At 38.8% G+C, this 132,316-nt stretch overlaps 5 protein-coding genes across 7 annotated transcripts in view; 2 read left to right on the plus strand and 3 right to left on the minus strand.

Annotated features, from left to right (window-relative positions):
* The window catches only part of LOC122010387, a 9,383-nt gene extending 5,188 nt beyond the window's left edge, over nucleotides 1-4,195 (plus strand). The window contains exons 2-6 of one of the 2 annotated variants that reach the window (XM_042566902.1): nucleotides 1,555-1,975; nucleotides 2,644-2,853; nucleotides 2,947-3,039; nucleotides 3,139-3,255; nucleotides 3,333-4,195. In XM_042566902.1, coding sequence (XP_042422836.1) covers nucleotides 2,836-2,853; nucleotides 2,947-3,039; nucleotides 3,139-3,255; nucleotides 3,333-3,806 — 702 coding nt within the window. In that variant the 5' untranslated portion in view covers nucleotides 1,555-1,975; nucleotides 2,644-2,835 and the 3' untranslated portion in view covers nucleotides 3,807-4,195. The remainder of the gene's footprint in view (nucleotides 1-1,554; nucleotides 1,976-2,643; nucleotides 2,854-2,946; nucleotides 3,040-3,138; nucleotides 3,256-3,332) is intronic. The other variant, XM_042566903.1, reaches the window with a different exon arrangement.
* A 37,463-nt stretch (nucleotides 4,196-41,658) lies between these two features.
* Nucleotides 41,659-43,985, minus strand: LOC122007861. Its single transcript, XM_042563388.1, has 4 exons — nucleotides 43,911-43,985; nucleotides 43,691-43,805; nucleotides 42,718-43,155; nucleotides 41,659-41,983 (listed from the first exon to the last, which is right to left on the minus strand). The coding sequence occupies exons 1-4, from the start codon at nucleotides 43,979-43,981 to the stop codon at nucleotides 41,807-41,809; spliced, it is 801 nt and encodes a 266-aa protein (XP_042419322.1). The 5' UTR covers nucleotides 43,982-43,985; the 3' UTR covers nucleotides 41,659-41,806.
* A 13,947-nt stretch (nucleotides 43,986-57,932) lies between these two features.
* Nucleotides 57,933-102,051, plus strand: LOC122010388 (PTI1-like tyrosine-protein kinase 3). Of its 2 annotated transcripts, XM_042566904.1 has the most exons (9): nucleotides 57,933-58,130; nucleotides 82,090-82,218; nucleotides 83,074-83,327; nucleotides 83,485-83,611; nucleotides 83,770-84,043; nucleotides 100,825-100,957; nucleotides 101,123-101,209; nucleotides 101,364-101,515; nucleotides 101,848-102,051. In XM_042566904.1, exons 2-8 carry the CDS (start codon nucleotides 82,125-82,127, stop codon nucleotides 101,502-101,504), a joined length of 1,110 nt encoding a protein of 369 aa, XP_042422838.1. In that variant the 5' UTR covers nucleotides 57,933-58,130; nucleotides 82,090-82,124; the 3' UTR covers nucleotides 101,505-101,515; nucleotides 101,848-102,051. The 2 variants fall into 2 exon arrangements, with proteins under 2 accessions (XP_042422838.1, XP_042422839.1); XM_042566905.1 differs by lacking the exons at nucleotides 57,933-58,130; nucleotides 82,090-82,218 and having other exon boundaries at nucleotides 83,254-83,395.
* Nucleotides 69,145-72,444, minus strand: LOC122010389. Its single transcript, XM_042566906.1, has 5 exons — nucleotides 72,025-72,444; nucleotides 70,943-71,899; nucleotides 70,042-70,851; nucleotides 69,835-69,953; nucleotides 69,145-69,755 (listed from the first exon to the last, which is right to left on the minus strand). Exons 3-4 carry the CDS (start codon nucleotides 70,694-70,696, stop codon nucleotides 69,898-69,900), a joined length of 711 nt encoding a protein of 236 aa, XP_042422840.1. The 5' UTR covers nucleotides 70,697-70,851; nucleotides 70,943-71,899; nucleotides 72,025-72,444; the 3' UTR covers nucleotides 69,145-69,755; nucleotides 69,835-69,897.
* A 1,139-nt stretch (nucleotides 102,052-103,190) lies between the features above and the next one.
* Nucleotides 103,191-106,156, minus strand: LOC122010390 (tyrosine-protein phosphatase DSP5-like). Its single transcript, XM_042566907.1, has 5 exons — nucleotides 105,418-106,156; nucleotides 105,234-105,327; nucleotides 103,865-103,919; nucleotides 103,721-103,764; nucleotides 103,191-103,626 (listed from the first exon to the last, which is right to left on the minus strand). Exons 1-5 carry the CDS (start codon nucleotides 105,618-105,620, stop codon nucleotides 103,396-103,398), a joined length of 627 nt encoding a protein of 208 aa, XP_042422841.1. The 5' UTR covers nucleotides 105,621-106,156; the 3' UTR covers nucleotides 103,191-103,395.
* Nucleotides 106,157-132,316: the final 26,160 nt, after the last annotated feature.

Raw genomic sequence — 132,316 nt, forward strand, 5'->3', positions numbered from 1 at the left:
AAGTAATAGACGTTTTAAAGATGGATGACTTGCAAAGAGAGATTGTAATGATATTGTGTTTGCTTGAAAAGTATTTCCCTCCTTCATTTTTTGATATAATGATTCATTTAACCGTTCATCTCGTGCGAGAGGTCAAATTGTGCGGACCCGTTTGGTATAGACACATGTACTCATTTGAAAGATACATGAAGATTTTGAAAGGTTATGTGCGCAATCACAATCGACCTGAAGGGTGTATAGCAGAATGTTATATTGTTGAAGAGGCTATCGAATTTTGCTCAGACTATCTATCTAATGTCCACACAATTGGGATACCATCAAGTCATCACAAAGTAGAACGTACTAAGCCTTTATCGGATGCAATAGTGCACTCCGCTAGGCATGATGAGTTGCAACAAGCACATCGTTACATATTGACGAATGATGATGAGATTGATCCTTATATCGAGTATGTTCTCTAACTTATCAATACTTTTATGCAATTTGAATTCATTCTATTGGTTTATTTATTTAAAATAATTCTATTAGGGTACACATGGTGGAGTTGAGAGCAAGATTTCCTCAGAAAGCTAAGTCCAAAAAATGGCTACAAGATGAGCATAACCGAACATTTATTAACTGGTTGCATGATATTGTACGTTCCAAAACTACTATGTATTAGCATACATACAACTCTTGGTATCTTACGCAAAAATTTAAAATTTATTATATTGTTAACTATAGGTTGAACGTGCAGTTGACCATTCGACCTTTCAAATATCTGAAAGATTAAAGTGGATAGCGCGTGGACCTAGCAATAAAGTGTTAAAGTATTCTAGTTATTTGATTAATGGCATTACTTATGCTACGAAAGAACGTGATGATGTACGAGTTGCTCAAAACTCTGGAGTAAGCTTAGTCGCAAAGACAATGCAAGTTGCCAGTGCAAAGGATAAAAATCCAATTGTGTCGGACATGATTTTTTATGGAGTTATTGAAGAAATATGGTTACTTGATTCCACAAATTTCAAATTCCAATGTTCAAATGTAATTGGGTGGAGAATAATAATGGTATAAAAGTAGATGATCTTGGTTTCACATTGGTAAATTTGAAACGAATTGGATTCAAATCAGATTCTTTTATCTTGGGAAGCCAAGTGAAGCAAGTATTTTAAATTGAAGATCCTGTATGGAGTATTGTACTTGCAACTCTTACTAGAGAGTCATTTGAATACGCAAATGGGGATGAATTGGAAGACACTATAGTCCACTATCAATCTTTTACCAGAGAGTTACCATCAATGGATGCTTACGGAGTAGATGATAATGAACCCCAATGCCTTCGTGAAGATTGTGATGGGACTTGGGTTGAAAAATGTTTAACCAATTATATTTTTCTTTTGAAGATATGTTTGTAGACAATATTGATATGTATCTTGTTTTTGAATATTATTTTGTGCACATTATGGTATTTCAAATTTTTATCTATGTATGTTGATTTTCTTTTGTAGGTGAATTTCTTATTGTGTATTTTTTTTCAAGTATTGATATGTTGTTTCACTTTTTTATCAATAGATTAAATTTGAGCTCTATGGCATCCTTTGGAAAGCTTAAAATCAAATCTGATGGTGATGACACAATTCATGCTTCAAGCAAGAGAATAGGACAACCTGCAACGATTGGGAAGGGCAAAGAAAAAATTGCATCTACATCCACTAACAACGGTTTAGAGGTTGAGACAATGCTGGAATCTACTGACATTGAAACAACAAGAACATCTAGAGGTCGTACCCATCTGGATAAGCTTACTAAACAAAGGGTTCAAGGAATTCGAAAGGAGGTAAGATTTAATAAACTTGGACAGCCAGTAGGAGAAACTGCTGTTGAAATGCAAAGTTACATTGGCTTGCTTGCTCGAGAAAAGGTCAAGATATCTTACAAGACGTGGAAACAAGTTCCAAATGAAGTTAAAGAATTGATATGAGAATCAGTTAATGTAAGTAAGTTAAAGAAATTTTGTTCAATTATCATGTTGCAAAATTTAATTGTCATATCATGGCATGCATGAAAAGATGAGTTAAAGACAGTAAAACAGTATGAATTGCCTGTTGTTCTTGCTACTCCAGCATTCAACAGTATGATTTTTATATATACAAGTTAAAGATTGGTTTTCTATTTCAAGTTGCTCTGCTGCATTCATTTCAGGTTTAGATAGTTCAGTTGAAGGTTCTTCAATTTCACAAGGTTCTGCTTCCTTTCTTTCAGCTTCGTATGCTTCAGTAGGTTGTTCTTCTGTTGTTCGTGATTCTCCTTGTTCCATTTCAGCTTTAGATCCCTCAGTAGGTTCTTTTTCTATATCAGTGGGGTTTTCATTTGTACTTAGTTCTGCTAGCTTTGTTTCAGCATTAGCAACATGTGACTCTGCTTCCTTTTTAAGGAAGTCATTTTCTGTCTTTGATTTCTCTAGAGAATTACTGTCATACTACTAAATCACATTTAGTGCATAGATAATACAAAACACTCAATGATGAGAATGCCTTAAACTTAATGAATGTGTGTATTGTTTCAATGCTAGAATAATTTCCAGAAATTGTGTTTGCTTATGGTGTCAATGATGAATATAGGTACTAATCAGTTTATTGTATTCTCAATTGTGTTTTATAGCTGACATATGATGTTCCCCCAAGTTGGAAGAAGGGATGTTTGAATTCAGCAAGTAATAAGTGGCGTCAGTTTAAATCCCATCTCACTCAGACATTCATTTCAAAGAAGCTTGACAAACTCGAAGAGTTGGATGAACCACCTAGTGGCTATGGTCTTGCAAGAGATGATTGGATTTCTTTTGTCAGGACTCGCATGTCTGACGATTTTATTGTAAGTTTAGTCTTTTGTTCTTTCAAAATAAGTAGATATTAAGGTAAATGATGAATTAGTAAATTTGATATGTGGAATGTTTCACTTGACTAGAAACTAAGTGAACAACAGAAGGAGAAAAGAAAGAAGAACATATACCCCCATCGTCTTGCTCGTAAAGGATATGCACGATATGCTAAAGAAATAGTAAGTATATATTTCTTATAAAATTCGTATAACGGTTTTGTTTAGCATTTAATAATCATTCTTATTTAACATATATCATTCAATTATTCTTGTTCTTAGGCAAATGAATTATGTGACGATGATGAAATCAATAGAGCTATTATTTGGAAGAAAGGAAGGGTTAATAAAGAAGGGAAATTTGATGGCCAAGAGTTGAAACAAACAATAGACAAGATTGTGAGAAGCTATGAGTAAAAATCAATTATTGTATTTCAATGAAACTTTTAAAGTAATTTTTTTTATTTGGATGGCAGGATGATTATATACAACAGAAGCGTAAGGGTACACTCAAAATTAATGGGACAAAAGAAGATATTCTTACCAAAGCACTCAATTCAAGAGAACATAGTGGACGTGTGAGGGTTGTTGGAGGTCATATCACTCCATCATTGTTCTTTAATGTTAGTAGATGGAAGACTGACAATGTTGATAGAGAGCTACTGATTGAGCAAAAGAGAGAGTTGGTGGAGGCTAGAAAATTAATTCAAGAACAAGATACACACATTCAAAAACTTGAAGCAATTGTCTACAAAAAGGGTGCATGGGGCAGTGACATTGATGACAAAGGAAGTTGCTCGGTAAAGTTACCTCAACAAAATGACAATAAACTGAACACCGATAAGACTTTCTCCAGTTATGAAGAGTTCAATGATGTCGAAATGCAAGTTGTGGATAAAGAAGTTGCTTTACAGCTATATAAGTTGTGGTTATATTTATTATTAAAATAAAGAGTTAGTATAATTCAATGACACAACTATTTATCTTTTAGGGTAAATCAGTTAGTTTGACATTGGATTCTAGCACAGACATTGTTGCATATGGTACAGTTGTTGAGGTCATTAGAGTTAATCACTCACTCCATGGTGTTCCGTTACCCAAGAATTGTATGTGTGTATCCATCGATGAAGCAATGCAGAAATCAGCATGTTTGCCAGTTCCAATTCCCAATGAATGTGAAACTATTGGTGATGCTGTTGGAACCCATGTGGCTTGGCCAAAACACCTGCTGATGCTACGACAAAAGGTACATCTAAGATAATATTTCAAAGTAAATATCTGTGAAACTATTTAGTATTGCACCTATCTAAAAAGTTTACACTTACAATTATTAGAAGCGTCAAATGAAGAAAACGACACATGTAGAAAATAACCAGACTTTGTCATCAAGTGTGCCAAGATCATTGCGCATGGTGTATTGTTATTGTAAGCGTGCTCTTGAGAATGGAAGGAAATTATCAATTGCCTTAGATCATAAGGTATTTCAAGATGATTATGAACTGAACTTGCATCTTGAGGACATTAGTGCTTTGTATCACTTGGAGCCAATTTCAGAAAATTGTGTGGTTGTTTACATATGGTAAGTCTTTGAATTACCTTAAACTTTGTTTGTTCTTTTTTAAATTTAGTATATAAGAAGCACATACTTTATTAGATCAGTATTTAATATCTAATGTAGTTCTGATTTTTTTTTTTATTTCAAATGGCAGGCATCTTTATAAAAAGTTGGTAAAAAAAATAAGATTGATAAATTCAGATTTGTAAATCCGCACAGCATCCCAAACTTTCAAAAAACCACACAAGACAAAATAGGTAAAACTGAACGGTTGAACCAAAGGGAGAGTTTTTTAGCAGATAGGATGAGTGGTGCATCAATTAATCAATTAGTTTTGGTGCCAAGTTGCAATGGGTAATGAACATCTTTAATATTATTTTCAATTGACTATTTTAGTGAATTGTATGCACTAATTTTGTATTTGTGTGTAGTTTCCATTGGAATTTGACTGTCATTAAACCTCATAAGGAGATTGTTTACTTGTTTGATTCTTTAAGTCATCGCATGTAACGATCACCCTTCTTACTACTACTACTCTCTAAGAGTTGCCGTTACTTAACCACTAACTCTACTTAATCAGTATGATTAAAACCATATGGAAACTCTATCGAAAAATTTCGGCGGAGTCTCCCCTATACCGGTGACCTTAAACTGATATACAAACGCTATATACACAGCCACAGGCGGCTGGAACATTTATCAATACCCACGCAGTTCATATATAATCAAAATAACCAACTACTGTAAAACACAATAAAACAATCCATAAAGTAGCGTATACAAATTCTAAATTCTTTAAGCAATTAAAACAAAACACTCTTAATAAATTCTTGACAAATTCCCAGATCTTTCCATAGTCCTAGCATCACAACACCATCCGCACCACCTCATCGCCTTCCTTTATCTGCAGTAAAAGGAAAATGCAAACTATAAGTGAATGCTTAGTAAGTGTTATCTAACTCACAAAATCTCGATATGCATGTGAACATACTGAAAACTAAAACTGAATACTCAAAAGAAAAACTACTCATGCTCATCTACTTGAAAAAGGAACATACTGAAAGGCTAAACATGTAAAACAAATCTATACAATCATACTAGCACAGAGAACTAAATTTACTGAATTTTAAACACTTTCTGAATCTTATTTCACTTGCTTAAAAACTTATTCTTTAATACATTTATACTTATGCAAAAACTTATTTTACTTGTTCAAAAACTTATACTTATAATACTTCAAAATAATAATCAACTTTCTTCTTGGGCCCGTCAACTGTACTTGCTATGCGCGCATCCCCAACTAGACCCGAGATAGCTGGTCCCGAATCTAGTAGGGTTTACTATTGTAACGACCCAACCCATTTGGCGGCCCATTTGGCGACCCTCGGGTCATCGACCGTCGACCATCGGTCGTACCGTTACTACTAGGTTATCTAAACCTAGGGACGACTATGGGAGCCCAGCCCAAGGACAACTGAGAGTCCAGCACAGTGCCACTGATAAAAGTAAAATACTTGTTATCTTTTAATACTTCTAATATATAATGCCTTGGCATTTTAACAAGCACCTTGTGTGCCCAAAATCCCTAAGGTCTTGACTTTGGGATCTGCATACTATACTGAAATCCCTAATATATAATGCCTTGGCATTCAAGTAAAATACTTGTTCTTGTTAATACTTCTAATAAAAGATTACTTCTTACAAAACTGAAATGTAAATGCTTAAACAACCTAGAATGCTTAAACAAACTGAAATCGAATACTCAAACAAACTAAATTGAATGCTATAATAACTGAAACTGCTGTGCTTGAGAAGTTCCAAAACTACAGTTTAACAAAAATAAATCTGCATACTATACTAATTAAAATTTTGCATACTATGCTAATAAACATTATGCATACTAATGCTCAACAGAAATCTGCACTAATACTTAATAAAATCTGCACTAAGCTTAATTAAAAATCTGCACTATAAGCTTACATAAAAATCTGCACTATAAGCTTAATTAAAATCTGCACTATAAGCTTACATAAAAATCTACAATATAGACTTAATTAAAATCTGCACTATAAGCTTAATTAAAATCTGCACTATATGCTTAATTAAAATCTGCACTATAAGCTTAATTAAATTCTGCACTATAGACTTAATTAAAAATCTGCACTATAAGCTTAATTAAATTCTGCACTATAGGTTTAATTAAAAATCTGCATTATAAGCTTAATTAAATTCTGCACTATAAGCGCTTCTCATGCTTCGAATTCAAGAAGAACAAAGGTTCGAAACTACTCCTACTGCAGGTGAGAAGCACTTACCTTTGCGTTCTTGGGCTTACAACCGGAAAGAAAACTTCTAGGGTTTGCGGAAATTGCAAGCTTCGACCCCTTCTTCGTGCTCACGATTTCCCCTTGACGAGAGGATCACAACCATGTGAAGATCTCCCGGAAATCTCCCTTGGTCGGTCGCCGGAGAGGAACCCTAGATCCCCCCCTTTTTTCTTCGCCCAAACAGGAGGCACCGTGCCGTCGGGAGAGAAAAGGAGAGGAGAGGTTTAGGTTTTTGGAAAATAATCCCTAAGTTCTCCCTTTTTATAACTTAATATTTCTATTAACTCCTTAAATAAATTCGCGACCTTTTCTAAACAAACAAATCTAATATCAACTTATCTCTTTTATTTTTTTACAACTTGTTTCTTTTGGTAAAAATACCAAATAAATTCCAAAAATTACATAAAAATACTCTAAAAATTTCTAAAAACCTCTAGAATATTTCTAAAGCATTTATAAATATTTTTAAGCACTATTAGAACTCGTAATGAGAAAATTAAATACCAAACGATCTTCAAAAAATTATGTAAAAATACTCTAAAAATTCCTAAAAATCTCTAGAATATTTCTATAGCATTTTTAAATATTTTTGAATTATTTTTTGGGCTCAAAATGGAGAAATTTAGGTTGTTACATCGAATTCATGATGAAGATTGGAAATATGTTGCGGAAATGTGAGTTTATATATGCTTTTTATTATGTATTTAATTTAATCATAAAACACTTAAATATCAACTATGTTGAATGTATATATGAAGGGCGTTAAGATTGTTTAATTCGAACAATGGAAGGAAAGGAATAAAGCATGTACAATGGGAAGTAATCAAGGTATGGGTACTTCTATTTCAATCAATCAAGGTATGTGTATATTTATCATTAACAATATCAATTGCCTTTAATGTAGGCTCCTAGGCAGCCAGATGCGAAACAATGTGGTTATTACGTGATGAGATTTATGAGACAAATTACTGAAGAAAATGCAATGATCGAGGGGGATACACTACCATCGATAGTAATATTATCTTTATCATCTCAAATAATTAGAAGTTATTTAGTTATTATTTTTTCCCAATTAATTATATTTTGTTCTTTAAGATCATATAATTTATGTGTGCTCACAGTTCACAAAAGCGGAGTACTCTCAAGAAGAAATTAATGAAGTGCGCTCTGAGATAGCCAAATGCATACAAGATCATATTTATGAATAGGTATATACATGAGTTCATCTTATTGCATTTGACAATAATAATATTCAGTTAAATTGAAACAAATTGGCAATGTTTCAACATAGGAAACCAACCTCTATTTTTTAGGATCTATACTATATGAAAATACTGTATGAGAAGTTTAATTTAGAGTATATCACAATGAATAAAATAACAAACCTTGTTTGCCACACTTGTTCATGAAAATACTTTCTTGTTCATGATGCAAATAAATTTATTTCCCTTTTCTTTGTGAGATTCTTTAATTCTCTCGGTGAGGTTTGTGTTCACCACTGTACCATTTCAATTTATCTTGTCAATTATACCTTTTCCTTCCATGATGTGTATGTTGATTAAAGTTCATGAACCATTGAATGCTTGGAACAATATGCCCATGATGTTTTGTCTTCTTATGTTTGTGCCTGACATCACAGGGAAGATTACGAATCATCCCTTGAGAATTCAAGGACCAAATCTCTTTTGCCCAGATGTTCTTCTTTGAGCACATCCTTGATCCAGGTCACCTACTCTTGAGTCCTCTTGATCTGGGCTATTTGTCCTTGAGTCCACTTAGCGCATGCTGCTTATACTTGATTGCACTTGATTTGGAGATATCTGTCTCTGAGTCCATTTACCAAATCCAATCGGCATGACTAAACTGCACACTTGATGCACCAACATCAAATACAAACCAATAACTTAATCCTTTGTCAAATATAAAAAATGATTAACCTTAATCCTTTGTCAAATATTTATACTGTATTTTGCTTTACATAACAAACAATTTGGATCTCAATTTTATAATGTAGATGTCTTTGTTTAGAAGGGTAATAATCTTGTTACTGCAACATCTTTATGCTTTAGTTTTTTTTCGAGATATTGAAATATCATTCAATTGAGCAGGGGCATCTGTTGTTGGTTTAGTCGGTAATGTATTCCAAGATAATTACAGTCCTGCAAAGGCAGGAGTGATTGGTCTCACCAAGACTGTTGCAAAAGAATACGCAAGCAGAAATATCAACGCAAGTGTGTTTTTTTTTGTTGATTCCCTAACTGCAACTTAATGTATGTCTAACGGGGCTTTTACCATGTATAGTAACTAACAGAGAAATTTAATGTTTGAGGTCCAAACTTTGATTGCATATATCACCCTGTAACATAAGTAATTCAATATTGGTAGGAAGAATCCATTTTTTAGATGCCTCCATTATTAATAGTGACGAAGGGGGTATTTCTGGTTCAGCTTTGGCCTCTGTTGCTACTCCACCTGAATGTGGTTTTATGGCTCATCTCAATTGTTCCTCTTCTTCTGGCCATCGTTACACACATCACTATTGTTTTGGTTTGTCCCATTGCTTAAGGTGCCCACATCATATAAATTTGCATCCATTGCTCTCGGAAGGAAGCATTGTTTCCTTGAACTGAAAGTGAGTTATGCAGGAATTTTAGTTTGTGCCTAGAAAGAAGTGTTAGAGTGTATACTAAAAGCCTAGCTTTTGGTATGAACATTTATCTAGAAATAAGAATCACATTGGTCAAATGTCTACATTTATGATAAATGTAGTTGCTCAATTAATTTATATTGTAGATAACATGGTGTGTGGTGTCACACACAGAAGATCATGTTATCGGTTCCTTATAAATTATAAACAGTGGCTCACGACCATGATGGAAAGGAACAAACCATTGGAAGGTCGTAGTGTAATTAGATGTTAGTTTATCTTAACTATATAATTACACTAGTACACTTAGAGTGTATTGAGTAGGACCATTTGAGGTCGTTTCTTTTATACTGACTTTATAAAGAAACAAAGACCTTTGTTATTATGGAAGTGTGTGCTCTTAATCCTAATATAATAACAAGCACATATATTTGATATTTATTTCTTTAATTTATCAATGGGTGAGATTTAGTTCGATAAATCAATAAGCCCGATAAGTTGGGAAATGATATCACTTATAGTGTGTGTTGTTGATTATAGAAGGAAACTGTGTCCTAGTGATCTAGGTTGAGAATGTCCCCAAGAGGAGCTCATAAGGATTGTCATGTTAAACCCTGCAAGTGGACTTAGTCCGACATGACGATAAAGTTGAGTGGTACTACTCTTGGAGCTAGATATTAATTAAGCGAGTTGTCAGTAACTTACTTAATTAGTGGACATTTGTTATCTTAAACACAGGGAGACCAACACACTCATAATAAGAAGGAGCCCAAAAATGTAATTTGGGATTGGTGCGGTAGTTCAATAATAGTTCTTTAGTGGAATGAATTATTATTGATGAAATTAAGTTGTGTGTTCGGGGCGAACACGGGATGCTTAATTTCATCGGGAGACCAAAACCAATTCCTCCTCTCGGTCCCTATCGTAGCATCTAGTATATAGAGATTTATACCCACCGCATACCCACCTTCTTACCCATCCTATAGGGGTCGACCAAACTAGCTTGGATACCAAGCTAGGGCCGGCCATGGGTATGTTCATGGGTGAATTCATGTGGTCGTCCCTATTAAAATAAAAAGGAATTTTAATTTTAAATTTTTCTTATGTGGATAATATAATTTAAAAGAGAGTTTAAAAATTTAAATCCTTCCTTTTATAAGATTCTACAAAAGATTAAGAGAAGAGTTAAAATCTCTTTCCTTATTTGTAGATTAAAAAGTTGATTTTAATTTTTTTAAAAACTTTCCTTTTAATTATATTCATGATTTAAAAGAAAGTTTAAAAATTAAAAATTCTCTTTTATTAGTTTCTACAAAAGATTAAGAAAAGATTTAATATCTTTCCTTATTTGTAGATTGAAAGGAGATTTTAATTTTTAGAGATAACTTTTCTTTTTAGAAATTATCCACATGTTTAAAAGAAAGATTTTAATTTATAAAATTTCTTTTTATTAACCAATCATGAAGGGATTAAAATTATTGGAGAAATTTTTACAAATTTCTAGAAACAAATTAGGAAGTTTTAATTTTTGTTTTAATTAAAACTCTCCTTGTTTTGGGGAGAAGAGTGGCCGGCCATTATAATTTGAAAAGAGAAAATTATTTTAATTAAATAAATTTTCCTTTTCAATGGCAAAAGAATTAAGGAGGTTTTTATTAAATTTTCCTTAATTGCCAAGACCAAAGATTATAAAAGAGGGGGTAGAGGAGGCTTCAAGGCGAACAACTCTATTCTATTTTTCCTCTCTTTTCTCCTTGGGTGTGGCCGGCCCTTTCTTTCCTCTCCTCTCCTTTGTGTGGCCGAAACCTTCTCATGGTGGAGATAGCTTTGGTGGCCGGATCTAAGAAGGAGAAGAAGGAGAGAAAAGAAGCCTCTTTTCTAGCATCCCTTGGAGCATGGTGGTGGTGGCCGAACCTCTTCATCCTAGGAGAAGTTTTGATGGCCGAAACTTGCAAGGAAGAAGAAGGTGCTTGGTGGTTCTCATCTCGGAAGATCATTGCCCACACAACGTCCGAGGTTAGAAGAGGAATACGGTAGAAGATCAAGAGGTCTTTCTAAAAGGTATAACTAGTAATTTTTCTTTCCGCATCATACTAGTTATTTTTGGAAATAATACCAAATACAAGAGGCATACGATTCTAGAGTTTCGAATTTGTTTTCGATATAGTGTTCTTTTGTTTTTTCTTTTCCTTGTGATTTGATTGTTCTTTTCGGTTAACCGAAAGTTATTTTAGGAAATTAAATATTAGCTTTCCATAAAAGGTTTTGTCTAGTCGGTGGTGGTTGCTCCCATATCCAAGAAGGTCATGTGCCTCGCCACGTCAGTACTGGGAACGAATTATGGAAATTAGTATTTAATGGAATTAATAACTTAAGGTGATTTGAGTCGAACGTGTTAAGTTCCGCAGGAGACCCAAGTCAAAACCTAAAAGAACGAATAGATTAAGTTTTGGATTAAACGTGTTAAGTTCCGCAGGTGATCCAAAATTTAATTTAAAAGAACACATGGTAGCTAGGAAAAGGTTCAGACATTTGTACAAAATTTTTGTACAGTGGAACCTCTAGGTTTTCCGAGTAGCAACCAACAAGAAGTATTGTTATCATATTCAATTGTGTACAACGTCTTTGTCATCATCATCTTTATGCCATTTACTCCTGGGAAATTACTTAACTTGCAATCATATGCTATTTACCTCAGGGAAAAGATAATGACCCCGTTTCTGTGAAAGGAGAAGAAAAGAGAAGCTAGGAGGGAGGAGAAACTAGAAAAGGCTGCAGTTTAGAAGATGCACAGGCTGTTTAGAAGATGCACAGGTAGAGAAGACGTGCTCCAACAAAACGTGATATTTTGGACTTTATATATATGTGTGATATATATAAACTTTTGTGATGTTTGAATGTTGATGTTTGGTACTTTAATGATGTTTGGATGATGATGTTTGGTACTTTAATGAAATTTGCATTGTAAATATTGATTATGTAGGTTTTTTATCAATGAAATTTGCACTGGATGATGATGTTTTTTATAAACCGTTGAGTAGGAAAAGATTAATAAGTTTTTTATATATTGACAAAATATTGTATATTGTGCCCAAAGACATCAGTTTAAATATGTCAAACTGTTGTCAATGACGTTAAAAGACAACAGTGACAAACTGATGTTAATTAACATTGTTCGCTAAAAAGACAACGGTTTTTAACCGTTGTCAAACCGATGTCATTTGCAAAAAAGACAACGTTTTTTAGTCGTTGTCGTAGACAGTTCAAAACTGTTGTTGAAGAGCCTAGGCATATGCTCAAAGACAATGGTGAAAAACTGTTGTCTTTGAAGGAAATGACAACAGTTTTTCACCGTTGTAAAAATGTTGTCTTTGCCTTCAAAGACAACGGTTAAAAACTGTTGTCTTTGGGCACCCCTTTTAACAACACAGCCTTTAACAACAGTTCAAAATGGGCTACGACAACGGTGAAAAATCATTGTTGTTAGGCTTTTTTCTTGTAGTGTTGACTTGGTTATAACTGGGGAGGTTGTTAATCAAAGGAATGAATCGCACACTAAAAAGATCTCCTTCAAGCGGGGAAGCCTCTTACAGCAATGAAAGCACAAAAAAAAAGCTAAACTAGAAATGGAAACTCACAAGTGTTATATTGCTAATTCTTGTTGTGTTGAAAAGCTTCTGGACCAAGACTGTATTTATAGTCTTGGTCGGGGCGTTTGGAGGGTTCCAGACGCCTGGAAGAGGATAAAATTTTATCCCCTTTGCAACGGATAGCGGTCAAATGCAATCCAATCAAAATCAGGTTCTGGGCGCCCGAATCACTAAAGTCAACTTAGTTGACCTTTGGTCTGGGCCCTCTACTCTGGTGCTGCCCGCCTCGTTCCAGGTCTTCCGCTCCGGCTCCACTCGCTTGGGTGATTTCAGCCAACCAAAATAAGGCTCACCCGAACCCAATTTCGACCTTCTCGAGCAACTTTCCGCTTCGACTTCTCGTCCCTCGGAAATGTTGTGCGCTTCCTTCTCGTCCGCCCGCGTACTCTTCCCCAGCACCTCGTCCCTCAGACGCACCGAGCCCGTCGGCTCTCTACTGTGTCGTCCTTCTTGCTAGCTGCATCTTTTGCTCGACTCCCTATGCTCCTAAGCTCCTGCACACTTAGATACAAGGTTAAAATACCATAGGACATAACTTAAACTTGTTTATCACATCAAAACAACTTTGGAGTTCCTACAATCTCCCCCTTTTTGATGTGAGCAACCTAAGTTAAGTTAGGGTAAATAGACATAAAAGTAAAACAAATAATATTGTAATAAAATGCAAAAAAAATTATAATCTACCTCCCCTAGACTTAATCTTTTCCTTCTCCCCCATTGATCACATAAAAATTGTGCTACCAAGAAAAACTCTAAGGGTAATAATTTTGAAAACTTTGAAATTTTTAAAAATTATTGATATCATCAAAAATTTACAATAACTTTATAAAAAATTAAAATATTTTTGAGAACTTTTCTAAGCAAAAAATTTAAAGCCAAGTTAAAAATTCTACGGTTAAAAAGAATTTAAATTAAAGCATTATTTGATTTCATTTTAATGCTTTATTAGTAAGTTAATTTAACATTTTATTTCAATATTTTGGCTTCCAAGCAGTGGCGAGATACTAGGCATTCTTTGTTATTGGAGCAACAACCACTTTCTTAGACAAAGGCTCATAAGAAATTTAATGTTTAATGTTTTTGCTGAAAGCGCTAAGTCTAATTTAGAGTTTAGGTTAAACAAGACTTTGGAACCCAATATAGGTTCCAACCAACTGGATTAACTAAGAATTTCTTAGGGACATATCTTTCTAAAATATTCCTAATTTGTCCCTTGTGATATCTAAAATACCAATTTAGATTGTTGTATTTTCTAAAATTTGTATTATGTGAACATGTATGATTTTTTAAGTTATCTACTTGTATTTTTAAATCATTATTTTCTAATTTTAATTTGTCTAATTCTTCTAATGGGCAAGATTTAGCTAGAATTATTTTTAAATTTTTAATCTCTTTTTCTAACTTACAGCAATCCTTAGTTAATAATTTAACAAACTTAAATAATTTATTGGGAGGAAGAGATCGTACCTGACTTACCTTGTCGATCTCGTTATTCGTGTCTCCCATTGAATTGCTACTTTCTTCCGACGTAGCTCCCCCTTCATCGATACTCTCGATGCTCATTTCAGACGAGTTTAAATCATAGCCCTCGTCTTGATGACTTGTCATTCATGCAAGTTTGGAGAAGACCTCGACTTCCGATTCGGACGACGTATCGTCCCACATCGCTTTTAGTGTCTTGAATTTGTCCGGTTGGACAGGTTTCTTTCCTTTGTCCTTATTTCTTAGCTTGGGCCAGTTGTCTTTAACGTGCCTTTCTTCGTTACAGTGGTAGCATCGGATCGTTCTTTTCTTTCTACCCTGCCAATAGTTAGTTTTTCTAGATTTACATAATTTCTTAAATCATCTTACCATCATTACCATTTCTTCATCGTCAAGAGAGGATTCTTTACTCTCGTTCGTCTCTCGATGCCTTTAGGGCGATGTTATGCTTCGGCTCCTTCGTACTTGTGTATCTCGATTTATGCACTTTAAATGTGAAAAATAATTCTTCTAAGGAAATAGTTTCTAAATCCTTAGATATATAAAAAGCATCTACTAGTGATGCCCATTTAGTATTTCAAGGAAATGAATTGAGTGTGTACCTTAGGGAATCTCGGTTACTTACCTTTTCTCTGAGATTCGAAAGTCCGGTGATAAGCTCCTTAATTCTCGAGTGTAGATGCGCAACTGTTTCGTCTTCTTCAAGTCTCAGGCTGGTGAGCTGGTTGCGAAGTAAATCCCATCTTGCGAGCTTGGCTTCGGACGTCCCTTCGTGGAGCTCAAGGAACTTTTCCCATAGTTCCTTTGCTGAGTCATAATTGCTGATCTGGTTGACTTATTGTGGCGGAAGGATGCTCAGATGGAATTCTACTTTGTCGTTTGTCACGTAGTCGGTCTACTCCTTTTTCGTCCACTGGTATTTTTTTTTGCCCACCAGTACATCAAAATCGAATTCCATTATTAAAAGTAAATCAAAGTTAGTATTGAAAAATACCTGCATTCACTTTTTCTAGCTGGTGAACTCCCCCTCGAATTTTGATGGGTATATGATCGATCCGATCATTCGGTGCTTCGATCGACGGTTAGTCCTCTTGAAGCATCCTGACTCTGACACCACTTGTTGGACCGCGTTGGCTGACTATAAGGGGGGTTAAATAGCCTAAAAAAACACAAACACAAAGTACCCTTCTCGGACTTTTAAAATAACACTTGCATATAATTAAAGAAAGAAAGCAATAAACCAAAAGAAGAGGCTCACAGACTTTACTTGGATACAATCGGGGAGGTTGTTAATCCAAGGAATGACTCGCACACTAAAAAGATCTCCTTCAGGCAGAGAAGCCTCTTACAATAGTGAAAGCACAAAAAAAAAAGTTAAACTAGAAATGGAAGCTCACAAGTATTGTATTGCTAATTCTTGTTGTGTTAAAAAGCTTCTGGACCAAAGTTGTATTTATAGCCTTGGTCGAGGTGCTTAGAGGGTTCCAAGCGCCTGGAAGGGGGATAAAATTTTATCCCCTTCGTAACGGATCGCGGTCAAACGTAATCCGGTCAAACTTAGGTTCCGGGCGCCCGAAATCGCTTCGGGTGCCCGGACCACTAAAGTCAACTTAGTTGACTTTTGGTCCGGGCCCTCTATTCGGGTGCTGCCCGCCCCTGTCCAGGTCTTCCACTCCAGCTCTACTCACTTGGGTGATTTCAGCCAATCAAAATAAGACTCACCCGAACCTAATTTCGGCCTTCTCAATCAACCTTCCGCTCTGGATTCTCGTCCCTCGGAAATGTCGTGCGCTTCCTTCTCGTCCGCCCACGTACTCTTTTAAAGCAACTCATCCCTCAGACACACCGAGCCCGTAGGCTCTCTCCCATGTTGTCCTTCTTGCTAGCTGCGTCTTTTGCTCGACTCCCTGTGCTCCTAAGCTCCTGCACACTTAGACACAAGGTTAAAACACCACATGACATAACTTAACTTGTTGATCACATCAAAACAACCTTGGAGTTCCAACACCTACTACCGACGATCATGTTGGAGGTAACCACTTATTACTAGTGGATGATTTGGATGTAAATCTATGCTTAATGCTGATTTTGGGGCATTGGATTGGTTGGACAGCAGCTGCACTTGGTCCCGACCACGGTTACCGATAGGAGGATGCTTCGGTCACGAGGCAACAGTAGTGCACTGGAATTGGGTGAGTTTGGTTTGATTCATGATGGTTATTTGGTAGTTGATTGATTTAGATGGGTGTATGGTTGATGTTAGGATCATTGAATTGTTGTGGATAAATTAAGTGTGTATTGATCTTAGAAGATGACCATGATTAAATTGATTAACTCATGAGTAGGATTGAAGTGAAGGAATTATGGATTGAGTTAAACCTAATTGGATTAATGAATTAGGTTAATTAATTCAATTAGGGTTTTTCCTAATTAGGTTGGGGATTTTATTTAGCTATTTGCTACATATGAATTAGCTAAGTACATTTTGTGATTCCAGGACTTTGATTCGAGGTGAGTGTCTCAATATGGGATTGGTTTGACATGATCTACGTATAAAGACGGGTACCTTTGACTTATCTTTTGATATTATCATTCTGATATGTTTAATAGGTTATAACTAATAGTAATGGTTATGTTTATATCTGCTTGGTATGCCACTACTTGATACTCATAATATGTCCATACTTTTATCTGTTATGCATTTATGATTGTGTCCTTTTGTTCTTGCATTGTGTACTTATGAAGTGACATACAGTGCATTACCAGATACAGATCTAGCTACTAGTTATACTTGGCATGTGTATCTTGTTTATTACTTGGCATGTGTACCTAGGTTTACTATTTGACATGTGTACCTAGGTTTACCATCTAGCATGTATACCTAGATCATTGATTTGGACTTGGATTCCTTTTTGGTACACATTATGAGGAGGCTAGTATTTGTTAGGATTTATATGCTTAATGTCATGCATCATCTTGCATGATTGCACGCTGAGCGATTGTCGATTTCATTATTGTTGAGCACATCGTCAGTTACATGGATCTGCACACACAACCACTCATAGGTTAGTGGTATATCAGGTAGAGTGTGTGTAGTTTGCTCTGTCAGACTCCGCTAGTCCGCTTATGGGTAGTGTGATTGCAGCGTGGTAATAGGACAGGGATCCCTCCTCTTGACTATGACACAGGGAAACGAGAGCATTACGCTCCCCTCTTATGATTTGGGGTAGGAGGATAGGTATACTCCGACAGCATTCTGTCCACTCGGTCACTCAGGAGTAGTGATGGCAGAGTGCATAGTTGTCATAGCCCTACCACTCGGTCTTACCATCGTGTGTGAGATGGCTGACTAGCATCAGGGGTGACCAGGATATTTGCATCATATGCATGGATTGCATTTATTACTTGTGATTGCTGCATTTTAGTTGTTGCATTTTGATGGTTGCATATGATTGACATGCATACAAGAGACATTATATATTTGGTATGATGACTCTGCATCTGTTGGTGAGGTTCACACCCTTATGTCAAGATACGAGACCCTAGTGAGTACAGTTCTTCTGGTTCAGCTTTGCATTACCCTTTATTGTTTAGGAGACTGTACCATATGATTATTACTAGTAGTTATATTTTACTATGCATGTCTGATCGATACCTGCTGAGTATGTTATACTCACTATCCCTTATTTCTCCTGTTGTTTTCAGGTTAGCACATAGATATGTCGTGTTGCTTGGAGTATCCTGTCCGTTGGTCCCACATCACATCAGAGGATGGTTTTTAGCTTGCTCTTGTTCTTCTTTCATATATTCTTTATGGTTTTGGCATGGTATTGGTGTTTAGTCATGTGGATATTTAGTTGTATTTGTTTTGTTATGGTTGTGTAAGCCTAGTCGGCTAGCAGTCTCCATTTTTTGTTTATGGGTATTTTTTATTGTTTTCCGCTGTGTTTTAGTACAGTCGTGTGGGCTCTTTAATATATATAATTGCATGGTTGTGATTATTTTGTTCCAGCCGAGTGGGCTGAGTATATAACTGCGTGGTTGTGTATATTCCAATCGTGTGGGTTGATGTATGTATTCTTGTGGTTGTATTCATATTTCAAATTATCATCAGTACAAGGAAGATGCTGTCAGATTTTTCTCTGGCAAGGACTCCTTTGGGGCGTGAGAATTGGAAACCTAGAAAACAATTCATAACTAGATTTAATTATACAAATCTTAATTTTATGGGCGATTGAGTGCACTTTCGAACAACCGAATCTCTTTTAGGCACCCTATACAATAATGTTGTGGATTGTTCACTGTGGAATGATTTGTAACAAATTTTTTGAGGCGCCTGGAATTAATCCAGGCACCTTGATTTGTTTTTTTTATTTGTTTTAAATTTTTAGTCAAGTTTTTTTTAAATCATAAATTTTTTAAAACATCCTAAATACATATATTATACTCTGTAAGTACTTAAATTATTTATCTTGAATACTATAATTCAAGAAGGAAGTCTGAACCTAGAGGAAAATCTTATTAGCATAAACTCATTATAACTCAACCCCTAAATTTTAAAATCTTAAATCATGAATACATATAATATATTCCGTAAATATCTAAAATTTTTAATCTTGAATACTATAACTCAAAAGTAAAACTTAAACCCTAGAGAGAAAATCTTATTAACTCAAATTCGTTATAATCCAACTCATAAATTCTAAAATTTTTAACCCTAAATACATATAATATACCCTAAAATAAAAAATAAACAATAACTTAAGAGAAGAATTCATGCGCTTGGATTCATTCCAGACGCTTGGACCCATTCACATGGACACCTAAATTTATTCCAGACGTCTCGAGTCTAGTCCAGATGAATCCGCATGATGAGAGATACGTAGGATATCAAAATTTTATATAGATATTCTGCCTACTACATTTTTAATTTAAATGATTTATCTAAATTAAACTAAGTTAAATTTCATATAACAATATCTTCAATTAACAATTCCTTTGTTTTCGCCCAATGGACTTATATAATATTTTTTTAATTTAGATATTTAATTTTTCGAATCAATTAATCCGATCAATCTAATCTATAATAATTTTTCATGATCAAGATAAATTAGGTAACACTTGCCAAGATTCATCTAAATGCCACTGTTCTTGGATTTATCATTCCAATTAAAAAATTCTCATTATAACTAGAATTCGAATATTAGATATATCAAAATTACTAGTGTGTTTTGGGGACTCTCTGTGGTCGTATTATATCTTTATTTTCCAATTTTAACCTATCTAAGTCTCTATATTAGTTTTACCAAAATTATTACACTGACTTAAACTGCCCAAATATCAAATATGAACCTAACCCTACTTTGTTACCTAAATCATTTGGACTGATACGACGCCCAGCTTTTTCAAATAATGAATAATTTAGATCCATATAACAAGTTACTTAAACTACTACATGAGCCAAAATTGCTTAAATCTCAAATATGGACCTTTCTTATTGATGGACTCCTTTGCACTTGCTTGGGCTCCTCTCTTCCCAAAGCTTTGATCACCTCCACAAAGATGAAGATCTAGTGGTCTCAGAGGTAAAGCTGATAGTTTTTGTAAAAATCTAAATCGCTTGAATTTTAAAATATAAAGAACGTATATATAAGAAATACAAGAACAAGAACATCTAGTTTCATCAATTAAATATGACATAAGAAAAAATAAAACATATAAATAAATACGACAATGAACCTGATTGAAGAGTCATCCTTATTTTTAGTGGCACCCAAAAATAATCCTTGTAGAAGAAAATACTGTGGGACCGTTGGGCCGGCTAGAAGGGTTGGTAAATAACCTGTCAATTAAAAAACAAACAACCCTTCCTCGAACGATTAAGCTAACACTTGTAAAATGAATTAAGCAGATAAATAAAAGCATAAAAGAAAAGATGAGGCACCAGATGTTTACTTGGTTACAACCGATGTGGTTGTTAATCCAAGGAAGATTAAGCTCAAAAACTCCTTCAGGCGGAGAAGCTTCTTACAGCGTTTAGGCACAGAAAACAGAAGCTTAACTACAACTAAAGCATACAAGTGTTTGGAAATAGAATGATCGTAATTGTTGAAAAGCTTCTGGACCAAGGCTATATTTATAGCCTTGGTCGGGGCGCTTGGAAGGGTTCCGGGCGCCCTGGGGGGATAAAATTTATCCCCCAACGGTTGGATCGAGTCAAAGCTCGATCCTGTGAAAAAGTCACTTCCGGGCGCCCCGGACAGCTCCGAGCGCCCCAGACAATTCCGGGCGCCCAGGAGCCAAAAGTCAACCCAGTTGACTTTTGGTCCGTTCTCTCTTCTCCGGTTCAGCTCGCCTCTGGTCCGGGTCTTTCTACTCCGGCTCAGCTTGCTTGGGCGATCTCTGACATCCGGAATAGGGCTCACCCGAACACATCTTCCGGTCTTCTCGAGCGTGCTTCCCTTCGGCTTCTCGTCCCTCGGAATTGCCGCATGTCCCTTCTCGTCCACCAGCGTACTCATCCGCAGACTTCGTCCCTCGGTCGCACCCTGTGCCGACCTTCGCGCTAGCTGCGTCTCTTACTCCCCGAGCAATCTTTCGCTTCGGCTTTCGTACCTCGGAACCACCGCGCGCACTTCCTTCTCGTCCGCCGGTTTACTCTTCCGCAGCACCTCGTCCCTCGGACGCACCGCATGCCGTCCTTCTTGCTAGCTGCGTCTTCCGCTCGAGTACCTGTGCTCCTAAGCTCCTGCACAATTAGACATCAGGTTAGAAACAGACAGAACCTAACTTAAATTGTTGGTCACACCAAAACCAACCTTGGGGTTCCAACAATCTCCCCCTTTTTGGTGTAATCAACCCAAGTTAAGTTAGGGAAAAAAATAGACATAAAACATAAACTAACTTATATTGCAATTAAGTGCAATAAGATAGAACAAAATTAAATTTCAACAGAAAATTTTAATTTTCAATAATTAAGTGCAATAAGATTGAAAAAATTAAATTTTAACAGAAAATTTTAATTTTCAATTTTCTCTACCTCCCCCTAGACTTATACTTCTTCTTCTCCCCCTTTGATCACAATAAAATGGGGTTTAAAATTCTAAGGTTTAAAGACTTAGAAAATTTTGAAAAGTTATCTGTTAAAATATTTCTAAGTCAGCAATAGTTTTTTGAAAAGTTTCTAAGTTAAAAAAAACTTTCTAAGCCCAAAAGATTTTTATGCAAGAAAATTTAAACATTTAAAAAATTTCTATGCATTTATTTATTTATTTAGTTCTTAATTCTATTAATCAGAAAGTTTTAAATTTCCATTTTAACTTACAATAATTTCTTAAATCAATCTTTTTAGATTTAACGCCACAAAGATTATACATGCAGAAATTTGTATCATGTTAATTTCTATTATTTTTTGAATTTTAATTTCACAGAAATATTCAGATCGCATAGATTTTAACTTGATAAAATTTTTCGACAATATAAAAATTTCTTTCGGCAATGTGCAAAATTCGTTTGAAGGAATATTTTGTAATTTGCAAGAATTTTTTAACAATAAGAGTTTGCAGGAATCTATTAATAATAGATTTCTTAATCTAAAAATTTTGTTTGATGAATCAATTTCTAATTCACAAAACTATTTCAGTAAAGTAATTTGTAATTCGAAATTTTTAGATCCGGAAAAAGTTTTTGAAAAAATACTTCGTGATTTGCAAGAATCTTTCGTAAAAATATTTTGTAATTTGCAACAATTATTCGACCGAAGATTTTCTAATCCGAAAAGTTCTTTCGATAATTCAAATTTTGGTTCGCAAAAATCTTCAGGTAATTTGATTAATTGAACCAGTTGTTCAGAGGGTAGAGGTCATACCTTACTTACCTCGTCGGTCGTTGGTTCTCCCCCTGTTGAGTTGCTTTCTTCCAATATCTCTCCTCCTTCATTGATGCTCACCTGGGATGAGGTTTCTGTGTCCTCGGGATAGAGATCGACTATCTCGGCATTTTCCTTATTCTCGGACTGTTCTGGCGTTGAATCGGTGTTGGATTCAATTTTGACTTGTTCTTCGTAGAGTTTTAAGAACTTTTCCCACAGTTCCTTTGCGCTTTTATACTCTCCGACTCTGTCAAAATCTTTAGTTGGTATTGCGCTTAGAATGTGAAATGTTGCCCGACCATTTGCCATTGACTCGTCACGTTGCTTCTTGTTCCATAGGCGTAGATCGAGTTCTTCTCCATTCGTTGTCTTTGGTGCTTCATAACCTGTTTCCATTATTAGAGAAATACCAATATCAGAGTTAAGAAATATCATCATTTGTTGCTTCCAAGAAGCAAGCTCCCCCTAAAATGCTGGTGGGTAGTCGCTAGCTCCTGCCATTGTTGCTTCAGACGGCGGTTAGTCCTTCTGAGGCGTCTCGACTCTGATACCACTTGTGGGACCGTTGCCCCGGCTAGAAGGGTTGGTAAATAACCTGTCAATTAAAAAACAAACAACCCTTCCTCGAACGATTAAGCTAACACTTGTAAAATGAATTAAGCAGATAAATAAAAACATAAAAGAAAAGACGAGGCACCAGATGTTTACTTGGTTACAACCGATGTGGTTGTTAATCCAAGGAAGATTAAGCTCAAAAACTCCTTCAGGCAGAGAAGCCTCTTACAGCGTTTAGGCACAGAAAACAGAAGCTTAACTACAACTAAAGCATACAAGTGTTTGAAAATAGAATGATCGTAATTGTTGAAAAGCTTCTGGACCAAGGCTATATTTATAGCCTTGGTCGGGGCGCCTGGAAGGGTTCCGGGCGCCCTGGGGGGGATAAAATTTATCCTCCAACGGTTGGATCGAGTCAAAGCTCGATCCTGTGAAAAAGTCACTTCCGGGCGCCCGGAAGGGTTCCGGGCACCCCGGACAACTTCGGGCGCCCCGGACAGTTCCGGGCGCCCCGGAGCCAAAAGTCAACCCAGTTGACTTTTAGTTCGTGCTCTCTTCTCTGGTTCAGCTCGCCTCTGGTCCGGGTCTTTCTACTCCGGCTCTGCTTGCTTGGGTGATCTCTAACATCCGAAATAGGGCTCACCTGAACCCATCTTCCGGTCTTCTCGAGCGTGCTTCCCTCCGGCTTCTCGTCCCTCGGAATTGTCGCGTGTCCCTTCTCGTCCACCAGCGTACTCATCCGCAGACTTCGTCTCTCGGTCACACCCCGTGCCGACCTTCGCGCTAGCTGCGTCTCTTGTTCCCCGAGCAATCTTCCGCTTCGGCTTTCGTACCTCAGAACCACCGCGCGCACTTCCTTCTCATCCGCCGGTGTACTCTTCCACAGCACCTCGTCCCTTGGACGCACCGCGTGCCGTCATTCTCGCTAGCTGCGTCTTCCACTCGAGTACCTGTGCTCCTAAGCTCCTGCACACTTAGACATCAGGTTAGAAACAGACAGGACCTAACTTAACTTGTTGGTCACACCAAAACCAACCTTGGGGTTCCAACAAATACAACGGAAAGAAAAGGAAGATCATCCAAAAGGCTTAGAGATGACGGCACCAGAAAAGTTTTAGGTCAATGGGGAACCAAAAGTTCTGTCAAGATTAAACTCTAAATCCTTGGGGACCAACCCTATATATAGTAGACATTTATTATCAGCTCATAGATGATAATAGATGCGGGACTATATGTTCTACACATACAAGGTCTACTCTAATAGTTGAAACCCAATAAGCCTAAGTTAGATCACTTTAATAGATTCGATTTGGACTCATATGCACAACATATAACTAAACCCACTAATTAAAGATAATAACTAACAATCTCCCATTTGGGTTATTTGTGAGTTATATGTGAAATACAAGTAAAACTTCAGTTGATATCAAACTTTATGTGTACATAATACCCCTGTAAATAATCTGATCCATTAACTTCATTGGTATAGGAGTAAAGAGGTCATAGCTACTATATATGATTATAACAAATCCCAATATTAATCACAATGTTGAAACCCTGTGGTAGTTTTGATGTGATTAACGAGGTTAAGTTAGGTCCAGTTGTGTTTGACCCTTGTGTCTAAGTGTGCAGGAGCTTAGGAATACAAGAAGTCGAGCGGAAGACACAATTATGGGCTTCCATGAGACCTTCTCTATTTACCTTGGTAATTGATGGAAAATTTTCTTATGGTTGTGCTGGTCATTTCTGAAATTAGTTGGTTCAAAGAGTTATATACCTGATGCCAAATAAAATAAATAAATAAATAAATAATGGTCCATGATTTCTTGCTCATAAGACTAATGTGTCGATTGAATTAGACTTCGAAGAGTCGTGAACTTAATGGGATGGATTAGGTTTTCGATATGAAAGGAGTAGACTTAAGTGGGTTAATTAAAAGTTTTACATAGGTAATATAAAAAAATGGATTAGGCTAGAACCTAGTGTATGCCCTAAGCAAGTGTCCTCTATGTATACATAGTTGAACCATCAATAACTTATATGATAGACATAGACTATGTATCATGATTAACTTATAGATAGATATAATCGACATGATCACATAATAGGATTTAGGATAACAACTTCAAATATCTCACTACAAATATTAAATATACCATTGTTGGTGTATTGAAACATTTAAATGATAATTGAGATGCTTGTTGGGTACTATAGTGATGGATAGGCAATTAGTTAGAGGGGTTGAATAATGCTTGTTGGGTACTACGGTGACGGTCTTTGTCAGGTGGGGAAAGTCTAATTATGCTCATTGGCACGACCATACTAGATGAGATACCCTATGGGCCTCATAAGAGGATTGGACTTGCCCGGGTAGCAACGGAGGATGTTCAAGTCAGGATGCACAAGAGGAGTTACACCTCAAGTCTTCAGGAGTATGCATGAGACCAAATACGGGACTATCAAACTGAGTGCTTAGGTTACTAGGTCTTTGGCTACATGCGTTTACTTTTGGCATGTGTGATTATTGATTGACCAATGACACCAAGTCTCCCTTTTAATTAAATTGTTCATAAGCGAAGTTAAATGAAGTCTGATTCAAGAAATGTTGAACATCGTTCTACACTTAAAACTTAAACCTTGAGGTGCTTGGGAGCAATTCTAAGAGTACGTTTAGATGAAGATATCATCTATAATCTTGTTATATGATTACCTAATAATTATATAATAAAAATTATGAGAAATAGATATAACTTAATGTTATTTGGTTCAATCTATTTAATATAATAAAAATTTATTTATATAAAAGTTTTAATATATAACTTAATTTAATATTTTATTATATTATTCTCTGTTACTAAATCAATCATATTTTATTATTTTTTTTCTTGTTGAATTTTCTCTATTTTAACTTTAAGTTTTTTTAAGTTATTCACTTCTGACATTTTTCTTTTTGAACTTTACATTTTTTTTAATTTTACGTTTGTTTTTTTTAACTTTACGTTTTTTCTTTTTACGTTTTTCTCTTTTTGATATTTTTTAAACTTTACTTTTTTTTATTTTACGTTTTTTAATAAATTTTTAACTTTATATATATATATATATATATATATATATATATATATATATATATATATATATATATAGGTGATATGTGCGCGGCACAGTACACGACTGCGCACGTATAGCATATTAAACTTTTTTTTAATTTGAATTAAAAAAATCAACATCTATATATAAATACTTAATATATAAATATATACCTTAAACACATTATAATACTCCATAAATATTTAAATTTATTTTATTTTAAAATTTTTTTACTAAACACTATAACCCAATTGGGATGTAGTGTTTAGTAAAATCTTTAAAAAATTAGTTTGAAAATTATAATTCAATTGGGAAGCATGAACCCTAAAATAAAATCTTAAAAAATATTTTAATTAATTTTTTTAATTCAAAATTTTAAAAAATAATAATAATAAATAATAACATACGATATTTATTATTTCGATTTTGAATTTTAAAAAATTAATATTTCCTTATATATAAATCCCTAATCCATGAATATATTCTCTAAACACGTTACAATACTCTATAAATACTTATGATCCGGTGGTAAGACCGGGGGGCCCTCATAAGGGAAAGTCCAATGGCATGTGGAGGTCGGCAGTCAAAAGGGGGTCAACCCCATGGATTTGGAGAGCGGACGGAACATGCCGATCACCAGGCCATGACCCCCACTCGAAGGGACGACCATCTGATTGGTAGCCCATACTTCCAAGAAGATCATATGGCCGAGCGGGAAGATCATATGGCCGAGCGGATAACCCGCCCGGCCGCGGTACAATGCAAGAGTGAAGGTCGAGCCGTTTGCCTGATCGGCCAAGGTCTCAGGCGATGGGAGCCGAGCGGACGGACGACCCTGAACCTTCCCGGACAGACGACCACCTGCGCTAGACCAAAGACAAATGTTCTGGCCAAGCGGCTTGATAGTCGATCCGGGAAATAGAAGTCAAAGAATAGAGGACAGTGTGGACGTCATCTCAGTAACCCCTGTTGTTGATAACATGCATGTTCGAAGATCAGACCATACTCAGTATGGTGCGATAGAAGGTTCTGCTGTCCTATCAAGGAGATGCTCAGACTGTAGCGGCATGGAGTCAGACATGCTCTTCTGACAAGCCCATGCTGTGGAATGGGGTATGACACGTATATACCTCGGGTTGTGTGCACCAAGCTCCCGTGGCTCTATATAAAAGCCATTAGACTTCACCGGAGGTATGCAATCAAGGATCCCTGGAGCCATTTTCTTACTGTTCATTTTTCTGACTTGAGCGTCGGAGGGTCGCCGTCGGGAACACTTTCCCGGCTCGACTTCTTTGCAGGTTCGCCGGAAGTTTGCACGAGCGGTTAAAGATCTACGTCAGCGATAGGAGAGCGCCACGTGCCCAGCGTCCGTTGATTCAGCTTTCTGACAGGATCAATTTGGCGCCGTCTGTGGGAACGCTCCTGCATCCGATCGGAAGCAATGGACGAAGTTGGACAACCACATACAGTGACACTCTCCACGGAGGAACTCGACACTCTGATCGAATCGAGGGCCGCTAAGCTTGTGGAACAGAAACAGAAGACACAAGCTGAGCGGCTGGAGTAGCAAGCGACATCAATATCAGGGGGCCGAGCGGAAGCACCTCAGGCCACAGTTCCATTCCATCGGGCCCTATTCTGGACGCCTCCTGAAGCCGCAGCAGTGAATCGCGATTGAGGATCCTCGTCAGATGAAATACCGATACGGGACAGCAGAAAAGGCAAAGCCCCCCTAGCGGACGCCTCGCCCGAACGGATCAACCGTCAATTTTCAGAGGCTATTCTACGAGACCCTCTGCCAAAGCATTATGTGCCTCCAGCGATCGGTGAATACAACGGAACCACCGATCCGGATGATCATTTGGGTAAGTTCGACAACACAGCTACTCTTCATCAGTACACAGATGGAGTGAAGTGTCGAGTTTTTCTTACCACCCTCTCGGGATCGGCTCAACGGTGGTTTCGGAGACTGCCAGACGAATCTATCTCAAGTTTCAAAGACTTCCGAACGGCTTTCCTCCACCACTTCGCAAGCAGTCGGCGCTATCAGAAGACTAGTGTCAATCTGTTTGCCATCAAACAAGAAGCCCGTGAATCGCTCCGAGCTTATATCCAGCGGTTCAACAGGGTGGCTATGGATATTCCAACGGCCACCTCGGAGACCATGATGAATGCCTTCACACAAGGCTTGGTGGATGGCGAATTCTTCCGATCGCTCATTCGGAAACCGCCCCGAAACTACGACCATATGCTACACCGGGCCAACGAATACATCAACGTGGAGGAAGCCCAAGCAGCCCGAAGGAAGGAAACTCCCACCGAACGGGCTCCCCATGCTGAACGGAAGCCACACACTGCTCATCAGCCGCCCAGAGGACCAAGGGCCGAAGCGATCCGCTCCCCCCAGGCTAGGTCCCATGTACAAGAGGTCGCTGCCGAGCGGCCCAAACCAAAAAGGAAGGTATGGACCCCTATGATCTGTTCTTTCCACCGGACGGACACGCACAATACCAGAGATTGCCAGAGTCTTCCCTTGATCGCTCATCCCGTTCCCCGGAGTGGCGGTCGTCGATCGCCATCATCCGACAGGCGACAGAGACCTCGTGAGGTTGAGCGGGCGATACCCGACAGGCGGCAGAGACAGACTCCTGAGCAGCATCACACTCCGAGGCGTGAAGACAACCCCCGGATGTCTAGGGAGCGACCTAGACCGTCCGCTCGGGAAGAAGAGAATAGAAACAACACTTCCCGAGGCGAAATCAGCATTATAGCTGGCGGTCCGACCAGCAGAGACTCCAACCGAGCAAGGAAGGTGAGCGTCCGGCAGCTCCAGATCCATGCAGTCGGCTGCAGCCAGGAGAGGGCGAGCGGACTCGAGATCAGCTTCGGGCCCAGGGACTTGGAAGGAGTCGAAGTGCCACATGACGACGCGCTCCTCATCAAAGCGGTAATAGCCAATTATACTATTCACCACGTTTTTGTTGACACAGGAAGCTCGGTCAATATCATATTCAAAAAGACCTTCGACCAACTACAAATTGATCGGGCCGAGCTGCTGCCCATGACGACTCCCCTATACTGGTTTACGGGCAACGAAGTTCTGCCGGTCGGACAAATCCGACTGGCTATCTCGCTGGGAGAGGAGCCGCTCAGGAGGATGCGGACAGCAAACTTCGTGGTAGTCGACTCTCCCTCGTCATACAACGTCATTTTGGGACGACCCACTTACCACCAGAAAATCAAGTTCCCAGTGAAAGATAAAGTGGGAGAAGTGCGAGGGGATCAACTAGCGGCCCAGCGATGCTACATCGAGATGGTCCGTGCTGAAGCCAATGCTGCTCGGAAAACGCCCCGGATCGAGGTGAACGCTATCACTGAAAAACCATCCTCTTTGGTTTATGAAGAAAAGGAGGAAGTGCAGATTCACCAGACCCGATCGGAGGCCACGACATTCATTGCATCCGATCTGGAGGCGAGCCAGAAGGAGGAAGTGATCCAATGCCTCCAGAGAAACTGTGATATTTTCGTCTGGTCAACGCATGAGCTGCCCGGAATTTCGCCGAGTATAGTGCAGCACGAGCTCCATGTCCGACCGGACGCTCGGCCAGTGAAGCAGAGAAAGAGGGATTTCAACGCCGAACAGAATGCCATCATCCGAGCGGAGGTGGAGAAACTCCTGGAGGTCGGCCATATACGTGAGGTCCAGTTCCCGAGCTGGCTGGCAAACGTGGTATTAGTCTCCAAGCCGGGCAACAAGTGGAGAGTTTGTATCGATTTCTGGGATCTCAACAAGGCGTGCCCAAAGAACTTTTATCCCCTGCCATGGATCGAACAACTGGTGGACTCCACGGTCGGCTGCGAGTTGATATGCATGCTCGACGCTGATCAAGGCTATCATCAAGTGCCGCTCGCCCGAGAAGATCAAGAAAAAGTCAGCTTTGTTACAGCCGACGACACCTATTGCTATAATGTGATGTCGTTCGGACTAAAGAATGCGGGAGCCACTTATCAGCGCTTGATGAACAAAGTGTTCAAGGAGCAGAATGGGCGAAATCTAGAAGTGTATGTGGACGAAATTCTTATCAAGTCCGTCCGAGCAGCCGACCTCTTCCAAGATATGGAGGAGACTTTCCGAACGCTGAGGAAGTATGAGGTTAAGCTAAACCCTCAGAAGTGCCTGTTCAGAGCAAAAGGCGGGCGTTTCTTGGGATATATAGTAACCGAGAGGGGCATCGAGGCGAATCCCAGCAAAGTGAAAGCATTACAAGATATGCCGCCCCGAAGAAATCTTAGGGAGGTGTAGCGCTTGACCGGTCGGATAACTGCTTTGTCCAGATTCATCTCAAAGACCGCCGATCGGAGTCTCCCATTTTTCAAAATCTTGCGCAAAGCCACCAAGTTTCACTGGGACGAAGAATGCGATCGGGCGTTCGAAGATCTGAAGACATATTTGAACTCTCTGCCTGTGCTCGCCAAGCCAGCTGTGGGTGAACCACTTTGTATCTATTTATCTTCAAATGAGCAAGCAGTTGGCTCGGCACTAGTGAGGGCAAGCGGAGAAGAACCTGTATATTTTCTGAGCCATATTTTAAAAGATGCTGAATCTCGCTACACCGGGCTCGAGAAACTGGCTTTCGCTTTGGTCCTAGCTGCTCGGCGCCTCCGTCCCTATTTCTTGGCTCACACTATCATCGTCCGGACGAACAGCCCACTGGAAGAGTGCTGTTGAACCCAGAAGCATCCAGGCGGCTCATCAAATGGACAACGGAGTTGAGCGAATTTGACATTCAGTATCAACCCCGTTCGGCGATAAATGCTCAGTCCTTGGCAGATTTTATCACCGAAGTACAAAAGCCTGAGCCCGAAGCTATGTGGAAGATATTTGTAGACGGATCGTCTACTCGGCTCGGGAGCGGGTTTGGAATATTGCTACTCTCCCCCCAAGGAGAAAGAATGCACTTGTCTATCTGGTTGGATTACAGAGCTACAAATAATGAGGCAGAATATGAGGCCCTTATAGCCGGTTTACAAACAGCTCGGCATGTGGGAGCCGGACGGGTGACGCTGCATTCGGATTCTCAGTTGGCCACTCAACAGCTCTCGGGTACTTTTGAGATTAACAACGCTCGGCTCAAACTCTACGCTGAAGCCTTTGAAAAGCTCAAGGCCAATTTCAGAGAAGTCATTATCCAGAAGATACCTCGAGCGGAAAACCAGGCAGCAGATAGTTAGCCAAACTTGCAAGTTTAATAGTGCCGGTCAGCATTCAGCATCCAATTGAACAAGTATCTTTGGTAGCTCATGTAGACCGGATGGAGGGCCTCACGTTTCCAAGTGATTGGAGGACACCCATCATGGAGTTCCTCCGCTCGGGAGCTACACCGTCCGATCACGATGAAGCCCAACTTCTCAGGAGGAGAGCCGGTCGGTTCACGCTTATTAGAGATCAACTCTACAAAAAGGCCTTCTCCCGCCCGCTGTTGAAATGCGTAAGCTCGGAAGACGCGGCGTACATCCTCCAAGAAGTGCATCAGGGATCATGCGAAGGGCATCCGGGCGGACGATCGCTAGCTAAGAAGATCCTGCTGGCTGGATACTTCTGGCCAACCCTACAAGCAGACGCCGCTCGGATCGTCGCGACGTGCCTTTCTTGCCAAAGGTATCATAATTTCTCTCACCGACCAGCAGAGGAAATGAAAGCAGCTACCGTGTCCTGTCCGTTTCCTATGGCGACCGGGCAGCGGAAATTTCTGCTAGTGGCGGTCGATTATTTTTCCAAATGGGTGGAGGCCGAGCCGCTGGCCAAGATTACCGAGCAGATGGTCAAGAAGTTTATCTGGCAACACATTATCTGTTGGTTCGGCATCCCCCGCCGACTTGTTTCCGACAACGGGCGGCAATTCACAGGAAAGTTGCTCGAGGATTGGTGCAAAAGCTATGGCATCGAGCAACACTTCACGTCCGTAGCGTATCCCCAAAGCAATGGTCAAGCCGAAGTAGCCAACCGGGAAATTCTTCGCATTTTGCGCGCTCAGCTCGACCATGTGGGAAGAAGCTGGGTGGATGAAGTGTCAGGCGTCTTATGGGCCATCCGAACGACCCCAAAGGAAGGAACTGGTGTCACACCTTTCCATCTGGTGTATGGCGGCGAAGCGGTCATTCCGGTTGAAGTCGGCGTCGAGTCCGCTCGGCTCCAGAATTATGACGATGATAATGCCGAGCAAAGAAATATGGAGCTGGATTTGGTCGAGGAAGAGCGAGCCAAGGTGTCCGTCCGGCTGATGCGTACCGGCAGCGGATGAAGCAAAACTACAACCGGCGCGTAATCCCCAGAACATTCCAAGTTGGCGACCTTGTCTGGAAGAAAGTAAAGCCGGTCGGCGATGTTGGCAAGCTGGAAGCTCCTTGGGCAGGCCCCTTCAAAATCATCGAAAAGCTCCGCTCGGGTGCTTATTATTTGGAGGATGAAGACGGGCGGCAGCTGGATCGACCGTTGAGCGCAAATCATCTCCAGCCGTACCGAGCAGGGTGAGAGGTGCGCTAATGTAATTTCACATATACTTTGGTCGCCTATGTCCTTGTAATGCAGGAAGCAAAATGATAAAAAGTGATGGCTAGTAGCTTCGCCGAACGGCAGTGTTAAAATTAGCCTTAAAAGGCCGTCGAGCTCCGACGTTAAAAATCGAGAGACGAGCCGGCGTCTATAAACCTTCCGAGCGGAAGACCGTCGAGCTCCGATATTAAAAATCGAGAGACGAGCCGGCGTCTATAAACCCTCCGAGCGGAAGACCGTCGAGCTCCGACGTTAAAAATCGAGAGACGAGTCAGCGTCTATAAACCTCCGAGCGGAAGACCGTTGAGCTCCGACGTTAAAAATCGAGAGACAAGCCGACGTCTATAAACCCTCCGAGCGGAAGACCGTCGAGCTCCGACGTTAAAAATCGAGAGACGAGCCGACGTCTATAAACCCTCCAAGCGGAAGACCGTCGAGCTCCGACGTTAAAAATCGAGAGACGAGCCGGCGTCTATAAACCCTCCGAGCGGAAGACCGTCGAGCTCCGACGTTAAAAATCGAGAGACGAGCCGGCGTCTATAAACCTTCGATCGGAAGACCGTCGAGCTCCGACGTTAAAAATCGAGAGCCGCCGCCTATAAACCCTCCGAGCGTAAGACCGCCGAGCCCGACGTTAAAATCGAGAGACGAGCGGCCTATAAACCCTCCGAGCGGAAGATCGCCGAGCTCCGACGTTAAAATCGAGAGAGCGGCGCCTATAACCCCTCCGAGCGGAAGACCGTCGAGCTCCGACGTTAAAAATCGAGAGACGAGCCGGCGTCTATAAACCCTCCGAGCGGAAGACCGTCGAGCTCCGACGTTAAAAATCGAGAGACGAGCCGGCGTCTATAAACCTCCGATCGGAAGACCGTCGAGCTCCGACGTTAAAAATCGAGAGACGAGCCAGCGTCTATAAACCCTCCGAGTGGAAGACCATCGAGCTCTGACGTTAAAAATCGAATGACGAGTCGACGTCTATAAACCTCCGATCGGAAGACCGTCGAGCTCCGACGTTAAAAATCGAGAGACGAGTCGGCGTCTATAAACCTCTGATCGGAAGACCGTCGAGCTCCGACGTTAAAAATCGACGTTAAGAAGCGGGCAACCGGAGTCTATAAAGCCGCCAGACAGATAGCTTTCTGCGTGGTCCTACTCGGTTTTGAAGGCCGACCCATGATCGGGCCTGCCGTTAAGGCAAGAATAAAGACATCGCCCGGCGGAACGGCCCAGTATAGTGGCCCTTACTCAATCAGGTCGGCAGTCCAGTCAATCGGACTCCACCTCCTTCGACTAGACTTGAGGGGGAGGCAAGTGATCCGGTGGTAAGACCGGGGGGCCCTCATAAGGGAAAGTCCAACGGCATGTGGAGGTCGGCAGTCAAAAGGGGGTCAACCCCATGGATTTAGAGAGCGGGCGGAACATGCCGATCACCAGGCCATGACCCCCACTCGAAGGGACGACCATCTGATTGGTAGCCCATACTTCCAAGAAGATCATATGGCCGAGCGGGAAGATCATATGGCCGAGCGGATAACCCGCTCGGCCGCGGTACAATGCAAGAGTGAAGGCAGAGCCGTTTGCCTGATCGGCCAAGGTCTCAAGAGATGAGAGCCGAGCGGACGGACGACCTTGAACCTTCCCGGACGGACGGCCACCTGCGCTAGACCAAAGACAAATGTTCTGGCCAAGCGGCTTGATAGTCGATCCGGGAAATGGAAGTCAAAGAATAGAGGACAGTGTGGACGTCATCTCAGTAACCCCTGTTGCTGACAACATGCATGTTCGAAGATCAGACCATACTCAGTATGGTGCGATAGAAGGTTCTGCTGTCCCATCAAGGAGACGCTCAGACTGTAGCGGCATGGAGTCAGACATGCTCTTCTGACAAGCTCATGCTGCGGTATGGGGTATGACACGTATATATCTCGGGTTGTGTGCACCAAGCTCCCGTGGCTCTATATAAAAGTCATTAGACTTCACCGGAGTTATGCAATCAAGGATCCCTGGAGCCACTTTCTTACTATTCATTTTTCTGACTTGAGCGTCGGAGGGTCGCCGCCGGGAACACTTTCCCGGCTCGACTTCTTTGCAGGTTCGCCGGAAATTTGCACGAGCGGTCGAAGATCTACGTCAGCGATAGGAGAGCGTCATGTGCCCAGCGTCCGTTGATTCAGCTTTCGGACAGGATCAACTTAAATTTATTTTATTTTTAATTTTTTTTACTAAATACTATAACCCAATTGGGAAATTTGAACTAAAATCTTTTTAAAAAAGAATTTACAAATTATAACCCAATTGGGAAGCATGAATCCTAGAAATAAATTTTTTAAAAATATATTAATTATTTTTTTAATTCAAAAATTTTAAAAATAATTAAAAATAAAAAAAACACTGATATCCTGCTCGACGCGCACAGTCGTGCACTATGCACGTCGCGCAAGATATCATATATATATATATATATATATATATATATATATATATATATATTCAAAAATATAACTTTATTTTTTGAATAAAATATCACATATTTTCATTTTTATAATTTAAAATAAAATTTTCATTATAAAAAATTTTAGGGGTATTTTTGGTTAAAAAAATTTATTAACCCCGAAATCAAGAAAAAATCTCACTTTTTCTAGGTTTTTCAATTCTAGATTGCATGACCTTTTACTGATATGCCAGGTATAGATTATTATTTAAAAAACATCGATTATCTAAATTAAATAAGATATTTTTTGACAAATTGAAATGAATAACTCAGATTATTTAAAAAAACTCCAACTAAATAAAACCTAAATATCATGCAACGAGAGAGGGGCCTAGTATGAACTCACCTTCTATACTCGCCCAGGCCTAAATGTCATGCAACAAGAGAGGGGCCTAATATAAACTCACCTTCTATACTCGCCCCGACATGTCTGCGTGGTGTTAGAAACTTGAAAGCAATATGAATCTTGCATTTACCATTATTGCTCGTGCTGGTTGGCAGGATTACAATAGACCAGTTAAGTTTATGGCAAAATGGCGTAAGAGTTACTAGAGGAGACCAAAGACAAATTAAGTTAAGAACCTCAACTGAGAAGGGCAAACTTCTTGCAAGAGGAAAATTAGTAGAAGCACACATTTAAAGATTTAGACATGTATATATTGATTTTTTTACTGTAAATTAGGGTAGTGATGGTAAATAAAAATGACGGTATTGGTGGGAAGGGTGGCGGGAAAAAGTGTTGTTATGTTTTATTTTGGTTGTGTGGGGAATAAATATTCAACAACACCTGAATTATGATGTAATAGAAGACTTAATTGATTTAAGTCTTGTGAGTTTCTGACGTTGATAGTTTAGTTGGGCAAAAAAAATTTTATTTATGGTTTAGGGTTTAATCAGTGGTGGTTCTAATTTACAAGAAGTATCTGCTTCAAAATGAACCTGATATCTATGATATCAGGCCCACCTTGGGCCTGATATCGATGAGATCAGGCCCAACGTGTTATGTGGTTAAAACTTTACTTTTACATCAGATAGTTCTTTTCATCACTCAACCTTTCCTAGTTTGAGCAAAATTGCAATTTAACTACAGCAATAGATTATGTAGTTGTAAAATTACTAAATTAGTTTGTAATTTATTTATCAGGGATGATTATATAACTGAAGAAATTCTCTCTGAGATATGGAATACTCTTGATGCAAATTCTAGCATTGGACATGCAGCTAATGTAGGAGAAGTATCCAGAACAAATATTCCATCATCTTCGTAGTATAGTTGTGTGCCTAACACAAATAGAAATATAAGCAGTAATTTCACATTTGGTCTAAATGAAGAAGCTAGTATTCAAGAAGATGAGGTTCTGAACCCATGTGCAACACTTATTGATTACTATGAGCCTACTTGGAGTGAGGAAGAAGGGTATTATAATCGAAATGGAGAGGAAATGCAATACAATACAGATGTATAAGAATTCTTTGCTGATGATATGCAGATTAAACAATATGAAATATCTCAAGAGCAGTACAGTGACTTAGAGAAGGAGTTCCCAATAGTTGATGATCCATATATTCTAAATTCTCGATTGCTCCAAAGGCCAATTGAAGAGGCAACATATCAGCATGAATTTTTTGTAGGACAGATATTTCCGTCTAGACAAGAGTTCAAGAATGAACTTGTGAAGCATGCCATGGTTAAACATATGAGATATAACCCAGTTGACACTAAAAAAAAAAAGAGTAAAAGTAGTCTGCTTCAATCAACCGTGTAAGTGGAGAGTAGTTGCCCGGGGGGATGTAGAGTTCATTGTTACGAAATATATAAAGGAACACCAATGTGGCACCATTAGGGAAAGTGTTGATCATCAAGCATGCTCTTCATCCTTTGTAGCTTCTTTTGTTGAAGAGCAATTTCTTGCTAATGAACAATACAAGTTAAGTATGATTATAGCAGATATAAAAGCTAGGTTCGGAGTGACCATATCCTATAAAAAAACATACATAGCTCGAGAGAAAGCGATGAAGAAAGTTGTTGGAGATTATGACCAAACATATAGAGATCTTCCACTATATCTGCGTGAGTTAAGAGTCAGGGATCCTGAAACCTATGTGGCACTACACAGGAATGGGGATAATAAGTTCCAACGCTGTTTTTAGGGTTTTGGAACTTGTAGAAGAGTATTCAGGTCTTATCTTCGTAAATTAATTGGAATTAATGTCACACACCTAAGAGGCAAATATCCGGGTGTGTTGTTGATGGCTACATCAATAGATGCTAATGACAATGTCCTCCCAGTAGCCTTTGGAATCGCTGAAGTTGAATGTGGGTCTGTATGGGAGTGGTTTCTGGATCATACGAAGAGATTCTTTAATGTTGATCCAGAGTCAATGAGTATAGTATTAGATAGACATCGTGACATTATATCAGCAGCTAGGAAAGTCTACCCTACTGCCCATCATATTTTTTGTTGTCACCACATGTCTTGCAATATGGTAATAGATACTGGCAGTAGATCAGGTTTATGGTTGTTTTGGGCAGCAACTCGAGCAAACACAACACTACAATATGATCTCATAATGCAGTCCATGCTTGAAAAACATCCAGATGCTCATAAGTGGCTTCAGAACATTGACCCTAAAAGATGGGCTAATGCACACTTTAGTGGCAGAAGGTACACAATGCTAACCACCAATTGTGTAGAGAGTTTAAATGCTTTGTTCAAGGAGACGCGTGAACTTTCCATAAATAGGTTAATTGATAATACCAGGAGAAAGGTAGCTCAATGGTTCTTTAACCGTAGGGAGGAAGCGTCGAAATGCTATGTTGCGTTGGCACCTCATGCTACTAAAGAAATGAAATCAAGGAGAGAGAAAGCTAGACGATATAAAGTCCACCCCTACTCTTAATCCGAAATAGAAGTAGAGACATGGGGTGCTTCATACATTGTTGATTTGGAGAGAAAATATTGTAAATGTGGAGAGTTTCAAATTTCAGGATTGCCTTGCTCACATACAATTGCCGTCATAATTCACCGGAACATGGATACACTCCCATATTGTGAGCATTATTTTCATTCACAGAATTGGAAAACGACATACATGGATCGTATTTACCCCTGTTGAAGGAAGGAATTTTAGCCTAGGGGAGTAAACAACATTATAGTGCTATGTCCCCGTAGCCTTGTGCAACTTGGTAGGCGAAAAAAGGCAAGGATCCAGTCGAAACATAATGGGAAGGTAAAAATCAAATGTAGAAGGTGCAAACAACTGGGTCATAATCGGAGGACCTGTAGAATGTCGTCAGCCCCTAGTTCTTGACTGAATTATAAATTGGAGGAATTGAGCCATATGTTTTGTATGAAGTACATATCTAGGATTGTAAGAAAAACAGTTGTGAAAAGTGATGTTTCTGTTATATAGGTTTATGGAGTATTTATTTTGTGTTATAGTGTTATTGTAGGTATGAGAAGTGTAAACCATCACCTGTAAGGCAGAAATAATACTTCACACCATATCTCCATTGTGTAAAATAAAAATGCGATACATTTCAATTCAACAGAAAGGGGTTAGTAATTTCAAAATTACATAAATATGTTGTGAAATATAAATGAGTTAAAACTCGCACAAAGGGATTGTAGTAATCCTTGCAAAATAAGATAGGACAACATTTCTCGGTCATTGAAAAATAAAAGAGGTGCACTGTTCCATGCCAATTGGCACGGAGCTATACCTTCTTAGACAGGGGTATAAATACGTTTTGACACCATATATACCATCTCCCCACCAAGATCTTCACAGGGAACATGATTTCAGGTAAATCCAAGTAGGGGAGGGTCATCAGTGGGTTTTGGTCAAAACCTACTGATGGACCTAGACACCTCTGATTCGACTCATTTCAGTTCGAGTGGTATTATGGAGATGCAAGAACTCCAACTCTGCCGACAAATCCTTATTTAAAGTTTTATAGGTGTTTGGACAAAAAATAAAATATAATCAGTCTCCGTTGGGCCTGATATGCTTGAATATCAGGCCTAACGTGGGCCTGATATGAGTGCATATCGGGGCCCAACGTGGGTCTGGTATCGTATCGTTTCATAAAGTTTGATTCTATCTCCCCCTAATATAAACTCCAAACATTCTAACAGGGGTCTGATCAAAAAAATAAAATAAGATCAATTTTAAAAAGTGTTTCCATAGGGTTGAAAAGAAAAGTTGTGCACTGTTCCGTGTCAACTGGCACAGAGCAATATCTTCTTAGACATGGGGTATAAATACATTTTGACACCAAAAATACCTTATCCCCAATCAGATCTTCACAGGGAACGTGATTTCAGGTAAATCCAAGTAGGGGAGGGCCATCAGTGGATTTTGGTCAAAACCCACTGATGGACCTAGACACCTCTAATTCAACCCATTTCAGTTCGATTGATATTCTGAAATTTGAAGGAATCCGTCGGTGCTATCCCATCATGGTTTAACTACTTGAATCTCAATTTTGAAATATATTTACCAAAATCCCACGGATGTGCTGCATATCTTCTATGTCCAAAAAAATACGAAAGGGTGACTGTTTGATCAGCACTATGTGTTGGTCATGTAAAATAACAGACCCTTCATGCGTTCCTTTCTTCGTGGATGCTTGAAAAAACTTTTAAAGTGACCGAGGACACTGTTCCAATACAGTTTCTGTCCAACATCAACTGAACCCTATACTTTATAAAAATAAAAAAATTTAAATCATACTAGTTCTGCTTCTCAAGATCACAGAGATTGTAAAATGATAACCTTTACAGCTAATTGATGTGGAGAGGATGATAATACACCCGATCAACGTCTTTGCGCCATTATGATACTAGATGATTGACGTAAACCCTAGAAACCTTCACTGGTGACTCGCGAACAATCCTGATTTTTAATTGAACTGAAATGTTTGATGCCGCTTGAGAAACATTCGAGGTCACTAAATTAGGGTTTTACAAGAGGGAGCTGCACTCGCATGTCACGAAGGAGGGAGGTACACTAATGATCGATTTTTTTTTTAAATCAAAGTTATTCAAAAATGTGGTTCGGATGCCTGGGAAATGATGACTAAGCAGAGGATATTGGCAGGAGAGTTATATTCGATATTACACATCACTACCTGCGCCTTTTGGTAAATACCAAACGATGATGCGTCTTTTGGTAAATACCAAACGGTGATGATAAATACAGTATACTACGTACGTCTTATGATAAAATACCTCTCACATTTGGATGATGGACCCCACTGATTCTGAGTGGACCTTATCATCTCAATGTGCGTTTCTATATATATATATATATATATATATATAATGAATTAACCATATTCCCCTAAAAATACAATCATCGTGGGATCTGACACGATTCCCTTGGTTGATCTTATCTTTTTGATTGAAGGGCTATGATTGCATGGGAAACTTGAGAGACAGCAACATATAGAAAAAATTGGGAAGCCAACTTGATAACAAACTCTTGAAGTTCCTCTTACTCACTTTTTATAGATCGAGAAATCATCGACAATTTAATTATAGTTGGATCATTATCGTAATATAATCTAATCGTCATTAGTTGTAATTTTTTTAGATTCACCTTTCCATTCAGATTGTAGTTTGGATTGAGACAGGCGGTGATAGTCATCCGAAGATTGTCGTGGTGGGCGGGTGGTCAAGCGTTGAGCGGAGGGGCTTCCGGACGACGGTCTCCGATTGTCTGTTTAAATCTAAACTATAATCTATATGGAAAGATGAATTCAAGGAGATCACAACTAATTACGGCCGGATTATGATCATGATCCGATCATAATTAAGTTGTGGACCATCACTTAGTTTAAAAAAGTGAATCAGAGAATCCGATTAGATGAGGTAGCAGCAGCATATGACTAATTTGAGGCAATAATTCTTTCATTTCTAGTAGTTTTAAACTGCCAAGAGTCGACTGTACGATGATAGCTCTATGGGTATGTATATACACAGCAACATGAGTGCATGGAACAATACAAGCTCGATCATTGTGTAAAAAGATGGGTCCCGCCACCCAGCGGCCCCCTAGGCCTGATCTTACAGGGATCCTAGGAGGAGGTAAATCAACGGTGAATATTGACCCGGATAAAACGTAGTGTCTCCGGAATACAAGCTCGATCATGTGAACACACAGATAGGAGATAGGAGATAGGAGATAGGAGGGTGAGACGAAGCATTCTTGACCTACAGTTAATCTCTCAGTTGATTAAAAGATGATAGATTTATTATAACAGGTAAGAATCAATTTTCAAGAGACGTACACACTGCTCCTCCTGTCCTTAGGCACTTGACCATAGACTATAAACTGACATCTAATCTACCTTCCTTCTATAATATATCACCTTTGTAACAATATATTTTTTTTTCCAGACCTTAAAGAGAAAATTCTAAATAGAAACATGGTACATCAATATGTAAACTGTATGTTTCTAACGGCTGAGGATTGTATTCAGCTTACGAAAATGGTTTATCATCCATGAATTCATGTGATCTGATCAAAACTTCTATTTGTTCATCAAAATGTTTGATAGCCTTTTGATGTTCACGGAACTCAAAATCTAGCTTGAATCAATACTTTGGAGTAAAATGTCTCCTCATTGTGTTTAAGCATATAAAAGATGGCTACTCGAAACATAGCGGAGGACATGAAGAAACTAGTGATTATTTAGTTGCATTCGTTACATACAAATTTGATTGTTTTAGCCCTTCTTCCCTGCTTTAGGGTTGAACTTTTCCGATTGTCGTCCACAGTTTTGAACTTGTTTATTAGGAGCTAGATGGCTTGAATCTTTTCGGGGAAGAACGCAAACAGGGTGTGAGTTCTTCACTTGCCTTGGGTTTAGATGATTTGTTTCAGTGTTCTTCACATTCACATCCTGAAAAAAAAACACATTTGTTACTGAAGGGGGGAACCATACGAACAAATAATCCAATAATCACAAAATGAGAAAAAAAAACATTGCAAAAAAAAAAAAAAAAACAGGAACAGAACAAATCTTTGTGAAAATGTCTGTTTATTTGTTGCCAAGATTAAAAAAAATAATAATACACACCTAAAATGTTAAAATTATGTTTTTTTTAATAGTCCAAGTGCCCGAATTTCACCTGATTAATCCTAAAAGTATACGACCTTCTCCCTTATCAGATAAATTTGGAGCACAGCTTATACACACTCAAAAGCCAACCTTTAGAATAGTCATCTTACTTTGGATTCAAACTCTAAATCCTAAATATTTTATTACTGCACCACACTCATGAGCAGGGTCAAATTCAAAAATTAGAGATGAGCTAAGTTTTAGCTGTGGAAGGGGTGGACTTTAGTGAACTAAATAAAAAATTTATGTAGGTGATTGTACTTCTTTAATTATATTATTAAACAAAAAAGTACTTTCTTCAAATAGAATGTTTAAAAAGAAACTTCTATTCTATGATATTCGTCCCATTTGAAATTCAAACTTTATGACTAGAATTATGATCAATTTTATTGATAGATAAACTCCTCTTGATCTGGCTAGATCTAGTATGATTTTGACTACATGAAATTTCATGATAATGAAAATCATGGATTTTTTTTAAAAAAAAAATAGAATCCAAAGTAGAAGAATCACACCTTGTGTTTGTGTTCATCGTTGTCATTCAAGCCTCTCGATCTGAACTTGCCAAACCCTACATTTGTCCTCCATCCACTGTTCTCATTCTTTGCCTTGGGATTCTTCTCCACGTCCCTTCCACTCCGCGAGCAAGGCTGCTGCTTTCTCGGCTTCCCTGCACTCTCCGGCTTCGAGCTCCTAGTGATCGAGAACACCTTGCATGTAGTCGCTACCAGATTCGCCGGAGGTTTGTCGGAGAATCCCAAGATCGGCAGCGGAGCTCTCGACTTCGGCAGAGATGAAGCGTGTGTGTTGTTTGTCGGCCTCTTACAGACATTGCTGCCGGAGTTGGACTGTTTGGACCTCGCCGTGGACGTCGCCGACTTGGAAGAGGAAGTAGATTTGGCACCTGGGGATTTGGGCGCCTGGGCCTCTGCTTCCTCTGCTTTTCCCTTGAACTGCTCAAGAATCAAGATGGGTCGGTTTGTAATTAAACACAAATGAAATTAGGGTGTCCATCAATTTTTCAGCTTAAATACTTTTATTTCAATGTCAATATACTATAAGGTATTAAAATAATTTTTTTAATTTAATTTTATCAAAAATATTATCAATTTAATTACTTAAATTTGATTAAAATCATTTCATATAATTAAAATCACTTTAAAATTATTATAACAACAAATTAAATTAAAATGCCCTAATTATTATTCTAGCAAGCTATAAATAGCAGTTGCTAATTGCTATAACGTGTTAAAGTAATTTTTTAAATTTAATTTTATCAAAATTATAAATAAAATATTTTCATATAAAAAAATTATCTACAACATGGTTAAAATCATTTTTAAAAACTGTAGCAATTATTATTAAAGTGCTTTAAATAGTATATTTTTAATCAAGTCGATAAATAAACCGGGTTAGTTTTAATCAAGTCGGTAAATAGTTTTTTTTTTTCTTTTTGAAGATACAAAATGAACTAGGTTAGTTTTGTACTCTCGAAGGAACCAAAGGATGGAGTAGAGCGATGTCTTTGCATAAGACCGGGTTGGCTTGGCTTGCTTCCATCTCGATAGAGGGAAATAAGGGTGTCGCGGGGGGTGTCTTTAGCCTATAAGATTGATATTATTCATAGATCAAATTTCACAAGCTCAATTTTCTGCCAAAAAAAAGGGAAATTAAGCATGAAATAATTAGTTAAGGTTTAGGCAACGACCAATCATAGTCATGTTTGCTGCTCTCCGCATTGAGGAAATCTCTTCTGCCCAAGGAGATCTGGTGCAACATATACAGATCTGCCCCAACATAATATGAAAACAAAATAATAGTAAACAGTTAAAAAAAATCACTAAATAATAATAAAAAGAATATATTAAAATTGTGGGAAGAAGAATATTGGCAGAAGATAAACAAGATGTTTTATTATCTAAAATATCTAAATGTACTATACTTTTAGAGTTATTTTGACTAAAACTATTTCATCTTAATTAAAGCTATTTTGACCTAATTTGACGATGTTTCAAGTAGCTCCATCTTAAAGTTATTTTGACTGAAATTATTCTCATCTGGAAGTTATTTTAATCAAAATAGTTGCACTTTTCAATTGTTTTCACTCAATTTTGATAAAAACTGCCTACTTTAGAACTATTATTTTTGACATAATTTTGATCAAAATAATGTTACTTGGGAACAAGCTGCTTTACACAAAGCAGCTTTGAAGTGATGTTGAGGTCGTTGTGCTTGGTAAAATCCTTATGATTTATCTCAATTTCACATCGTATGAGACAGTCTTGAAAGGATTCAGGGACTAGGGTTATCATTTTTTTTTTTTTTGGTGTAATGAAGGAGATGATTTTATGTAGGAAAATATATATTAATTAATTAATTAATGTTGTTTTAATAATTAATCTTTTTAACGACAGAGATAAAAAAATACATTCTTTTAATTTTCTTCAATTCCGAGAACATAAAAATACCTTGAGCCGGCTCGAATTCTATGGATTCAGGTTGGAGGAGGCTGATGGCCCTCTCTTTGTCGCGCTTCAAAATCTCCCCAAAGAGAAGCAAATCCTGCTCTTCTTGCTCCATCTTCTTCTTCCTGCTGCCAGGTTTCATTGTAAAAACAGGAACAGGAACAGGAAGGCGATGAGGCATCGGCAACGAGGTGATCTCAATCTGAATTCTGAAGAAGACAGACGTATATAATATTTATTTATTTATTTATTTTTTAATGTATATTTGCCGGCGATTCCATTTGGCACTGCACGCTTGATTTGCGTCCGCCGGCGCAGCACCTTGTCCAATTCTTAGTCTTTTCTTTTTCTATTTTTTTTCCTCTGTAAAATAAAAACTCAAAAAATTACAAGTAACCAAAAAAAAAATCCGGGTAGGTTGCGGATCCAAACTAGCCCGTGACAGGCTCCGATTGGCCCATGGGTTAGAGAGGGAAAAAAATAAATTAAATTATGAATTTTATCAATTGTTTTGGCTAATATAGCTATATTTTATCCATCTTTTTCCACTTAATAATATTCTTCTTAGTTTGTTGTGTAGATGTGCCCATTCTTAATCAAGGAAGATCTGATCATTTTTTACGGTTCAAGAAATGATCCCTTTATTTGTATTGGTGGAATAGATAATCTCTACTTATAAAATATATGGAGACCATCCATCTCCACTAATATATTTAAAGGGATCATCCTTAAACCGTAAAAAAGAGTCCAAGGATCCAGCCTCATTCTTAATGGGTATCAAATGCACTTGATGGACATGTTAACATGAAAAAAAAAACTGTTATTTGCTATTATAATAATATTTGACTAACAAATAAATTACATATTTATTAAAAAAAATCAAAATTTAATAGATGGGCGTCTAGCATTAAGATTTATCAAAAAACTTATTCAATGCACTATGTAAAAAAAATATCAAAGAGGCAAATTACTGTAAAATAAAAACAAAACACAACTAATCGAACTTTATTTAAAAAGAACTTCTAAACCCTTGAATCATGCTATGAAAAAAGATTAGTTGTTAAAAAAATGAATTTGGGGAAGACAACATATCATAATTAAAAAAAGTCTGTAATACTCTGTTTATTTAGAGAGGTGGATCGTGGATGGATAAAACAAACATAGTTGTGTGGAAAAAGAAAGGAATCTATAGTTTATCTTGATCGAGGGAGGAAGATAAATAAAATGAATTTCTTAAACTATTTACAAAGATAAATAAAAAGAAAAGTAAATTATCTATAGTCCAAAATATCTTATCTTTCTCAACCTAGGGTTAATACTGTCTGAGGCTTCATTTTTTTTATTTGAAGTTAATCATGCGGATCAACTCACGTAAAGAATAATATTAAAATTGAATATATTATATTATTTGTAAATTTTAGATTATAATGTTACGACATATAATTTTAAATTAATATGTATTTTACCTTGGTAATTAAAAAATGATTATTATTCAAAATATAATCTACAATTTAAAATTATCAATCTTATTTTTGAAAATAATATTTATTACAAATCAACATTAATTTAAAAATAAATAAATAAATATATTATTATTAACTAAAATATTAAACTACAAATATGATAAAATTATTTGCCAACTAAAATATTAAATTACAAAGAGTGTCGATAATAAATTTTACTTAACAATAATTTACAATCTCTATAAAATTATTATCAACCAAAATATAAATCAGAAATTATTAATCACAAATATTACTTAAAAATAGTCTACAAGTATGATAACATTGTTGCCAAATTATGCTACAAAGTTTGTACTTTCTTATACCAAAATAAGTAGCCCACTCTCTTATACTTAATATTCTAGAGCTTTGCAAAATTGTGGCTATTCATGCTAACATACTCTATCAAAATCAGAAAGAAAATATCATCTTTAGAAATTTCAACCTCTTATCTGGTGAGCATCCCATGAAAAGTATATCTTCTCTTTGTTCTCTCCTAAAAATAAATACATAGCAAGGGACGGAGCTAGACATTTTATCAAGGGGTGGTGGAGTCAACTAAGTATTAAACCCCTCTTCTAAACAAATTTAAGAGGGTGGTAGAGCAGGGTTGATTCCTATTTTTTTTTGTCTGAGTCTAACTTAGAAAACAGGGCCCGAGTTTGATAACAACATCAATATCCCTATTTCCGAATTTAAGAAATTTAGTCATAGTTTTAATTACGAATAACAACTTATATCAAATTACCATACCAAGTAAGAATTAAAACTTCTCAAGTTCATATAATGCCAAGGACTCTGCTTTACTTTTTGTTTTGGAATCTTCAGTATCATTTGTCAAAGTCAAGCAAAGCATCTATAATTTGTGCAGTTTGTTCTTTTATAGGTTTCACGCTCTCAACATGACTTTCCCGACGTGTTTGTGACAATGGCTTAACTGTCAAACCCTTTACATGATCTTTAAAAACTCTCCATCTCTTCGCAGAAGAGGAGAATAATGTATAAATGCGTTGTATCACTCCAAAAAATGATATAGCTTGAGGACAACAATTCACCATATCACATAATGCCAAATTAAGGTTGTGACAACCACAAAGAGTATAAAAGGCTCTAGGATTTATTTCAAGCAACCTTCTTTGTACACCTTTGTGTTTCCCTTTCATGTTAGATCCGTTGTCATATCCTTGACCTCATATATCATCAATATCAAGCTCAAGATGGATTAAAGCATCCTTAAGATACATAAAAAGTCCAAGCTCAGAAGTGTCATCCACCTTTAAAAATTATATCCAATATTCTTCCACTTTTGTTGAATTTTCTGACTTATCCAAACACCGTATGACAAGAGGCATTTGCTCCTTATGACTAATATATGGAGTACAATCTAAGATGACTGAAAAGTATTTTACTTTTTTGACTTTTGCAAGTAATTTCTTTCTTACCTCACCTGCAACATTTGTATCAATTCATTTTGAATTATGCTAACGAGATATGTGTTGGACCGTCGGGGCCGGCTAGAAGCGGGGTTGGATAGCCTGCCAATTCAAAAACCAACCTTTCTCGAACTCTTAAACTAACACTTGTATAAAATTAACTAAACAAGAAAAATAAGAAAGAGAAGAGGCACCGGATTTGAATTGGTTACAACCGGGGAGGTTGTTAATCCAAGGAAGATAATCACACTACTATCTCCTTCAGGCGGAGAAGCCTCTTACAACGTTGAAGCGCAAAAAACAGAAGCTAAACTACAGAAAGCGTACAAGTGGTAAAAGAATTGCTTGAGTTCTGAATGATGAAAAGCTTCTGGACCAAGGCTATATTTATAGCCTTAGTCGGGGCGCCTGGAAGGGTTCCGGGCACTCTGGGGGGGATAAAACTTTATCCCCCAACGTTCAGATTGTGTCAATTGCGATCCTGATCAAAAGTCAATTCCAAGTGCCCGGACTTGAAAGTCAACTCTGGTTGACTTTGGGTCCGGGGTCTCTGCTCCGGTTCAGTTCGCCTTTGGTCCGGGTCTTCTGCTCCGGCTCCGCTTGCTTGGGTGATCTCTGATATCCGGAATAGGGCTCACCCGAACCCAACTCCCGGTCTTCTCGAGCAGACTTCCGCTCCGGCTTCTCGTCCCTCGGAATCGTCGCGTGCTTTCTTCTCGTCCACCAGCATACTCATTCGCAGTCTTCGTCCCTCGGTCGCACCTCGTGCCGACCTTCTCGCTAGCTGCGTCTCTTGCTCCCCGAGCAATCTTCCGCTCCGGCTTCTCGTCCCTTGGAACCACCGCACGCTTCCTTCTCGTTCGCCGGTGTACTCTTCCGCAGCGCCTCGTCCCTCGAATGCACTGCGTGTCATCCTTCTTGCTAGTTGTGTCTTCCGCTTAACAACCTGTGCTCCTAAGGTCCTGCACGCTTAGACACAAGGTTAAAAATACACAGGACCTAACTTAACTTGCTAATCACACCAAAATAACCTTGGGGTTCCAACAATCTCCCCCTTTTTGATGTGAGCAATCCAAGTTAAGTTAGGGTAAAAATAGACATAAAAATAAACTAACTTATTTTGCAATTAAGTGCAAAAAGATAGAAAATTTGGGTATACCTCCCCCTAGACTTACTTTTTCCTTCTCCCCCTTTGATCACATAAAAAATTGGGGTTTAAAGAAAAACTTTAAGGGTTTTAAAATTTAGAAAATTTGAAAAATATTTTCTAAGTAAAAAAGTTCTAAGTAAAAAAAACTTTAAAAAAAAATTCCAAGTTTAAATTTAAAAAAAAACTTTGAGAAATTTCTAAGTTTTTGCAAAAAATATTATTATTTTCTAACTTTGAGAAAATTTTCTAACTTAAATCTTTGAGAATTTTTCAGAAAGTTTTCTAAGTAAAGTTTTTAAATATGTGAATTTTTAAAAATTCTGACTTAGTCAATTTTGAAAAAAAAATTAAACAATTTGAGCATAAATTTCTAATTTCAGAAAACCCTTTAACTTAGGCAAAAATGATTTTTGAGAATTTTTCTAAGATAAAAAAATTTACTAAAAATTTTTCTAAGTAAAAAAAAAATATTTTTAAAATGTTTGAATAACTTTTTAAAGCATTATTTAATTCTAATTTTAATGTTTTACCAGGAAGTTAATTAAACATTTATTTCAATATTTTGGTTTCCAAGTCATGGCGAGACACTAGACCTTCTTGGTTATTGGAGCAATAATCACTTCCTTGACAAAACCTCATAAAGAAATTTATTGTTTAATTTTTTCACTGATAGCGCTAATTTTAATTTAAAGATTTAGTTTAAGCACAACTTAGGAACCCAATATAGGTTCCAACCTACTTGATTAACTAAAAATTTTTTAGGGACATATTTTCTTGAAATGTTCCTAATTTGTTCTGGGTGATATTTAAAGTACCAATTTAAATTATTAAATCTTCTAAAATTGATTTTAGATGAGCATGCATGGTTTTCAAAGTTATTTACTTGTATTTTTAACTCATCATTTTAAAATTCCAATTTTTCATTTGCTAATGTTAATTTGTCTAATTCTTCTGAGGGACAGGATTTAGCTAGTATTACTTTTAATTTTTTTTCTTTTTCTAATTTACAGCAGTCTTTAGTTAATAACTTAACAAACTTATAAAGTTTATCAGGAGGTAGAGATCGTACCTGACTTACCTTATCGATCTCGTTGTCCGTGTCTCCCCCTGAACTGCTGCTGGCTTCCGACGTGGCTCCCCCTTCATCGATGCTCTTGATGCTCATTTAAGAAGAGCTTGACTCGCAGTCGTCGTCTTGATGACTCGCCATTAATGCGAGCCTGGAGAACGCCTCGACTTTTGATTCGGACGATGTATCGTCCCACGTCGTCTTTAGAGTCTTTCGCTTTTGGACAGGTTTCTTACCTTTCTCCTTGTCCTTGTTCTTTAGCTTGAGGCAGTTCTCCTTGACGTGCCCTTCTTCGTCGCAGTGGTAGCAGCGGATTGTCCTTTTCTTTCTGCCCTGTGGATGGTTAGTTTTTCTAGAATTGCATAACTTTTTAAATCGCCTTACCATCATTACCATTTCCTCGTCATCGAGAGAAGACTCCGACTCAGGTTCGTCTCTCGATGCTTTGAGGGCGACGTTGTTCTTGGGCTCCTTCATACCTGCACATCTTGATTCGTGCACTTCAAAAGTCGAGAATAATTCTTCTAACGAAATATTTTCTAAATCTTTAGAAATGTAAAAGGCATCTACTAATGATGCCCATTTGGTATTTCTAAGAAAGGAATTTAAAGCGTACCTTAGCGAATCTTGATTACTTACCTTTTCTCCGAGATTAGAGAGTCCGGTGATGATCTCCTTGATTCTCAAGTACAGATGCGCAACTGTTTCGTCTTCCCTAAGTTGTAGGCTTGTGAGCTGGTTGCGGAGTAGATCTCGTCTAGCGAGCCTGGCTTCGGACGCCCCTTCGTGTAGCTCAAGGAACTTTTCCAAAGTTCCTTCGCTGAGTCGTAGTTTCCGATCCGGTTGACTTCTTGTGGCGGGAGAACGCTTAGCAGGTGGTACTCTGCTTTGTCGTTCGCCATGTAGTCGGCTTACTCCTTTTTTGTCCAATGGTATTTCTCCTTACCTTCCGGTGCTGTAAAACCGAATTTCATAATTAACATTAAATCAAAATTGGTTTTAAAGAATACTTGCATTCACTTTTTCCAGATAGCGAATTTCCCTTCGAACTTCAGCGGGTAGATGCTTGGTCCGGCCATTTTGTTTCAATTGGTGGTTAGTCCTCCTAAAGTGTCTTGACTCTGATACCACTTGTTGGACCATCGGGGCTGGCTAGAAGGGGGGTTGGATAGCCTGCCAATTCAAAAACCAACCCTTCTCGAACTCTTAAACTAACACTTGTATAAAAGTAACTAAATAAGAAAAACAAGAAAGAAAAGAGGCACTGGATTTGACTTGGTTACAACCGGAGAGGTTGTTAATCCAAGGAAGATTATCGCACTACTATCTCCTTCAGGCGGAGAAGCCTCTTACAACGTCGAAGCGCAGAAAATAGAAGCTAAACTACAAAAAGCGTACAAGTGTTGAAAGAATTGTTTGAGTTCTGAATGATAAAAAGCTTTTGGACCAAAACTATAATTATAGCCTTGGTCGGGGCGCTTGGAAGGGTTTCGAGCGCCCTGGGGGGATAAAACTTTATCCCCCAACGTTCAGATCGCATCAATTGCGATCCTGGTCAAAAGTCAATTCCGGGCGCCCAGACCTAAAAGTCAACTCTGGTTGACTTTTGATCTGGGGTCTCTGCTCCGGTTCAATTCGGCTCTTCTGCTCCGGTTTCGTTTGCTTGGATGATCTCTGATATCCGGAATAGGGCTCACCCGAACCTAACTCCCGATTTTCTCGAGCAGACTTCCGCTCCGGCTTTTCGTCCCTCGGAATCGACTCGTGCTTCCTTCTCGTCCACCAGCGTACTCATCCACAGTCTTCGTCCCTCGGTCGCACCCCATGCTGACCTTCTCGCTAGCTGCGTCTCTTGCTCCCCGGTCAATCTTCCGCTCCGATTTTACGTCCCTCGGAACCACCACACGCTTCCTTCTCGTCCGCCGGTGTACTCTTCTACAGCGCCTCGTCCCTCGGACGCACCGCGTACCGTCCTTCTCGCTAGCTGCGTCTTCCACTTGACAACCTGTGCTCCTAAGGTCCTACACACTTAGACACACGGTTAAAAATACACATGACCTAACTTAACTTGTTGATCACACCAAAACAACCCTGGGGTTCCAGCAATATGTAGTATAAGTTTCATGGTCTTTAATATGCCGAAGGTGATCATTCATTATTGAATCAAACTCAGCAATCATTTCAACCATTTGTAGAAAGAGGTCATTATTTTCAACATAAAGCTTCTCACAACTTCCTCTAAAGGCCAAGTTATTTTTTTGCTAGTCTTTGCACAATAGCAATTATCCTATGTAACACATGTTTCTAGTGTTCTTTTTCTTTGTTCAATTGTACCTGTGCTCTTGCATCAATTGTCTGATTCTTTTGCAACCTTCTTTCTAATTCAAGCCAATCGGTCATACGCTACATATGCTCCTTGCTCGCTTCATGGGTTGTAAGACAACGACTCAAATTATGCCAGTCATTGTATCCTTCATTAGCTAACTGAGTACCAATCTTGTTCTTTTGCTTTTTGAACAGCTTACAACAAAAGCAAAAAATTTTATCCAAAGAAATTGAATATAATAACCATCTTCTATCATTTTTTATTGGAAGAAACAATCAGTTGCCAGAGATTTACGAGTTATTAGCTGAATTTAAACTGCACTGAATTAAATTCAACTTACAGTCGAGATGATTTGAGTGGTTAATCTCAATCTGCCAGCAGGGGCTGGTTTATGCTACGAGCGGGAAGATCAGCTGAGTCGCAGGTCTGTGTTACCGAGTGGGCAGATCGGCCAGGCAACAGATCTATGTTGCCGATCTGCCAAGCAACAGAGCGGACTAAGTCGCCGAGCGGGCAAATCAGTCGAGCAGCAGCTTTCAAAGCAGACCAAGCGAGTGGCTGGCCGAGCGGACCTACCAGACAGAGAGCCGACCGGGCGAGTAGGCATGCTTAGCTAGGCCGGTCAGGCGAACAGATGGCTAGTCGAGATGGTGCTGGTCAGGTGAACAGTGCAGGCCGGGCAAAGATGCTGAGCGGAGAGGTTGACCGGGCAAGTGGTCAGTCGGGCTTTGAGCAGCGTACCGAGGTCTGCAATTGACGTAGTTTCCTTGAAACAGATTCGCCTACCTCTGGCTGTGCTTCGAGGCTTACTTGGGTCGTCTATTTCCCAGGATACAACGATCGACCGTGATCCCCATCAAGCACTGGTGGTCATGGTGAACTGAGTGGCACCCGATTGCTATCACGAGCACTCTGTCGAGCATGAGTAGAGCGACCAGTCCGGCATTCAGCGCGCGTAGGTCATGCCCGCACATGAGTCAACATGGTTCAATGTAATCCGGGCCCTGGGTTTGCACCCCCTGGGCACCTACGTGTAAGAGAGAGTCTCTCCCCATGCATTTGTTCACATCCTCAATGCATATGAATCAATATAAACTAACCGACATGTCTTGAAGCTCCCAATGTGGGACTAAAATCTCATTTACAATGGAACTTCTATCCTCTTCCACTTCTTCTCCATTCACACCTATTCAACATTTTCCTCCCCATTTGACAAAATTCTTTTATAATGCAATACATTAAAATGTCGGTTGGTACTATCTTTTGGAAATAACGTACAAGCATCTCTCTTTGAACCTCTCTCCACCAAAAAGTCTCTAATTTTTTTTATCAATATTATCCCACTTTCCTAGATCATCAGAACAAGTCTATTGACTTAAAGTTTCATATTTAACTTGCTCATCATCTTTCTCAAAAAAATTGGATTCATCTACAATGAGAGGTTCAAGAACCTCTTTATTATTATTGTTACCCATTTCATCCATATTGACAAGTTCAAGCACTTTATCATCATCATCTAATCTCATATCCTCTTTTGTATTCAGCAAATTTTCAGCCACATTTTTACTCTCTACAAGATTGGAAGTAAAGTACTTATTGATATCTCCACCTTGACTTTGAATTAATGTTTCTGTCCTCAGCTTTCTTTTCTTCTTTTGATATCCAGACATGTACTTGGGAGGCATGGTATATGAATTTGCTTAACAAACAAAGAAAATATAATTTCAAGTTACAAACAAAGAAAATATAATTTCAAGTTACAAATAAATGCTCAAGTTTAGTTAAGTTAAGACATATATTCATATTGATATAAATACACAAATTTCCTATAACACAACAAATTAAAATTCACATATTCTACACAATACTAAGTTGGTGGTTATCCAATTCCAAAATCTAAAAATTAATTTCAGAATATTAATTCACTATAAAATTTCTCAATTCTAAAACCTAGAAGTTAATTCAGCATCATAATTTAAGCAAGAGGTACAAAGAAAGATTTCACATATATTAACTTATAAAGTGTAGACGATAGGTTTTACAATTTTGATGAAGTTCTCTACACTAATTCTGAATTTATGATGAAAAGCTCAAACACTCCAAAATAGCAAATTAAATAAAAAGCAATTCATGGAAAACTGAACACAGAAGAATTGTCTTCACTTGACAAGGATTCATACAAACCAACCATCAAATTAATGAAAAATCAATAACAAATAGCTAAATATTTACTATTTTACTTAAAAGACCAATAATCAATCCTTCAAGTTAAAAGGAAAATTAAACTACATAAAAAAAACCCAACCTGGCAACCTAAATTCCTAATAACCTAATCCAACATGAAAATCGTCATCACTTAAAGCTAGCATATATTTGCGTTGTTCTAAAAACCAATCTTGCTGAAATTTCAACCATATAGATCTCCAGTATGCTAGGGCATACGAAGTAAAAACTTTGTACAATTGACAACCCAATAAATAAATCATCAAAATAATTTTGTTCACATTAATTAATATGGAGAGATGGAGGAACACTCACCGTTATGTAGCTATTGAAGATTCTCGAAATTGGAAGTACAAACGGCAAAGAGAGAATTTACGAGCTTTTTTGCAGAGCTAATGGGTTTAGGCAGAGGAGAAGTCATGATTTTTTAAAAATAAAACATGCAGGTAAATAAGTTAAGTGGATTGTGGAATATGGGCCTATTAGGCTATTAATTCTCATTAATACAAACTCTAAAAAATGAGCCCTAAAAAATGTGAGGCCTGAGTCCATTGACTCTGCAGCCTCGTGCAAGGAGCGACCCTGGATTTTATGCTGAATTTATAAAGCAACCAAACAAGTGCATGGACTAATAGTAATCACAACTAGTAGTCCATATACTATGACAAAAGAAAAAAAATCAATTCTATATTTTTAACATCATGACGAAGCAAATATAAAAATTTAGCAACCTTTTTTTCAACACTTGAATTCCTATTGTCTGTTACCCTATTTTTGTGCTTTAATATTTCCCACAAACATCTTAAACTATCCAAACTCACCCTAAGAATACTATGGCATGCATCGCTAGACGTTATAAGATTGTGTAATAAAACACGAGACCTATAAGAAGATTGCCTGGCTTTTCTTTTTTTATCCCTCCCAAATGCCTTTACCCTTTGTTTGGATGGGGTGAGAGAAGGTTTATTAACGAAAGGGGAAGAGAGGGAAAGGGAGGAAAAGTAAAATATTTATATTCTCCTTATTTGGGAGGGATGGAAGGTTCATTAACGTAACATGTGTTATTGTGCTTGGGAGGAAAGTGAGGGTAAAAAAGGTTAAATATATAAAATTACAAAATTACCCTCACTTTTGTTAAAGACTTACGCATTCAAGTGGCAAAAAGGCGATTCACTTGCTCGCAGCACCTCCGCTAACCCGTCCATAGGCCAACATGGAGGAGGTAAATCACATGTCGCTACTAGCATTAGTGCAAGTAGCAAGGCATGGGGGAGGGCATGTTTAGACGTGCCGAGTTTCGACCCCAAGACCTTATATGGCAACAACCCATGCCTTAACCACCGCACCGCCCTGAGGAGACAAGACTTACATGTTCAAGAACCTAGTGCATATTACATATATTTATTGATTAAGCACATTCAAGCAATTATAGCTCATTTGTTAAAGTAAGCGTCGGCACCGAAGTCGACGTCGGCGTTGAAGTCGGCGTCTATGTCGAAGTCGGCATCAACGTCGAAGTTGGCGTTGGCGTCAAAGTCAGCGTCGGCGTCAATGGAGTGCGAGCATCGAGCGGTGCGAGTGTTTTTCATCGCGACGCAAAAGATATCTAAAACAATAATTTTTTAGAATTAATATAATAAAATAGGAATAAAATTAGAACACAAATTTTTTTAGTTTTCCTTATCCTTTCTTACACTCCCAATCGGGGTGTAATAATTTCTTTTGTTTCATGAGCAAGGAATGTTAAATTTTTTCCTTCCTTATCTTTTATTTCCATAGCTCACTTTCTCCTAAACAAGGTTTTAAGTTTCTCCTTTTCCTTCTTTACCCTTCCCTCCCGTTCCATCACATTCTTTCAAATTAATAGTGCGTTACCGAATCGTATAAGCAGGTTGGATGCTTAAATATGTCTGATATCTGAAGGTTAGTAAATCTATTTTTGCAAGTGAATTCTTTTTGGTGGGCATATGAATACAAGAAACAGTTGTAGAAAAATATCTCATCCCTTCACTTGATAAGCATGCAAAGATGAATCAGATCCTTGTGAAGTAAACCTTATCTCATGTGTTATAAAGCAATGTTCCATGTCTGCTCTTTTGGTAAACTGAAAAATATGTGCATACTTGCTTCAAATTAAGAAAAGGTTACATTACATGAAGTCTTAATTAAAAACATGAACTCAAATAGTCATAAAAAAAAACAAGTGACATTCATTGACCTGATTTTTGAAGAAGTATGAATGTGGTAAGAAATCAAATAAAAAATTATGAAGGTAGAAACATTTGACCAGATTGTTATACAACATTGATCACAAACTCCGCCACAAAACAATAGAGGACGTTGTCACACGTTGCCAACCAACGACTATAGACATTGTTGAGAAAAGGCAGAAGATGCTGCTGATGAACGACATAAGATGCCGTCACATGTTGCTGAGGAACGACAGAAGACGCTGCCGAGGAAAGACAGAAGACGTTGCCACAGACACTGTCTCTTTGGGCGGAGAAAAAATGTTGGGGGAAATGGAGAGTTACATAATTATAGGTGTGTATTTCTGTGAGTGAAGAAAGAGAATATGCGTCATTTTTTTTTTTTCCATTTGTTGCTTTCTACCGAATGTAGTGGTGATCAATTTTGGCTTCAAAATAAACCGTTAATGGATTAAGTTTCCTTTTCTCCTAAAATTTTAATAAAGTAAACGGTAAAAACTTTTCGCTGTGGAAAACTTTCCCCAACTTTCCTTTCCGCTCTCCCACGTAAATATAGCGTGAAGGGACCTTCCAACAAACTTTCCATACTAATGAAAGAGAGTCTAAATCAATTGGAAACCCATACTCAAGAAGGCTTAAGAAGGGAGAATCAGATTGTTGCACAATGTCAAGAAGCTCCATCGCAAAATGCAGAGGATCACGCTGCCACATGTTGTCGCGAAACTCCGCCAATCAATGCAAGAGGATATTGAGCAAGCACGACTACAATGCAATCTAGGAGAAAGGAAGTTAGAGGAAAAAAAGAAGGATAAATGAAGTGTCACATGACCCATATTAATTATATAAAGTGTAATTTTGTGAGTGAAGAAAGTGTATTTATTTTATTTTGCATCCATCCATCATTCGATGAAGGGGAGCCTTGGCATAATGATAAAATTATTATCATATGACTAAAAAGTTATATGTTCGAATATTAAAAATAATCTTTTGTAAAAATTAAGGTTAAGACTACATACAAAACCCCGGATGGCGGGAGCAAACATTTATTTATTTTTCACTGTCAAAACTTTTTCGTTTTCCTGTCGTTCCATCATGTAAACAGAGCATTAGCGTTTGCTCTGTATGAGTGATTTTGCTATTTTACCCCTGTTATTTGGTAGGTTCTTGAGGTCATGAGTGCAAGTTTGGAGTGATAGACAGAGGTTAGCAAAAATGACAATGGAGGCATTTGCACAATAAAATCAAAATTTAAGGGTAAAATGGTAAAATTGGAAAGTATAGAGGTATTTTAAATTTTTAATCAAACTGGCCGAGGCAAACTGACAAATTTCCTTTCAAAGCCCGCTGGTACCGCGTGTCGTAAAGCACGCTGAAGAAAGAGACCGTGAAGAACGGAGGGCGGTTGGTTTTGGGAAGAGCTCCGATGGCGTCGCAAGCGACGAGGGGTCGCCGTGGTTTCGATGGCAATCTTTCCTTTTCCCTTCCCCCTTCCTTGCCTCCTGGAAGTCCTAAGCATACTTGTCCAGGTCGCCTCCGATTCCATTGACCAGGTACTCTTCTCCTCGTAATCATTCTTCTTCTTTTTCTTTTTGTTTTTTGAAAAACTTATTCTGATCGTCGTTTAGATATTTGAAGTCTTGGTTACTCTTGATACCTAGGGCATTTCTATCACATTTCGGAATAGATAGATTTTTATTGCTTCCGGGTACTTCCTATGGTTCTTGTCAAGAATGGTTTTCCCCATTTCTTTTTCCTTTATAGGTTTGTTTGCAATGATTGAGCTTTTATTCTTGATCCATTACTGTTTTGTTATGCATCTTATTCCCTTCAAACAAACAAAAAAAAAGTGTTTGTTGTTGAGGTAATTACTTTTTCTATCTGTGCCTTTATTGTAGGGCGAAGCCAAAGATCTATCATTAGGAGGATTTTTCACTTATGAGCAGGTAGATACAAAACTCTACCTCGAGTGCCTCAAGACCTATCTTCTAGACTTGCTCCAAGCCAAAGATCTATATTAACTTACCTTACCCCCACCTTGTCCCACCTATCACATTCCACCTATCACATTCAAGAACTTAATAAACTTAACTTAGTTAGACTATAGCAACTTGGAGCAAGTCAAATGATTGAACCGTAGTGAAACTTCAACATGATTGAACTCGTCTCAACTTACTTTCCTTTGGCTACTTTTCAATGTTGAAGCTAAATTCTAGTGGCTAGCAAACTTTCATAATTTATTTTTTATAGTTTTTATGGTAATAAATTTGGCATAGCACATGGAAACAAAGTCATCAACGAATAGGGTGCCAAATGGAGAAGCTTGACTGGGTGAAGAAGAGCCTATTTTGTGTCTCTCATATACGATAAAGTTGTTCGACTCAGAAACCCTGAGTTTTGAGATCTGTAGGGATTCAATAATGGTGCATAGAAAAGCTTGGAAGCGATAAATGTGCAAATGAAAATGATGGTGAGAATGATAGTAAATGTATTCTTAGAATTAGAGAGGGAATCTAGGAGTGGTGAAAAGTAAAATTGTTAAATTGAGTCTAGAGTAATAGAAGACGTGAATAAGAAGCGGAGGCAACCAAGGAAGAGGAAAAGTGTATGTTGAGGGTGGATGTAGAATAATTGAGCATTGGATCAAATCCAAAAAGGAGCGTCTAAAGTTGAAGGTGAGGAGGTCGGCGGTTCAAACTCCCTTCACTTTTTATAGTTTTGAGGGGTTGCTTGTTTATGTTCTATTGATTGCACCTACTTTCTGGATAGTAGCTACGTTGTTCAAAGTGTGAACAACCAAAAGACTTTATGGCTAGGTGTGGATGATTCACTCTTAAAATTGTCGAGGAGGCTGTAGTGGTGGCTTAACAAGTGGATTACTCTTTTGTTATTTTGGTGACTATCTTCAAATTCACTTTAAGAACTTAGGATTCTCAAGTTCACAGGGAACCTCATAGGTGCCTTGTGATATAAGGAGGTGAGAGGGGATAAGTTAGAATAACATGTAGTCCAAATTGTAGGATCAATTTTGGTGTTGTGGGGAGGTGAATTTTAGCAGAGGAAATACACACAGAAAACACAAACAACAAACCACAGCACAAGAATACAACACAATCACAAGGACACTAATTTTTAACGAGGTTGGACTTGAGAAACCTTTTATGGTATAGTTTACAACAATCTTTACAAAATTTAGATATAAAGCTCAGAGACAAATTAGAATACAAATCACTGCAAGAGAGATAAATAATATTTTACAATGATTTTGATGGCAACGAGATCTGGATCTCATGGATTGGTATGACGCTGATCCTCCCTTCTGATCACTGACATGAAGAAGGATATGGATTTATAGAGATCAAAATCTTTTCACTCAAGTATGAGTTTAGATCTATCAAAGAGACAGAGCAATTTCGCAAAAAGAATAGGAAGGATTAGGGATGACAATGGATAGGATTTGGGTCGAATTTCATATTTCCGTACCCATCCCTATCTATTAAACCCATTCTCATCCCCATACTCATCTCCATACCCATCGGGTATTTAACTTTCATCCCCATCCCTATATCCATTAGCTGACCGACATCCATACTCTACCCATCGTCCTATTACTACCTATAATTTTCTATTTTTTTTTAAAAAAATAAATTATTTCAACGAACTTATGAATATTTATTAAATTCTTAAATTTATGCACTCGTCTGCACTTCCTCATCTCGCGCTCCTTCTATCGGGTGAGGATTTCTCATGGAAAAGAAGATGAGAATATGAGATACGTGTTGGTGATATCGGGTAAAGAGGCAAACTATATGAAGCAGACTAAAATTTTTTCTTTCCCAATAAAAAGCGAGGCTATATATATATATATATATATATATATATGATATCGAGTAGAGTATGATTATGATTTTACCACATTCGACTTCATACCCGAACCCAAAATACCCATACCCGATTACCCGATTATTTAATCGGGTATAAAAAATCCCTCCATACCCTCCTCAATTCAGGTCAGATATTGGATTCCCCATTTAATTTTGGGGAAATTGCCATCCCTACTCAGTATCAATCAACTAAGGTACTATGACTCAACCCATCTATAGATTGAGTTCGCCTAGCTTCGAATCTACCCCTTTCCACGGTTATAAGTTCTCAAAGCTCTCATATTTAGAAATATACCTCGGGTCAAATTGAAGCAACCCTATATCCTACACTTGACAAGATATTCAACGCATGCTGATCTCAAGTGGAAGACTCATCGCGTAACATACCCTAAGACTTTTGATACGGGAAAAACAAAAGTAAAGTTGCATGACATGAGCAAATTTGAAGTTGATGAACTTCTACCAAGAAGATAAGCAACCAACAAATAGACTCCAATCCTTAATTACATAACAAACCAAAGAACCATTTCATAGCATGCGCTCAGGGTCCCCGCACAGCGTGCTATGCTTCCATCTCGTCTCCTCAGCTATTCCGCCCCCACGTCCTCTATTTGATCCTTGGTGACATTTCCCTCACCTGTATCATTTACATCGTGAGTTTACAAACTCAGCAAGTATATTCTGTTAGGACGTTCGGATAGCGGCTAGAGAGGGGGGTGTGAATAGCCGACCTCAAATTATCGTTTCTTCCTACAATTTAGGTTAGCGCAGCGAAAATAAAGAGTAGAAACGAAAATGGAGAAGATCAAACCTCAAACGCGACGATATAACGAGGTTCGGAGATGATACTCCTACTCCTCGGCGTGTCCGTAAGGTGGACGAAGCCTATCAATCCGTCGGTGGATGAGACCCCGGAAAACCGGCTAACAACAACTCCTTCTGGGTGGAGAAACCTCGCCACAAACTCTTTTGCAACAGCAATAAAGGAGTACAAAGAATAGAGCAAGAGACAATGGACAATATGAATGTAAAAACACCCTACCAAGTTAGCTTGTCTTCTCGTTGTTTACTGGAGTCCGTTGATGAAGCAGCAACTTCACGGATCCAACAACAGCAGCTAGAAAACCAGTCGATGGAAGCTCACACGAAGCTTCAGCAGTGGAGAGCTCAACAAAGCTCAGATCGCAGTCTCGTGAGAAAGAGGAACAGCAAGAAACTTCGTCTACTGTAGAGGTCTTATATCCTGCACCAGCGAAGAAGACAAAGAAGAATCCAGAAATCTAGCCGTTGAGTCACAACGGCTAAGCCTGGACCGATCAGGCTCCATCCTGATCGGTCCAGGAGGACCCTGATCGGTCAGTGGACAGATCAGGCTCTAGACTGATCGGTCCCCAGACCGATCAACCAACTCTCTGTGAGAGTTGGCTTCGAAGCCTGATCGGTCTGTGGACCGATCAGGCTATAGGTGGATCGGTCCACAGACCGATCCCCCTACCTTCTCTGCCTCCTGATCGTTTCCTGATCGGTCTGCAGACCGATCAGTTAACCCACAGAAACATTCTGTTTGGTTATTGATCGGTCACCAAACCGATCCAGACAATCAGAGTATCACTGGATCGGTCACCAGACCGATCCAATGCCTTAAAGCTTCCCAGCCCTAAACCCTAAAGCCTTCCCGGTCTAGAGAACGAGCTACCGAGCCCTCTCTGACCTAGTCCGGAGAACGAGCTACCGAGCCCTCTTCGACTTCCACGTTCGGTCCAGAGAACGAGCTACCGAGCCCTCTCTGACTTAGTCCGGAGAACGAGCTACCGAGCCCTCTCCGACTTCATCTGATCCAGAGAACGAGCTCCCGAGCCCTCTCTGACCTAGTCCGGAGAACGAGCTACCGAGCCCTCTCCGACTTCCACGCCTGGTCCAGAGAACGAGCTCCCGAGCCCTCTCTGACCTAGTCCGGAGAACGAGCTACCGAGCCCTCTCCGACTTCCATGTTCGATCCAGAGAACGAGCTCCCGAGCCCTCTCTGACCTAGTCCGGAGAACGAGCTACCGAGCCCTCTCCGACTTCCTCATCTGGTCCAGAGAACGAGCTCCCGAGCTCCCGAGCCCTCTCTGACCTAGTTCGAGTCCTCTCCGACTTCGTCTGGTCCAGAGAACGAGCTCCCGAGCCCTCTCTGACCTGGTCCGGAGAACGAGCTGCCGAGCCCTCTCCGACTTCCCATGCCAAGCTTCCATACTTTGGACTTTTCCCGTGCCAAGCTCCCTGCTTGCACTTTTCCGTGCCAAGTCTCCATACTTGGACTTTTCCCGAATCAGGTCAACTCAAGTCGGGTCAACCATGTCAACCTTGACCAAAGGTTGCACCCACACTCCCAAGTTCCTATTCTTGTCAAACATCAAAATACAACTTCTCTATTCTTGTCAAACATCAAAATATACCTCGAGTCAGGTCAACTCGAGTCGGGTCAACCAGGTCAACCTTGACCTAAGGTTGCACCAACAATCTCCCCCTTTTTGATGTTTGACAAAAACCATAATCAAGTTAGGTTAACCCGATAACACAACTTAGGTTTTCCAATAGTTCTCCAATGTTCTTCCTTGAACATTCTCTAGACATTTCTCCCCCTTTTTGACACACATCAAAAAGAGTGAATCAAGGTTAAGAGTTTCTTCCTAATGAAAGTCCCATACCTTTCATTGAAACCCTTAATTTCCCCCTTGATACTAAAGACAATAATCAACTTAGTGATAATCCCATATCACTCATCTTGACGAGTAAAAACTCCCCCTAAAAGTCAACTCCTGCTTGACCAATAGGTAAAACTCCCCCTAAAGGTCAACTCCCCCTTGACCATTGCACCAACAATGTCTTGGAGAGTTTCAATCCTTTAGAAATCTAAAACACAACTTCCACAGCTGAAATTTCAGACAATCAGTCGAAAATCAGCATTTTGGCACGCTCAGAACTCCTCTGGATCGGTCACTAGACCGATCAGACTTCCCTGGATCGGTCCAGTGACCGATCCAGACCTCCCTGGACCGATCAACATCCCTTCTGATCGGTCCACAAAGCTCTGATAAGAGTTCTGAATTTTTTCTTTCCCTAAATTCAGAAACCCCTAAAAAATTACAGAAAATTCCAAAAATTGTAAAATTTTGAGGATACATTCCTCATAACATATATTATCATGGAAAAATAGTTTTCTATGAAAATAACTTCCATTTTCAAATCTTGATACAAAGTTCGAAAGACTTTGAAATAATTCAAGGTTAATTCATCTTTGTATCAACTTGCTCAATGATGAATGCTATCACTAGAAAAGCTTCATCAAGGTTTTTCAAATCAATTTTGAAATGATTTTAAACCATTCAATTTAGGACCACAATCTTAGGGCTAAATGTACATGACTTGTACACAAGCTTTCCCTATGATCCTCAATTTAGAATTAGGCTCATCTAGGTACAAGAGCTATGCACCTTGATCCTAACTCATAATCCTAATATCTTACACACATCTAAGGTGTATCAAACACATCCAAGTCAATTTTGATGTGAGATATGGGTTTAGGTCATCTTAAGCTAAGTTCTCATGCATTTTCTAAACAACAATTTGATCTCGATTTCAAATTGTGTTTTTATCCTTAAATCAATTTAATTGATCATAAATGGAAGAGATGATGACATGGCATAAAATAATATCATAAGTGAAACCATGTGCCAATGTCATGATGTCATGGCATAAAGTATGAAACTTAAATAAGGCATGACATATAACTAACCTAAGCATTATCATGACATTTCAAATGATAGTAAATTAGATATGATGTCATGACATGGCATATGGCAAACAATATATGGCAAATAACATATAAAGGTATAGAAAATACCTAATTCTAGCTTTAGTTGTCATTTTTGATAATTTTGATCATTTTGTCACAAATTCTATATTCCTAAGTGTAATTGACCTAAAATTATATACTAACGATTTTTAGATCACTATGTGCCAATTAGATTGATCTTAGAAAACTCCTCAAATGTGGTTGGCACATCCTAATCACCTTAGGAATAGTTCATAACTTCATTTTCAAGGCTTGATTACCCCTTGAATATTCCTAAAATGCCACCTTTTGCCATGAGTAGGTTAACTACCTATCCAATTAAGGTTGACACACCCTAAACCATCTAGCGTGAAGGAATCACGCTCCTAGGAACCCAATACCTATTTGAGCTTATTGGGTTCACTAAATATTCACTAGGGATGACTTCCCTAGCAACCCTCCTAATGACCCTCTTAGGCTTTAAAGCCTTGGTCATTTGGGACTCATCAAGATCAACTCTAGGGGTGACTCCCCTTGTGACCTTGGTGATGGTCTTCCTAGCCCTAGGTCTTGTTCCATAATCGAATGGAACATTATGGTAAGAGGGCTTGACCACTTGAGACTTAGGTTTGTGACTCAAACCTCTCATGTCCTTGGGCTTTTGCTTTTGACCCTTAGACCCTAGAGTTGACTTCTCCAAATTCTTAAGAGTCTTTTCTATAGTGTCAAGTCTTGACATCAAGACTTGATTTTCCTTCTCTAATACCTCAAGCTTTAATTTTCCATTTTTCTTTGAGGTATTCCTAGGCATATGTTTAGTTGTTTTGGGATTCCTATCTAGGTTTTCCTTAACCTTAGATGAGTTAATTCTAGGGTTGACATTTCTAGTATCATCCTTACCTAGACTAACATGTTTGGCACCTAAGCACATGTATCGGTTTCTATAGTTATCATGCTTATCATTATTGACAAATGCAATAAAGCTACTAGCATGTTTCTTATTAGAATTGCAATAATGTGCCTTAAAAGATACCTTAGGGTTTGCCTTAGCTCCCCCCATATATGTGCTTGGTCTCTTGTCCTTGTGAGGTTGCCCCCCCTTGGACATTGGCTCCTATAATGTCCCCTTCGCTTGCATTGGAAGCACACCACGTGCTCCTTGCCCTTGCGTATCGGGACTCCGGCTTTCTTGACTTTTGGTGCCGGTGGAGTCTTCCTAATCCTCTTTGGACATTTACTCTTGTAATGCCCATATTCCCTACACTCAAAGCACATTATATGTAATTTACTTGAAATTAAGTTGCTTGAGTTACCTAGGGTTGACGATGGATATACGCTCTCTTCTTCATCCCTTCCGGAGGTAGAGGCTTCTTCTTGCACCCATCTTGATGAAGAACTCTCCTCCTCTTCTTCCTTAGATGTTGAGTAGCCCTCAACTTCTAATTCCATACCTCCATGATGTGAGCTACTTGGCTCACTTGACTCCTCTTCACGACTTGAATTGGAGCTCTCCTCATGGAACTTAGCCAAGTTGTTCCACAACTCCTTGGCATCGTTGTATCCACCTATCTTACACAATATATCATTAGGTAATGAAAATTCAAAGATTTTCGTTACCTCGTCGTTGATTATGGATGGGTGGATTTGTTCCTTCGTCCACTTCTTCTTCTCGAGAGGTTCTCCTCCTTTATCCATCGGAGGAATAAAACCTACTTGTACACAATTCCAATTTTCTAGGTTAGTCATAAGAAAATACTTCATTCTTACCTTCCAATACGCGAAGTCGTCGCGATCGTAGAAGGGTGGAATCGTGATGTCTTCTCCAAGTCGATCCATTCTCTAGCTCGTGCTCCCCGGGTGTTAATCCGACGAAGAGCGACCTCGCTCTGATACCACTTGTTAGGACCTTCGGATAGCGGCTAGAGAGGGGGGGTGTGAATAGCCGACCTCAAATTATCGTTTCTTCCTACAATTTAGGTTAGCACAGCGGAAATAAAGAGTAGAAACGAAAATGGAGAAGATCAAACCTCAAACGCGACGATATAACGAGGTTCGGAGATGATACTCCTACTCCTCGGCGTGTCCGTAAGGTGGACGAAGCCTATCAATCCGTCGGTGGATGAGACCCCGGAAAACCGGCTAACAACAACTCCTTCTGGGTGGAGAAACCTCGCCACAAACTCTTTTGCAACAACAATAAAGGAGTACAAAGAATAGAGCAAGAAACAATGGACAATATGAATGTAAAAATACCCTACCAAGTTTGCTTGTCTTCTCGTTGTTTACTGGAGTCCGTTGATGAAGCAGCAACTTCACGGATCCAACAACAGCAGCTAGAAAACCAGCCGATGGAAGCTCACACGAAGCTTCAGCAGTGGAGAGCTCAACAAAGCTCAGATCGCAGTCTCGTGAGAAAGAGGAACAGCAAGAAACTTCGTCTACTGTAGAGGTCTTATATCCTGCACCAGCGAAGAAGACAAAGAAGAATCCAGAAATCTAGCCGTTGAGTCACAACGGCTAAGCCTGGACCGATCATGCTCCATCCTGATCGGTCCAGGAGGACCCTGATCGGTCAGTGGACAGATCGGACCCTAGGCTGATCGATCTCTAGAGAGTCTGATCGGTCTGTGGACCGATCAGACTATAGGTGGATCGGTCCACAGACCGATCCCCTCCTATCGCTCTCTGAAGTCCATCGCTTCCTGATCGGTCTACAGACCGATCAGTAAACCCAAAGAAACATTCTGTTTGATTACTGATCGGTCACCAGACCGATCCAAACAATCAGAGTATCACTGGATCGGTCACCAGACCGATCCAATGCCTTAGAGCTTCCCAGCCCTAAACCCTAAAGCCTTCCCGGTCTAGAGAACGAGCTACCAAGTCCTCTCTGACCTAGTCCGGAGAACGAGCTACCGAGCCCTCTCCGACTTCCACGTTCGGTCCAGAGAACGAGCTACCGAGCCCTCTCTGACTTAGTCCGGAGAACGAGCTACCGAGCCCTCTCCGACTTCATCTGATCCAGAGAACGAGCTCCCGAGCCCTCTCTGACCTAGTCCGGAGAACGAGCTACCGAGCCCTCTCCGACTTCCACGTCTGGTCCAGAGAACGAGCTCCCGAGCCCTCTCTGACCTAGTCCGGAGAACGAGCTACCGAGCCCTCTCCGACTTCCATGTCCGGTTCAGAGAACGAGCTCCCGAGCCCTCTCTGACCTAGTCCGGAGAACGAGCTACCGAGCCCTCTCCGACTTCCTCATCTGGTCCAGAGAACGAACTCCCGAGCCCTCTCTGACCTAGTTCGGAGAACGAGCTGCCGAGTCCTCTCCGACTTCATCTGGTCCAAAGAACGAGCTCCCGAGCCTTCTCTGACCTGGTCCGGAGAACGAGCTGCCGAGCCCTCTCCGACTTCCCATGCCAAGCTTCCATACTTTGGACTTTTCCCGTGCCAAGCTCCCTGCTTGGACTTTTCCCGTGCCAAGCTCCCTGCTTGGACTTTTCCGTGCCAAGTCTCCATACTTGGACTTTTCCCGAATCAGGTCAACTCAAGTCGGGTCAACCAGGTCAACCTTGACCAAAGGTTGCACCCACACTCCCAAGTTCCTATTCTTGTCAAACATCAAAATACAACTTCTCTATTCTTGTCAAACATCAAAATATACCTCGAGTCAGGTCAACTCGAGTCGGGTCAACCAGGTCAACCTTGACCTAAGGTTGCACCAACATATTCTACTAGTAGGTATAAGAAATAGATGGTAAGACAAGAATGAAACTAGGAAACATGAAGCTTAAACTTACTTACCCATCAAGGAAACAAGGAAAAGAACTATGCATAACTTAGCATGGGATAAACATGACTCAAGTGTCGTAACCATCTTTAGAGCACATTCATTTGGTCAGTATTCATAAACTTTAGAGGTACATCTTAGTAGAACTTACAATCATATAGCCGAAGTTAACATTAGTTGCATCATCATTCATATTTGGAAGGGCCCTCCCCGGAGCTCATCCCAGGGCACCCATCCCGTACTGTCACCACACATGTACATATTCATCCAATTTTCTATATAGCAAGAACATAACTTATTCATTACATATTTACTTGAGGACATTGCTCAGTTCATACCTTAATCATGCATATCTTGAGAAACAAAGGTCAATTCATACTATAACCATGCATATCGGGAGGAAAAATATAGAAAAACAACAACATTAAATGACTCCTAATCCCTTTCCCACAAATCCGTTCCTGAATCGAATCCATTGTGAGGAAACAAAACCCACATTGACTCAACTTACAACCTACTAGTTCAGTCCTGTAATCCCACACTTGAAGAAATGGAAATCTCAATGAATCAAACTCAATCCATCAAATCTGTCCGGAAATACGAAATCAACAAAGAGAAGCATGAGGATCATCAATCTCAGCCTAATACACCAATAAATTTGTCCAGAATTTCATAAACGTCAAGGAAAAGCAAGAACACCGTCAACATAATCCCATTCTTCCCAAATATATCCGGAAAATTCAAAAATACCATAGCAAAGCAAGAACCAGGTTGAAATCACTTCACAACCTAGTATATGTGACCAACAGTATGAATTAACCAAGAGGAAATTATGCAACATCAAAATCAAATCACATTCCTAATTACTGAATCTGTCAGGAATCCAAATCTATCTTAAGGAAGCAAGAACAAACACCGGGAACCATAGTTGTCAATCGCGCGTAGCGCCCTGTAGCGCAAAGGGCGCACATGGCTATAGCGCATAGCGAATAGCGAATAGCGCAGCGAGGGTTATTTGAAAGTATAGCACCACAAGTATATAAATATATAATATATAGTATATAGTAACATCAATTCAATAGTTCATACTTAAATAACAAATATATAGGTTCAACTGTTCAAGGCATATAAAACCTCAATTCTAAAAATAAAAAAAACATAATCTAAAATTCATCTTCATCTTCAACTTCTTCATCAAGATCGAGACCATCTTCTTCATTTGGAATTGCATAACGCTCGGCATCATTCTCCTCTTCACTTTCTTCATCAAAATCGAATTCATCCTCTTCATCTACAAGATCAAGTGTAGTAGATGTTCCTATCGGCCTTTTCCCTCTAGACTTAGATGTGGACGCCTTCGAACTTCCTGTAGGTGTAGATGTGGTCATCTTTGAGGCTCACGTAGATGTAGGGGTCGCTTTCGAGGCCCCTTTGGATTTTCTCAATGTATAAGGAGCTTCATTTACTCCAACAGCATCTGCAACATCTAGCCAAGTCAAATCATCACCATCATGAACAAAGTCAAGCTCTTCATCCTCCAGTCTCCCTACCAACCATTCATTTCCATCATCTACTTCACTCAATATGATAGGATCGATGGCAGCACGACTATCGTATCTACGCTGTTGTACTTAATGAACACCAAATCATTCAGGCGTTTTTGCTCCAATCTATTCCTTTTCTTAGAATGAAGCTGCGCACGAGACATGTGAACGAATTCTTAAAATTTCACAGTAATAAAAAATAAAAAGTGTAATATTATAAAGGCTTACATGTTCAAACACACTCCAATTGCACTCACAACCAGAAGAGCTACAAGTGAGACTGAGTATCTTCTAGGCAAGTCTTCGCAACTTTGGTGTCGAAGCTCCATACGAGTTCCACCATGCAGCTAGTTAATAACAATAGTTATATACTTATATTAGTATTTCTCATTGAATTTATTTCAAAAAAAAAAAGGAGTAAATATATTTTCATACCTGGTGATACAACCTTTCTCATTTGGATTGCAATTTGCTTTCCAAAAAGACCTTCGGCTTGTTTGTATTTTAACAACTCTGTATGTATTGTTCCCTCTGACTCGGGATCATCAGTCAACCTACTGATTGAATTGTACAACCCCATAACTACTTCTTCATCTTGTTCTATCTCAGAATTTGAGTAAAAGAACTCGGGGTTCAAGAAATAACCCGTTGCATGCAAATCTTGATGGAGCTGCAACTGCCACCTATGGTCAATTATCTCAAAAACATCTTTGTACCTATCCTCATTATTACCAAAGGCTTTTGCTATTTTCTCCTTAGCCCTATCCATTGCCTCATAGATATAACCCATGGCAGGCTTCTTCTCCCCATCCACCAACCGAAATACCTCCAATAATGGCCCACCAACTTTCATAGCATAAATGATGGAATTCCAAAATGAAGGCATCAATATAATTTTCTGCGCTTGCTTACCAGTTTGTTCCTTCGCGAATTTGCTTTTACTCCAATTTTCTGAAGTAAACATCTTTCTCAAATTTTGCTTATGCTGCTGAAAGCTTCTCATAGTTAAGAAAGCAGTGGCAAAACGAGTTTTAGCTGGCCTTATAAGGTCTCTTTGGCCGGTGAACTCTCTCATCATGTTCAACAACATAGTTCGATTGTAAATATATCCGTTAACAATGATTGCCCGCTAAAGCGCCCTCTTCAAATCCGGCATTTTGAATATGTCCTCAAACATTAAATCCAAACAATGTGCTGCACACGGGGTCCAATACAAGTTTGGATATTTATCCATCAACTTCTTTCCTGTAAAGAACAAGAGCATAATAGATTAGTTAATCAAACTAATTTATGAAATTGAAAAGATGATGTAAGTTAGTATATTAGATTTTCTCACCAGCAAAAACATTATTCGATGCACTGTCGGTGACCACTTGAACAATATTATGCACCCCAACTTTTTGCACAAACTTGTCAAGCAACTCAAACATCTTCTCACCAGTATGAGAGTAGCTAGATGCATCAACTGATTCAATAAACATGCTGCCTTTTGGGGTATTCACTAAGAAATTGATAAGTGATCTCCCCTTTCTATCTCTCTACCCATCAGCCATTAAAGTACAACCATTCTTCGTCATCTCTTCTTCATTCTGTTTCAAAATCAGCATTGTATGGTTGATCTCTTCTTTCAAAAGAGGTTCTCTCACCTCATGATAACTAGGTGGTTTCATCCCAGGACCATATTGTCCAATTGCTTCAATCATTGGCTTGAAACTATCATATTTGACCGCATTGAATGCGATTCCAGCATCATACATCCACCTTGCAAATTTTTGAGCTGCATCAGACCTAAGTTTTTTTTGAACTTCATTAAATTGGGGTCCTTTGCCACCTTGATTCTTGGCTTCCAGCTTAAAGAAAACATTTATAGGTCCCAATTGCCGAGGTTTTTTGGGCTGTAATATTGACGAGTTGGCCGAGGAAGAAATAGATGTCGACCTCTTTCTACTAGAGGGATCCCTGTGTGAGTCAATATCATCTCCTTGCTCTTCTTGTATGTCAAAAACATCATCAAAGTGAGGTATGAAATCCATGACAGTTTTTTGGGCTAACTTTTCTTAAAAGTGATCTTTCATTTCTTGCTTAACTATTGCTGGGACTTTTGGACAAAGTTTTGTATTTTTAAATCCTCCAACAAGATGTTGTTTGAGCCTTGTTATCCCACCCTTGGTAACTTTTTGGCAAAAGTTGCATATTATTCCATCAACAATCTTGTCTGGGTTGACCATCCTCCCATAATTCCATCCAATATCTTTTTTTTATATCTTCTTGTAAGTTTTCCATCTTTTAAACTCTGAAAAATAAAGAAAAAACAAAACTTTAATCAATGTTTCTAGAATCCAGAAACATTTATTTCAAGATGTGCACACTCATTCATCAAACATGTGCAGATAGAGAGGAATTGGATGTGTTTATTACCTTGTAATATTCAGAAACGAAGCACACAACCAGTAGGAGGAGAAGGTTGTGTAGAGTGGAAGAAGCAGGAGAGCAAGACGAGGCGAGGCAGAGACCAGAGGAGAAGCAGTCGTCCCTTGCGTAGGTTTCTTAGGACAACAACAAGATCGGGAGAAGCAGCCGTCCCTTGCGCAGACCAGAGGAGAAGCATAGGTTTCTTAGGAGAGCAGCGAGATCAGGAGAAGCAGTCGTCCCTTGCGCAGACCAGAGGAGAAGCGCAGGAGAGCAGCGAGATCAGGAGAAGCAGACGCCCCTTGCGCAGACCAGAGGAGAAGCGAGATCAGGAGAAGCAGCTGTCCCTTGTGCAGACCAGAGGAGAAGCACAGGTTTCTTAGGAGAGCAGCGAGATCAGGAGAAGCAGCCGTCCGACCCTTGCGCAGATTCAGCGATCCAGTTTTAAAAAAATAAAAATCGGTAGGGTTTCTTAGGAGGGTTTGAGAGCAGATCCAGGTTTTTTAAAAAATGGGCCTAAAAAAATTATGTAATGGGCCTTTAAAAAATAAGCCTAAAAAATTAGGCAAATGGGCTAAAAAATTAAATCTGTGCTACATTTTGCAATAGCCCTGCTACGGGCGCTATTGCCATCCTCGCTATAGCGAGGATAGCGCCAATAGCGATCGCTATCGTCAAGATCGTTGCGCGTAGCCACTCATCGCCCCAGGCCGTCGCCTCGCCTCGCTATTCGCTATAGCGAGGGCTATTGGGGCTATTGACAACTATGCCGGGAACGATTCTCCACCTTACAATCTGTCCAAAATTTCGAAGGTATCATGAAAACCATAGCAACAATTGATAACAAATCGAAATCTCTATATCTGTCCAAATTCCGAAACCCTCATGAAGAAGCATGACCACATCGAAATCACTCCTGAGAAATCAATATATATTTCAGAAATCGAAACCAACCGGAAAGGAGTAGACCAACATCGAACTCGATCTCAATTCACCCAAATCTGTTGCAGAAAACCGAAAGAACTACATGAAGAAGCAAGGAGAACAATGAAAATCAATTTGCAACCTACTCAACCCCTTGGACACCCTAGAACGACCCCTCCAAGGTGTCTCTCTCCTACCTCACCGATTCCATACCTACATAAGGGAATATACTTGCCTTTTTCCTACGGTTTGGTGGAGCAGTCCAGCTTCATGAGAAGAGTACTTGAGAAGCGGTGGAGAGGGGCTAGGGCACTGTTGCGTCGATGGTTGGGCTATGCTCGGGCCGATCTGAGAGAAATGGGAAGAGAGAGAAAGGGGTCTGCTGCCTGTAGCTCATGGTAGAAGAAGGCTGGCGGTGGAGTAAGGGCTCACTGCAGTCGGTGTCGGGCCGTGGTGGTCGGCGGCGGATCGGAAGGAGGAGATAGGCACGGGGTGTATGAGGAAAAGAGAATGAACTTGGTTTATATACTTAGGGTTGATATGTTAAAATTTAATTAATCAACTTCCACTTAATTGCTATTTAAAACAGGCTTTTCCCAAGCCTAATAGACATATTCCCTTAAAACATATCATACGAATTCGTTTTAAATCCCAAAAATTTCTAAAAATTTGTAGAAAATTTTATAATTAAATTTCTTAATTAACATCTATTATTTTATTTTTTAACCTAGCTCGTGAGACCTTACACAAATGACCTCCATGCCAATTAGACTTCCGTGCCTTCTTCCTCTATTTAACATCTAGGTCCTTGCATGCTAGAACTTTGTTGTCAAGACCCTTCTTGGACTTTACTTGCTTGTATTTCATTTGCCTATCATCTAACCTTCTATTTACTTGTCAAGTAATTTGCACCTGCATACTTGACACACCACATTAGATTGCCATGATCATTTAACATAAACATAGTTTAAACATCAAAATCGTGCAACTCACATGCTTGCATGGATTGTATCAATAATCTCCCCTTTTGATGTGACAACGACGCAACATAGCAAAAGTATATATATACGATCCTCAATCCTAATTGTCAATTCTCGCCCAGAGAAGGAAATTGCAAATTATATTAACTCAAAAACTTATCCATTACATGAGATCTTGTCCCCTTATTATAATTTAATAGCATTACTTATTCTTTATAAAATAAAAGAAATTTCTAATAAAACTTGACTAACTCTTTCAAAAATAAATAAAACTTTTAAAAGTTCCAAGTTCCAACAAATTGTAAAAATTAACAACTTAGACAACTTTGTGATAAATCCTTAATTATCCTGACTAGCTCTTTAAAAAAGAAATAAAATAACTTTTTAAAAGTTTCAACAAATTATGAAAATTAACTACTTGAACAACTTTAAATAATTCTAAATAGAATTAAATTCTTAATTGCTCAACAATCACTATGAGAGGCAGGCAACTGGTGTTGGTTCAGAAGTGACAAGAGAAGGGGAGGCAGGTGTCGAAGTCGCAAGAAGCAATGATAAAAATATAATATTATTAAATAGTAATATGAATTTCTAACCTTATATTAATACAGTTAACATAATTAAATGTGATCGAACCAAACTTTTATATATATAAATTCGGTTTCATTTTAAATAGACCAAAATAAATTCAAATTGAGTATGGTTTAAACCCATTTCGTCCTATTAATCATATCTATTTGGTAAGCTCCATTTAACCCTAAACTAAAACCTACTTGACTATAAAACTTAAAATATTAGTTTCATTAAACTTAATTAGTTATTTTATTTAAAAAAAACTAGTTTAAGATATACAAATTTAAGTAGAATAAATTTCCTAAAATTCTAAAAATTTTGAATCATTTTTTTAGTCCACTTAACAAGTATAATTAAATGATAGAATTTAAAATTATTTCACAGCATCTAAATTTTTTTATTTAGATTTTTATCAAGCAAAATATAGAAGAGTGATATTTAATATTCTATTAAATGCTCATAAATAAATTTCAAACATAATTACATAAATTAGTAAAAGCTTCTCAGGCTCGGCTTTTAAATTTGAAAATACTCTAATTTTGATGAATTTGAAAGTAAAGCATGCTAAGTTTATAGTTGACTAGAAAGTTCTCATTTGTTTTGTTGTTTTACTGCCAAAAATTGAATAAATTATAAATGTAAATTTTTATAAAATGAAAGAAATATAACTAAAGCTAAAAATTAAATTTAAAGATTATAAACATTTTTAATTATAAAAACTGAGATAATTAAATTAATCAACAAAGATAATTAAAAATTCTATACAACAACAACTAAGCCTTATCCCACTAGGTGGGATCGACTATATGGATCTTTTTATGTCATTGAACTCTATCTCTAACTATATTATCATCTATATTTAAATAAAGTTTATCTTGTTTTATCGTTACTAACCAAGTCTTTTTTAGTCTTCCTCTTCCTCGTTTGATATGTGTGTTTGTCATAGTGACATCGCCTAACTAGAACATTTATTGGTCGTCTAAGTACATGCCCATATCATCTTAAACGTGTCTCTAGGAGTTTTCCCTCAATAAATTCAGCTCCAACTTTTGCTCTAATGCTCTAATTTCTTATTCTGTCCATTCTCGTATGTCCACACATCCACTTTAACATCCTCATCTATGCAACTCTCATCTTCTGCTCATGTGCTCGAGTCATAGCCCAACATTCAGCTCCATATAACATAGCAGGTCTAACCGCGGTTTTGAAGAATTTTCCTTTAAATTTTAGAGGTACTTTACGATCACATAAAACACCCGACGCTCTCCTCCATTTCAACCATCTTGCTTGTATTCTATGTAAGACATTTCTCTCAATCCCTCCATCATTTTGCAAAACTAATCCTAAATATCTAAACCTCTCGGTTTCGGGCAACTCATCGTCTCCTATTTTAACAATTGTCTCATTATATCTAATATTGCTAAACTTAAATTCCATATATTCTATTTTTATTCTACTAAACCTAAAACCTTTCCCTTTTAGTATTTCCGTAAGATTCTAGTTTAACATTTACCCCTTCACGTGTTTCATCTACCAAAACAATATCATCTACAAACAACATGCATCATGGTACTGTGTCTTGAATATGTGCAGTGAGTTCATCCATAATTAGTGTAAAAAGATAAGGACTTAGAGCTGATCCTTGATGTAACCCTATCTTTTTGGAAATGCTTCATTCACTCTACTTGAGGTCTTTACTCTAGTCGTTACATTCTCATGCGCATCCTTAATTAGTTCAATATATGTTACGTTACTTCTCTCTTTTCTAGCATTCTCTGTATAATTTCTCTTGGGATTCAATCATAAATTTTTTCTAAGTTAATAAATACCATGTGTAGATCTTGTCTTTACTCCCGATATTATGCAATTAATTGTCTAAGAGGATGCATAGCTTCTATTGTCGATCTTCCAAGCATAAACCCAAATTAATTTTCAGCCACCGTGGTCTCCTTCCATAATATTTTTTCTATTATTTTTTTCCAAAGTTTCACGGTATGACTCATTAGTTTAATACCCTTATAGTTTGCACAATTTTGTATATCTCCCTTATTCTTATATAAGGGAACTAGAGTACTTATCTTCCATTGATCAGACATTTGTTTTGTTTTCAATATCATGTTAAATAATTTTGTAAGCCATTCAATACCTTATTTCCCTAAGCACTTCTGTACCTCTATCGAAATATCATCTGGTCCAATGACTTTTCTATTGTGCATCCCATTTAAAGCTTGTTCTACATCTGAAGTTGAACTCTATGATAAAAATTAAAATTTCTATACTCATTTGACCTACTTAAATTATCTAATTTAAGTTGATCACCTAAACCTTTATTAAAAAGTTGATGAAATTACCTCTTCCACCGTTCTTTTATTTCTCCCTTGTTTACTAGTACCATATTACATTAATTTTTAATACATTTTATTTGGATAAGATCTCTTGTCTTCCTTTCTTTCACTTTAGCTATTCTTTAAATGACTCTTTCTTCTTCCTTTGTATCCAATTTTTGATATAATCATTCAAAAGTTTCATTCTTTGCTTCATTCACTACTCTCTTAGCTTCTTTCTTGTCTATTGTATATTTTTTTAGGTTTTTCTCATTCTTACAAATATATAATTCCTTATAAGCTATTCGTTTTTCCTTCACTTGTACTTTCTCATTCCACCATCAAAATTCTTTACTTAGTGGTGCATGCTCCTTTAACTCAGCGAGTATACTCTTAGCTACTATTTTCAATTTTGATACCATCTTATCCCATATTGTATTAGAATCACCGTATGTTTCACCTATTGCTTGTACTCCTACCTTCTCCTTGAATATATTTTGTTTCTTATCCTTTAACTTCCACCACTTAATTCTAGGAGCCGTACATATTTTCTTTCTATTGATATTATACTTGAGGCGTATATCCAACACTATTAACCTATGTTGGGTAGCTAAGCTTTCTCTAGGAATAACTTTGCAATCTTTACAAATCTTTCTATCCTTCTTCCTAATTATAAGAAAGTCAATTTGTGATTTATTATTCCTACTTTTGAATGTGACTAAGTGTTCTTTTCTTTTATTAAAAAACATATTAGCTAATATAAGGCCATATGCTATCGTAAAATCTAATATAGTTTTTCATTCCTCATTTCTCGTTCAAATCCATAATCCCATGTACCCTCTCATATTCCTCATTTTTCTCTCTAACATGCTCATTTAGATCACCTCTTATTAAAATCATTTCATTTGGCGGAATGTTTTGTAATATTTCATCTTAGTCGTCCCCAAACCTTGATTTTGTAGCTTCATCTAATCCTACTTGCGGTGCATATACGCTAATTATATTCATAGTTTCTTTCGCCACTATTATCTTATGGGTTATAATTCTATTCCCTTTTCTAACTACTCCTACAACTTCATCCTTTAACGAACTATCTACAATAATACCCATTCCATTTCTTGCTTTATTCTTTCCTGTGTACCATAACTTAAAATCCGAGTTCTCTATCAATTTTGGCTACTCACCTACGCATTTTGTCTCTTGTACACACAAAATACTAATTCTTCTCCTAATCATCATATCTACTACTTCCATTGATTTACCGGTGAGGGTTCCCATATTCCATGTTCCAAATCTTAAATTATTAGTTTTCCTATCACATTTGTCCTTGTCCAACCTATGGTGTGAGAATTCTTACTTATTTAATACTACACCTAAGCTCATGGAGATGTAGCCGTTCTTGCTTATAGTTAGACCCTGTAACGCGAACTCTTGCATATTTAGTACTACACTCGAGTTCTGAAAATGTAGTGGTTCTTGCCGAGATGTTACAGTCGGACCCTGTAATGCGTTCCTTTCGAGGAATAACGTAGTATTAGCACAATAGTTTAATGGATCAATTTATTGAATATTTGCCATAATTTTAACTCTGGCGGACAACCTAACGCAACCCTCCTCCTTATCCGGACTTGGGACTGGCCATGACTAGGTCGTCACGGGCGGAGTTATAATTAAAAATTCTATAGATTAAGTAAAATTAATTATATTATTATTAATTCAATTAAATAAATATCAAAATCGTATCGACATTACATGATATGTTGTCGAATTGTATCATTCTATTCAAACACCAAAACATTGACATGTCTTGATATTCTAAACCTTGTTTAAACTCTTTGCCAAACCTATCAAAACATTACGGTTGAGCACGATCACTTAGGACATGATTGTACTAACATCATTAACATGTATGCATGACATTGTCTACAATATATACTTTGATGGTATTAATTGCTTTTTTACCTTTATCATCTTCCAATCACTCTTTCTATTGTTTGATGGCTTGCCCTTCTCTCAATCCACTATAATAGCTAACTTTGCTACGTCAACATATCTAATATTCACATTTGCTACAAGTAAAAACTTAACTCACATGGAATCCCTAAATTGAGAACCCCTTGATGCTTACTGAGGATCTTATGCACTAACTATTTCACCTACTACGAAGCCCTTGGGTATCACTCCAAAATCTAACAACTTGTACTTATAATCCCACTTGTTGGAATCGTAAGTGCCTCTAATACTACGAAAAGAGGTTGAATACCACTCTAGCATCAATTATGAGAATATGTTGTGCCAAATTACACTCTTATAGATCAAATCTGAAACCTCTTGAATGGTATAACCTCCACCATAGGTTTAGTCAGGGAATTGTCTTAATAGAATAGCAAAACACCTAAGAAGAACTAAAGAAATTTAACATGATTCAGTTATTGAGAGAATCCTAATTTATAATAATATAAGAAAAAATATAATGTACAGCAGATATATCAATGTTGACACCTTGTACATTGATAGAGAAACATTGACGCCCAAGCAAAATTATTTCTCTCTCAGCCAACCCTGTACACCTCTCTCCACATTAATAGAGAAATAATGGAAAATTGTACCTCTAGTGAAACAACCTGAAACCTCATCCCCTTATAGCTTTCAAAACAAGTCGTGCAAAACCCTTAATAAATACAAAAATTAACTTCGTAGTCGTGTATCTCAAAATATGTTCAACTAGCAATAAGTAAAACAAATTTTTGTTTGAACATCATAATCAATAGTGTAAATAAATACCTAAAGACCCGATTGTGCACCCATCCACATTAAGGAATCTATGACATTTCAACAATTATATCGACTCCGAAAAGAAAACTCAATAGTCTAATGCGGAGAATAACATAAACTAAAAAAGAAAAATAAAAAAAAAAAGACAAGGTCATCGAGTGTGCACTGCCTAGTACAAGCTAGCTCATCCATCAAGACCCTTTGTCTCCTCATTATATACACCATATGGATTTAGTGAGTCAAAAGACTTAGCAAGTTCAAACATTTTATAGCAAAAAAATGAACATACATTCACAAGCTTTTCAACATATATATTTTTAAGAAAATACCTTGAACATTTAAAATTTAAACCTTGCTGACATTTAACCCCATGGATCTTCAAACTTTAATAAAAGAACATCAGACATTAACTTTCAACATCAAAATATTTAAGTGAGTTTATATCATTGAATATGTCTCCTTTTTCCTCAACCTCTATTTGTTTAGCCAAACTTTTATCCTAGTACTAGGTTGGTAAGGTTCACCAGACCCTCCTTAAGCTGGATTCCCAAACTTCTTTTATTTTGGTAAGATTCACCGGACCCTTTTTAAGCTGGATTCCCAAACCTCTTTTGTTTTGGTAAGGTTCACTGGACCCTTCTTAAATCAAATTCCCAAACCTTTTTTATTTTGGTAAGATTCATCGGATCTTTCTTAAGCCGGATTCCCCTACCCGTCACATTGTTACATATAGTTCACATTATTAAAACAAGACATTATTACTTTTCATGGATAGAAAGACATTGCTAAATAAAAAAAAAATGATTTATTTGCATGCTAAAACAAACAGCCAACTTGCGTGCATCAACATCCTACTAACAATTATGATAATAGCGTTCGAGGTGCTAATAGATGGAAAGTAAATAAAAATAGAAATGTTGTGATAAGGATCGTGTCCCCGTGCCCTCCCATCCCCTTCCGTGTCTCTAAGGCAGCGACAATTCCTAACTATTTTCAGCAATGAACTTAAATCCAAAGGCCGACAAATCTACGACAAAACTTCACCCCCACACCTCTAAGGCGGCAGCAACTTCACAGAAATTCCAGCAATAAATTTTCAAACCAAACGTCAATAAATTTGTATCAAGAATCTCACCTCCACACCTCTAAGGCGGCAACAATTTCAAAGAAAATCCAGCCACAAATTTTCAAACCATACGTCGACAAATCTGCATCAAAAACCTCACCTCCACACCTCTAAGGTGGCAACAATTTCACAAAAAGTTCAGCTGCGAATTTTCAAATCATACATCGACAAATCTGCATCAAAAACCTCACCCCCACACCTCTAAGGTGGCAGCAATTTCACAAAAATTCCAGCAACGAATTTTCAAACATTGACAAATCTATATAAAAAACCTCACCCACACCCCTAAGGTGGTAGCAATTTCATAGAAATTCCAGCCACAAATTTTCAAATCAAACATTGACAAATCTGCATCAAAAACTTCACCCCCACACCTTTAAGGTGATAGCAATTTCACAGAAATTTCAGCCACGAATTTTCAAACTAACGATTAACAAATCTGTATCAAAAACCTCACTCCAACCTTGTAAGGTAGCAGCAACTTCACGAAAATTCCAACATCAAAATTTCCAAGTAAAAAGGTCGTAGAACTTGATCAAAACATCGTAGCGATTGAAACATATTCGTTATCCATAAAACATGCATCAAACATCAAAACATATAGTGTAGAAACAAATGTTAGAAATCTTGCCTTGGTGTTTTGCGTACGGAAGATAACCTGCGAGACATAGGGAAAAAAAATGACCTTAAGCGTCCTGACGAGATTCTTCCGCTATCTCCTCCAAAGTTGCTAGGGTTCGGATGGGGGTGTGGGGAGGCCGACGGCTTCAAGGTGAGGGGAAAGGGAAAAATCCAAAAAAAGAAAAGCCAAGGCATGTATTTAAAAGGGTAAGCCAGGTCGGGTTGCTAACCAATTGGGCCGAGTTCGTTAACATATTAAACCTTTTAGGATCAATCCGTAACACAAATCTTGATTTATTTAAGTGCTAGTGCTCTACTTCTCGTGTATCAAAAGCACTTCTCAAGATGAAAAATTTCTCTTTCTACAAGCAATATAGTCTCCCTAGTATTCAAACGAACCCCACAATATCTTCTAGATTTTAAATTGCTCCTTTGATAAGAAAATTGGCATCCCTAGCCATCACCATACAAAAAATCATGTTGAAAGCCACTGGGAAAAACTCTAAGATAATGTTTTCTTGGCACCTGGGTTATAGTTGAGCCTAATTGACCCAATATGTACTTTAACCCATCACTCTCCTTTCATATTGCTAGTTTTCTGCAAAATCTGCTAGGATGAATTAAGTACCTCAAGCTTAATTCCCACTTAGTCTTTTAATGCATATCGACAAGTTATTGTAGTCATAATGGTTCTTAACATCTTAATCTTAACATGATTTATTTTGCTACTCATTCCACAATGCATATTTAGCTTGTAAAAGAGGAATAAACAAAAGAAAGCATAAGATGCGTCGCTGGCTATGCTGCTCTAGTCGCTTTTCTGGTTCGTTCCATGGTTATGACAAGGATCTCTTGCCAACTGAAACAGATGACATGTATGGTATGTTCTTTAACCTGTTGAAATGATTCACATAACTTGTTTTTATTTGAAGTAAACTAGATTTTTCTTTAGTCATGAAGCTCTAGACTTTACTTGTTTTTACTATTGTGGTCTTACTGGGTTACACTAAGTCTAACTAGATATTGGCAAGTTGATCTTAATAAAATATAGAAACTTGACCATATGCATTATGAGAAGTGTACAAGACATGTTTTATCACATGAAATGAAACAATATAACTTGTGATGAGCATATGAAATTATTAGCATAGTTTAAATGTGATTACCTTTTCAAGGATAAGTTGTTCCCTAAAACTTTCCATAATTTGCATTTAAATTGTGAAGTTCATAGGTGGGAGAACCTTCACGGTTATAAGATACATGAAGTTTCTCCTAAATGTCATAAATTTGATTTAGCCTCTATATTTAATGTGAATTGCAAAGAGGCCGAAATACATGCTTTCATTTTCTGTTGCTTAATTTCACACCTTTTTTTATAAGCACTTTTGATGCCATAATTTTTATCATGGATACCAAAACCACAATATCAAATGTTTTGTTGCCTGTTGTATATTCACCAATAAGGATATAGAGATGCATCAAACTGTTTGTATACTATACCCTTAATGATTATATTAGAGATGTACGGAGGATAGTGACCATAACTTGTAATAAGCACTACTTTATATAGCTTTTGGAACATTCATCTCCAAAATCTAGCTAGCCATTGCTTCCATTTGATATTTTCTGATTTGATTTGATAATTACTTACATTTGTGTGCAACTCATTTTAACTCTTCTGTGTCCTGTGTTTTTTCTATTAGATCAGCTGATGATTTCCTCTTTTCTTATTCAGGAATGCCAACAAGTTCAGAATACTCTGCCGTTCCCAAAAGTGATCCCCTAGAGCCACCACCTCCAATTGAAGCTTCTGTATTCACATTGGAAGAATTAAAGGAGAAGACTTATAATTTTAATTCAGAGGCTTTGATAGGTCAAGGATCATATGGAAGAGTGTATTTTGCAGCTTTGGATGATGGAACGCAAGTAGCCTTAAAGAAACTTGATTCTACGGCAGAGTCCAAGACCAATACTCATTTTCTGTTTCAGGTGTGCATGCTAATACTGATAAGAATGCTTTTACCCGCATCTGTTTTTGCAGATGGTGGACTTTGCAGGTTGGCAAGCAAGTCTAATTTTTATATATATTGCTGTTTTGTCACTTGGGCTTAGGCAATTACTCCATTTTCTTTCTAAAAAAAATTAGGTATCTATGGCTTCAAGGTTGAAGCATGAAAACTTTGTGGAATTGCTGGGTTATTGTGTTGAAGGAAATTTCCGCTTGCTGGCCTATGAATTTGCAGCAATGGGTACTTTGCATGATATCTTGCATGGTATGCCAAACATTTTGCATCTTTTTTCATGACATTTTACATGGTATGGCATACATATTGCCTTTTTCTTTTTAAAAATAATATTTCTGATTTTATTGGCAATTTTTATGTCCATTGAACTTCAAGGAACAAAGATTTCAATCTTTTTTGATTTATAGGTAGAAAGGGACTGGAAGATGCACACCCTGCTCCACCACTTGACTGGATGCAGCGCGTGAGGATAGCAATTGATGCTGCAAAAGGGCTGGAGTATCTTCATGAGAAGGTTCAACCTTCTATAATACATCGGGACATTAGATCAAGCAATGTACTTTTGTTTGAGGACTTTAAAGCCAAAATTGCAGATTTTAACCTCTTAAATCAGTCACCTGATATGGCTTCTCGTCTGCATTCAACACGCGTCCTTGGGACTTTTGGTTATTATGCCCCAGAGTAATTGCACAACTCAGAGCCTCTTAGTTGTTTCAATTTCGAATTTAATTTATGTTTAGCATGATTTACTTTGTTTCTTTGGTAAGGAGATGAATCGTAAAGTGTTTTTTTTTTAAAGAAATTAAAAAGTATTTGAATATTGAACATGAATTTACCAGCTTCATTGAAAGGGAGTGCATATATGGCTATAGAATACCTGCAAAATATCTACAAAAGGGACTGTTGCTAGCAGCGGTCCTATATAAGTGGCAAAATAACATTACAGAGAAACGAGTGTTTTACTGCTGTATGCCGTCAATGATGCAATTGCCTGAGTTTTACTATGAAACACATTGAAAATGTTTGTTAAACTTGGCTGTATGTTGCTGATGTTAGTTGTCTTATTTCCCTAGTCCACTATAGATTCATACTCCTGCTTGTTAAATAATAGTTAAATAAACAATGGCCAAAGGTTGTGATTTAAACATGGGAAAGAGAGATGGAAAGCTATTTCATTTCTCTTAAATATAATTATTCTTCTTAGAGGATTTAAGACTCAGTATGTGACTTTGAACAGAGAGACAACAAAATCAAGGAAATTTTACTGATGGGTGCTTGAAAAGCCCAAGCTATTTGGCTACTTTGATCTACACAGATGGCTTTGGGAATCAGCTCATGTAGCTCATAGAAGTAGGCATTTGGGCCAAATTTGGCCTATGTGCGGTCCATAATGCTGAAGGGTTGTAGACTTGTAGTTTGATGATTTTATAATGGACTTAAATCACTATTATTGTGTGCTTTTCTCAGTGTTGTAAATGACGTAGGTGGTGGTGGTGGCAGGGGCAGTCACCGCCAACCACCTTGGTTGCCTAGACGGTTGATTTTTGTTACTATTTTTTATACATAACATTATAAATAATCATTATTCTTTATAATATTTACTTTTAATAAAATATTATATATATATATATATAATGAGATAATTTTATTAGGCTTTAATTAAGTCTATTTAAATTATCCCAATCATAGCTAGGAGTTGATTAAAATTATTAATCTAAAGGTATTTAATTAAACCCTAACTTACAACTTACCCGTGTACCCTGTTTCAGCCAGGCGATGAGTCCGACACCTTGTCGAGATTACACAATGAGTTTAGACGCGTCGTTGGCCATTGGGACCGCGTGACGCTTTTGGACACATTGCTAGGCTCAAACGATGGCGACACGTCCAGACTCGTCGCAGTGACAAAACGACGGCTGCGACGATGCGGAAAGAGGTGAATTACCACCTAAAGAATTGCTTTAGGCAAAGGCGGTGTCGTTGATGTCTGCTTCGTTCGCCATTTAGAACATTGGCTTTTCTTAAAGGTAGTGTTTTGGAGACTAGGAGATGCCTTGGGATGTGTTTGGAGGCTTTAGGATACGATATCATGGTTTAAAATCTCAAGTTGTGCAGAGGTTTCGATCCCGGACATGAACGATACAGTTTCGGTATCGTATCGTGCTGTTCCAATATAGTTTCGATATTTTTTAAATATAAAATATATTAACTTAAAATAAAAAAAATTAATCTAAATATTTAAAAATTTTAAAAAATAATTATATATATATATAGGATAATTTTATTAGGTTTTAATTAAGTCTATTTAAATTATCTCGATCATAGCTAAGAGTTGATTAAAATTATTAATCTAAGTATTTATGACGAATCCAGATGCGTCAAAGTGTGCTGGCACCTAAGCCGTGCTTGTGCCGGTCCGCAGGTGAAACTTGATGTTTTGCCTTTATCGGGTGAAACAACTCGAGATTTAAATCCATGTACAATATTGCTTGTACAAAGAACTTTTTTCTTCTTACAGGAATATTTTCATGTCACAGGAGCATTGGAGTTAAAGTTTTCCACTTTTCTCTATTTGTGTAGAATAGTCTAAATAGATAGATCAAGAAGGACAATATATAAAGTGCAGATATATGCACCACGCTAAGCTACCATATAGACAAAGATATCATCACGTGGTGTAAAATTAGGCATAGAGGATTTTGTGAAATAAAATAGGGCACTATTCCCTATTGTAACTTCTTATTATAATAAACAAGATACAAAAATTATAGAAAATATTTCTACTAGACAACTAAATAGAAAATGCCACATAAGAGCTTAAACATGTGAACCTCTGTTAACACACTGTCTCAAACTATATTTATTGTACCCATCTTGTATATAAAGGAATTGAATAGTTTGCCACATAAGCCCTTAGTAAATGCATCCGGTTGACTCCTTGAATTTTATAGCTAATTTTTAGGCTATGATCATCTATTTTTTCTTTGAAAAAGAATGATTCAACTTCAATATATGTGGTATGATCATGTTGGACTGGATTATGAACAATGTTAATAACTACTTTATTGTCACAATGTAGCAACAAAGACCTTTCAGAGAAGATGAATATGTTGCATAAACCTATGAAGCCATAAAAGTTTACAAACTCCTTGTGCCATAGCTCGTGTTCTGCTTTAGCACATGACCTAGTAATCACACTGTGTTCTGCTTTAGCACATGATCTAGTAATCACACACTGTTTTTGCTTCTTTAAATTACTAGATTTTTGCCAATGAAGACACAATATCCAGAAGTAGATTTTTTATTATTAGATCTTGACCAATTAGCATCAATTTATGTTTCTATTCCCAAATGACCGTTGTTTAAGTAGAACAATCCTTTATCAAAACTAGATTTGAGAAATCATAGAATCCAAATAATGTATGAAGATATATAGGCTAGGGCTATGCATAAATTAACTTAATATACTTACTGCATAGGCATGGCAAATCATGTATAAGAAAGATAAATGAGTGCTCCGACCAATTTTTGATATTGATCAATACTATATATTTATTAGTCTATAATTGGCTTCAATGAGAGTATCTGCAACTTTATAGCCTAGCATTCGTGTTTCATTTAGTAAGTCGAGAACATTTTTTTTAAGGAATAAATATGTCTTTTTTTATCAGCAACATCTATATAAAAAAATATCTTAGTTGATCCAAATTTTTAATCTTAAATTTAGTAGTCAAATGCTTCTTTAGTCTAGTCATCCTAGTTATCTCTTCTTGATTGTCACTTGGTATAAAAATAGTAATCTTACTATTGAGATTTGGTGAACATAATGTGGCATGCATTTCTTTGCTCGTAGCCAAAAGTGATCATTGCTTTACTGGATTTGTCAAATAAGCCTGAGGTGACTATCTCAAATCATATAAAGCCATATTTAAGTGACAGACCCTACCTTCCCTTCATTTTTTACAAGAAAAACCTGGTAGGATTTCCATATAACTTCTCTTCTAACTTGCCATGGAGAAAGACATTTTTGGCATCAAATTACTGAAGGCCACATCCAAGATTAGCAGCACAAGATAAGATAAGAGAACATTTACTCTTAGCAACAGGTGTAAAAATTTCTTGTTAAGCAATTCCGCAGGTCTAGGTGAAACCCTTTGCAACCAATTGAGCCTCTACCCTCTCAACATAACCATCTGCCCTATGCTTCATTATAAATACCCACTTACATCCTACTGGCTTTTTGCCCAAAGGTAGGTCAACAAGTTCCTAAGTTCCAATTTTAACTAAAGCTTTCATTTCTTCCATCATGGGATCATTAACAGCTTCCTTCGACCCCTATGGTATAGAGATAGAATGCAAGGAAGACAAAATAGGAAGGAGACAATGAGTCATAAGAAGCAAAATTAGAGATAGGATGTTGAGTACATGATCTAATATCTTTCCTAACAGCTATTGGAAGATCAAGGTCATTATTACAAGAATAATGGAAAGGTGTTTCAGTAGATAAATCATGAGCAGAAAGAAGTGGATTATCTAATTCCACATGAGTTGAGTTCAGGTATAATGTTTGACCATGTAGAGGGTTATTGTCACAGGGGTAAATTTTCACCTTTGAAAACTCCTGCGCGGCAGTCAAGTTCCACACTTGATTCAACCTCCGAGTTGCACTACCAATGTGCTAGAGAATGCACAAGCCACGCACAAAGAAGACAAGCCAACGTACAGGAAAACTCCCAACCTTTTGTATTCACAAACAAAGGATTACAAGTGATTCTCTTGGCAGAATGCTCATACAATCTCTCTTGTGTCTTGCCTTTGCCACACCCTTGCCTATTTATAATGCATAGGCAGGGTTGGTTTGGCAGTTTACAAGCAGTTGCATGGCAGTTGGCTCAACTGCCATGTCACATGTCCCAAACTGCCAGCCACCTCGTTGCTGCCTTGGCGCCATGTCAAAGCCAGCAAACACCCCAGTGCTTAGCCCATGGTTCTGCTTCACGGGCTTGGGCCGAAGTAGCCCCTTTTGCTGCATCCTTCTGTATGCTGCATTGCATGCACCCGCTGCATGCCATGGCTCACGATTTCTCCGAGCCATGCTTGGCCAAATGCTCCGATTCTGCGCGTCCGCTTCTGCGCATCTGTTTGCCACCATCAAGTCGACCTCTCGCTCGACTTGTGCTTGGACAGTGCCCGCGCACTGCCATATGTCCACCCGCTGCTTGGCATGTCTTGCGCACATGCCCATTATGCTGGATCCAATGAGCAACGAGCCAATCCTTGTGCCCAGCCATGCCATCGAGTCTAAGGGGCTAACAAACCACCCCCACCAGAAGAAGTCGACGCCCTCGTCGATTGCTTCTGTAAGTATGCTTGAATCTGCTTCTCGAATTGCCACAAAGTAACATCTCTTTCCCATGTAGCCTCTGACTTGGGTTTTCCTTTCCACAGAACTAAGAATTCTGTCCTTTTATTCTTTTTGCTCATGCCAAATGTTCTATGGTTCAGGATCTTCGCAACATCATCACTGAATTGCTTTCTTACAACCGACGGAGCTCTCTTGGTACAACTTCTTGATGGATCCATGTCATCTGCATGATATTTCTTCAAGAAACTTACATGGAATGTAGGATGTACCTTTAGCCTTTCAGGCAAGTTCAGCCAATAAGCCACATTCCCAACCTTCTCCACAATTTCGAAGGGTCCGTCATACTTAGCAATTAGCCCACGGTGAGCATTCTTGCTGCTTATTCTCTTCCAGATTTGAGGAGTTAGTTTCAGTAATACCTCGTCCCCAACAGAGAATTCCAAAGGCCTTCGTTTCTTATCAGCATACTTCTTCATCCTTCTAGCCGCTTTTCTTAAACTGTCTTGGGCTTCCTCAAGCAATTCCTGCTTTTCCCTTGCATATCTGTAGGCTGCAGGGCATTTTCCTCCAGACTTTTGCTTGGCTATCTCCATAGGAGTTGTTGGCTGCTCGCCTAGCACTATTTCAAATGGACTCTTTTCCGTTGCTGAGGACTTATGCAAATTGTAGCAGAATTGTGCACTGTCCAGCAACCCCAACCAGTTCTTCTGACTTGCTGTCACATAGTGCCGCAAGTATTCTTCAAGCACATGGTTAATTCTCTTAGTTTGCCCGTCCGTCTGCGGATGATTTGCTGTTGAAAATTTTAGGTCGGTCCCCATCATATTGAACAAGGCAGTCCAAAATCTCCTTGTGAATCGAGTGCCCCTGTCACTCACAATGTCATTAGGCAAGCCAAAGAACTTTACCACATGACGGTAGAATAATTCCGCAGCAACATCCGAGGGGCAAGCCGAAGGAGCCGCAATGAATATGACATATTTTGAGAATCTGTCCACCACCACCATGATGGAAGACATGCCGTCCACCTTCGGGAAGCCACTGATAAAGTCCATAGAAACAGAAATCCAAGGTTTCTCCGGAATGGGCAGCGGCTGAAGTAGTCCTGCCTCCTTTTTTTCTTTCTGTCTTGTCTTGTTGGCACACAAGACAAGTTTTGACGTAAGCTTCTATGTCGTTCTCCATCTTTGGCCATATGTAAGAACGACCCAACAAAGCCAGCATCCGCTCGACACCCAGATGTCCAACCCATAGTGGATCATGAGTTTCTTTAAGTAACTCTTTCCGCAAACCACCCGCTGCAGGCACAAAGACTCTCCCCCCCTTGTAGATTAGGAGATCATCCTCGATCCAGTACTGCCGAATAACCCCGTCTCTTACTTGCTGCACCAACTTCCCATAAGTTGTGTCACTTGCAGCAACAGCCTTTATCCTGTCCAACATATCAGATTCTACTCTTGAGATAGAGTAGAAAGTAGCAAAAACTTCCTTCCGACTCAATGCATCAGCCACTTGATTGTGCCTTCCAGGTTTGTGCTCCCAAGCAAAGTCGTATTCAGCCAAGAACTCTTGCCAACGGACCTGCTTAGGAGACAATTTCTTTTGTGTTGCAAAGAAGGTGTTAGCAACATTATCAGTTCTGACCAAAAATCTTGTGCCTAGCAAGTATACCCGCCAAACTTGTAGGCAATGCACCACTGCCACCATCTCTTTTTCATGGGTAGAGTACTTCTGTTCTGCAGCATTGAGTTTTCTGCTTTCGAAGGCAACGGGATGGCCTTCCTGCACCAACACGCCGCCTATGGCTTGATCGGAAGCATCAGTATGAACTTCGAAGGGCAATTCGAAGTGCGGTAACCGCAATACAGGTTCAGATGCTATAGCCGCCTTCAATTTTTGAAATGCTTCCTTGCATGCATCTGACCATTCCCACCGCATGTTCTTCTTGAGGAGGTCTGTCAATGGAGCAGCCTTCTTTGAATATCCAGTGATAAACTTGCGGTAGTAGTTTGCCAAACCCAAGAATGACCGTAGTTCTGGAATAGTTGAAGGAATCTGCCACTCAACAATGGCAAGCACCTTCTTTGGATCCATCCGCACATGGCATTTGCTGACCATATGTCCCAAGAACATAACTTCTTGGCTAGCAAATTCGCATTTCTCTTTCTTTACGAAGAGTTGATGCTTCCTTAGCCGCTCGAGCACCATCCCCAAGTGCTCCAAGTGCTCTTCCAAGGACTTGCTGTAGATGACAATATCATCCAAGTAAACTACAACGAAGTCATCAAGGAAGTCATACAGCACCTCATTCATCAAATTGCAGAAAGTTGCAGGGGCATTGGTCAAGCCAAAGGGCATGACCAGAAACTCGTAAGATCCATAACGAGTTACACAAGTTGTCTTTGCCTCGTCTCCTTCCGCAATTCTTACTTGCCAATATCCCGATCGCAAGTCAAGTTTCGAAAACCATGATGCCTTGCTCATTCTGTCCAGCATATCTTGCACCAGTGGAACAGGGTACTTGTTTTTCACCGTTGCTTTATTCAATGCCCTGTAGTCCACGCACATTCTTAAGCCACCATCTTTCTTCTTCTGGAACAGCACCGGTGCACCAAAAGGAGCCTTTGATGGTCGCACATAACCGGCCTCCAACAATTCGTTCAATTGCTTGCGTAGTTCCGCAAGTTCTAAGGGAGACATGCGGTATGGCGAACTTGCAGGAGGGATAGCACCAGAGATCAACTTGATTTTGTGGTCGACATTTCTCCTTGGTGGTAAGCATTTCGGCAACTCCGAAGGCATCACATCTTCAAATTTTAACAGAATGTCTTGAACACCCACTAGATATTCAGCATTCTGATATGGTTTCGCATCGATCAAGGCCGCCAAGTAGGTTGTCTCGCCCCGCTTCAAGCCTTTCTCCAATGATATGGCCGATATGATGTTGTTCTTCCCCTTGTTTTGGCCATTTCCGTAAGGATGCACAGCGGGGATGAAGCACGGATTGGACTCTTGCATTACCATCACTTCATCCAAGTGAGGAATAGGCACCGTCTTCGTCTTTCGTAAGAAATCCATACCCAATATGAGTTGGAAATCTTCAAGTGGAATTACCATCATATTCGCTTTCCCCACCCAAGCACCAACAGTTAAGGGTACGTTGTAAGCCATACCCACGACTGCTTGCGCCTTAGACTTGATGTATCTTGGGCATTTGCTTACTGAGAGCCCATATTCTTGCACCAGTTTGGCAGATACAAAGGTGTGAGTGGCCCCTGTATCCACCATTGCATTTGCACTTTTCCTGTTCACCATCACAGAAATATGCAGGAGTTGCGAATGAGCCCGCACTATGTCCTCTGACATATTGGTTAGTAACTCAAGGGACTCATAAGCAACGACAGTATTGAGTAATTGTAAAGGGTTGACAAGTGTAGCAACTTCCTGTTCATAGTCATCCCCTTTGTCACCCAACAGGAGGGCGTTTAACTTCTCGCGCTTCGGGCAATCCTTGGCAAAATGGGGGCCGTTGCATAAGAAACAACCCTGATTCTTCAAGTTATCTTTCCCTCGAACCGCCGAATGTTCTACTTTTCCTTTGCCATGGTTGTTCCCCGAATCCTTCTTTTTAGCATCCTTCTTGCTTTCCTTCTTCCAATCTTCTTTCTTATCCTTGCGGACAAAATTGGACTTGGAAGATGAAGACACATTCAGATTTTCCTTGCTCATGCGAAGGTCCACCAAGGCATCAACAGCAATTGCACTAGGCAAATCCCTCACGTTTTGCCTACGAAGTTCAACCTGCGCCCAAGGTTGTAAGCCATACAAGAAATTATACAGTTTGTCCTCCTCGGACATATTCTGAATGTCCAGCATCAAAGAACTAAATTCTTTGACATAGTATCACACATAACCACTCTGTTTGAGACGTTTTAAGCCGTCGTGCGCAATCCAGGAAGTATTGCCAGGAAGGAATTGGTCCTTCATTTCCTTCTTCAACCGATCCCACGTATCAATCTTCTGTCGGCCCGCATTTGCATCATCTACCATGCGAGTCCGCTACCAGAGTTTCGCATCGCCAATAAGGTACATGCTAGAGATTGTTACCTTCTCGGTTTCAGGCACTTTGGCAGCAACAAAGTACTGCTCCATGTCCCACAGAAAGTTCTCGAGTTCCTTGGCACTCCGTGTGCCTCCGAAAGACTTTGGTTCAGGAACTCTCACCAATGGACATTGAGGCACCGCTTCGGAACTAGAAGCCATTGCTCTTCGCAGAACAATGATTTCATAGCGACGATCCTCGTTGTTCTTCCGTATTTGCGCCATCTCCTCCATAAGAGATTCTTGGATATGCTCCATACTTGCTTCCAAGGTGAGGACCCTTGCAACCAGATCGCAAACATCCTCTCCATTCGGTACCGCACCAAGCAAGGCTTCCACAGAAGAAAGCCTTTCCCTTAGTTCGTGGCTACCACCAGCCATGAATCTGGGCTCTGATACCAGTTGCCACACGGGTAAATTTTCTTTGAAAACTCCTGCGCGGCAGTCAAGTTCCGCACTTGATTCAGCCTCCGAGTTGCACTACCAATGTGCTAGAGAATGCACAAGCCACGCACAAAGAAGACAAGCCAATGTACAGGAAAACTCCCAACCTTTTGTATTCACAAACAAAGGATTACAAGTGATTCTCTTGGCAGAATGCTCATACAATCTCTCTTGTGTCTTGCCTTTGCCACACCCTTGCCTATTTATAATGCATAGGCAGGGTTGGTTTGGCAGTTTACAAGCAGTTGCATGGCAGTTGGCTCAACTGCCATGTCACATGTCCCAAATCGCCAGCCACCTTGTTGCTGCCTTGGCGCCATGTCAAAGCCAGCAAACACCGTGCTTAGCCCATGGTTCTGCTTCACGGGCTTGGGCCGAAGTAGCCCCTTTTGCTGCATCCTTCTGTATGCTGCATTGCATGCACCCGCTGCATGCCATGGCTCACGATTTCTCCGAGCCATGCTTGGCCAAATGCTCCGATTCTGCGCGTCCGCTTCTTCGCATCTGTTTGCCACCATCAAGTCGACCTCCCGCTCGACTTGTGCTTGGACAGTGCCCGCACACTGCCATATGTCCACCCGCTGCTTGGCATGACTTGCGCACATGCCATTGTGCTGGATCCAAGGAGCAACGAGCCAATCCTTGCGCCCAGCCATGCCGTCGAGTCTAAGGGGCTAACAGTTATCCATGATAGCATCATCATACCATAGGAGATGAGGCTCATCCAATCTCCCTATTGCCACATCTTTGAACTTGATCCCCATCCAGAATTTTAGCATTATTTCATGCTCTTCTTGCCCACTATATATAGGCAACTCAAGTATAGGTTGAGTCACCTCTTCCACTGAAGAGGTGACACAAAAAGTAACAACTATACTCGTATAAAATCTTTTAGTGGGTGGATGATAATTTTAGTAACAAAATACCTAACAAAAACACATTTCAAGGCTCTAGGATTAAGTTTTCTCTAGCGTGTTTATGCACACAACAAACGCACACAAATATTTTTGGAGGATAATGTAAGTATTACTGCCTCGAATAAGTTTGACCAAACGTATTAAATCCAAGGTTTGAAAGGCATATTGATGAGGTAGGCAACAGAAAGTACTACATCCTCTAATATACTTTAGGGGCATTCATTGTGAACATAAGAGCCTTAACAACATCTAGAAGATGTCTATTTTTCCATTCAAAAATACCATTTTAGGTTGTAGTATTAACACAATTGGTGTGGTGTATGATCCCATGAGTGTCTAAATAAGTACTAAAGATCTCTATATATTCAATACCGTTATTAGTTCATAAAATTTTCACTTCAGCACCAAAGTGTATACTAATCATTCTATGGAAGACTAAAAACAGAGGAACATTTTTTGCGTGCATTAGGTATACCTATATCTTCCCATAATAATCAATAAAAGTCACAAATCATTTATAACTAGATAAGGAAGCTATCAGGTTGGGGTCCTACACATTAGAATGAATCATCATGATCATGAAGGGAACAATTTTTTTATTTTTGATAGAGGATATGAACTTCTAGAATGTTTTGCAAGTTTACAAGCATCACAAACTAAGATTTTCGCACTACACTGTTTAAATAAGCAACAATAAAGTTTTTTCAATATAAGGAAAGAAGGATGTCCTAATCTCCTATGCCATTGAATAATTTGGTGATGGGCAAATCAAATTCACCTAAAAAAGAGTGACATTTGAAATGAGGTACTTCAACCAGTCGATATAGGTCATCATGTGCGCTACCATAGTCAATCATTTCTCAATGCTCAACTATTGACACAGTGAGAAGGGAGAAATTCAATTTTTACAATTTAAATCCCTTGTAAGAGCATTAATAGATAGAAGATTCTGTAAAAACAAGGAATATGCAAGACAAAAGGCAAGTTAATGGAAAAGTGTAGTTTATAGAACTTTTTCAGACAACTGGAAGCAAAGACTATATGGACTTTATCTTGGCCTGAACAAGAAGAATAGGAGAGAAAATTTGTACGAGCACTAGTATATCGTCTGATGTTCCAAAATCTAAAATCCACAAGTTATCAAAATAACATGGATATTTTGGATAGAATGACTAGTATTAAAGGATGAACATGGTATACCTAAATGTAAAAGATGAGAAAGTGTAGCTGTGGTGGAAGGAGACTCAAGTGTTTCCATAAGGAGCCCGAGAGTTTGAAATTCCTCGTTGAACAATCTATCAGAAGGATTTGTTTCTCTTGGAAGCTCAGTATCAAGAGTTTTAGAAATGTGAGCTTGAGGCCATAGACTACCAACTTTTTTTCCACCTTTACCACGTATTGGATGAGCATGAAATTTTCAGCATGTGTCCTTGGTATGTGTTGATTTTCCACAATACTCATACTTTCTATCTTTCTATTACTTTGATATCCTCCCTTTATAGATTCACCTCTAGTTGCATTACTTTTTATAGTTATGGTAGATGAGTCAACAAGCCTCCTTGCTTGGTCAACAGAAATAATTACAACATTGCAACATTTTGTCTACTCTCTTCCTGCTGCAAATAGCTATATGCTTGCTGTAAGGAGGGAAAGGGATCATGCCCCAAAATTAATATTCTTATTAATACATTATTCAGTTCTGCCAAAACATCACACACACACACACACACACACACACACACACTCTTTTAATTAATTTATAAACTTTAGTGTATTAGCTATACAGGATGCTTGAAAATCTTTAGTCATCTTGCCATAAGCCACTAAGTTACATGTGAGCATTATTACCTGATTGGGAGTAAGTCTAAGCAGTTGTATTCCAAATCTTCTAAGCTGTAACTAGGAAAAGATAACCTCGTGCAAACTATGGTTGCATTGACCATGACATGGTGAGAGAATTCTCTGACTCCCATTTTCTAAGTCCAAGATTAGTAATATATGTTTTTTTTTCCTTTATTGATGCAGCCTTGTAATCTCATGGCTTGAATGAATATCATGTTGCCCCCAGGGTGTAGCGCAGATGGTAGGCGCATGACATCTCTAGCGTAATGGTCGGGGGTCGATTCTTAGGAATTGACGACCTAGTGTTTACTCCACCATGCGCCTATGGCCTGTGTACCTACATGTACCTCCCTCCATATCCGTGGGGCCGACACTAGGGGGGTCGCTAGGGTAGCGGATCTACCTTGAATGAATATCATGTTTGATCGCAACCAGGTAACGTAGTTTCTTCTATCTAATTTAATTGGACTAATTTAGAGAGAAGTGTTGTCATAAGGAGCTATAATTTTGTTGTCACCATGTTCATCTATGGTAGTAGAAGACCTCTCCTTTTCGTCAGACACCTCCAGGTGTCTTATAGCGGAGGCGCTGGGGCGAGCGAATCGCCTTTTGCCACCAGGAAGACAAATTGAACTGCTCACTAAAGCCCAAGCAGGAAGAGAAAAGAGGTCCACTTTTCGACTGTACAACCGAAAAGGAAGATAGATTTCATTGTTGCTATTGGAAGATAGGATCAACGGAAGCAGTCGTTGCCTCTGATACGAGGTACTGCTGCTCGGTGTAATCAAGACTTTACCAACCCAAGCACACCTCTCTAGCTGCTGTTGTCAATACTTGAAAGATGACGGAGAGAACGAGGTTAAGGTTAGCAGTCCTTTAATGGTTGTTGATACGGCGAATAAAGTGGGACCTCGGGTCGGGGTCGAAGTCAAGAAGGCCGGTTGACGTGGCGGTCAAAGTCAAAAAGGGGTCAACACACGGGATTAGCAAGGCCATTTGGTTCGGTCGAGTGTTCTAGCCAATTGGACTGCTGGGCCGATCGGACCCCGAGTCTCTCAGAGTCAATGAAAGTTGTATTAGTGACATTCAGAACTGAGTCAGGTGTCTCCGACGAGTGCTCCGGTCGATCGGACCATAGGTCCAATCGGACATGCTGGACACATGGCCCTATCAGACCAGACTCTTTACACAAGTATAAGGGTCGAGTGAAGATTGAGCCTTCGAGAAGGTTGTCATTCTTTAGCTGACCGGATCCCATCCACAAGTGGAGGCCGATCGACTCACCATGTCGAAGGCCCATCAATCCAACGACCTAATATTCCCTTTTGGCGTTTTGTGTAACGATTGTCAGAGAACTAAGGGAATATTCCTTGTGCTGTGTGTGCAAGGTAGCTTCTACCCTGTAAAACATAGAAATGGTGGGCCCATTTTTGGAAAGTTGTCAGAATGTCAAAAGGGTCAGTCCTATTTTAGTAATGCATCAAGATTCGTGCGGAAAGGAAAAGTAACACTATATAAGGGGTCTCCATCTACCGACGCAAGTACGCAAACGCTACGTTATGCAACCTAAGGTGTTTAGATTCCATTGTTCATTTTCCACTGTGCATTGCATTTCCTCTCGGCCACCTATTTGAAGCGTCGGAGTGCCTGCGTTGGAGACCCCTCCCTAGCCAGTTGCCGACACTTTTTTCCTCTACTTTTTGTTTTTGACACGCATGATCGCTTGACGCGCCTTCGATTTCCACCTCAGAGTCTTTTCATGGTCAACACCAGAGCCACCCTAGTGCACCATCTTCTCTGATTTCATATAGGATCAAAGTTGACATCGTCTGTCGGAAGCTTCGCCTAAATCTGAAGCGTGAAGATGGAGGAGACTGGATGATGATTCACTACAATTACTTTGCCGTAGGAAGACTTGGAGTTGCTAATAACCGCCTGAGCGTAGAAGTCAGTGTAGCAGTAGCAAGCAACGACTGGGTGCCCTTTGCTAAACGACTCGGCTGTATCAATGATGGGCCCTCACACCGAGGGACCTGAGAGGAAGGGCCGACTAGGTTCCAACCAATTCCTCCTCCTACCAGCTTTGTGCAAGTGCTTGCGCAGCTGATCAGCTTGCCTTCAGTGCCGCTCTCCCCGATCGCGTATAGGCTATTGCTCTTCACACCATTTGATGATATGGGCCGAGTGGAAAGGTCCCAAGAATCATCTTCTAGAGACGTGCCTGCTCGGGATCTTGGAAAGGGAAAAACCCCAATGGCCAGCAGCTCCCCCGAGTGGATAAGTATGTCGTTCTCCCAAGAAATTTTGGAAGACAAATCGCTGAGTCATTTCCGACCGTTAGCGATATGAGAGTATGGAGGAGCGATCGACCCGAAAGATTATCTACTCAAATTTGAAACGCAGCCATCCTTCATTAATACACTGATGACACCAATTGTCGAGTGTTCCTTACTACTCTTTCCGGCTCGACATAAAGACGGTCAACTAGCTTCCTGCCGAGTCCATTTGTTGATTCAAGAATTTCCGCAAAGCATTCCTCCACCATTTCCCAAAGTACCAATGCACCATCTTCTCCGATGTCAGACAGGATCAGTTGTGATAGGAAATACAACTAGGGTTTGTTGTATAGCATATACAGATAGGTATAGAAAATTTTATGAAGAGAAAATAGAACATTATTCCCTACTCCAGTTAACTCTCCTTTATAATAAACTTAAGATACAAAAAGTTACAGGGGTACCCCTACTATACAACTAAATAGGAAATAATAACTAAAAGATATGCACTCCTATCAACACAGCTTTATGGCGGATAACATATTTTATAGACACTAGATTTAGATCTTCAAGCCTGTGGTTTAAAGGTAAAAAAATCTTATTCCTAATGGTGGGAGAGCAGTCTCCACTCCGTGAAGAGTCCAAGTATCATAAATTAACTATGATGATGGATTACACTTTGGTTTTTATCAGGAAATATCGTATTACTGATTAAATATGGTTAGCTTGAACAAAATGTGATGCCTACTGATATTTGATAAAGTTCAAGAACTCAATTGGAAAATTATTAGTGCAATTATGTTCCAAGCATGTAGCATTGCATGTAATTTCGATGTTTGGACCATGTTTAAGTTAGATATTCTTTGTGGTCTATATGGCATGTCAAAAGTGCAGGTGCAGGTATTAGATGCTAGGCAAGGAAGTCCAAGAAGGTTGAGGTCTTGAGGATAGTATTAGATGTTAGGCAAGGAAGTTTAAGAAGGTTGAGGATTGAATTCTTGATGGAAGTGAAGTATGAGTAGGTAAGATAGACTGGATGCTAGGCATGGAAGTTCAAGAAGGTTGAGAATCAGATTCTTGGTAGTGAGGAAGCCCTAGTGGGTAAGAGGTGACTAAATGTTGGGCAACAAAGACCCTAAGACGAGAAGACTCTCGGCACATTAAGTGAGAATGAGATATGCTGAGAATGAGAGTCCTTAAGTGATTGTAACCCTTAAAATGTGGGTAGGATTCAAAGATAGGTGAAACCTGATCATTAGGATGATCGAGTCATAGTACAATCGTCGACTGATACGAGGTAACAATCGATTGGTGTATATGGAGAAGTGAAAACCAACTAATACAAGGTAACAATCAACCAATGTACATGGAGAAGTGAAACCCCCTAATTCACATGATTCCATGTTTGTTCTGGGTTTGTTTGATAACAGTCCACTAATAGAGATTGAACAATCAACTGAAGATACCATAAATGATGACAAGGTTTGTGGTTTTCGACTCAGTCGACTTCATGGCATATAGATCAATCGATTGACGAAACCAAAGTCATTTAGAATTTGTGGTTTAGTATGGGAGCAAATAAAAAGTTTGCCATCAATAGGTGCAGTGGACTCATTATTGTAGAGCAAACAAATTATTTGCGAGTCAACTACAATAGTTGACTCTGGTTAAATTCGAGTAAATAGAATCATCTTTGCAAGTAGACTATGGAAGTTGACTATTTGCTAAACAATTGATTGATCCTTGCCAAAGAGTTTATTAATGAGGATCTCAAAAATATGATGTACGTCAACTTTCAGATTTTGACTAAATCAAGCGGAGTAGTTGACTGATGACGAGTGAATTGTAGAGAACTTGCTGGATCTGTCACTTCATATAAAAGCACGAGTTAGGCTTCGTCTTTGTCAAAACTCTGGCAACATAAATGATAAGCCTTCAATTCCAGCGCTAAAAAACCTCCAACAGGCTTGTAATCTTGAAAATCTTGTTCTTGTTGTCTTCCCTGTTATTTACTTCAAATTTGTAAATGGAAGGGGTTTCTTTCCTCGGTGGTGCTGAAAAGAAGGATAGAGGTTTTCAGAATGATCCACTGATGGATCATATGCTGTGGATGTAGCGGTTCCTAGAGGGACTGTCAACCAAAACTGGTTGTCTCTTTTGTTGTTTTACTGTTTCCGTTGTGCATTAACTTCTTGTAGATACAAACACTAACAAAGAAAACCAAAATTAGCTGCTGATATCGATCCTACAAAAATGAATTGGAACCTTTTCTTAAACTAAAGCAATTGAAGTTACCAAAAATGATTGAATCCAATTCTGATGTAAAAATAGATTGCATGTTTTTCACCTTCATCAACTCTGTTCTTTTATGCTATTTACCAACAGGTAGAGATTCTGTTCCTTTTCAAACTAATAAGTAAATCTTATATGAGGTACCTTTACAAAGGTATCTTTTATGTAGATATACTTATGCAGTTGCATGTATTCTTTGAGTTAATGCCTCCAAATCTTCCTCAGGTATGCTATGACAGGCCAATTAACACAGAAAAGTGATGTGTATAGCTTTGGTGTTGTACTTTTGGAGTTGTTGACTGGCAGGAAGCCAGTTGATCACACAATGCCTAGAGGGCAGCAGAGTCTAGTTACTTGGGTAAGGTTTTTCCCTTCCCATAGACAGTTACTTTTCATTCCATGAACTGTTGTTTGTCGGTTCCAACTTTGTGATGAACTTGTATTTTCCAAAGCCATATGCTATTTCACATTTAATCATGCTCAGCAATAATCTGCCATTATGCATCTTCTTGCATTAATGTAGGCAACTCCTAGATTAAGCGAGGAAAAGGTGCTAGAATGTGTAGATCCAAGATTGAAGGGAGAATATCCACCAAAGGCAGCTGCAAAGGTCTCCTGTCTGCTAATGTTCTTTTCTTGATTTGCATGTTTGATTGAGTTGTTTCACCTTATTATGCTCTTTTGATTCAGTAAAGTAGAGTAGGTTTTTCCAGGACTCAGTCTATAATACAGGATCCTAGTGAAGCATTTTTCCATTTCTGCAGCTTGCTGCAGTGGCAGCTCTGTGTGTGCAATACGAAGCTGACTTCCGTCCTAATATGAGCATTGTTGCTAAAGCACTCTCTGCTCTTGGTAATAAAACGGCTCCTCGACCATCAGCAGTAGCGCAAACTCCAAATTCTTGATGACTACAATGGTAACTATACGGACAAATTTCAGTATGCTTTTCCTATCTTTTCTCTTCAACATCATTGTCAAGGTGATGTTAGCCTCGGCTATTTGAGGTCGGCAAATCAAAATCTTATCCATACATCTACCCTACCGTTGAGGTTGATACAAGATATATCAGTATAATATTTGGTTCATTTCGCCTTTGATCATCTTTTCACTTTCAACTTTAATTGATTCAACTCGCCTAATGACAGTAATTGTTGATCGTACTTGCTTTGTTTTAGTCAAGTAGCATACCTTACGTTGTTGAATATCAAATTCCTATCCAGATTTGCCAATTTGCTTTCTCTGATTTAGGGTGATACTCCACAAAGTTCTGCGGTATCGTTGTGATTCCATGCTGCCTGTCCACTGTATTGTCAGAGAGAGCTAACTCCAATTGTGAATGTCACAAACAGACAACAATGAAATGTGTACAATAGCAATGCTACCTTGCGTGGTTGTGTTAATTTATATATGTTTTGTGGTCATATCTATTTGCTATACTCTAATGCTACGAATGAAATTGATCGAAAGTAAAATAAAAAATATATTTATTTATTTGTCTCATTGAATAAAATAAATGAATCGTTTTCATATCTAAGTTTGGTTAGTCAGAATAACATAAATAGACAAGAAATAAATCTCTATTGGCTTGTTTAGTCTATGTGGCTCATCCAACTCACTTGTTTAGTCTGTGGCTTATCCAATTTTTAGGAGAACTGTTATTTCAAACTTATTTTTGAAACCAAAAGTATTGGACCTATTCCATGAGAATGTTTGGCCAATAGAATTTTCTATCAACCAAACACATCCTTGGGGTGTGTACACTCGAAGAGAAGTGAGATGTGTAGAAAGATCTTTCACAAATAGAAAATTATGATGAATTAATCTCTAAATATTTAAGTATAGTTATGAAAAATACCATATTAATTACTTATTAATAGAGAAAACATCATATGGTGGGAAAAAAAATTCCACCCATTTTGGTTGGGTGAGTTTTGGTGATTTTTTTTTTTCCGAGTAGATGTGTTGTGCTTTGATGTTTAAGTTAGGTTGATATATTAAACAAATCAAATTTGACTAGATACTTGATATTTGATGAAATTCAAATGGGTTCAAAATTGATTGAACATCATTTAGTAAGCGAAATATTCAACAATTTTATCTAGGATGTCAAGGCAAACCAAAGTGGGATCGGATATAATGAGGTGATGTAGCCTTTGGGGTTACGACGTACAGATAGATAGGTCCTTCAAGTCATTAACTAGGCATCTAATATTTGAATACTAGCTGCAATATAGATGACAAATCTAAGAACATGACCATTGGAATGAGCCTCTGTGAGTGCTCCTCAATTTATTAGTAAATGGTCTATAAAATTTTTTTATAAAGCTGAATTGTTATCTTAATGATTAATCGGTTCAAAAAGTTACATGCTTGAATTAAAAGTAAAAAGAAAAAAAAAAGTTGCCATGCATACTGCATATTGAAATGGGCTGATGTGGATTTTCTCAGCGATACCTATAAGTCCTACTTTTGATGTGCAAATGAAAATTTATTCAAGATTCATTCGACAAGATTCTCAAGAAACAAAAAGTAAATCTATCAAAATGTCAAACTTTCTAGACAATGACAACTCTGCCTCATGAAATGGAGTATTTAAACCTACAAAACTTCCCACCAGGGGCTTCTCATATCAATTGCCAAGGACAAATACAAGAAGAAAAAAATCCAACAGCGAGAAGTTTGAGCAGACTCTTGGCGCATGCTCCTTCTAGTCAAGACAAGATAAATCAATATCTAATTCTAAGTTACACCTCGCAATCTCTCTGCACATTTGAGGTATGCTACTACCTTGCAAATTCAAGATATCTTTTGGTAAACAAGGCGCCGAGCCTGGTGGCCAGAAAAATGGTACCGGTATATTATCCCAAAAACACACTCCATCATCTGTGAAATATCAAATTTCTCAATAAAGACCATGTCTGATGGCCGGGCCTTGGTGGATGCAAATTTTACATATTCTTCGTGCACAGAGGTCATGCACCAGTTTTGTAATCTCCTGAAGCAGCCTACGACGCAACCAGTCCGGTGCTGAAAAAGAATTAAAAGAAAACAATTAACGGTGAGCGTTAAGATTCTTGAACTACAAGTGAGAAGCATACAGAGACAAGACCTATTTCGATACCTTTCCTCTTTTGCAGTGTATCAGAATTGGATGATTCCTTGCATCTGAAACAACACAGGCAATGCAAGCATCTTTTAGCTAATTGCAAAATTTATGAATAGTAGGAAGACCTAACAATAAACTGAGCTAAGATAAAATCATTACCGAGCAAGACTCTGAGAGCCTCCATGATGGTATAACTAGAATCATTTATGGACTCCTGCATATGCAGAAAAATGAGGTGAATTTTCGTATTCATTGACAAAGATACATATGCATGTTACAATTGCTTTGGCCTGAAAAACAAAAAAAAAAAAGAAAAAAAGATAGAAACGCACACACATACATGATATGAGAACTTACTCAACCAATTGAAAAGAAATGCATTAAATTTCATTCCAAGCATAGAAAACCAAAGATGGCATTTGCACTCAAGATCAACTGATTTTTCGTACCACTGCTTACAAAATGTTCTTTCCTATTGTCAAGTATTACAGCACGTCGCTCCTTGTAATTTCTGACTGTATTTGACTACCAGTTTATTTCTCCAACGAATGAAATGAACTCAAAATTTCTTGATGGTTGTACAAAAGAATCATCAAATACTGATACCAAATACAGACGTGAGATGCATCAAGAACGAAATTGAAGAGCTAGGAATATCAACAGACTCCAGCATACAGTCCATATGCCTTTACTTCATTTAGTTGTTAGGGTTTGATCTGTTTAGGGAGTCGCAGGTTATATCTCACTTGCTTATTAGGTTATCGATTGCCATCTTAAAGAACTAACTGCTTCTATGCAAACAATAACCAAGGCCAACAGTTTCATAAGGTTAAAATACATAACAAAGCAAAGGTGTGCCAGCTTAAGAAAGTAGAGAAGGTAATAGGATCAAAGAATAGATTTGACAACTAAAATGATCATTGAAGCAGGTATACATGTAAAATCAAGCAGACAGTTTGGGAGATGCGAATGGAGATCTCTCCATCATATCATATATAGAAATCCTGAGCATATATATCTTCGACTTAAAGAACCGACCATCTTGATAAAAAGATTTGGCAGAAAATTAAAAAGGTGCTCCTAATTATCCATATCGTCAAAAGACCATCTCTCTTTTAAAAATGATCAAAACAACACCCTACACATAATTTGATACCACCTTGGAGTAGCTTTGACCAAAGTTGGAGCATAAAGGGGTATTTCTAGTATCAAATTAAGAAGGTTTTGTTTTGATAATTTTTGAAAGAGGAGCACCCTTTTGACGATATGGATAATTAGTTGATTTTCTGCCAAAAAATTTCCATTGTGTTTGAGACTAAGCACAGACAAGAAGATGGTACTAAAGCTCTAATGCTGTTTGGTACATTCTTGGTTCTCACAGCTATGAATCTCAGCAAAATACATGACACAAGACTGCTAGTTGGGTGTCTCCATAAGCTAAATTTCTAGTATTTGAAATTAGGGTTTGTACTGATACTGTAACAAGGGAAGGAAAGGAAATGAAAGAAAAAGGAAGAAACAGAAGTACCCTGCTCCCTTCGATCCCAAACTGGAAGAGCCGAATCCCGTGTGATCTGACGAACTCAGCATTCTCCTCTGAGTATGGATCCGGGCACAAGCACCTGCAGAAAATCCAGGCGCAATGATCGAAAACCAAGTTCATACTTTGAACGAGAGCAGAAGGCATAAAAAAGAGGAAGTCTCTCTCTCACACGATGGATCGCAGCTCGAGAGCCTCCAAGAAAGGGAGGGAATCGGCGGCAGGGAACCCCGAGCGGTAGATGCCCCTGTCTACTACCCCGAAATTGGGAGGCGGAAGCAGCATCACATCCTCCACGGCGCTCCTCGCTAGGGTTCGCAAACACTGTGGCGATTGCCGTTGCTCCTCCAGCACCGCTGCGAGTTCCAAGATCATGTCTTTAGGGTTTCTTGGATGGACTTGCGCATTGTGGGAAGAAGGGGATTTTGTATGTTTTTGGGGATGGCCGGTGAGACTTTTGCCGCGGTTTCTTGGAACATTCGGAAACGGCGTCAAACTTCAACGTACCAAGTCCGCCATGGTTGAACTTTGAACTTTGAACTTTGAAGACGACCGATCAAGTTCTATCGCCATTTTTTTAATTGAAAGGCAAAAAAAAAAATCGGATGATGATGATGATGATGATGGGTCACCTCCTCGTGCATGTAACTACACTAACGCTTCTTCTCCCTCAGCTTCAACACACCGCATCTTGCGCCATGAATAGTCTTCGTCGGGAAGCTCGCCGTCCACAATCCTAGCCGGAAAGTTCACATCTGCTACCAACAATGTCGAGCTACAACTCTTCGTTGGCGCCTAGCAAGGACTAACTCTTAGGCCTTAGCGTCTTCCCGCGTTTTGATGGCAAGCGATGCAGAGCTCGAATGGGTTAGACGTCGAAGATGCCTTCCTTTGGAAGATTATTGAGACAGTACCTCCGGGCCTGGTAGAAATGACGCGTCACACTTTTTATATTTATCAAATCACGGACCTTCCATTGGATGGGAGCCCAGGGTGAGATCGTCATGGCCCCTTCAGCGAGAGTTATTGTTGAGATGGATTATAATTTTTTTTATTGATCAGATGGATTAAATCATATATTAAGAATGTAATATATATCATGAGGATATCATAATTATCCGATCGACGAAGAGATACAAAGACACATTATTTTCGAGACAGAGAATCTCAACTCCTTCAGCAAGGTCACCTGTTCCGGAAGTATTTGTCACAGTAAGTGACTTGTATAAGTTCGGGAAGTATTGAGGTGTATTCTTTACAAAATATAGGTATATACCAGACTCGTTTTTAACTTTTTGGTCAAAATTTATGAGCTTTCATTGAATTTATGTTTTTTTTTTCACAAATTTAGCGTGACATTTTTTTTTATCGTAGTTTAAGTTGTGAGTGTTATTAAAATGGCATCCGAATGCCTATATTTGTCAGGGGACCAAGATGAGATCAGGGTTTAGGGTATAAGAGATCCGAACTGTCCTTTGTATAGAAGATATCAGATATCCAATGAAGCAATTTATATTCGTTGAAATTGATGTCAAGATTTATTGAAACAACTGCTAATACAGGTACCAACTAACTGCACCAATCTATAAGGATAAATCATGCACCTTCCATGTACATATTTATCAAAGTCACTATATCCATGGTGGCAAAAGACGAATATGCTCGTCCCCAGGACCCCCGTCAATCCGTCCCAGGACCAACACGGAGCCGAGATTCGAACACTAGACCTCATGATGACAACACCTCATTCGCTAGCCACTAAACCCATCCGAAAAGACAGAGTCACTATATCCGTGAACAAAATCGAGTTGGTATTTAGATGATAAATTATCCAATGAAAATATAGATCGAATCCTTAGGAAATAATGATTCGAATCATTCGAATCACGTATGATACATTACATCTAAATTTAAATTACTTATGATATTTGATCGTCCGTAAAGATATATCTTCTAATTTATTTTAATGGTAAGTGAAAAATATTGATAGGAGAATTTATTGGATTGTAAAAATTAGATATTTGGATTATCAGAAACATTTATCTTAGTCATTGCAACACATTTAAAATCTTAAAAAATAGATTAAATTATAGTGGATTTTAAAAGCATTACTTTTCTCACTAAAAAGAGTTATTTTTTGAAACCCCACAGCACGTTAAATATAGGATGGAATCAAGATGGGAGGAGGGCATGATTACACTTTTAAAAATCGCAATAATGCAATGATCTTCATTAAAAGTGAATCTAATAAGTCCATCGGCTAATTTTGATCAAAATTTATTATTGACATCAACTCAAAGTAGGACCAATACCCTAAATCTCATTTTGTTCTCAATTTTGACAAAATTCACGGTTAACTTTAGACATATCAAATTCACTAAACAATATTAAAGTATTCGTATTTACTAATTTCATGAGTTGATAGTAACAATAAATAAATAAATAAAACCATAAAAAAAATAGAGTTTATAACAGCAGAATTAAAAACTAAATAAATAAAAATTAAATAATTGAACTTGCAGCTGAAAGATTAAACTAAACTTCAATGAAATAATATTAAATAACTTCAATAGAATTTCTAAGTAAACTTGTAATGATACAAATTAATAAGATTTGTAATGATACAAATTAGTTAAATTTGCAATGATCCAATTAATAACATTTAATGATTCTTCCTTTCCCGAAAGTTCATGGAGGTCGAGAAAACCTTTAACAAGAATAAAATAAAGTTAAGCGCGATATAAAAAAAATGTAAGATAAGATTTGAACTTGGAGAACTTGGACTCAGCATATTAGCAAAAAATGAGAAATTAGACGATCAGTATTTGTGAGTTATGGAAACCAGTATCTCAGCCTGCCTTTTATAAAGCCTTGTAGATGCTGATATGGCACTTGTCCGGTGGCCTGGAAGGCTTTCCCGTTGCCCAGACTCTGTTGACGTGGCTATAAACTTCATTCACTTCGACTCTGGATGAGGATGATTCAGTGGCCTCCAGTCACCTGGACTCCTTCCGGACACCTAGAACATGGTCAACTTCTATCTTTGACCGTCCTCTCCGGATTACTGGATCTCGCCACCTTCAGTCTCCTCCTAGAAACTACTTTGGTTGCTCAGATCTTGTTCCGATCAACAGGAAGTTCCTAACTTGATCTATCTAATTCTATCTCCATCTAGTCGCCTATGTACCTTTTGGACGCCTGGAACACCAACTAACTTCTTGTAGCATAAAGTTAGTGCATAAAATATAATAATGTATTTTCTATGTTTCAGACGACATTGGTTGCCCGAAACTCAACTTGTCTTACTTGGTACTTCTGGGACTTTACCTTTACCAAATGTTTGGTCCAGCTCTCTGTTGATCTACTGAGACTTTCACTGCCTATTGTTTGATCATTCAACCCACTAGGAATTTCAACTATTTGGTACCTACCAAGTTTGCTACTGCTTAATGTTTGGTCACCTAACTTGCTAGGGCTTTCCATTGCTTAGTATTCGATCATCTGACCTATCAAAACTTTTACTCTTTGTCAAGTTACTTACACATGTACACTCAACACATACATTAGTTCTATAAACAATCTAACTTTAAACTTATCATACATCAAAATATAGATTCGATACAGTGCTCCCTGCTCCAATAATTGGGACATTATACAACCACGAGTCAGTTTTGATCAAAACTTACTAAAAGACTTAGGAACATCAAAATCAATTCAAATTATGACCAATATGCCCTCAAACATCCACTATTTAGACAACATATTGTGGGTTTATGAAATTTAGACACTTTCATGTAATTTGGTATAAATTTACTGTTGGACTTAGGTATATCATATCACTCAACAATAGTATCATTGTATTCATAAAACTCTTCTGACTCTAGCCATGCCCAAAATTTTAAAATTGGACATTATACAACCATGAGTGAGTTTTGGCCAAAACTGACTGAAGGACTTAGGAATATCATAATCAACCTAAATTAGGACCAATGAACTCCTAAGAGCCTTGTGAGTCTCATTATACCCTCAAACCTTAATTCCATAACTTATATAACAAGCTGTGGATTTTTAAAATTTAAGTAAATTTATATAATTTTAGCACAAACTCACAGTTGGATTTAAACATATCATATTCACTCAATAAGAACATCAATGTGTTCAAAAAAGTCTCATGACTCTAACTATGTTTAAAATTTTTAAATCTTGATATTATACGACCATTAGTGAGTTTTAATCAAAACTCATTAATATTTGTACAAACTCCAAAATCTAGAATTTTTGACATGGTGAGACTCAGGAGACTTTTAGGACTGCATTAACCCTTGTTTGAACTAATTTTGATGTGACTAAGGTCATAAGTGAGTTTTAACTAAAATTTACTTATAGTTGTCCAGTTTTATAATTTTGATATGTATGTGTGATTGAATTTACACTTAATTGCTTACATGTCTTTGTTGGGATCGATTATGCAGCTAGAGGGGGGGGGGTGAATAGTTCTGTAACACCCACAAAATTATAAGATAAGTATATGAGTGTTATTTTCTTTAGAACATAAAAGTAAGAGGAATCAAAAAGGAATAATAGGAAAAAAAAGAGGGAGAGGTGAAGGTTTGAACCTTGAACCTCCCACATATAATAAAGATAAATTGATGTATGATAACCACTAGAATAATGAATAATATATGGATAGAAAGGAATGAAAATTGTAGTTAAAGGTGAGAAGAAATAAAAAAAAACTAAGCAAAAGAGCAAGAGAAAACCAAGTTGCTTACCTCCTCTTCCTCTTGGTTAAGAGAGGGAGCAAGAAGAAGGCAAATTGCCTTCCTCCTCTTTTCTTCTTCTCATTTTTGTGGGAATCAAAGAGGGAAGGGATAGAAGAGTTAAGGGAGGGATTAATGAAGACATAATTCACTCTCATGATGAATAAATAGGATTTAGAGGAGAAAAGAGAAAGAAAATTTTCAATTCTTCTTCTTCCTCCTTCTTCCTCCTCTTTCCTTCTCCACCGAAACTTGGAGCTTTTCCTTCTCATTCTCTAAGAAAACCTTATTTCCAGGAAGGAATCTCAAGGTTTACCTCTTACAAGAAGAAGAAAACAAAAAGGGAAAACTAGGAAGAGAAGTTCTTCTTCCTCCTCACAAGGGTATTATTTTTCTTAAGGAACAACAAGCGAAAAACTATGTAAGTTTCCCTCACCTGTGGTACAATAGCTTATGTATTTTCTATGAGATTAGGTTGCTTAAAAACCTAGGATACCTTCATGGAATTTTCGGCCAAGACAAAAAAAAAAAAAAGGACCTAGGAAATGTAAAGACCCAAGGTTGACATGCTCAATATGTTTCTTGTCTTATGGTAGGGGATTTATCTAATGTTTATATGTTAGAATGTTTGGTTAGAACTTAGAGTCATGTCCTGGACTCTCGGCCAAGCATGAATAAAGGAAATAGGTAAGTTAAGACTCAAACCAAGTATGCTCCTTTTGTTTTATGATATATGATGAGAGAGTTGTTAACATGATATGCTCATGCCTATATGTTGATTGTGTTGGAACCCCAAGGTTGTTTTGGTGTGATCAACAAGTTAAGTTAGGTCCTGCGTTGTATTTAACCTTGTGTCTAAGTATGCAGGAGCTTAGGAGCACAGGTACTCGAGCGGAAGACGCAGCTAGCGAGAAGGACGGCACGCGGTGCGTCCGAGGGACGAGGTGCTGCGGAAGAGTACACCGGCGGACGAGAAGGAAGTGCGCGCGGTGGTTCCGAGGTACGAAAGCCGGAGCGGAAGATTGCTCGGGGAGCAAGAGACGCAGCTAGCGCGAAGGTCGGCACGGGGTGCAACCGAGGGACGAAGTCTGCGGATGAGTACGCTGGTGGACGAGAAGGGACACGCGGTAATTCCGAGGGACGAGAAGCCGGAGGGAAGCACGCTCGAGAAGACCGGAAGATGGGTTCGGGTGAGCCCTATTCCGGATGTCAGAGATCACCCAAGCAAGCGGAGCCGGAGCAGAAAGACCCGGACCAGAGGCGAGCTGAACCAGAGAAGAGAGCACGGACCAAAAGTCAACTGGGTTGACTTTTGGCTCCGGGGCGCCCGGAACTATCCGGGGCGCCCGGAGCTGTCCGGGGCGCCCGGAACCATCCGGGGCGCCCGGAAGGGACTTTTTCACAGGATCGAGCTTTGACTCGATCCAACCGTTGGGGGATAAATTTTATCCCCCCCAGGGCGCCCGGAACCCATCCAGGCGCCCCGACCAAGGCTATAAATATAGCCTTGGTCCAGAAGCTTTTCAACAATCACGATCATTTTATTTCCAAACACTTGTGTGCTTTAGTTGTAGTTAAGCTTCTATTTTCTGTGCCTAAACGTTGTAAGAGGCTTCTCCGCCTGAAGGAGTTTTTGAGCTTAATCTTCCTTGGATTAACAACCACATCGGTTGTAACCAAGTAAACGTCTGGTGCCTCGTCTTTTCTTTTATGCTCTTATTTATCTGCTTAATTCTTTTTACAAGTGTTAGCTTAATCGTTCGAGGAAGGGTTGTTTGTTTTTAATTGACAGGTTATTTACCAACCCCTCTAGCCGGCCCAACGGTCCTACAGATTGAACTTTATTCCATGCTCATAAACATTCGGCCATGGTAGGTTAAAGGGCCTAGGAAATTTTAAAACCTAAACTAAGCATGCCATGATCTTTCTTAAGATAAGATATGAAGTTGATATGATATGCTCATGTTTATATGTTGGGTTGAACTTTATTCCATGTTCATAAGCATTCGGCCATGATAGGATTAGGGGCCTAGGAAATTGTTAAACCTAAACTAATCAGGCCATGATCCTCCTTAAGACAAGATATGAAATTAATATGACATACTCATGTTTGTAGTGTGGTTAGAACTTGTTTTCATACTCCATGAACTTTCGGCCACAACAATTCTATAAGCCTAGGGAACCTAGAACTTGAACTAAACATGCCCATGATGTTCTTGGTAATAAATACTATGAAAATGGTTTAGGGTTTCCATGCTTTTATGCCACATGAATCCTAGTTTCATGGTTCACAAGTTTCGGCCATGGTAAGTTAATAAGCTTAGAAAACCTAGAACCTAAACTAAACATGCTTATGTTGTTTCTCATGATGTATGATATGATGTTGATTTAGAGTTCACATGCTTGTATATTGATTTACTAGCAAATATGATGCTTGATGATATTCGGCCATAACAAGTTTATAGACTTAGAAAACCTAGAACCTAAACTAAAACATGCTTATGTTGTTTATCATGATGTATGATATGATGATGGTTTAGAGTTCACATGCTTGTATATTGATTTACTAGCAAATATGATGCTTGATGATATTCGGCCATAACAAGTTTATAAGCTTAGAAAACCTAGAACTTAAACTAAACATTCTTATGTTGTTTCTCATGATGTATGATATGATGTTGGTTTAGAGTTCACATGCTTGTATATTGATTTTCTAGCAAATGGGATGCTTGATGATATTCGGCCATGATGAGTTTACAAGCTTAGAAAACCTAGAACCTAAACTAAACATGCTCATGATGCTCTTTATGATACATGATATGATAATGGTTTAGGGTTCACATGCTTGTATGTTGATTGTTAACCTAATTTACAACCATGTGTTTCGGCCACTATATGATACTAGGTTGGAGACCTAATTATGATTTCCATGTGCCTCACATGCAATGTTTCATGATGTGATAAGAGCTTGCTATACTTCTATGTTTATTTATGTATGCTTATAATCTATGCATGTTGATAATCCTTATGATGTGCTGTGTGCCCAAACTATGCATGCTATTTATGATGAGCTGTGTGCCCAAATTATGCATGCTTTTATGATGAGCTGTGTGCCCAAACTATGCATGTATTTATGATGTGCTGTGTGCCCAAATTATGCATGCTATTATGATGAGCTGTGTGCCCAAATTTTGTATAATATGATACGTTAAGAAATATGATATGCATGAAATAATAAGAACTATGATATGTATGACATGCTACTTTACTTTATATGGCTTGTACCAAGGGTGGGCTCCATAAGCGCCCCGGGGTCGATGGATTAAGAAACGGGCCTCGTTAGGGATGAGCTCCTAAGTGCCCCTAGGTCGATGGACTAAGAAACGGGCCTAGTATGTATGCCTTGTAGGGTTCAAGACTTGCCACCTTGGACCTACATAGGACGCGCGCATTTATGTATGTGGTACAAGCCGGTGCCCTAATTATGTTGAGATTATGTTTAAGTATGTATGTAATAAGTTTTCAAAAGACATGTTGCATATTTTTCATGATACATGTTTTTGAAAGTCATCTCGCATGATACTTATGACTATGTTATGATATGCCAGGATGCACTTTATGATTATGCCATGATATGTCATGATACTTATGATTATGTTATGATATGCTAGGATGCACTTTATGACTATGCCATGATATGCCATGATACTTATGATTATGTTATGTTATGTTATGCTAGAATGCACTTTATGATTATGCCATGATATGGCATGATACTTATGATTATGTTATGTTATGCTAGAATGCACTTTATGATTATGCCATGATATGCCATGATACTTATGATTATGTTATGTTATGCTAGGATGCACTTTATGATTTTGTCATGATAAGCCATGATACCTTACGATTATGTTATGATATGATGCTTCTATACATGATATGATGAGTTGTCTTTATGCTTTATGCCTTATGAATATGCTATGCTTTACGATTTTTTGTGAGTAGGAAGGATCTTACTGAGCCTTGTGTGCTCATAGTTTACTTTCCTTGTACCACAGATAAAGGAAAGGAATGGATGTACTAAGGGAGCAGCAGGAGGGGCAAGAATGACGTGTGTAGTAGTGGCTCGGCTAAAAGAGAAAGACCTGCTTTTATTTAATAGAATTATGCTTATGTCGTTATTCCATGACTCCATGACATTTCATCATGCTTATTAGTATTATGGCTTAAGTTCATGTTAAGCATGCTATGTAACTTTATATGATCGGTAGTTAGTGATGATGATTTGAAATGTAAAAGAAAAGTTTTTTTTTTTAAAAAATATACTATAAACAAGACTTCCGCTGTTTTAAGTAGAAAAGAATATTGATATGCAAATTAGTATGTATTAAGTAAGTAAGTATAAGTAAAGTGACCCCTGTCAGCTTGAGCAGGAAGGGGCGGGGCGTTACAAGCTCGGTGCGCTCGTCGTGCTCTTCGTTGCTTGTTTCTTCAAGATATGCAGTGGAAAATACAAAGAAACAAAATACACAACGCTAACAAGAGGATTTACTTGGTATCCACCTCACAAGAGGTGATTAATCCAAGGATCCACACACTCACGCACCCTCCACTAATAAAACACTCCTTTATGGTAACTTGACAACGAGTCTGTCACACTCGTAAATCAAATTAATTCATTTATACTCAACCAAATCCCTTAACCTACACTGAGTAGTATAGTAGAGGATCGGGTCGTCTCTCACGTGGAAACAGTGATAGGACATTTGTTCTCAGACGAAATCGAACAATGGGGTGGAATTTCCACACCTAATGCAAATAAGGAAATCCTAACTAAACAACAAATATAAACTCATAATGCAGTGTCACTCTACACTATGAGGATCCAAGAAACATTACTAAAGAAAGAAATACTCAAAGACAATTAACTAAACAGACAATTAAACAAAACCTAATTATGCATAAAAGCTAAACTTGTACCATATTGTCACGCTATGATACAAGATCAACAATCATACATAATGAACTAAACAAAGTACCAAAACAAATTAATATGCATCATAAGAAGATCGAACACGAAATTAAGCTAACAACTACACATTAAACAAGCATAAGAACTTAACTATAAAATGAAACAAGAACAACAAATAAATCCTAATTAACCAATCCACTTCTCCACAATCAAACACAATAAAGTATTCTGTCTGTCACTACATAATCACCGAGGAAGAAGACCGTTCACTCGGAAATCTCCTGAATTCGGTGGACGGCTGACGTTATTGGTCGGAACTGTAATCAACGACGGTGGAAGCGCGAAATCCTTGAAGAAACCTCTCCTTGGAAAGCTGCTGGACATGAAGATAATCTGCCAAGAATGTCAACCTAGATCTGCCCTCTTCACCGTGTCGGGCAAATTAAGGTTGTGTGATGCCGAAACCTGGAAGATCATCACATGGAAACTCTCCGACGAAGGGGAATTGGGTGCTGCTGGAACCCTAAATCGCTGCCTTCTTCACCGTTCCCGGCAGAGACCTTGAGCTCCGGCTAGTGGTGAGGGAAATGGAATGAACGCCGGAGAATACCCAAAACTCGAAGCCTCGTCGGAGAATCACCGCCTTCTTCACCGTGCCCGGCAGGAAACTCGACTGGATGCGAGGTGAATGAAGAACCTTCTGGAGAAACCTCTCCAGCGAGGCCCAGTGAACGTCGCTAGTGCAAATCCGCCGGTGCTGCCGCTGTCAACTTCAGCGTCTTCGTTCGGGAGAAGGAGGAAAGGGCGTCGGACTCGCGTGCCCTAGCCGATGCAGACGCCAGGAAGAGGGAAAGGATGTGGAGAACCGGCCGGCGGCAAGGAAGGAAAGAGGAGAAGCCGCCGGCCGGAGAGAAGAAAGGAAGGAGAGGTGGCGCTGGTGTGCCCTAGCCGCTAGAAGAGGAAAACGCGAGCCGAGAGCTACTGTGCCGTGCGTAAGGAGAAGAAGAGGGTTTCTTAACGGGTTCCGGATCTTGGGTTTTGGTTGAGAAGGTAGATCCACTAAAGCTAGATCCGGTTCATTAAGGTAAGGTTCCAATTGGGCTTCAAATTGGATGAATTGGGCCTTTTGTGATTAGGTTTGAATTGGAGCTCTTAGAATGGGCATGAGAAGAGTGGGCTTTAAGAGTTGAATTGTTGGCTCAAATTGGGCTCTTCTCTTGATCCAAATTGGAGATGAATTGTACTTGGATGAGGATAATCTCTATGGACGGTCCAGATTTTCCAGATTGCTTCCCTACAAATAAGATGCACAATTTTAGATAAAATGCCAGAAAATATAGGAAAAATTATCTCAACGCTCTAATAAAACTCAACTCGTAAAACATGATATAAATACGGAATTAAGCATACGAGAGAGTATAAAATGCCAAGTATCAGAGCCAAAATAATGCATAAAAGAATTTTTTTAAAAAAAAATATACTATAAACAAGACTTCCGCTGTTTTAAGTAGAAAAGAATATTGATATGCAAATAAGTATGTATTAAGTAAGTAAGTATAAGTAAAGTGACCCCCGTCAGCTTGAGCAGGAAGGGGTGGGGCGTTACAAGCTTTGTGCGCTCGTCGTGCTCTTCGTTGCGTGTTTCTTCAAGATATGCAGCGGAAAATACAAAGAAACAAAATACACAACGCTAACAAGAGGATTTACTTGGTATCCACCTCACAAGAGGTGACTAATCCAAGGATCCACACACTCACGCACCCTCCACTAATAAAACACTCCTTTATGGTAACTACCAAAGGCGGAGAAGCCCTACAAGTTCACACTACAAGAAGAAAAGGAAAGGGAACAAAATACAAGCAAAAGCTTACAAGTTTGCACAAGAAAACCCTAACCCTAGATTTCTTCTTCTTGTTGTAGATTCGCCTCTTGACTTGGAAGAACCTCCAAGAACTTCAAGAACTGGTGGTGAGAACTCTGTGGAGAAGCTCTGTGAAGATTTGTGCTCACTGGAGAAGAAGCCGTGAGAGTTCTGCCGAGAGAACAGCTCGCCAGCAGCTAAATACGACGCCAACGATCGGATCCCGATCGATTGGATTGCTCCCAATCGATCGGGGAGGCTTTGGATCGATCGGCGGATCGATCCAGAGTGCCTCTGTGCTCTTAGGAATGACCTGGATCGATCAGCTGATCGATCCAGGGCTTATCGCGGAGAATCGCACTTCCCAATCGATCCACTGATCGATTGGGGGCTCTGGATCGATCGGTTGATAGATCCAGAGCTGTTCTGTGCGATCGCGCATTTCTCCCAATCGATCCACTGATCGATTGGGAGGAGGCTTGTCGCGAAGACTCGCCCAATCGATCAGCCGATCGATTGGGCATGAGCCAATCGATCGGCTGATCGATCCAGCTCATGATTTCTCCCAAAATAAGTCTAAAGTCCCTTAAACCAACATCCGGTCAACCATGACCTGTTGGTTTATCGTGCCTAGCATCCGGTCACCCTTGACCTGCTAGGACTTACTCACCAAGTGTCCGGTCAATCCCTTTGACCTACTTGGACTTTTCACCTCGTGACAAATATCCAGTCAATCCCTTTGACCTACTTGGACTTTCCAACACCAGATGTCCGATCAGCCTTGATCCATTTGGATTTCCTCGTGCCTGGCTTCACTCACCAGGACTTGCTTCTGCCTAACTTCACTCACTAGGTCTTTCACCTGGCTTCACTCACCAGAATTTTCAATCTGCCTAGCTTCATTCACTAGGTCTTTCACCTAGTTTCACTTACCAAGATTTCCAATCTGCCTAGCTTCACTCACCATGACTTTCCTTCTGCCTGGCTTCATTCACCAGGACTTCCCAGTCAAGTATTCAGTCACTCTTGACCTACTTGTCTCTTCTTCACAATCTCTCCACATGAATAATTGCACCTGCAATCTCCATGTGTTGTTTATATGTATTGTCAAACATTGAAACCCAAACATCAAGACTCGAGCTTGACTCAGTCCAAGCTCGGTCAACTTGGTCAACCTTGACCTGGGGAATATTGTACCAACAGTCTTGAACAATATGCTTCCGTATTATTATGATGATAATGTATGTAGGTGATTGTTTTTCACATGGGCGGAGCCACCCTGGGGCTAAGGTGGGCTCCAACCCCACCAATTTTAGAAAATAAAATTAAAAAAAAATCAGCCCTATACTTTTCTCTTAATTTTTCTCAAATTGCACGTTTTTATTAAATCAAAATTTTTGATATGGTTTAATTAAAATTCCAAAGCACACCTCCAAACCCCATGCACACGTTGTCGCACACCGCACACCACAACAACCAACACCGCGGCCCCTCCCTTTCCTTCCTCAAAGCCGCGGAGCCACAAGTGTGAAAATTTTAGTTTTGATTCTCTTTTTCCGTCACTAGATTCGAGTAGATCTGTTCATCTTTGGAATCAATTTCCTTCGAGCTCCTTTCTCGGCGGTGTAATCTCTCAATTTCTTGAGAATCTTTACATTATCATTCACATGATATTTTATATTCATGTCCTGTAGAGGCGTTCGACAGTGACTCGATGAGTACAACCATGACATCCCTTCTCTCGAATAGCATATGATATCGGTGCGACCATCGCCGTCGCAGGTTTATTTTATTTTGATATTATCTGTATGAGTCATTAAATTTATTATCTGATTTATTAATTAATTTAATTAGTTTTATTTATATAATTGCTTATTTTTCGTTATTGTTTGCTTGATATTAGAATTAGAGCTTCGTATCATGTTATATTAGATTGATCACTATGGAGTATTTCTTCATCATTGGATGATGTGTATTTATTCACTTTAATATAGAACATTCAGGGAATGAAGAAAAGAAAAACTATCAGCTCATTTTTTAAAGTAAAAGAGCAAACATCGACAAGTCAGGAGCATTCTCTATCCAATATTGATATATTAAATTCCAATGATCAAGTTGATGTTAGTTCTCTTGAGCCTGATTCGGCATTACGTACTCCGATATAGAAATATCCTGTTAATCAAAGGGATAAAATTAGATGAGCTTATATTAAGGTGGGACCATATCAACTTATTAAGAATGAGTATCCACCGACCAAATTCGGAAGTCAAAATCGATGATTTCAAAGTCATTGGTTTAAAAAGTTTACTTGGTTAGAGTACTCTCTCCTTCAAAAGATGCTACATTTTGCTTTCCATGTTTCTTGTTTGAACATGAGCAACCTCGCAATTCTACATTTACAACAGATGGATTCAAATATTGGAAGCGAGTTAATGATGGGGATAGATGCACATTTTTTATACATATGTTGACGATAGAATTCATGCACTTTATTAATGATAATATGTGATATATAAATAACATTACAAGTGAAAAATAGGAAAACACATAAAATAGGAAAACATATAAAATACTAAAAAATAAATAAGTATTTTTCAATAATAATTATTCTTTAATAATTAGGAAACAAATAAGTATTTATTAATAATAATTATTTCCTAATACACTCCTCAAGATGGTGTCCCAAAAATGACATCAATCTTGCTGCAAATAGTAAACAATAGAGGTTGAGAAAGCGACTTGATAAGTGTATTAGTCAACTGATCTTCAGTAGGAATATGAGTAACTCATAGTTCGGAGGCCTACACAAGACTACGAACAAAGTGATAGTCAATAGCCAGATGTTCATCCGAGAGTAAAAAATAGGATTAGCTGAAAGATAGGTGACACCTAAATTATCAGTGAAGAGCACAACATGCGTGGTAACTGGAAGAAGCAGGTCTGTCAAAAGTGACTTAATCCATTGGATCTCAGATGCCGCAGAGGTAATGACACGATATTCAGCCTCAGTCGAAGAGCATGTAACTGTGTGTTATTTGGTAGAATTCCAAGAAACTGGATTAGCACAAAAAAAATAATAAATGCACCCATAGAACACCGATAATTTAGATCTCCTACCTAGCCCGCATTGGAGAAACCATGAAGAGTAAGAGGTATATCCTTAAGAAGATGAATGGAAAGATCCCTAGTACCATTGAGATACCGAAGAAAACGCTTCACAATGCCCCAATGCATCTCTGAAGGAGCATGTATAAACTGTGAGAGCTTGTTGATGACAAAGAAAATATTAGGATGAGTCATACATGATAGGACCTTTGCGTTCGGCTAGGGGGGGGGGTGAATTGCTTTTCTTCGATTTTCACCTATAACTTGTTAGCGGAAGCAAATAGAATAGAATAGAAATAGTGAAATACTAAGAAAACAATGCTAACTCCTCGATTTACTTGGTCTCCACCTTCTTTAGGTGACTAATCCAAGGCACACACCCACACGATCAAGCTTCACTAAGACTTTCTCCTTTTTGAACCAAGAACGAAGGTGGAGAAACCTTTACATGATTATCTCCTCCTCTTACAAGATGAGAACTAAGCTTAGGAGGAGAATGAGATTTTGTCAGCTTAGAAATCACTTGGAGAGCACTTTCGATTAGAACAGTAAGTTCATTTTTCTCCAAGCTGCAAGAATTACTTTTATAATTTTTCTCGACATCAATCGACTGATGTACCAATCAGTCGACTGATGGGCTTCATCAATACTTAAGATTTGATGAGATTTCCTATCGTCATTCCATAATGGTTACTTACCAGTCGACTGGTATAGGTATACCAGTCAACTGGTACAGAGCTATAAGATTGCTCTCTGTTCGTTTTGTTACCTAGTACCAGTCGACTGGTACCTTATAACTTGTGATTTACAGCATTTTACAACCTGAGATTTACAACACTTAAACCATTCCCTTAGCTTAGGTTTTTTGCCTCTAAGCATCTTCCATCAGCCTTGCGCCTTTAGGATGCTTTCATTTCCATGACTCCTTATCTTTACGCTTCCCTTCAAGTGCTACCTTCGGCTTTGTTATGCTAAGTCTCCTTTTGCTAGGAGCCCACACCTCTGGGATTTCATCCGCCAAGACTATCTTCTTGGACTTTCCTTGCCAAGTCCTCATACTTGGTTTTTTCTTCATACCTGCTTACTCAACATTTATGTTAGATCACAAATAATGACTAACTTAAACTTATTTAACCAAACATCAACAGTGAGCAATGTCTAGAGCAAGATTGCTCCAACAATACAGAGATGTTATAAGCTCCCAACCACTTGTCAGAACTTAGTTGCATCAAAAAATAAAGACCTATAATGTAAAATAAGACGAGAGCCAGTAGTAATAGGAGTGGAGACCGGCTTAGAGTCAAGCATGTTGTGTTTGGAGAGAAGATCAATGACAAACTTTTGCTGAGCCAAGAGAAGACCATTTGAGGTTGGGCGAACCTCGACACCACAGAAGAGGGAAAGAACCCTAAGATCCTTAATCATAAATTTTACATGAAGTTTACATACTATGACGTCAACAAAAGAAGATCACTCCCTGTAATGATTAGATCATCAACATATACAAGAAAATAGATAAGAGCACCATCCTGAAAATAAACAAATAAGGAGGTGTCAACCCGTGATGCGACAAAGCCAAGAGAGACCAAGAAAGCGTGAAGCTCCAAATACTAGACGTGTGGAGCCTGCTTTAGACCATAAAGCGCCTTATGCAAATAACACACATGATCCGGAAACTCAGCACTGCGCATACTCCAAGGTAGCGCTATATAAACTCCTCTTCAAGGCGACCATTAAGAAACACATTGTTGATATCAAGTTGGTGAATGCACCACCCTGATTCACAGCCAGACTAAGAACAATGCGTGTTATTACTGAATTAATAATTGTTGGTCCCTTGGCGACCGACAAGAGAGGGGTGAATTACCCTACAAAAATAAAAACATCTTTCTTGAAACTTGCAGCTTGATTAACATAATCACTTGTACAAAAAGAAATAATACTCAAATTAAATAAAAGACAGAGGCACCGAAAGTTACTTGGTTTGTAATCAGGGGATTGCTAATCCAAGAAGTTGGAAAGCTCACTAATGTCTCCTTCAGGTGGAGAAGTCTCTTACAACAGTCAAAGCTCACAACTACAAAGCTAAACTCAATTAGAATCAATTACAAGTGTTGTATTTAGCTTCTAGGATCACGACTATATTTACAGCTCTGATCGGGGCGCCTAGACGTGGATAGAATTTTATCCTGGTCGTAATGGATCGCGCCATGCCACATTTCAATAATGTTTTTGGTCCAGGCACCTGGAAGAGTTATGGGCGCTTGGACCGAGTCAACATAGCCCCCTTGGGCAAGGCACCCAGGGGGCGCTCGGACCCAAAAGTCAACCTCTAGTCGACTTTTTGATCCCGATCTTCCACTCCGGTTCTGCTCGCTTGGGTCCGGACCTTCCGCTCGCTTAGGTGATTTTAGCCATCCGGAATAGGGCTCACTCAAATCCATATTCCATCCTTCTTGAGCAACCTTCTGCTTTGATTTCTCGTCCATCGGAAACGTCGCGCGCCTACTTTTCACCCGGCAATGTACTCTTCTGTAGTACTTCGTCCCTCGGATGCACCGAACCTGCCGACTCTCTCCCATGACATCCTTCTCGCTAGTTGCGTTTTTCGCTCGACCTCTTATGCTCCTAAGTTCCTGTACACTTAGATACAGGGCATCAAAAATATAACAGGACCTAACTTGATTTGGTTGATCGTATCAAAACTACCATGGCGTATTTACAATAACAATGTTTAATTTATCATGAAAGTCAACACCAGGACGCTAATGAAAACCCTTGGCAAGAAGGCGAGCCTTATACCAATCAATTAGGCCATCAGAATTACGCTTAATGTGAAACACCCACCTATTACCCACAAGATTTTGGTCCGACGAAGGCAAGACTAGAGTCCAAGTCTGATTATGGAGAATCAATTTTCAACAAGAGTTTTGAATCAATAAAGGTAAAGTATACATCCGATTTTTTGCATAAGGGATAAAGCCATATATACTTTGTAAAATAATCAACAAAGATAATATAATACTTGAGTCCATCAAATGATGATATAGGAGATGCCCAAATATATAAAAAAAGATAATATCCAAAGGAGCACGAGATGAAATACTAGATTTGTGAAAGGACAATTTATGACTCTTATTAATATTGTACGAAGTGCATGAAAAATTAGACAAAGTATCAGCAGAAAACGAAAGACTCAAGGATAACAAAAAATGTTGAAAATACCTAATGACGGATGACCTAAACGACTATGCCATAAGGAAATACATGCTGAGACCGACATAGAAAAGGCGGAAGGGGATGAAAACATAGACGCAAATTTTGTCCAGTAATAGACGCCATCTCTATGGACCCTACTAACCAGTATCGCTTCTGTATGACGATCTAACAGCTGAAAGTAGGAATCAAAGAAAAAAAAATGTAATAAGATTAGTAGCATAAAGTGCAACGACAGAAATCAAATTTTTTGACATAGATGACACAAATAAAACATTAGAGAAAACTAAAGGGAAAGATAGAGTGGAGAAAGAGAAAGAACCCATGTGTGTAATGGGTAGTTGAGAACCATCACCAATGACGACGCTATCATTCCAAGAGTAAGGTTCATGCAGCGAGAGAGTAGTGAGATCAATGGTGACATGATGAGCGGGACCATAGTCAAGCACCCATTCCCGAGAATCAGATGGAGGTGTACAATGAATAGTAGTGTGTCAAACGGTGCACTATTCTCTGGATGCGGAGTACGCGGAGGAGTCGGCGGAAGAAGAGCAAGCATCGAGGCCGTCATATGACCACACTGGTGAGCAGAGTGACCATGGACACACATATCTAACAGTGACCAAGATAACGATTGGGACGGGACATAACTGAATGTGTAGGAGGACACACACACAACCTAGGAGTAAACAGGCATGGTTGTTGGGACATCGGTGGAACCTACTGGCGACCACCATGATAGTTTGAATACCGATTACGAGAATTCCCTGCTAGAGCCACAAGAGCAGTCATTGGCGTCAAACAGGTGTTAAGAATTTTAACTGGGCTTCATAGCTAAGGAGCTACTCGAATAGCTCATCAAAGGTAATAGGGATGTCACGAACTTGCAGAGCATGTGACATATTGCAATAGTCTTGGCTAAGATCATTCAGGACACGAATGGAGAGCTCATCAAAGTCAACTTTGACATTCATAAACGCAAGAACATCAATATTTCTTTTGATGTCCTGCATATAATCAGTGATAGATCTGTTATCCTGTTCAGGGTTGGCAAGATTTTGCCGATGAGTCATAATCCAACCACGTGAGGGAGCAGCATTCTCTCCAACGTCTGCCATGCATTTTTAGATGAAGTTGATGAAGAAATAAACTGCACCAGGGTAGGAGACATCGAACCTATAATAGCATTGAGGAGAAGTTTATCCTGATGGAGCTAGAGAATATGATCAGGATTTGCCTAAGGGAGCGTGGCGTCTGTAGGCATTATCTGCATAGGGGGCAGCGACGTGAGTCATCAATAAAACCTAGTAAGTCAGATCCAAAATAGAAGAGACGTGAACTGCAAGCGCTAGGCAGAGTAATTGTAGGTGGTGAGTTTCAACCCTGAGTATTGACGTTGAGAACCACAAGGACAGAAGGTGAATCAGGATTATTTGTGAGAGATAACCGGCGAGTGATGTCGTCGGCGACAGCCATTGTAGAAGGCAGGTGGTGGGTATTGTGGAGCAATAAAAAAAGATTGCTGTTAAACTTATCGCTCTAATATCATGTTGACGATAAAATTTATGCGCTTTATTAATGATAATATGTGGTATATAAATACCATCACAAGTGTAAAATAGGAAAACACATAAAATAGAAAAACATATAAGATACTAGAAAAAAATAAGTATTTCCTAATAATAATTATTCTCTAATAATTAAGAAATAAATAAGTATTTTTAATAATAATTATTCCCTAATATAGGATGCAATACTTCACCACATAATAATGTTGTGGAATATCTTGATAATTTGATGAATATACTTCGTCATATTGACAAAGTGATAAATGCACAATCTTTAGAAGAAAAGCAAAAGAACAGATTGCGGCTTATAGCAACTATTGAAAGCATTCGATGTTCACTTTGCAAGCATGTACATTAGAGGGCATGATGAGTCTCCATCTTCTAATAATCATGAAAATTTTATTGAGATGATAAAATTTATAGGGAAAATGAATGAGAGTATTGGAAGCATCGTCTTAGTGAAAGCTCCAAAAAATGTATACTTCACCAGATAGTCAGAAATATATCTTAAATATTCTTACCAACCAAGTAAGAACCAAGATTCGTAAAGAAATTGAGGATGCAAAATTTTGTATTTTAGTTGATGAAACCAGAGATACATCCAACAAGGAGCAGATGGCTATTGTATTGAGATTTGTGAATATTGATGGTTTTTCACAAGAGCGATTTTTCGCCATTGTACATGTAACTGATACAACTACTGCAACACTTAAGATAGAAATAGCTGATGCTCTTGGTCATTACGACTTGCATATTCACAATATACGGGGACAAGGATATGATGGTGCTAGCAATATGCATGGTTCTTGGAATGGATTATAAGTTCTTTTTTTGAAACATTGTTCATGTGTATATTATATACATTGTTTCGCTCATCGATTTCAACTAGCATTAACTACAGCCGCTGAAAAAGAGGTATCCATTTGGTTATTCTTTTCAAAATTGAATTCAATTTGTAATCTCATTAATGCATCTTCTAAATGTCATGCTTGTTAGAGTGTATACTAAAAACCTAGCTTTTAGTATAAACATTTATCTAGAAATAAGAATCATATTGGTCAAATGTCTACATTTATGATAAATGAAGTTGCTCAATTAATTTATATTGTAGATAACATGGTGTGTGGTGTCACATACAGAAGATTGTTAGGACCAAAAGTAGCTAGAGGGGTGGGTGAATAGCTCGTCGCGTTCGCTCGGTGCTTGGCGTTGCTCGGCGTTGCTTGGCGTTGCTTGTTTCTTCAAGAATATGCAGCGAAAATACAAAGAAACAATCACACAACGCTAACACGGTTGGTTTACTTGGTATCCACCTCATAAGAGGTGACTAATCCAAGGATCCACACCAACACACACACCCTCCACTAAATAAAACTCTCCTTTATGGTAACTACCAAGGGCGGAGAAGCCCTACAAGACTCAATACAAGAAGAGAGGGAAAGGATACAAGAAATACAAGCTTACAAGCTTACAATGAGTATAAACCCTAACCCTAGCTTCTCTTCTTGGCTTTGATCCGCCTCTTGACTTGGAAAACTTCCAAGATCCTTCAAGAACTGGCGATCTGAGCTTTGTGAGTGCTGTGGAGGAGCTGGCGAGAAATCTGGAGTGAATCGGAGAAGAGATGTCGAAGGAAATGAACGCCTGCGGCCTTTATCGACGCCAACGGTCGGATCCCGATCGATTCGAATGTTCCCAATCGATCGGGGAGGCTTTGGATCGACTCACGGATCGATCCAGAGTGCCTCTGTGCTCTGGGAAAAACGCCTGGATCGATCCACGGATCGATCCAGCGCTTATCGCGCGAAGCAGCCGCGTCCCAATCGATCCACTGATCGATTGGAACATCTGGATCGATCCACGGATCGATCCAGAGGCTCTCTGTTCGCTTAGGAGAAGCCTGGATCGATCCACTGATCGATCCAGCTCCTGGATCGATCCACTGATCGATCCAACACTTGGTTTTTGCCCAAAACCAAGTTCCAAGCCTCTCAAACCAACATCCGGTCAACCTTGACCTGTTGGTTCATCATGCCTAGCATCTGGTCACTCCTTTGACCTGCTAGGACTTCCCACCAAGTGTCTGGTCAATCCCTTTGACCCACTTAGACTTTTCTATTCATGCCAAGTATCGGTCACTCCCTTGACCTACTTGGACTTCCATCAGATGTCTGGTCAATCCCTTTGACCTATCTGTATTTCCTCGTGCCAAGTATCCAGTCAATCCTTTGACCTACTTGGACTTCCCAACACCAGATGTCCGATCATCCTTGATCCATCTGGATTTTCCCTTGCCTGGCTTCACTCACCAGGACTTTCACCTAGCTTCACTCACTAGGGTTTTCCATCTGCCTAGCTTCACTCACTAGGGCTTTCACCTGGCTTCACTCACCAGGACTTTCACCTAGCTTCACTCACTAGGGTTTTCCTTCTGCCTGGCTTCACTCACCAGGACTTTCACCTAGCTTCACTCACTAGGGTTTTCACCTGGTTTCACTCACCAGGACTTTCACCTAGCTTCACTCACTAGGGTTTTCCTTCTGCCTAGTTTCACTCACCAGGACTTTCACCTAGCTTCACTCACTAGGGTTTTCACCTGGTTTCACTCACCAGGACTTTCACCTAGCTTCACTCACTAGGATTTTCACCTGGTTTCACTCACTAGGACTTTCACCTAGCTTCACTCACTAGGGTTTTCCTTCTGCCTAGCTTCACTCACCAGGACTTTCACCTAGCTTCACTCACTAGGGTTTTCACCTAGTTTCACTCACCAGGACTTCACCTAGCTACTAGGGTTTTCCTTCTGCCTGGCTTCACTCACCAGGACTTCCCTGTCAAGTATCCGGTCAACCTTGACCTACTTGACTCTTCTTCAATCAATTTCTTATTGTCAAACATCTAAACTCAAACCAAGACTCAGCTTGGTCACCCAGGTCAACCTTGACCTGAGGGATGTTGCACCAACAATCTCCCCCTTTTTGATGTTTGACAATACCACAATAACACTTACAATACCACATGTAAGTTAGGCTAATCCTACAGCCTCAATCTTCATGCCACTAGGTAATGAACATATAAATTAAGCTCTTCATTCTCCCCCTACGAGGGCACACTCCCTCTAGGTAATGAAAGCCTAACTTACACCCATTCATAGGTCCTTTCATTCTCCCCCTATTGGCACACATCAACCCATCTTTGGGCACACATCAACCCATGCCCTAATTTTGGGTACACATCAACAAATCCATTTGTTGACGACTCTCCCCCTGAAGAGTTACTCATCATTGTTCACAACATCACTCGTTGTGATCAACACGATAATGAAGGTCCCATACCCTTCATTTATCCTTAACTTCTCCCTCAATGTAGACAAATACCCAACCTTGAGCATTATCTAACCACTTGAGTTCCCACTTGAAATAATGAGGATATCCACTCCCCATTTCAAGTTCAAAAGCTCATACATGAGCATTTTCTTTAAAGAAGGTTAACCACCTTCCAAGATTCATGAAAAGTAATTTTTCATGTCTTTAAAGAGTCCCTCCCCCTAAAGACATGGTGGTGACTTCTGTCATTGCACCAACAATGACTTGGAATCCCTAAACCTTTAGGAAACCCAAATTTAGAAGTTTTGAGGTTCAAATACTCAAAATTTGAAACAAACCTCAACCTAAACTTCAATGAAGCCTTCCTTAACAAATCCATCCTTGTTTTCACATGAAAACACCCTTTGTATGTATACAAATGTATTTAAGGGGTTTGGAATGGTTACCTAGACTCAAAGAGGTTCAAAGATGCTGAAATCAAGCCTTCCCAGCTAAAATCAGCAACTTGGATCGATTGGAGTTGGGTTCCAATCGATTGAACCTTTCTGAATCGATCCACTGATCGATTCAGACTACCTGGATCGATCGGCTGATCGATCTAGCGAGCTTCTGCTCGCGGGAGACTTGCCTTCTGAATCGATCCACGGATCGATTCGGGCACTCCAATCGATCCATGGATCGATCGGAGCTCTGATAGTTGCTGAAATTCCATTTCAGTCAACTTCAGAAACCCCTAGAAAATTCTACAAAAATCCAAAAATCATGAAATTTCGTGTAGACATTATTTAGGGCATACTTAATCATGGAAAAATAGCTTTCTATGAAAATACATCATATTTTCAAAGATTGACACAAACTTGAAAACTTGCAAAAATTTTAGTGTTTTTCTTCAAGTTTGTGTCTAACTATTCAATGGTGATTACTATCAAAAGATAGCCTTCACCAAGGTTTTCCAAAAACATTTTAAAAACATTTTCAAAACCAATATCCCATCATGTTCCTTGGGCATAATGCACATGACTTGTACATTAGCTTTCCCAATGATGGGAAAACACATAACTATGTGTTTTGATGAACCTAAAACTCAAAAGAATGCACTAAATCAACATCTTGAGTTTTGTTCATCTTCCTAACATCTCACTTGTATCTAATGTACACTAAAACACGGACAAGTCACCTTATAGTCCTTGTGAGATGTGGGATTTTGATTTTTCCCTAATCTAGGGATCATGCATATCTATCTAGGAATTCTAGAGATATTAGACATCCACCTAGGATGTCACTTGTCAATAATTATTGTTAAATGCCATTCGTCCTTAATTACAAGGAATTAAACTTAATGCATGATTATGTTATGACATACATCAAAAGAAAATAATTTTCAAAAGAAAATATCCTATTACTACATGATGTATGAATGTCATGACATGGTATTTTTGGAGTTTTCATAATAAAACAATGAATTCAAAAATAGACATGATGTCATGGCATATGATGGGCAAACAATCATGGCAATGTTTAGCATAAATAAAATATACCTAGATTACCTATCTAAATATCCTTAATCACTTAGCTAAACTCAAAATATACCACTTGTTTTAACTTAAAATGATACCACTTGTTTTAATTTAAAACATTAAACCTAGATTGCCCTAACTGCTTCAAAGAAATGCCAAAACCTAAATTGACATTTCTTATTTCTCTTGATTTGTTTATGCCACTTAATAATTAAACATATCCTCAAATGTTGGCATATTTCATTTTTCCACAAGAGTAGCACTAAGAAAATACCAAAGTCCCAACTTGGTATTTCTTATATTTTTCTAATTTGTGCCTTTTTAAGATAAAATCAATTTTTCACCAATAGACACATGTTACTCTTTCAAGAAGTAATCAATAGGTCCATTTCATTTTCAAATGTTAACTAAAACCTTGAAAATGCTCCTTGAGTGTCAATTTCCTCAAAGTTGGGTTAACTACCCTTCTAATCGGAGTTGACACTCTCTAACCCATCTATGGGGTAGAGAAGATGCTCCTAGGAACCCAACACCTATTGGTGCTCCTTGGATGCTCTAGGTACTCACTAGGGATAACTTCCCTAGATACCTTCCTAGTGACCTTGTTGGGCTTCTTAGAAGTCTTGGTCACACTTTCTAGGTCAACTCTAGGGATAACCTCCCTTGTGACCTTGTTTGTGACTTTCTTAGACTTCTTAGAAGTCTTAGTCACATTTATTGCAAAAATACTCTTAGGGATGACTTCCCTAGTATTTTTGGCTTGACCACTAGACCTAGGGTTTGTTCCATAACTATATGGAACTCTATGGTAAGAGGGCACATCCTTCTTAGCCTTTGGTTTGTATCCCAAACCTCTATGGCCATTGGATGGCTTTTGTACCCCTAAACCTAGGTTATGCTCATTTTGCCCTAATAGGATATTTTCCATCCTTTTTAGGGTCTTTTCCATTTTATCAAGTCTTGACCTCAAGACTTGATTTTCCATCACTAAGTCCTTAGTTTTTGGTTTTCCATTAAGTTCATGAGCATTTTTTGCGCCTAGGCTTGTAGATACAACCCTTAGAGTTCTTGCCTAGACTTTTACTTACATTCCTAGCCTTAGGTGTAGTAGTTTTAGCATGAAAAGCTATATGTTTTTCTTTAACGCTATCATGCTTTCTATTTTCATGGTAAATAGCATTAAAATGATATAAGTTAGAACTATCATGCTTTTTACCATAATGTAAAGGGGTAGGCTCAATAAATGTTACCTTCTTCTTTACCTTGGAGGCTCCCCCTTGACGAATGCCTCCTTGAGCCTTGACCATCTTCTTCCCCTTGGGGCATTGACTTCGGTAATGCCCTTTTTGGTTGCAAGAAAAGCACACAATGTGCTCCTTGCTCCTTTTTATTCCGGGGATGGTCTCCTTGGGCTTCTCCTTACCCTTTTGTGCCACTTGGCCCTTCTTCTTGGCCAAGTTGGGACACTTGCTCTTGTAGTGCCCATGTTCCCTACATTCAAAGCATATAATATGATTTTTATTATTAATTAAAATATTTATACCTTTGCTTGTAGGGGTGGCAGCTTTTCCTTTGGATCCGGAGGTAGAAGCTTCCTCTTGATCGAACCTTGATTCCCCTCCATTTGATTTTTCTTGACTTGTGGAGGTAGAAGCTTCTTCCTCCCCTTCTTCTCTTGACCCGGATGTAGAAGCTTCTCCTTCTTCTTGATCCGGTGACACCAAGAATTGCTCCCCCTCAATCCTAGAGGTGGAGGCTTCATCATCTTGAATATGAAACAAGGAGTATGCTCCCTCCTTGTTCCCTTCGTTGCATTCCCTTGAGGATGAAGCTTCTTGGATTTCTTCTTCTTCGGAGGTTGAGCATCTCTCAACCTTGGAGTCCTCCTCTTGATCTTGCTCCAAAGAGTCACCCTCTCCGGATTCTTCATGATCTTGTACAGTGGAGGGGATCTCTTCATGAAGCTTGGCCAATTTGCTCCATAGTTCCTTTGCATCTTCAAATTCTCCAATTTTGCAAAGGATGGTGCTTGGCAATAAATTGACCAAGAGCTTGGTAACTTTTTCATTGGCCTCGCACCTCTGGACTTGCTCTTGGTTCCACTTGCTCCTCTTGAGAACTTTACCCTTTGAATTTCTTGGAGTCTTAAAACCTTCCATTAGAGCAAACCATTGCTCTATCTCCATCATAAGAAAATTTTCGATTCTTGATTTCCAAGAATCGAAACTCGTAGAAGTGTATGGTGGAGCCACCCTTGTGTCAAATCCAAGTCCATCTTGGAATTGCATCTTGAAGTTGAGCTTGATAAAGTCTTGAACTTGAAGAATTTGCTCCAACTTCTTCACCCTCTAGCTTTTCTTGTTACGCTTGACCCTTCCGGTGATGATTCCGGTGAAGAGCGGCCTCGCTCTGATACCACTTGTTAGGACCAAAAGTAGCTAGAGGGGGGGTGAATAGCTCGTCGCGTTCGCTCGGTGCTTGGCGTTGCTCGGCGTTGCTTGGCGTTGCTTGTTTCTTCAAGAATATGCAGCGGAAATACAAAGAAACAATCACACAACGCTAACACGGTTGGTTTACTTGGTATCCACCTCACAAGAGGTGACTAATCCAAGGATCCACACCAACACACACCCTCCACTAAATAAAACTCTCCTTTATGGTAACTACCAAGGGCGGAGAAGCCCTACAAGACTCAATACAAGAAGAGAGGGAAAGGATACAAGAAATACAAGCTTACAAGCTT

This window comes from Zingiber officinale, chromosome 8A, assembly GCF_018446385.1.
Source record: "Zingiber officinale cultivar Zhangliang chromosome 8A, Zo_v1.1, whole genome shotgun sequence".
Taxonomy (NCBI): domain Eukaryota; kingdom Viridiplantae; phylum Streptophyta; class Magnoliopsida; order Zingiberales; family Zingiberaceae; genus Zingiber; species Zingiber officinale.

Bases quoted from the DNA above. Each gene is read 5' to 3' on its own strand.
- LOC122007861 (XM_042563388.1), bottom strand. From the start codon at position 43,981: ATGTTGCACCAGATCTCCTTGGGCAGAAGAGATTTCCTCAATGCGGAG. The intron at 43,156-43,690 runs GTACAAAACTAA...ATTCTTGAGCAG, and splicing joins ATCCTTTGGTTCCTTCGAGA to TTCAAGGGAAAAGCAGAGGA. The intron at 41,984-42,717 runs GTGTGATTCTTC...TTTTTTTTTCAG, and splicing joins ACGATGAACACAAACACAAG to GATGTGAATGTGAAGAACAC.
- LOC122010389 (XM_042566906.1), bottom strand. From the start codon at position 70,696: ATGTTGTTGAACATGATGAGAGAGTTCACCGGCCAAAGAGACCTTATA. The intron at 69,954-70,041 runs GTATGAAAATAT...GTTATTAACTAG, and splicing joins GAGAAAGGTTGTATCACCAG to CTGCATGGTGGAACTCGTAT.
- LOC122010388 (XM_042566904.1), top strand. From the start codon at position 82,125: ATGCGTCGCTGGCTATGCTGCTCTAGTCGCTTTTCTGGTTCGTTCCAT. The intron at 82,219-83,073 runs GTATGTTCTTTA...TTTCTTATTCAG, and splicing joins TGAAACAGATGACATGTATG to GAATGCCAACAAGTTCAGAA. The intron at 83,612-83,769 runs GTATGCCAAACA...TTTGATTTATAG, and splicing joins TTTGCATGATATCTTGCATG to GTAGAAAGGGACTGGAAGAT.
- LOC122010390 (XM_042566907.1), bottom strand. From the start codon at position 105,620: ATGATCTTGGAACTCGCAGCGGTGCTGGAGGAGCAACGGCAATCGCCA. The intron at 105,328-105,417 runs GTGAGAGAGAGA...GATTTTCTGCAG, and splicing joins CTCGAGCTGCGATCCATCGT to GTGCTTGTGCCCGGATCCAT. The intron at 103,765-103,864 runs GTAATGATTTTA...GTGTTGTTTCAG, and splicing joins GGCTCTCAGAGTCTTGCTCG to ATGCAAGGAATCATCCAATT.